Below are 126,334 nucleotides of genomic sequence, written 5' to 3'. Positions count from 1 at the left end.
AAGAAAACAAGAGCAAAGCTGTCCCCAGCCATGGTTAGCTTCTATTACATTTCTTTGGCAGTCTTAGGCTATGATTGCTCCTATTTTTGTTTTATGAATGTGACAGCCTCTCAAATACCTCCTAGTAAACTCTTTCAAATTCTCCCTGAGTTATCTCTGCTTTCTCTGGTCAGTTTGTTCTTGCTCCTTCTTGGTCCTGATGTCTGATGCTCCTCTGATGTCTGGTTGTCTGTTCATATTTTTATGATTTAGGAATCTGGCACAGCTCCCTCTGCAGCCTCATAGGGTTATTTCTCCCACCAGGTCTCTCCCTTAAAGGAGAGGGTGGCTGTGGTCCACACATACGTGGAAAGGGCCCTTAATTAGAGATGCACCTGGAGGGAGCATTGGCATGGAGTGGACTGCCCTCCTCTCTCCCACCTCCTCCATTCATCACCAGAATAAGGAAGGGTCTACTTGATGTGAGCCTTTCTCCTGGCAAAGATAATATAGAGACATTTTTACTTCTTCTGAGTCCATTTTGGAAGTTTCTATTAATCTCTCTCAGCCCTCCACCTGTAGCACCCTCTCACCCCAGTAGCAAGTGCATATTGCTTGAAAGGATATTCTTCTGGGATTTAAAGCCAGGGTCTACAGCAGCTGTGGCGGGGCTGCGGGTCAGGGACGTGACTGGCTTTGGTGTTTTGGATGCAAGTCTGTAATTAATCATCCTGACACTTTTCTCCCAGTCCCTTCCTGACTTTCAGTCATCTTGACTCTGATTTGGGAGTTTTCTTTGAATCTCCTTCTGTTGTTCCTTTTGACCTAATCTATTGTCTGTCAGATTCTCTAAAACAGTAGTTCTTCAGGTGTAGTGCTCAAACAAGCAGAATTAGGGACCCCTCTGAAGTTATATGAAGTGCAGATTGTTCAATCAGAATACTGATGACCATTTTGTTGTGTCAGGATATTTGGCGGTTATAAGTAAAGCTGATGGAGCATTCTTGTTTAGGTGTTTCTATGGATATATCTTTTCAATTCTGTTGGATAAACCTAGAAGTAGAATTACAGGACAAATTCAATCTAATCCAATCCCCCCAATTCTTAATGATAGCGATCCACTGATACTACAGTGTTATGGTTATATTCATTTTTATGGGTTTACCAGATACAATGCATTTTCTAAAATATTGCATTTGAGTCACCCTAAACATCTTTCATTGTTTATCTGAAGTCCAAATTTAACTGTGTCCTGTATTTGTATTTTTTTATTGTTGCTAAATCTGTCAGCCCTATTTTTTTTTATTATCATAGATGTAAACTAACAGCTTTGCAGGGTGGGAGAAGAAAGGTTGACTTGCATGATCATCCCACTATTTTGATCCAAGGAAGAAGCTTATTGAAAGCTTGACAAGCTGCCTTGGTTAGCATCATCATTGAGTGATGAGTCTGCTCATTGTCCTGAAAAGGCCAGTGGAAAATTCACTATCAGACAGTCTTCCTTCTGCTTCCAGAACTGGCATTGGGCCACAGCAGCCCTCAGTCTGAGGCATTTGGCCACAGCTGTCACAGCTTGAGATGTTTGTACCTCATATCTTGGTTTGAGTCGCCTCCTCAGCTTCCAATCCAGCTTCCTGTTAATGCGCATCTGGGAAGCAGCAGGTGATGTCTGAGTGTTTGGGTCTCTGTCACCTATCTTAGAGAACTGAATGGAGTTTTGGAACCCTGGCTTCAGCGTGGCCCAACCCTGGTTATTACAGGCATTTGGGGAGTGACCAGTAAAAGGAAGATCTTTGTTTCTTTTCTCTCCCTCTCTCTCTCTATTTGTCTTTTGTGCATGTCTCTGCCTTTCTAATACAATGAAAATAAATAAATAAAAATGAAAAATATAAAGAGCCCCTTCCTAACACTAGATCAACCTTAGGACTATAAAACCTCATTTTAAGATAGCTAACAGCAGAATTCAAGGTAAGAAATTAATTTAGGGGGCCAGCGCCATGGTGCAGTAGGTTAATTCTCGGGCTGCGGCAGTGGCATCCCATGCGGACGCTGGCTGCTCCTCTTCCAGTTCAGCTCTCGGCTGTGGCCTAGGAAAACAGTGGGAGATGGCCCAAGTCCTTGGGCCCCTGCACCCACGTGAGAGACTGGAAAGAAGCTCCTGGCTCCTGGCTTTGGATCAGCACAGCTCTGGTCGTTGCAGCCACTTGGGGATTGAACCAACGGAAGGAAGACCTTTCTCTCTGTCTCTCCCTCTCACTGTCCATAACTCTACCTCTCAAATAAATAAATAAAATCTTTAAAAAAATTAAAAAAAAGAAATTAATTTCGGTAAGTTATTCTGTTGTCAATATTTAGTGTTTAATTTGTGTTTTGAACATTTTTAATAATCAAAAATATTGTTCAACCTTCAGATTTATCTTTTAATTCAAGATTAAATTATTTATAAATATACTAGGGAATTTATACTTTTTTTAGTTCTTGGGAATAAAATTCCTCACATAACATGTAAGGCTATTGCTTGTTTTTATATATTACATTTTTCATATAAACCTCCAGGAACTCATTAAGCACAAAAATAGAACTTCCTCCAAAAGATGTAATGGGCAGGAAAAAATTTTGATGTAACTATTAGACCCTTGGGCTAGAAAAATAAGCATCGAGGCATTTTATTAGCTTTCTAGTTACCCTACCGTAAGCTTTTACTGGATAAGCCAACTCAGCATAGTTAGTTCTCCCTTAGCAGTCATGGACGTTAAGAGACTGTTATACTTTCTGCCTATGAGTATTTTAGACTTCCGCTTCTTTATCCTGTAATTTTTAAAATATGGGCTCCTGTTGCCCCAGTGTTTTGGTACAATCTGTTGTGGTGAGTTGGTGGAAGGACACCACCCTGGTTTTGAGGCTTCTGGCAGAACATTATTCTGGTGGGGCTGTGGTTGCTATTGAGTTACTGCTAAGAAATCATGTCCAAAGCTTATCCCCAGTTTGGGTTTTGCCTATGCATTAAATACTGTTAGTGGTTTTATTCCTTTCATTGTTTCCATTTAAATAAAATGAAAACTCTTGTGAAACAGGATTTCCGGAGCTGGTGGGAAAAGATCTAGGTGCAATAAAGTTCAGGCTGCTCTGCCTAGAATGGACTCACTTCTGCTTTATGTAGCCTTTCTCTGTAGGCAGGAGGAATTATACTTCTAAATGGTTTTCCATATCTGGTAGAAACGTTAATGAAGATGATAATAATCAGCATTTACCAAATGCCTGGCTAAGTACTAATCTAAGCTCTTAACATGTATTTCTTGCTTGATCAGATTCATGGTGACAACCAGTATGATTTATAAAACCCACCTATAAACTAGGTGCTTTATGCAATCTTCACAACTTTTTGAGAGGGGTGTTTAGTGAGTAGGAAATCAAGGCAATGACAAGTGAAGAAGCATGTCTGAGATTATACAGGTGGTAAATCACAGAATTTGGATTTAAATCCAGATTCCCACTTTCATGTATCACAGTTGAACAAATTTTTAAAACTTAAAATAATCCTGGTTACTTATTTTCACTTTGGCAAGAATTTCTGTGAGAAGTAAAAATATTGTCTCCATCTTAAAGGTAAGGAAAATGAGACACTAAGAGAATAAATGACTTGTCTAACCTCTCACATAACAACAAAGTTGGCCTGGAGCCTTTCATTCCCAGCCATTAATGCAATGCCTTTTCTGCTATTCATGGGCCCTATGACCTGGTTAAGGCATGTTAAGAGCACAAAGAGATTTTTTGGTTTGTTTGCTTGTTTTTTTTTTTTTTTAGATTTATTTATTAATTTGAAAAGCAGAGTTACAGAGAGGCAGATGCAGAGAGAGGGAGAGAGAGGTCTTCCATCCACTGGTTCATTCCCCAGATGGCCACAACGGCCAGAGCTGCACCATTCTGAAGCCAGGAGCCAGGAGCCAGGAGCTTCTTCCCCAGTCTCCCATGCGGGTACAGGGGCCCAAGGACTTGGATCATCTTCCATTGCTTTCCCAGGCAATAGTAGAGAGCTGGATCAGAAGAGGAGCAGCCAGGACTCGAACCGGCATCCATATGGGATTCTGGGCACTGTAGGCAGTGGCTTTACCTGCTATGCCACAGCGCAGGCCCAAAGAGCACAGTTTTATTTATTTTTTCTTTTTTAAAACTTTAATAAATATAAATTTCAAAAATACAACTTTTGGATTATAGCAGCTTTTCTCCCTATAACCACCCTCCCACCCACAAACCATCCCATCTCCTACTCCCTCTCCCATTCCATTCTTCATTAAGATTCATTTTTAATTATCTTTATATACAGAAGATCAACTTGGTATATACTAAGAAAGATTTCAACAGTTCGCACTCACATAGATACACAAAGTATTAAGTACTGTTTGAGTAGTAGTTTTACCATTAATTTGCATAGTATAACACATTAAGAACAGAGATCTTACATGGGGAGCAAGTGTACAGTGACTCCCATTGTTGATTTAACAGTTGACGTCAGTAATCACCCGAGGCTCCGGTCATGAGCTGCCAAGGCTATGGAAGCCTCTTGAGTTCACAAACTCCGACCTTATTTAGACAAGGCCATAATCAAAGTACAAGTTCTCTCCTCCCTTCAGAGAAAGATACCTCCTTCTTTGATGGTCCATTCTTTCCATTGGGATCTCACGCACAGAGATCTTTCATTTAGGTTGGTTTTTGTTTTGTTTTGTTTTGTTTTGCCACAGTGTCTTGGCTTTCCATGCCTGAAGTGCTCTCATGGGCTTTTTAGCCAGATCCGGATGCCTTAAGGGCTGATTCTGAGGCCAGAGGAGCACAGAGTTTCAAATCCTTCCACTCAAAGTAAATCTTAAGAGGATCACATCCTTGAATTCTTAGTTCTCACACAAGGTATACCTAGTTTAATCACGGTGAGGAAAAAGCAGTTGTTAAATTTCCAAGAACCCAGAGAGCCTCACTGAGTGCCAGCTAACACCCAGCAGCAGACATCCTCAGAGATAGACAATCCAGGTCTCAACAGTTTTACATTCCAAACCACATTTCCCAATCAAAATGCTCCTCCACGGCAAGTTCCAAAGTAAGCTCCAGGCCACAGGTTCCAGGGGAAGACATCACCCACAACCCACAGGAAATCTGGCCGGTTGTTTCTGCTCCTTGCCTCTACCAAACTGCTTTTGAAGGCGAAGTCAGATGGGCTTCTCTGGGCAACACTTGACCTTCTCCTGCTCACCTTTACAGGGCTCTCCTTAACCTGCATCTCCAAGCCACTAGTTTCCTGCAGAAATATTTATTCTTGCCAGGAAGATACATTGATTCAAATGATCAGATAAACATGCTAATAATTTTTCTTGGCAGATCAACCCAGTGTCACTTCAGGTCTCTACCAAGTTTCTTCCAATTACTTGACAGTCCTATCCACTTACAATCAGATTTCTTAAAACCCAGATGCAGGTTGAGCCCAGATTCTAATTTGAAATCTCTGTTGGCTCACACTTGGGATATGTTCTGTCTTCTATCTCCAGCTGGCCCACTCTCATGCCCTTTCCTCTGGAACGAAGACTTCCCCACATTCATCTCCACATTCCTCACACTTAGACTAGTGGGATTTATAGCTTGCTAAGTCACCCTTGCCCCATGGAGCAATGAAAGGGAATTGGGTTCAGGGCCTGCTGCTGGGCAATGAATAGTCCAGGCTCCAGCTTTTGACCTTTTCCCCCAATGTTTCCTTTCTTGTCCCTCAATCCTTATTTTACCCTGCCTAGTCTTGTTTTCTAGAAGTCTCTGTTTAAGTTTCTCAGCATCCAGGACGTGATCATTCCCTGGCTAAGGATTGGCAAAAAGACCTAAATGAAGATTGTGGAATTAGATTATTTCTCTGCTTCAAGCTACTCCCTAGAAATCCATAAGTGTTTTTTTTTTTTTTTTTAAAGATGCAGTCAGTCTTTAAGACCACCAAGGTGGCATTAGGTAAGTCATGGCCTATAACATAAAATCGGTTAAACTTCTACTCCATTGCACTAAAGGTAGTGCAGTTGCACATCAGAGTTTGTGTGATTTCTAAGAGTTACAGAAAGAACTTAAGACTTCATTGGACCCAGTGCTCTGGCATAATAGGCTAAGCCTCCGCCTGAGGCGCCAGTATACCATAGGGGTGCCAGTTCGAGTCCTGGTGGTTCTTCTTCAGATCCAGTTCCCTGCCAAAGTACCTGGGAAAGCAGTGGATGATGGCCCAAGGGCTTGGGCCCCTGCACCCAAGTCAAAGATCCAGAAGAAGCTCCTAGCTCCTGCCTTCAGATTGGCCCAGCTCTGGCCATTGTGGCCATTTGGGGAGTGAACCAGTGGATGGAAGACCTTTTTCTCTGTCTCTCCCTCTTTCTGTCTGTAACTCTGCCGCTCAAATAAATAAAATCTTAGGGAGAGAGAGAGAGAGAGAAGACTTCATCAAGTCAGTGTTCCCACAGCCTTTTTCCATTTTACTGAAAATAGACACCTGGACTCATTTACTCTTTCATTTAAGGAACATTTATTGAGCCCTTACCCTGGGCCAAGTATGAGTTCAGGGCTGATAGTACACCAGGTAAATATGAAATGACAAAACTCCTTCCTTCAAAGAGATGCAGAACTTGAGGAGCTGATTTCCAAGACTCAAGTTCCACTTCTATTTCTGGTGCTGAAGACTGGAATATCATCCTTCTCCTCCCATCTGAATCCCAACTCCCACAGTAGTGTGGGAAAAAGAGAGGCAGACTAAGTGCAAATTCCTCTCTCCTCCTATGGTCATTTCTTAATCTAGCCACCTCAATTTCCTCATCAATAAAACAGTAGGTGATATTTAATGTCTACTTTGCTGAGTCACTGAGATGATTAAAAATAATGTAGGTAAGGTGCCTGGCAAGTGTTCATTGATAAACAATGGTGGCCATTTTACTGAGAAATGGAGTGAGATACAGTAGTTGTCTAATAAACAGTAGCTATAATGTGGTAGTTCTTTGTCTTCATTCCAGACTCCAGAGGACTGATTTATCAGGGTGAAGGATAATGGAAGTGGAGAATTATCTTCCCCTGCTTCTTTGTCATCCTCTATCATGCAAGCCCTCTTTGTACAGCTTTTCTCTTCTCTCCAAAGGATGATGTCGTCTCCTCGGACTGGCCAAGTTTTACCTGCTGAAGTTTCCTGTGCAACCAAGGGGTGAGCAGTTGGCAATGTCCAGCCAGCCAGCTGCTGTGAAGTGATACTCCTGAAGGAAATCCTGGATGGGTCCTGCAAGGGAGTCACAAGCTGCAGTGAGGATTAACCCAGGCTGTTTATCAGCAGCCTCAGCTGCTCATCCACTCTCTGCTGGGCAGCTGAGCAAGGACTCCAGGACTGCCACTCCCCACTGTCCAGAATGACCAGAGGAACAGGGGGGATTCCCAATCAGTACATGCCCTCTTTCCCAGAAAAGGGATTAAGTGTTCCCTGACAAGGTTGACTCTTCCATCATTTTTTTCTTAGGAAGTGAGGTAGGTGAGAAAATAAACCTGAACATTCATTCCCATTCCCTTGAAAAAAATCCTTTCAAACTGCTGTTTCATTCGACCATCAAACGTAGTATCCAAGCAATCTACTGGCATCAAATGTGCCCATGTTCTTGGTAAAATGAGGATAATAATGCCAACTCAGAGGGTTAAGTGAACATGAAATCACATGTGAAAGCACTTACCAAATTGTCTGGCGTGTGGTAAGAACACAACACAAACTAGCTTTCCCTTTTTCCTGATTATTATGTACAGTGATTTTTGCATAGTGTGAAGAAAACAAGTTCATAAGTCTCTATAAGAATTACATTGCAGGTGGTCAAAACCTGACTGCACTAAAGTAGGAAGAAAAGAAAAATCCCTGCATTTATTGGTTCATGGATCTAATAGGCATGGCTTAATCTACAGGTCCAAATGAAATTTTCAGAGCCATCTTTCTCTTAATCTCTTGGTTGGCTTTGTTTGACTCTGATTATTTTCACTTGACCTTGATTCTCTCTTGCCACAGATAGGATCTCACCAAGTGGGAAGGAAGATGACCGTGGGAATCATGGTTCAAATGGGAAAGGCACACACTTTCTTCCAGTGTCCAGTATTAAATGTCATGGCAGAATTTTAGCCTCTCATGGATTAATGCCCATCCTTTGGAAAGATTGTCAATGAACCATGACCTAGGCCAAATCCAGCCAACCTCCTAGTTTTGGACAGCACAGGAGCTGAAAATGGTTTGTCATTAAAAAAAAGTTTATTTGTTTATTTCAAAGGCAGGTAGACGGACACACACACACACACACACACACACAAACATAGATGAAGAGAAAGAGAGATTTCATCTGTTGCTTCACTCCCCAAATGCCCACAACAGCCATGATTGAGCCAGATCAATGCCAGGAGCCAGGAATACACTGTGAGTTTCTTATGTGAGTGGTAGGGTCCCAGATACTTGCACCATCATCTGCTGCCTTCCAGGATCTGCAGTAGCAGGAAACTAGAATGAGGAGTGGACCCAGGCACTTGAAACTAGGACTTGAAACCAGGCACTTGAAATTAGGAGCAGAGCTGGGACTTGAACCCAGCATTTTAACAGCTATGACAAATGTCTGCCCCAGGTTTTGTCATTTTTAAAAATCAAAATGATTTGGTGTATTTTATAATCCCTAAAATTATATTAAATTCAAATTTCAATATCTATAAATTTCAGTTTTATTCAAACACAACTATACTCATTTGTTTATGTATGACTGCTTCTCTATTAAAATAGCAGCCTTAAGTAGTGGTAATAGAGACTGCATAGCCCCCAAAGCCTAAAACAATTGCTATCCACTCTTTATAGAAAAATTTTGCCAACCTTGGCCCAATCCAGTCATGGTAAACAAGAAGACAGGACACTCTGGCCAGATCTGACACATGTGCCTATCCCTGTAACTGGGAGAGCGGTAGGAGAAAAAGAATATTTTATATGTGTTGAGCACTTACTATGTAGTGTGCAGTACTGTAAGCATTTCATTTGTATTATTTGATAGAGAGGGAGAGACAGAGAATGAGAGTGTGAGTGACAGTGAAAGAGAGAGAGATCTTCCAACCATTGGTTCATTCCCCAAGTGGCCAAAACTGCCAGTGCTGAGCCAGGCCAAAGCCAGGCGCCAGGAGCTTCTTCCAGGTCTCCCATGGACGCAGGAACCCAAGCATTTGGGTCATCTTCTGCTACTTTCCCACACTTATTAGCCGGGAACTGGATCAGAAGTGGAGCAGCCAGGACACCAACTGTCACCTATATGGGTTGCCGGCACCACAGGCAGCTTAGCCTACTATGCCACGGAGTTAGTTCTTAACTTCATTTGTATTAACATGTTTAATCTTTGCAAGAATCTAAATGGGAAAAATTTTTATCATCCCTATTGGTAAGTGAATTAACTAAGGCAAGGAAAGATTAAGGAATCTCCTGAAAGTTACACAGCCAGTAAGTAATAGAGTTGAGATTTGAACCAGACCATTTAGCTCCAGAGTTCATTCTTGACCCCTACAGGGTCTTTTCTAGCAAAACAAAGTGGGATGGAGGCAAGTAGGATGGTTTCTCGGGGTAAAGGGGGTGCTAGGTAAAAGAAATAACAAATAGGGGCCAGTGCTGTGGCAAAGTAGGCTAAGTCTCCACCTGCAGAGCCAGCATCCCATATGGACTCCACTTTGTCTCCTGGCTGCTCCTCTTCCAGTTCAGCTCCCTGCTAACAGCCTGGGAAAGCAGATGAAAATGGTCAAAGTGCTTGGGTCCTTGCACCTGCATGGAGAACATGGAACAAGCTCCTAGCCCCTGGCTTTGGATCAGCCCAACTCCAGCCATTGTAGCTATTTGGGGAGTGAACCAGTGGATTTCTCTCTCTCTCGCTCTCTCTCTCCCTCCCTTCCTCCCTCCCTCTCTGTCTGTAACACTGCCTCTCAAATAAATAAATAATCTTTAAAAAGTGAGAGAAATAACAGATATCCATAGCAGTGTCAGACCAATAAGCATTCAAAAGTCTTTTATCTCGTAGAACCTCAGTTTTTTTCATCTAATATGAAATAGATAAGATCTGAAAAGTGCCCTCTGGGGTGGTGTAGTGATTTTGGCTAACATTGCTTGAGCACATACTCTAGGCTAATACTCAGTATTTTATGTGTGTTGTCTCACTGAGGCAACATCCGGGTCCTGATGAGAAGCCAGGCCTGTCTGCAGCTCCCAGGGACATAACAATTTTACAGCGCTGCCTCCCATCAGAAAGGAAGAGGGGAGATATCAAATGGACTTGTTGGCCGTATCTTTTAAGTAAACATTTTAAAAAATTAAATTTAATTTTAAAAAACTAAACTCCCATTAGGAGCAGGATTTACCCTATCAGTTAAGAGGCCAACATCCCACATCAAAGTGCATGAGTTGGAGACCCAACTCTAGGTCCTGACTCCAGTTTCCTGCAAGTGCAGACTTTATGAGACAGTAGTGATGACTCAGGTACTTGGGTTCCTACATTCCTGGCTCCCAGCTTCCAGCCCTAGCCACTGTGGACATTTGGGGAGTAAACCAGCAGAAAAGAGCGCTCTCTCTCCTCTCTCTCTCTCTCTCTCTCTCTCTCTCTCTCTGAGTCTAAACAAACAAACAGACAAAACCAAAAACCTTTTAATCAATTTTGCTGTCAAAAAGGCAGAGCTAAAATGGCAAAGGCTCAAGGAAGGGCAGTGGAAATAATTTGCAGGATATCTGACAGAAGAGCATGCCCTGTAAAGAAAAATTCCCAACCTTGGGATCATTTCATTTGGGAAGGAAAGCTCCTAGAGGCACAATGTTTACCATATAATAAACTGATGACAGGTATAGGAAAGGCTAATCAGAACCTGGTATTTACTTTCCCCCCAAAATACAAGAACCAGGCTGTTGAATGCATTGTATAATAGCCGTGTCACCTTCCACTTTGGAACACTATCAAAGTGAGCTTTACCCTCCCTTCCTACTGACTATGCTGCCAAACCACACCTCCAGTCCCAATCAGTACACTACATTCTACACGTACTATTCAGAATCTGGAGGTTTCTAGCTGGAGGGTGTGTTGGGGCCTTTCAGTCCAGCCCTTTGTGTTACAGATGACACTTGAAACCTAGTGAGATGAAATGATTTGTCCACATGTATGTGGTGAGCTCATAGCATGTCTAGACTCCCCTGATCTGAGGATCGGATGAACTGGATTAGGGTCCTGGCTAACTAAATGACCTTTCTGAGACTCAGTAGCCCCATTTTTAATACGGTTGGAAAGTTAAACAATGTTTACAAACACACTTAGTGAACGTTAAGTATTGCACTTCAGAGTTTTTTCCTTTAAGTCATTTTGCTCCTTAGAATAGTTTGCTGTACACTAGTCATCAGGGAAATACAAATCAAAACCACAATGAGATATCACCTCACCCCTGTCAGAATGACTATTATTCAAAAGACAGAGAGAACAAATTGCTGGCAAGGATGTGGAGAAAGGGAGACTCTTATACTCTGCTCGTTGGAATGCAAATTAGTGCAGCCACTGCAGAAAACAGAATGGAGATTGATTTAAATTTTTTTCTCTAATTTTATTTAGGGTATATAAAGTTCATGTATTTTGGAGATTTCTTTTTCATTTTTTTTTTGAAAGATTTATTTATTTATTTGAAAGGCAGAGTTACAAAGAGGCAGAGGCAGAGAGAAAGAGAAGTCTTCCATCCTACTGTTTCACTCCCCAAATGGCTGCAATGGCCGGAGCTGGGCCAATTAGAAGCCAGGAGCCAGGAGCTTCCTCAGGGTCTCCCACACGGCTGCAGGGGCCCAAGGACTTGGGCCATCTTCTACTGCTTTCCCAGGCCATAGCAGAGAATTGGATCAGAAGAGGAGCAGCTGGGACTCGAACCAGCACTGTTTATTGGAATGCATACACAAATAAATATTTTCAAATATTCCAACAAGCAGAGTGTAAGAGTCTCCCTTTCTCCACATCCTTGCCAGCAATTTGTTCTCTCTGTCTTTTGAATAATAGTCATTCTGACAGGGGTGAGGTGATATCTCATTGTGGTTTTGATTTGTATTTCCCTGATGGCTAGTGTACAGCAAACTATTGTAAGTCACTGTTTGCAGTGCCAGCATCCCATGTGGGCACTGAGTTTGAGTCCTGGCTGCTCTACTTCCGATCCAGCTCTCTGGAGCTCGGGCCATTGGGGCCATCTGGGGAGTGAACCAGTGGATGGAAGACCTCTCTCTCTCTCTCTCTCCCTCCCCCTCTGCCTCTCTCTAATGCTGCCTTTCAGATAAATAAATCTGTGTGGGAGATTGGTTATGGGGGAAAAATGCTATAATCTAAAATTTGTACTTTCAAAATTTATATTTATTAAATAAAAGTTTTCTAAAAAAATTAAATGAATAAATAAATAAATCTATTTTAAAATTTATTTTTTGTGAGTGAAGTTGACCATCTTTTTATTTGATTACTGTTTATAGCCCTTGCCTATTTTCTCACTCAGTTATGGTCTTTCTAGTTTTTATTTGTTGAACTTTCTATTTAGTGGAGCATTAAGCCTTTGACGACCATGTAAATTAAAAATATGCTATCTCAAAAATAATAAATAAAATATTAAATTAAAAAAAATAAAAGAAAGAATAGTCCGATGTAGAAAAAAGATGAAATTCTGGACTGCTAAAAAAAATCAGAGATTTCATGGCCCTTCCCCTCTTTACTTCCCTTTATCAACAATGAAGTACAAACTTTAAAACAAACAAACTTGAAAATGGTGAATGCTGGACTCAGCAACCTTTCCCGGAGGGGAGCCCTGTGGTCAAATATTGGCCAGGGCAATCCTTGAGCAGTTTGGTTGCCATCCAAGTCTGTTTTCAGTGGGGAATACAGTTCATGTTTTGGAGGCAGTATCCTTGACTTTTTTATCCTGTTATTCAAATATTTCCTAATAATCTTCAGCATTTATACACTCAAGAGACCTTGAAGGAAAAGGATGCAGGGCTCCAGTCTTTTTTCCTTCCTTTTGCTAATGAATAGATGTTTTCTTTCTGAATTCACTGGCCCTATCATCTATTTTTTTTTCTCACACTCAAATAACCCTACAAGAAAGAAGTCAAATAGCCAAGTTAACAAGCTTTGGTTTGGATTCAATGTTATGAAACCCTTTCCAATATGATAAACCTACCTGGAGTGAGATTGAACTTTTAGCACATACACACATCCTGTATAAATTAGGTGGATAAGTGTGGGTGTTTCTGGTGCCATCTATTGGTCATACTCTACGGTTGTGCTATATGCAGTAGTATTGCTCATACGTGAATATAAAATGAAACTTAAGCAATAAAATTCACTATTACGTAGTTCAGCAGACTGGCTGAATATTGAAATAGGGTGGTATTCTTGGAATATTATCCTTGGTCATAGCTATTTGAAAATGTAATACCATTTTGCTATGTGATCTGTATAGAAAGGAAGATGGACATTTAGTAGTTGTCTGTTAAAGGAGCTGGCACTGTGGTGCAGTGGATTAAAACCCTAGCCTGCAGCACTGGCATCCCATATGGGCACCAGATCGAGTCCCAGCTGCTCCACTTTTAATCCAGCTCCCAGCTAATGTGCCTAGGAAAGCAGTGGAGGATGTCCCAAGTCCTTAGGCCACTGCACCCACATGGAAGACTTGGAGGAAGAATCTCCTGGCTCCTGGCTTCGGATTGGCTCAGCTCCAGCCATTGTAGCCATTTGGGGAATGAACCAGCGGATGAAAGACACCTCTCTCTCTGCCTGTCTCTGCCTCTCTCTGAAACTTGTCTTTCAAATAAATAAATCTTTCTGGGAAAAAAAAAAAAAAGATGTCTGTTAAGATGCTATTCACATCCTACATCTGAGTGCCTGGAGTCAATCCGTTTCTGAGCCTCCAGCTTCCGCTAATGCGACCCTGGGAAGCAGCAGGTGATGGCTCAAGTCATTGGGTTCCTGCCACCCACATTAGAGACCTAGATTGAATTTCTAGCTCACAGCTTTGGCTTGCGGCGGGGAGTGAACCAGCAGAGGGGAATGCTATCTCTTTGCCTCTCAAATAAATAATAATTCATGTTTTTAAAAAAACACGAATAAAGGAATGCATAATGAGGCATAATCTCCGAGTAATCTGAGAATAAAGAGCCAAAACTCAGATTCAAATGAGTATTGTGTATTATGATTCAGAACTTCTATTGGTTCCCTGTTCAGGTCTGCTTTACCAGCCAGTGCACCCAGACAGCACCCCCAGCTGCTGGGAGAGTACCTGAATACAACTGAAAGCAAATCTCTTTTCCAGACAATTGCCCTTGGCCAAGAGAAGGACACCTGAGCAAATGGGAGCCACCTGGAGCAGGTGGCTCTATGCACACTCACACTTCTGACCCCTGCAGCCAAGAGCGGACTGCTTCAAGTGCACAAAGGCCAGCTTCCTTTACCTTAAGGTGGGACCAACCCTGTGGTGCTTCAACACCCCCGTGGGAACCAGGCTGCAGTTAGAACGCAGCTGAGGTCGCATTTCTGTGTGGCCCCTGTCCCTGCCCCTTCCTGTTTCTCCTTCCCTTCTCCATGAAAATCCTTGGTAAATCCTTGAACACAAATCTCCATCTCAGGACAGCCTCTAAGGAACCTGACCTAAGACAAGAACCACCCCACAGAAAATATATCCTTGCAGGGATGAAAGCCATGAAAGCAGAATACCCCTGGGTTTTGTGACTGTGGCTTTCCCAACAGGATTGGGAGGCAAGCAGTGAACAAAGCAGAACTGCTCTACAGGCAGCACCGCCCAGACTGAAGGCAGCAGCAGTGACACTGTGCTGTGAGGCATTGATAGAAAATGCATCCTTGAAATGGCACCCTGCCTGAGCTTTCTGAGAAATGTGTTTAGTTTCAAAATAGTACATCCGTGCTGGCATTAGATGCAGTGCTCCCAGGGGCAATAAAAAATAACCTGGAATTGGAGGACTTGAGGCTTTACACATTTCTACATCTGCTGGAAGAGCCAGGCCTTGTGGCTTGTGCCAAAGAACAGCCTTGGGGAAAGAAAATACTCTGCCAGAAGATAACTTTGGAAATCTCATAAGAACTCTGGGTTGATCCATGAAGCCCAAAGAACCCCAAATAGATAAAATGGAAATAGATCTTCCCCAAGACACGATAATCAGATTATCAAAAGTCAATTTTAAAAGTAGCAAGTCTTGGGGCTGTCATTGTAGCACAGTAGGTAATGCCACTGCCTGTGATGCTGGCATCCCAAATGGGCACCAGTTTGTGTCCTGGCTACACCACTTCCAATCCGGCTCCCTGCTAATGGCCTGGGAAAAGCAGTGGAAGATGGCCCAAGCATTTGGGCCCTTGCACCCATGTGGGAGACCAGAATGAAGCTCCTGGCTCCTGGCTTTGTTCTGGCCTAGTTCTGGCTGTTGTGGAGTGAACCATTGTCTCTCCCTTTTTCTCTGTAACTCTAACTTTCAAAATTAATAAGTAAATATTTGAAAAAATAAAATAAACACCAGATATAATACAATTCTTAAAAGCATACTCTAAAGAACTATGAACTAAACATATTGAGGAAATCTGTCATGATGACAAATTTAAAACAAAGTAGCAAGTCTTTTCAATACATAGTGTTGGGGAAAATGATATAACATGAAGAAAATAAAATTGAACTCTTATCTCATGCCATATGCAAACAGCAACGTAAATGGTATAAAGACTTAAATGTAAGATCTGAACTGCAGAGCTACTACAGAAAATCTTAGTTTTAAAAAATATTTTAGGCCAGTGCCGCGGCTCACTTGGCTAATCCTCCACCTGTGGCGCCGGCACCCCGGGTTCTAGTCCCGGTTGGTGCGCCGGTTCTGCAGTCCAGCTCTCTGCTGTGGCCCGGGAAGGCAGTGGAGGATGGCCCAAGTCCTTGGGCCCTGCACCCGCATGGGAAACCAGGAGGAAGCACCTGGCTCCTGGCTTCGGATCGGCACAGTGCGCCAGTGGCAGCGCACTGGCTGTAGCAGCCATTTGGGGGGTGAACCAATGGAAAAGGAAGACCTTTCTTTATTTTGCTTTATTTTAAAAGCAGAGGAGAGAGAGAGAGACAGAGAGAGTTCTTTTTTTAAAGATTTACTTATTTATTTTGAAAGTCAGAGTTACACAGAGAGAGAAGGAGAGGAAGAGAGAGAGAGAGAGAGAGGTCTTCTATCTGCTGGTTCACTCCCCAATTGGCCGCATCTGCTGGAGCTGTGCCAATCCAAAGCCAGGAGCCAGGAGCTTCCTCTGGGTCTCCCACGTGGAAGCAGGGGCCCAAAGAGTTGGGCCATCTTCTACTGCTTTCCCAGGCCATAGCAGAGAGCTGGATCAGAAGTGGAGCAGCTGGGACTGGAACCGGCATCATACGGGATTCTGACACTGAAGGTGGCCTCTCTACCCGCTACGCCACAGCGCCAGCCCTTAGAGAGAGAGTTCTTTCAGCTGCATGTTTACTCCCCAAATGCCAGCAACTGGAGAGGCTGGGCCAGTCTGAAGCCTGGAACCTGGAACTCCTTTCAGGTCTCCTATGTGGGTAGCAGGAACCCAAGCACTTGAATCATTACTTGGTGCCTCTCAGGATGTGCATTAGCAGGAAGTTGGATCAGAAACAGTGATGGGGCTTGAACTCTGGCACTCTGAGATAGGAAGCAGGTATCCCAAGTGGTGGCTTATCTCTGCACCACAATGCTTGCCCCCCAGAAGTTTCTTGATATTGGGCAATGAATTTTTGGACATAACCCAGAAAGCACAGGAAACAAAAGCAAAAATAGATAAATGGGATTGCATCGGACTAAAGAGTTTCTGAACAACAAAGGGAACAATCAACAAAGGATAAGGCAGATTACAGAATGAGAAAAAACCATACATCTGATAAGGGGTTAATATTTAAATGATATAAGGAATTCATACAACTCAGTAACAAGAACAAAAACCCAGTTTTTAAAATGGCCTGGGCGGGCAGTGTGGCTTAGTAGGTAAAGCCGCCACCTGCAGTGCTGGCACCTCATATGGGCACCAGTTCGAGTCCCCGCTGCTCCACTTCTGGTATAGCTCTCTGCTATGGCCTGGGAAAGCAGTACAAGATGGCCCAAGTCCTTGGGCCCCTGCACCCTCATGGAAGACTCGGAGGAAGCTCCTGGCTCCTGGCTTTGGATCGGTGCAGCTCCAGATATTGTGGCCAACTGGGGAGTGAACCAGCAGATGAAAGGCCTTTCTCTCTCTCTCTCTCTCTCTCTCTCTCTCTCTGCCTCTCCTCTCTCTGTGTAACTCTGTCTTTCAAAAAAATAAAATAAATATTTTTTAAAAAAATAAGTATATTTGAAATTTCCTAAGAGATTTTAATATTTTTCTCACAGTTCACAAGCATGCTATCTATATAAGGTGATGAGTATGTAAATTAACTAAATTGTGATAATCACTTCACAATGTGGACATATATCAAAACATCAAACTGTACACCATAAATATAGGTGATATTTATCAATTATGTCTCAATAACATGGGGAGGAAGACAGCTAATAGCATTTTTAAAAGATGTATTTATTTGAAAAGCAGAGTGACAAAGAGAGGAAGAAACAGAAAAAAATCTCCCATCCACTAGCTCATTCCCCAAATGGCTGCAACAGCCCAGGACTATGCCTGGCTGAAGGCAGGAGCCAGGAACTCCATCCTGGTCTCCCACATGGGTGGCAGGGCTCCAGATACTTCTGTTGCTTTCCCAGGTGCATTAGCAGGGAGCTGGAATGGAAGCAGAGTAGCTGAGATTTGAGCCCACACTCTGATAGTATGTAATGCTGGTGTCGCAGGCAGTGGCTTGACCCATTGTGCCACAACACTTGGCCCAATAATAGTATTTTCTAAGTCCAGTGGTAGAGGACCTTCATATATTTATCTGTTTAAGTCTCATAAATCCCCTAGGATGATAAGGAAACTTTGGTTTTGTTTTTATTTTTCCTGGATATGGTTACAGTGCAGAGTTTCAGTCTGAGGAGGAAACAGACTCTCTCCATGTCCTTGATAAAAGATATTATTGATCAGACAGCATCCTTTCCTGGGGGCTCAAGTGTGATGGAGTAAGTCATGAACTTCAAAGTCAGAAAACCTGGGTGCTAGCCTTGCTCTATGCTAGCCTCCAGTACCAATGTGCAGTCAGTTGCCACTTTCCTTTCTCCCTGTATCCTCATTTCTCTGCAGAGCAGAATGATGAGGTAGACTCTTTGGTCTCTAAGGAGTTCTGACATTTCCCAGTTCTGACATTTTCTGAGCCCCATAGCCAGATTTGTAGACCAGTCTGGTCTAATGGGGATGCTGGGATTCAGACCTCATTAGCGTGCCCCTCAGGGAAGGCATCAACACAAAACAGAAAGGCATTCCATCCAGTGCTTTCCTGAAACATAATGTTTTGACAAGGAAGAGACGGGATGGTAAGGGTACCGTGTTGACCACTTGAAGGACTAATAGGGCTAACTCATTCATTTTGAGTGAGTGAAAGCATGTGGCAGGCAGTATTCTTGAAAACAGGGGAAGACCTGGCCATCCAGAGGGATCTATGACTTGACACCCCACCCAGGTAATCTGAAGCCTCAGGTTGTTGCTATTTACCCATAACCTAGTCTTCACAGCAGTCTTGGTTTCTGGAGAAAAGAAGAGAAAGAAGGCAGATGATAAGGTGGAAAGAGTCCTGGAAGCAGTGTAAGGGATATCTAGTGCTAAATCTGTCTTCCATTAGTCATTTCCACTCTGTGGGTCTCAGCTTCCTTATCTGTTAAGCGAGGTTTGGCAGCAGATGAGCTGGAAGGTTCCTTCTAGGTCACTGGTAGTCTCACAGATATTATCAACTGCTAACTTCTTTGCATGCGTCTGAAGATTCTTTTCTTAAAATATAACCCTTCTTGTTTTAGAAAAGCATAGGAATGATGCTATAAATTTGGGTTCTTGACTGCAAAAGAGAAAATAAAGAAAAACTAAGGCAAAGAAGCCTACAATTCAGTCAATTTCTTGAAACTGGAAAATTGAGGGTTATGGGAGGATAGTCTAATAAAACTGCAGGCATGTGGAAACTGCAGGATGTGATAAATGCTTGATCCTTCACTTCTACCCTGTTTGGGGGAGGAATTTCAGTTACCCTGGCAATGCATATGATAAAGACACAGTAAATAGTTAACTGATTTAACTTTACCATAATGATAAGGCAAGGATACATTCTAGTTAGGGGAGAGAAAATAAACAATTGAAAACTCGAGACAGTGATATACATCAACAAGTGCTGTGAAGAAAATAGCACAGGGCTAAGGAGTAAGTTGTTGAGGGGAAGGATGAGACATGAGTGTTCAGGGAATGGTATCTCAGAGGAAATGACATTTGTTAGCAAGGAATAGACATTGGAAGAGCCATGAGAGACATTTTAAACAGAGAGAAGAGCAAAGATCCTCTGCAGGAACTAGCTCAGCATATTTAGGGAGAGAGGGAAAGTCCGGTGGGCTGGAGTCTAATGAGCAAGGAAAAGTGTAAAACTGAAAAGGAAGGGAGATAAGACCTGTTCTCACTTGTAGACACAATACAGTGGGAAGCCAGTGACAGGTTTTAAGCAGGAGAAGAACATGAGCTGGTTTTAAAAGATTCTTCTTGTTGTGAAAAGAACAGATATTTACTGAGCAAAGTGGAAGCAGTGAGACCCATGAAGAAACAGTTATCCAGGAGAGAACTTCCAAGAGCTGGACAATTTATGGCAGTGGAGATGGAGAGGAGTGATTGAGATTCAGGACAGACTCTGGAGGTCAGGAGGATTACATGAATGCTCTATGTAGCACACTTAGCACCGCACCCGACAGAGGGGTTCAATTAAGCACTGTCTATAGATGAAATGATCTTGTATAGCAAGCAAGCCTGTCACACTTAAATCATAGATATAAGCAGCGGTGAGCAAACTATTTCAACTGCTGATTATTTATGTACCATTTAGGTAAATTAATTAGCGACCTCTGTTTCCCCATTCATTAAATGAGAAGTAGATGATCTAACTTGAGGTGGTTTCCAAGTGCTAACATCCTCTGTTTCTTCTTTATGGTATGTGTCAGTCAGGATCTGATCAGAGAAGCAGTCACTATGGCTGAGGTAGAATAGAGGACTTATTTTAAGGTCTAGACCTTACAAAACGGTGGAAGAAAGCAAGGTATTCAGAGCTGGCGCCGTGGCGCAGTAGGTTAATCCTCTGCCTGCGGCACCGGCATCCCATATGGGCACAGGGTTCCAGTCCCGGTTGCTCCTCTTCCAGTCCATCTCTCTGCTGTGGCCTGGGATAGCAGCAGAAGATGGCCCAAGTCTTTGGGCCTCTGCACTCGCATGGGAAACCAGGAAAAAGCTCCTGGCTTCGGATCGGCATAGCTCCAGCCGTTGCGGCCATTTGGGGAGTGAACCAACCGAAGGAAGACCTTTCTCTCTATCTCTCCCTCTCACTGTCTGTAACTCTACCTCTCAAATAAATAAAATATTCTAAAAAAAAAAAAGAAGAAAGAAAGGTATTCAATGCAAGGCACTGCCTCTGTGCTCTGTGTCTAGTGGTAAGCCTGAAGTCACTATAAGGTCAGCCAGGCCAGGTAGGAAGTTTGGGAGATCAAAGAAAAAGTGGAAAATCTACATATCTATATCTATATCCTCCTCTGACCTTGATCATGCAGGTGATCAGCAGAAGCTGGAAGCCTTAGCCACAGAGCTACTCACACACCTGACCCAAAATTCAGATAAGATGATGGAAGAGACTGACAGGAGTTGGAGGGTAAGTTACAGATCTGGGTGTTGCCCTATGCCACCATGCAAGTCCCCAGATCACTGACAGTGTTCATGAGCTGCTGTGGAGCCTGGAACCCAACACTGACTTTCAGAATATAAAAACAAGCTTCATGTCTACCTCCCCGATCTTGTGCCAATTTCTCTGGTAGCCAATCTAGGATCATGTAGAGAAGGGAATTCTAGGACAGTTAGCCCCAGGTTAGTTAAATTGACATATTGAAAAGGCCATAGACTCCACTCCTGGAAAGCTTAACATTCATTTACACTTCTCTCTCTCTCTCTCTTTTTTTTTTTTTTTTTTTTTTTTTTTTTACAGGCAGAGTAGACAGTGAGAGAGAGAGAGACAGAGAGAAAGGTCTTCCTTTTTCCATTGGTTCATCCTTCAATGGCCACTGCGGCCAGTACACCACGCTGATCCGAAGCCAGGAGCCAGGTGCTTCTCCTGGTTCCCATGCGGGTGCAGGGCCCAAGCACTTGGGCCATCCTCCATTGCACTCCTGGGCCACAGCAGAGAGCTGGACTGGAAGAGAAGCAACTGGGACAGAATCCGGTGCCCCGACCAGCACTAGAACCCTGTGTGCCAAATCCGCAGGCGGAGGATTAGCCTAGTGAGCCGCAGCTCTGGCCTCATTTACACTTCTCTTAACCATACTTAACTTCCAAATAATGATAGTAAGAAAACAATGCTTCCACTTCACGTGTCACAACTGTCTCTCATAAAACTGTAAACATGTCATCCCTCTTCTGGAGAGAGGATATAAACTCCTTTTTCACCATTTTGGTTGATATTCATTCTTTTTCTAGCTGAGTCATATTTTTCTTTGATATCATATTATTCAAGTCTGTTCTGATTGTATGTGGTTAACCAGCAAGCCAACCTAAACCTATAGGCATAAAAAATAGCTATCATGGATTATTTTGAGTGTCAGGAATTTGGAAAGGGCACAGCAAGGATGGTTGTTCTATGCTTCACAATGGGATGACTCAAACAACTAGGAGAAGGAACAGCTGTGGCCATAGAATCCACATTTAAGATGGCTTTTTTTTTTTTTTAGAGATTTATTTATTCATTTGAAAGGCAGAAAGAGAGAGAGAGAGAGAGAGAGAGGTCCTCCATCCGCCGGGTCACTCCCCAGATGGCCGCAACAGCCGGAGCTGAGCCGATCCGAAGCCAGGAGCTCCATCTGGGTCTCCCACCTGGGTGCAGGGGCCCAAGGACTTGGGCCATCGTCCACTGCCTTCCCAGGCCACAGCAGAGAGCCGGATGGGAAGTGGAGCAGCCGGGACCCGAACCGGCGCCCACATGGGACGCCAGCACCGCAGACAGCGGCTTAGCCCCTGCACCACAGCGCCGGCCCCGATGGCTTCTTTATTCACATTTTGGCACCTGGCTTGGAATGACTGAAAGATAGATTCATCTGGAACCTATCAAATGGAAAGCCTGCACATGGCCTTTTGCATGACAGTCTTGGGATAGTTGAATGACTTACAGGGCTGCTCAGAGCTCCAAGGTGAATTTTCTAGCAAATAAGATAGTAATTGCATGAGTTTTATGATTTAGCTTTGAAAGTCACCTAGTGTCACTTACAGCACACTCTACTGTTAGAAGATTCTGTCCCTCTCAGATGCAAAGGTAGGGAGCATAAACCCTGCCCCTTGATAGGAAGAGTAAAAGACATTGAGGCCATGTTTTAAAACCATCAGCTGAGACTTTTTCTAGTCTAGCGAATGCTTATGTACAACACATGACTAGTTCATCCTTTGGTTATTATTTAGCGTTATTATTATTCCTATTCATCCCTCATGTGTATCAGTTGGTGACAGTGCTGCCTATGAAAATATTATTACATGCGCCTTCCTTCCCATACTTCCCCAGGTCACTTGGAAACTTACACGCTCCTTGTAATCTCATTCTAATTTTTCTATAAACTTATCAGTTACACAGGATCCCTTGACTTACAATGCCTTGGCTTGAGACCCCTGCACTTACCACCTATCTGTGGCATATATGATTCCTAATGGCTTCAGCTGACAATAATGAGATGAGCGGTCGACTAGCCAATAAATAGTGATAAGAAAATGTCTTGGGTTTATTCATTTAATGAAGAAACATATGTGCTTCTAAATTGAACAATTTTGGCCAAGATATTTTTTCTACTTTTGTTTAAAAATGGGCATAGGAAACTAAAAAAAAAAAGATAATTGGCAAAACATCATACTTGATGAAAACTGTGAGCCATGCCTGACTTGCAAGAGTGATTTCTATTCTGGAATCAGATTGTATTTTGGTGACTACCCATACCCAGCCCACAATGGAGGCCCTTTTTTTCCCCTGAGGAATCACTTATAGCTTGAACCTTTCATTTATTTATTAAATAACTATTGAATGTCTCCTATGGATCAGGTAATATTTTTCTGTGCTGTTCAGGAGTACAGTGCTGAACAAGACACAGCCTCTGATCTCAGTAGTGAAGGACACTAAAAAAAAAAAGTAAAACCAAATACAAAATCTTAACTACAATAACAAGGGAGAATGGGGCTAAGGGACCCTAAGAAAAAGGATGTCACCATACACAAATTTGTTTCACTCTTGGTCTTGTGTCTTAATCTTCCCAATGTGACTTTAAGTTTCAAGAAGGCAAGGATCACCTTTATATATGTCATACCCCCTAGTATCCAGCTCAGTGAAATGTACATAATAACCCTGCACTAAGCATTTGCTAGCAGCTTAACTGATAAATGTTGAAAGGAACCCAGGCTGTTGAGGTACAACATGTGTTCACATAATTTTTTGCCTCCCAAGGAGGTTCATAGCTATCAGTCTGTAAGTTAAACCATGCCCATCCAATAACAAAAATGTCCAAAGGAATCTTATGCTTGCTGAATATGTGAGTATGAGGAACTTTTGACTCCTTGATATGCAAAGTTCCGAAATGACAATTCTCTGCTGGTGAGTAGTGCCATAGGCCAGGAAGGGAGTTTGGCTCTGCCATTAATACCTGTTACTTAATCTCGTGGGACCTCTGCTTCTGAACTTGAACTAAAATCAGTGTTCCCTTCCACCTTACCAGTAGATTCATTGTTGTTTTATGGCTGGTCTGGGCACAGGGAAAGAAGTAGCACTCATACTGTTTATAAGCTGATGGGATGAGGCACGGTTTATCTTTATGCTTTTGTTGTTTCCGGTAAATTCCCGATATTTACAGTGTTTCAGCCCCAGTGAATTTTCCCTTCAAAAACCAAACAGGGTAATAATGAAACACTTTCTTGCATTTTCTATCAAGACAGCTCTTTGTGAGTTCCAAATGTTCTGTCTAGATTCTAAGAAGCTGGTTTCTTCATGAGTGGTTGGAATAGGACTTTTCTTGGAAGCTACTGAATATGGATTAGTTGGATTGTTTAGCAGGAAATAAAAAGCAGGCTCTGGGGTGACCACTTCAGCACTTAATTGGGTTAGCAAAGAACTGCAAATGAGAGGTTTTCCTTAGGAGGGAAAGGATGTTTATGGCTCCCACCCCCTTAGGTGGTGGATTTTAACCTAAACGCTAGTCTCCCAATGCAGCCTTTAATTTAGGAACCATTACAAGAATCTATTAGAGCAGAAAATGTCAGGTTGAAAAATTAACACATCACAGGAGTTAATTAGAACCCAGCCTCTCATTAGATGCAAATAGAGGGCCCTCCAACTGCCCACCCGCCCCGCCAGAGTCATGTTTGTTGCAGTGGAAGTAGCTGCATCTTTACCCCTCAGAGGCTGTACCAGGGACCTGCCCCGGGAGGCCCCTGCTTTAGGTTACCTGAAGGTCCTACTCAGGCGTGCCTATTTTTTTCCTCTGAGAAACACTGTGCATGTCACAGGGTGGATACCCCTCTGCCTGGAATTCCCTCAGGGAAGTGTTTTCTGTAACAAAGACAAACATGCCCTGCCTGTCACCAGGGGCAGACTGTGGACTGTATCAACCACCCCCACGAGGTGGGGGCTGTAGGCTCCAGGCCATTCAGACTTAGCTCTAAGTCCTGGTCTTTGTTTTCTTTCCACATTCACACTGAAATGTGATTCTTCTGGCTTTCTTTTTTGGAAAATACCTGCGATGAGTTCTATGCCTAGAAAGAAAAGCTGTTGACAGGAAAAGCTTCTGACGGGAAGGGGCTTCTTCAAGAGTTCTCAAAAGAGACAGTTTATTCAGACAAGCTGAGGCAGGGAGCAAGAGGTTCAGCTCCCAAGGGGTCATCTTTGACTGCGGATTAGGCCAGGTGTGAGGCAGCTTCCTCTGCCAGTATCTTGTACACAGAGGACAGGACCAGCAGATAGGCATCTGAAGCTTTATCTACCACTTACTGTGTGATCTTGGGCAAACTGCTTGACCTCTCAGAACATTAGCTTTCTCAAGTTAATGATGAAATAAAATAACGATTAGGAGGAATGTAACAGAGAGTTTGGCATAGACTAAGTGTCAATGTGTGTTGCTTGTTATTGGTTTGATCATGGTACTCCTTCTTTCTGCACTAGTGATGTCTCCTCCATGTGCTAGACTGTGGTGCACAGGTGCTCCAGCTTGATCTCAGGGAGTTCACTGTTGAATGCATCGCATGTCTTCAGCACAGTACGTACCCCCTTGTCCATGCTGCTCAAGGAGAAGTGCCAAGTGCACACTAACTCCTCTGTGTTGAGTGGCTCAGAATCCTGCAGGTCTTCCTCCTTTGAGTAGCCCTTCAAGCTCATCTACTCTACCTTCAGTCTACCCACAGTTTTCTATCCATGCATTTACCACACTGAGTTTCTATTGTTAGTACATTCTTTGTCTGCTCTTGTGTGGTCCTAGAAGAACATCCATTCATCTGATGTACTCATCTCTGCAGGCCAAGTGATTAATAGATCATTTGATCTGTTCATCTGATCATTTATTCATCTCTGCAGACCAATGATCTCATGCATTACTCAGCACAGGCACACAGAAGATTCAACCCTACTACTGAAAAAACTGATTTCCAGCCAGGAATTTTTTTCTGGGAAAATAAACTTGTCTTCCATCTTTAAAGGGCCTTCCTTGAGCCCTGATGTGGTTGGTTCAGTCATTGTCTATTACTTTGGTTCAAGCCTCAGTATCCTAATTCTTAAGGATTCTACTAGAGTCCCCTTCACCAGGAGGTTGTGACGATGACTGAAGACAATGCAGCTTCTTTATGCTCTGCACAGTTCCAGGCACAGAGCCAAATACCAAAAAGAAGTTGACCTCATTCTTATCCTCAGCCAGGTATGGTTGTCTGAAAGTAAAGGGGTAGGCGTTTGGTGCAGTGGTTAAGATGTCTCTTGGGATACCTATTTCCCATGTCAGAGTACCTGAGTTTGAGTTCTGGCTCTGCTCCCAATTCAAGCCTCTGGCTAATGGCCACCATGGGGGACAGCAGGTGATGGCTCACATATTTGGGTCCCTGCCACCCACATGGAAGACCCACATTGAGCTCCTAGCTCCTGGTTTCATTCAGCCTGGCACAGCCCTAGCTGTGTGGGGATTTGGGGAATGAACCAGCAGATGGGAGATTTCTCTTTCTGTCTCTCTGCCTCTCAAATGAAATAAATATATTTTAAAAAGAATGAGTGCCACATTAGTGGCACAGACATCCTTCTAATGTGCACCTAGCCCCTGAGATGTGACAAATTGGCTGAAATGGGAGGACACGAACATGTATTAAAAACAGGTGGACATTTGGGTTCAAGTCCAGACTCTGTACACCTAATGTAGATCTGAGAGTAGATGATGGTTTAAGAAGTTGAGTCCCTGCCATCTACATGGGAGACTGGAGACTGAGTTCCAGGCTCTTGGCTTTGATCTGGCCAAGCCCTAGCTGTTGCTGGCATTTGGGAAGTGATCCAGCCAATGGGAGATCTCCGTCTCTCTCTGTCAAATAAAGTAATAACAATTAAAAAAAAAAGTCTAGGAAAACAGTGGCAAGTGTTGGACTAAAGGATTCAGGAAGAGAGTAGAAGTCCCTTTACCAACAGATTCTCAGACCTGAGCTGCTGATCTCTTCAGCACCAGGCTGGAAGGCAAGAGGCTGTCCCATAACTGACCTCCCCCGGCTGTTCCAGGAAAAAAGCACAACAACGGCCACCAAGTTATTCAGCAAGCACCATGTGCCAGACACTGTGCTAAATGATTTACAGGAGTTACCTCATTTAACTCTTGGAACAACCGTGTGCGGCAGACATGAACTTCTCTCTTTTACATATGCCCAGAGAGGCACAGGAGCCTGACCACAGTCAAGCCGACAAGGACAGGGGTCAGGAATCCACCTGCTGGCAGTTTCCCTGATCGACTGGAAAGCAGGGAGAGGGTGACCAGCACACAGCCCCTGGGGGCGGCGAATGCGCGGCAGCAAAGTTGGATTGGAACCCAGGGCGCAAGATCTCCCGACCTCTAGGACCCTAGCTAGAAGCGTAATCAGGCAGAAAGGGGAGTAAGGCTGCAGGGGAGCAGAGCCTGGCGGTTGGGCGCCCTCCTCGCACACAGTGCTCAGGTCAAGCCTCTCCCCTCCCGCCCTCTCACCCTCCCAACCTTATTTAGAAACCGTGTCCCCGAGACAGGAAGGGCGGCGGGCCGAGAAGCACGGAGCGTCCCGGTCTCATTTCCTTTCGAATCCCCCTGTGGAATTTCATTTCATACGGCGAGGAAATCGGAGCGCGAGACCGCCGGCTGCCGGCTGCTCCGGGGCGCCTCCCCCACTCGCGGCTGGAGACAGGCAGCTCCCGGGCGCAGGTCTCGCCGAGGCGGGGGGCGGGGAGAGCGGCCGCGCTCCCACCGCTGCGCGCTGGCTGGGAACCGAGCTGCGAACCGCGCCGTGCCGGGAACGGTGCGGGGAGCCGCGAGCCTCGGCGTCGCTCCACGGACGAGGAAACTGATGCCCAGAGGTGGGGCACTTTGCTCAAGGTCACGCAGCCGGGATTTAAAGCTACACTCGGTGTAAATCCAGATCCCAAGTTCTTTGTGTAGGGCTCTCTGCCCACTGGGGAGGTGACCACCAGAGGAGGTGACAGCTGGAAAGAGAAGGAAACGAAAGGGGAAACTGATCCAGGAGCACTTCTCACCTGGGGGTGGGGGCGGCAGCCCAGGCAGGAGCGACTCGGCTCCATCCCCGCCTGGCCCTGGGCGCCCGGGTCAGGGTGGGAGGAAAGCTAGCGCCGGGAAGCGGGGCGGGGCGCTCGGGGAGGGAGGGCCGGAGGAGGGGGCCGGCGGGCGGGGGCCTGACCCTTCCAGCGGGAGAGCGGCCCCGCCCGCGGCCACGCCCCTCGCCGCCCAGGGCGCCGGGCCATTGGAGAGGTGCGTTGTCCGTCCCGCGCCGCCACCGCCCAGCGAACCTCCAGCGCCGCCGAGGGCTGGGGCGGTGAGAGCGGCGCGGCGCTGGTGCTGGCGGGCTTCGCCGAGACTCCGGGTGGACGCGGCCGGCGCCGGCTTGTGGGCTCGCCGCCTGCAGCCATGACCCTCGCAGTCCGCTCCTCGGCTGCGGCCCGGGCCGTCTAATATCCCACACAGGCGCGCGCAGCTGTTGGAGAGCCGGCCGCCCTTCCCTCGTCGCCCTTGGCGCCTTATCACACTCCCTGTCCCGGAGCTGGGAGCAGCGCGGGCAAGCCGGCGCCCCCGTGCAAACTGGGGGTGTCTGCTGGAGCCGCCCCCGCCGCCGCCGCTGCTGCCCCGGGCTCTGGCCATGGCCTGGCGGGGCGCAGGGCCGAGCGCCCCGGGGGCGCCCAGGGGCGCCGGACTCCGTCTAGGGCTGCTGCTGCAGTTGCTCCTGCTCCTGGGGCCGGCGCGGGGTTTCGGAGACGAGGAGGAACGGCGCTGCGACCCCATCCGCATTTCCATGTGCCAGAACCTTGGCTACAACGTGACCAAGATGCCCAACCTGGTGGGGCACGAGCTGCAGACGGACGCCGAACTGCAGCTGACAACTTTCACGCCGCTCATCCAGTACGGCTGTTCCAGCCAGCTGCAGGTGGGCACCCCACCCCCACTCCTGGCGGGACCCCTTGGGCAGGGACGGCCCCCAAAATCACTTCGTGGAGCCCTTGCCAGCTGCGGCCCCTTGCCCCCTTCCTTCCCTGGCCCGAGGGGTGCAGCTCTCCTGGAAAAGTGATTTCCATCCCCACCCCCACTTTTCTGTCCCTTCTCTGAGACTGGAAGCCAAAAAGTTGTGTAAGTCATCTGGCCTGTGAAAAGAACCCTCTCTTACACCCCACCCTTCCGTTCTTCTCCCCTGCCCACCCATGTCTGGCCAAGCCCCTAACCCCAGTGGAGCTAAGGATTATCTTTGCCAAGGATTCCAGCCGCCGCTGCTCGGTGGGCGAGTCCCCAGCAGGGCCGCCAGCTGCTGCTAACTAAGACTTGGAAGGAGAGATAGGAGACTGGATCTTCTCCCCTCCCGTCCCTCACCGACGGCCTGTCTCCCCCATGTTTTGGGGGGTGGGTTGTTCAGTGAAACACTACCGCGCGGTCTTCTGTGAAACCCCTTCCTCCCGCCCTCCCACGCGGTGCCGGAGGTCACGCAGGAAGGAACGGTAGGGTTGGCTTGAGTTCTTATTCTCCGGGTTGGAGGCAGGTTTCGTGCTTGGAGGGAAAGTAAAAGTTATAGAAAAGCAGTTTCTATGTTGGAAGAATTTTTTTTGGCAGTCATTAAAAATCTTAAAGCTTATGTAATGATCAAGAAAATGTTCATCTTACAATAGTAATTGTAGGAAGAATTTGCATATACAAGGTGATTATAATCTTGCAAAAACAAACACTAAAATAACATCCAATTCCTGGTGGGGAGGGGCCCGGGGAGACAGCAAGATAAATTTTAGAAGTGTTAACATTGGTTGTGTTTTGGTTGGTGAGGCTGAGTGATTTTTAGAAATTTAGAACAGAGAGCCATTGCGGGGGTTGGGGTGGGGGGGTGTTAGTTGCCCAGGCTAGAAATCTGTGGTTCTGGCTGTAACTTCTGAGAGATAAGAAACAGACATGCAGCTTACTTACCAGGTGCCTGCTTTTACATAGGTCATTTTAAAAGTTGGGTTGTGGTTTTGGAAAGATGGGGTTGGGATTAGACCTGTTGCTGGTGAAATGTCCCTTTGGAAGTTTCAGGACTTTAGAATTGGGTTATAAAAGCTTAAAAAATGATCCTCTAGCTCTCAGTTTGGAAACAGGACATATCCTGACATCAGTGGCAATTTTGTTGGAGAAACACTTTTGCAGGGATATATATTTTTAATTACATGTATCCTGGGGAAGCAGCCAAGCTGTTTTGAAGGACAGGATTGGATCCCTTTACATGCTGGAAAATAGTTACTTGTAATTCTAGACTTCATAGACAACATCTGTAAGGAGCCAAGCAGACTGTTTATCAATGCTGGAGGAATTGAGGACAGCAACTGGACTCTCCCCTGCTGGTAGTGCAGTTTCAGGGACTTAACATTTATATTTTCCTATTGTGCTTCATTATTATTCATTGAGGAAACCTGGCCAAATAAACCCCTGGTGACCAGAGACCTCAGTCTGCATCTCATCCTTGAGCCTAACAGTGTCTCAATGGGGACTTTTCCTATCTCATTGTGAGACTGATTAAAAGAATAATTTTAAGGGATAAAGGAAAGAAAAGGGAATGTTAATGGAATTTGTGTATGTGTGTTTTTTTTCACATTTATTTTTATGGCGATAAAGAAATGGAGATTAAAAAGATACCACCCGATCACCTAAAGCACTGGGCCATTGGATTAGCCTCTTCAGCTCTTTCAAATAGAATCTGAAAAGGGAGGGAGATTGAAAGTCAGTTTTTAAAGGTTTATTTCTTTAAGTGTTATGCAAAAAGGGATTATGTAATTCTCCTCATTTATTTATTTATGTTCCTTTGGAAAGGATTATTAGAGCCCAACTGAGAAACCTGTGTAAGTGCTGGATTATGAGGTGCCCTTGTTTGAGGTCAGAGCAAACAGACAGTCTCCCTGTAGGCTGGTTCCAAAGTAGATATGTACATTGCCTGGAAGCACTCGGCTCAGCTCTGTACAGGCATTTGGTCAGACTTCCAAGTCATTGTTTTCTTTGTTCATTTCATGACTTTTCCAGTTCTTCCTTTGTTCGGTTTATGTGCCAATGTGCACAGAGAAGATCAACATCCCCATCGGCCCGTGCGGCGGCATGTGTCTTTCAGTCAAGAGACGCTGTGAGCCCGTCCTGAAGGAATTTGGATTTGCCTGGCCGGAGAGCCTGAACTGCAGTAAATTCCCACCACAGAACGACCACAACCACATGTGCATGGAAGGGCCAGGTGATGAAGAGGTGCCCTTACCACACAAAACCCCCGTGCAGCCTGGGGAAGAGTGTCACTCCGTGGGAAGCAATTCAGATCAGTACATCTGGGTGAAAAGGAGCCTGAACTGCGTCCTCAAGTGTGGCTATGACGCCGGCTTGTACAGCCGCTCGGCCAAGGAGTTCACCGACATCTGGATGGCCGTGTGGGCCAGCCTGTGCTTCATCTCCACTGCCTTCACGGTGCTGACCTTCCTCATCGACTCGTCCAGGTTTTCCTACCCTGAGCGCCCCATCATATTTCTCAGTATGTGCTATAATATTTATAGCATTGCTTATATTGTCAGGCTGACTGTAGGCCGGGAAAGGATATCCTGCGATTTTGAAGAGGCAGCAGAACCCGTTCTCATCCAAGAAGGACTTAAGAACACAGGATGTGCAATAATTTTCTTGCTGATGTACTTTTTTGGAATGGCCAGCTCCATCTGGTGGGTTATTCTGACACTCACTTGGTTTTTGGCAGCTGGACTCAAATGGGGTCATGAAGCCATTGAAATGCACAGCTCTTATTTCCATATTGCAGCCTGGGCTATTCCTGCAGTGAAAACCATTGTCATCTTGATTATGAGACTGGTGGATGCGGATGAGCTGACGGGCCTGTGCTATGTTGGGAACCAAAACCTCGATGCCCTCACTGGCTTCGTGGTGGCTCCCCTCTTCACTTACTTGGTGATCGGGACCTTGTTCATTGCAGCAGGTTTGGTGGCTTTGTTCAAGATTCGGTCAAATCTTCAAAAGGATGGGACAAAGACAGACAAGTTAGAAAGGCTGATGGTCAAGATTGGGGTCTTCTCAGTACTGTATACGGTTCCTGCAACCTGTGTAATTGCCTGTTATTTCTATGAAATTTCTAACTGGGCGCTCTTCCGGTATTCTGCAGATGATTCCAATATGGCGGTAGAGATGTTGAAAATTTTTATGTCTTTGCTGGTGGGCATCACTTCGGGCATGTGGATTTGGTCTGCCAAAACTCTTCACACGTGGCAGAGGTGCTCCAACAGATTGGTGAATTCTGGGAAGGTAAAGAGAGAGAAGAGAGGGAATGGTTGGGTGAAACCTGGGAAAGGCAATGAAACTGTGGTTTAAGGCCAGCCAGCCTCCACGCTTTCCTCATTTGGAATGGGGGAATGCCAGCGTTTCAGTGGTGATGCTACTAAAAGTTTTATGCAGTGAATCCAGCAACATTTAAGCCCCCCCCCCCCCATCTACCGTCTCTACCGACCACGCCACCAACATAAAACCAGTCATTTTGCTGCAGACTTTGGAATGATCCAAAATGGAAAAGCCAGTTAGAGGCTTTCAAAGCTGTGAAAAATCAGAATGTTGATCACTTTAGCAGGTCACAGCTCGGAGTGTGGAGGTCCTGCCTAGATTCCAGGAAGTCCAGGGCAATGCTGTTTTCCCCTACAGGGTGGGATTTGAGCTGTGAGTTGGTAACTTGCAGGGAGACAGATTAATTTCTTTTAACCCTTTTAAATTTTAAATACTAACTGGGTCTTTCAGATAGCAAAGTGATCTATAAACACTGGAAAGGCTGGGTTCAGAGAAGTGTTATAAGAGTTTTATAGTTTGGCTGATCTAACATAAACATCTTCTGTGGTGCACTGTCTGCTGTTTGGAACTTGGTGGATTGCACTCCCAAGAGGTGGTGTCAAAATCTTTCAGTGCCTTTGTCATAAAACAGAATTGTTTGAACAAACAACAGTCCTGTATTAACACACATGAGGTATCCACAGGATTTTTCTTCTCTCTCTTCCTCTCTTAAATTTCACCGTCTCTGTTCTAGGCTGCTGCTGTTTTCTTCGTTGTACACTAATGACTCAAAAAAGGTATTTTTATAGGAATTTTTGCACTGCAGCATGCCTAATGAAGGGAAGGGAAGGGTGATTCACTTTCTGACAATCACTTAATTCAGAGGAAAATGAGATTTTACTAAGTTGACTTACCTTACCGACCCTGGAGACCTATTGCATTGAGCAATGGGGACTTAATATATTTTACTTTGTGTGATTGCATCTATGCAGACGCCAGTCTGGAAGAGCTGAAATGTTAAGTTTCTTGGCAACTTTGCATTCACACAGATTAACTGTGTAATTTGTGTGTGTCAATTACAATTAAAAGCACATTCTTGGACCATGACATAGTATACTCAACTGACTTTAAAACTATGGTCAACTTGCATTCTCAGAATGATAGTGCCTTGTTTCCTTTAGCGTAAGAATGTTATCAGAGCCTGGTCTACTTACCACAATGGAGTCTTATTCAGTTTTGTAAAGAGAGCTAAGGACAGCTAATCCAACTACTTGGTGCATAATTGTTTCCTAGTAATTGGCAAAGGCTCCTTATAAGATTTCATTGGAGGCAGTGTGGCCTGCAGTATTTATATGGTGCTTAATGAATCTCCAGAATGCCAGCCAGGAGCTTGATTGGTTAGCAGGGAATAAAGTGTAGACCATATGAAATGAACTGCAAACTCTAACAGCACAGGTCTTAATTGCCTTTTGCAAAGGTATCCAAAGCTTTTAAAATTTATGCTTTACCGTTCCTCACAAGGGGGTACCCCCCAGCAGCCTCTCAAAAGTTGCACTTCTTTTAAAATTGTAACTGGCCTTTCTCTCTTAACCAGCCTTAGGCTTTCTAATCACCAAATCTCTGGGACAAATTGTTGACATTGTCACAGGTTGCTCTCCTTGTAACTTATACCTGTCTTTGCTTTAGCAACTGTTCTGCAATGACTCATTATTTATTAATTCCTGCCTTTATTTTTTTTTCAAATAGGTAAGAAAGCTTTTTTTTTTTAAATCACACTTCTTTATGGAGAAACATTTCCAGGGACTCAAAATTCCCAAATCTGGAAATAAACGTGTCTTTCTTTTTTCTTTTTTGGTTTGAATGTTATGCCCATGGTTTGACATTTTCCTTCCTTCTTTCTTCTGTGTTTGTGTGGTTCCTGAATCAACATGCATATATGGTTCATTGAGTGTTTTGGAAGGGAGACTCTTGGGGCTTTGAAGACAGAACTAAGTGGGTCAGATGGTCCTGGTGCTCCATGGCAGCCTGAGTACCTTGACTGGACTCAGCGTCAAGGCCCTGGAGCATGAGAACGGGTCTCCAAAAGAACCAGTTTCACTTCATCGGGGCCTGCGTTGCTTACGAAATGTAAAATGTGCTGTCTTCCAACATTTCCCATAGCTATGCAGGGCTCTAAGCATGCACCCAGGGGCGGAGCCTGCCCTTACTCACGCTCTACTCTGGTGTTTTGGGAGTTGCTCCAGGAAGGGAAGGGACTGGCCTTGCAGTTGGACTGTAAGAGTTTGTAATGCTTCAGTAACTGTGTGACCAAGGCAGTACCTAGCAGAGGGCTGGGCATGGAGTAGGTGCTCAATATTTGTCAATGATTAAATCATAATAATAACAATGAAAGAGCACTTGAGTCTTACTTACCTGAGCTAGTACTAACCAGAGCTAGTGCTCTGACAACTTTTGGGGCTTGCCATGTCTGTCCCGCAAACCTCTTGCCTTCTCAGGAGAAGATGTATTTGCTCAGAAGGGGCTGTTGGTACAGACTGGATCATATCAGCTTTAGCAATGCCACGGGGTTATAGGACTTTCTGTTCACATTCCAGACAATGGAGAGTGTTTGGTTTCAGGAAAGGAACTTGTGTCTGAGGAATCAGTTGCCAATGACCTTCAAGCGACTCCATCACCTCTTAGAATTTTTTTTTTAAGTGAAGCATCAGCAGCACGTGTATGGAGTGCCAGCTGTGTGTAAAGCCCCATGAAGGGATGTTATGAGAGATAAACCCTGTTCTTCTAGCTGGTCTAGGGTAGGTAATACCTGAGTCTGCTGAACCTTGCTGTTGGTTTTGTGACGGAGCAGAGCTTCCTCAAATTCCCGTCTGTTTCATTGCCTCCATTTCATGAACCTCTTCCCAGGTTTCTGTCTTTAAGACATTTCTCACCCCTTCCCAGAATGCCTTCAAATCAATTACAGGAGTTTTTACAGAATGCACACGGTCTATTTCGTGACAATCTCTGGAGAAATTCCCTAGGAAGATGATGAGAACAGACTGTAAGGACACAAGCGCCTGCATCTTCTGCCTCTTTGGGGACAAGGCAGTTCAGGGCTTGGGATGTTCCATGCGACTTGTGTTAGGTGTATTGGAGGACAGACAGCATCTTGCTAGAGAAAAGGCGAGGGTGGTTTTTCTGAAATCTAGGTAAGTAGTACGATTGAAGCTTTCTATAAAAATCCCTTAGCCCCCAGAGATTTTTATGAACCAGGGCCCGAGGGCATCTCTGTCCAACTTTCTTTCTGGCAGGCTCTTTGCTCCTGCTTCCTAAAGGCCAAACCTCAGGGCAGAGGAACAAGAGGCAGGGTGGAACTGGCCAGAACCATCTGGTTGAGCGACTTGGTTGATTCATATCCTTTTTCCTTTATGGAGGCCCATTTCCTGATCTCTGAGACTGCCTCTGAGCTGGCAGCTTGCTCAGAGGCCTGAAATCGGAGAAGCAATGACACTTTTTACTTCCTTGAGACACTCAGACTTGACTTTCCTGCGTCACTCACCTGTACTGCCCAAACCCAGAATCTGGGGAGCTTCTGCCTTCTATTCTGAATTGTGATTCTATCCAGCACCTTCCACTCTGCCCTCCCAGGTCACCCTCAGCTCCTGCTCATGGCATTCAGTGCTCCTTGTGTTGGGACCCAGGCTGGGGCTTCAGGACATAGTGATGAATCTGGCAACCTCAGCCCAGGAGGTACAGATTTGGTGTAAGGGATTTCAGCAGGACAGTGCAGCCTTTGGCTCTGGTGAGGTAGCCAGAGCAGCAGTTAGGAAAGGGAGTCCTAGAGCACAGACTCTGGAAGGAACCTCTTCATCTCTGCCTACCCTGAACATCATTCTCTGATGGGGGGCCTTGGAGAGGGTTGTTATTCCAGCTAATCATGTGGAGTCACTGGACTCTTGACAATTAATTGTGTTCCTTTATTATATTTGGGTTCAGAGTCCCTGTCTGAGTTTGCATTATATTTGGCAAAGGACCTGGGTTATCATTTTGTACTCCAGGGCTAGGTCACAGATCTTGGAAACTCCTCAGAGTATTTTGCTCCTATCAAGGATCAGATTCTAGAGCTTTCACTAATGGATTTAGTTTCACTGTAGCTGGATAGATCTCTGTTGCTGCCTGTTGCCATGTGCATGTGCAGTAACGGCACACTTAGCAACATCAGGAGCGAGGTGACTTGTGGATCCCCCTGACTGGCCTCTTCCCCTTGGTAAGCCCAGTTGCCCTGACAGTAGCCTGTTTCTGTTCCAGATTTGCCTTTTCTGTCTTCTTTGCATCAGCAAGTCCCCAGTACTCACCCAGGTGATTTGTAGAGGACCTGTTTGCGTCTTATATGAGCCATGTCCTTAAAGCGTCTGTATCTCCTTGATCTCCTGCAATATTCAGTACATGACCACCGTCATCCCAGAAGGCTTCTGAAAAGAGGGGCAGGAGCAGCCCTGCCCGCACGAAAGTCAGTCCGGCTTCTCCCCCAGGTGGGGAAAGTTTCCAAATCGTGCGCATCGGCTCAGGCCCTGCCTGCCCTGGGGGCTTTGGGAGAAGTTAGCTGCTTTCTGGGTCTCTCGCAGTGGGGTATGCTGGTGGGTCTGAATCTTTTCTACCTCACAGGGATGTTGTGAGGCTTTGGAAGGTTAGAGGGTGAAGGCCCCTTGAGCTCTTCGTAAGGCAGGTGGAGTAAATATCTGTGAAGATAAAATGTGACACACCCTGCTCTGGGCATAGTCACGGTGGTTGCTTTTGGCCTTTTCTTGGATTGTCCGCCATGCCACAGCGCCAGGAACCTGGAGGCCAACCTGGGGGACTTTCAGGTGTTTGGCATAGAGGTACCAGGCAAACTCCTGCTACACGTGCCCTGAATGAATTGCTGAACCGTAAAGGAAATGGGCCCTGCTTTTTAGGATGTACAAAAGTATGTCTGCATTGATGTCTGTACTGTAAATTTCTAATTTATCACTGTACAAAAAACGACTTTGCTATTTAATTTTTGTATTAAAGGAAAATAAAGTTTTGTTTATTAACCAGTGTGTGATTTGGCATATTCCTGAAGGTGTGTGATAGCCCCTGGAAGGTGTACATACTCTGCAGAGAGAAGTAGAGGTTCCAGTTAGCAGGGCAGATGGAGAACAGATTTCTGAGAGCTGCTTTGTTTCTTTTCTGCTGGTCCTTTTTCCCGTTTGGGATTTCTCCTGGGTCAGCTAATCCCCACAAACCAAGGTCAACAGAATTTATCACTACTGTGGTCATCAGTAACACTCAAGTAACTCATGGTCACGGGGTGCCTGGGACATGACTGTGTTTCTCAAGCTGTTATCCTGATGATCTCTTTTTGGCATTTTCAATATGGATGGCCATCTTTACCTTGCAAGTCCCCTTGACTTAATATGGGTGACCTAAAAAATGTTTTCCATTACTGTTAGAGTTTCAGACCTCTTAAAAAGGGAAATGGGAGCTTTTTTTTTTTTAACATCAGTTTTTTTTTTTTTTTTTTCTGGCTACACAATGATTCTTCTGTGTAATAGACATGAGACTATATCACATCAGTCAGGAAAATGTCTTTTTAGCTCATTTTATAAGTTGGGTGGTCTGTATCTCCATATTCAGAAAAATCGGACAAAGCAAATTCAAAGCAATTATCAGGACACTATCATGGGAGCCAATAATACTATGGACCACACAGACAGAGGGAACGAGCAACTGCCATTGGAGACGTCTGGATATTCCAGATGAGGTCAGCCCTCTTGGTTTGCTACCCTTTAACTTCGTTTAAATACCACCCTCTTTGGGGATGAGTGAAAAGCCCAGTGAACAAGGATCTGCAATACTCCTCTTCTTATCTGGAGATTGCTATTGTACTTTTATCTCAAATCCTAAATGAAGAGAGGCATATAATTTAAATTCTCTTCCCTGTAAGACAGGCTGTGTTTCTCATTCTATTACCTACTCATTAAGTAGTTATGAAGTTAAGGAAAAGTCAACACAATCTGGAATGAATTCATAATAATCCCTTGCACTTGTAGGAACACTTTCCCAATAGAAAATGCTTTCATTTGTATGATTTTATTTTACTCTCCTGGCATTTCTGAAGTAGGGTAAGCATTGTCTTGCTTTAGAGAGAGAAACCAAGACTTAGAGAGGGCAAGGGGACCCCCAACGAGGAGGTAGTAGGTTGGGCAACCAGGTCTTATGCCTAGCTCAGTGCTTTTTTTTTTTTTTTTAATGTTTATTTTCATTTACTTGAAAGGGGGACGGGATGAAAGTGGACAGGGGAGAGATTTTCCATCCATTGGTTTACTTCTCAAATGCCGTTAGCATCCAGGGCTGGGCCAGGCCCAAAACTAGGAGCCTGGAACTCCATCTGAATCTTTTCCGTGGGTGGCAGAGCTCAAGGACTTGAGACAACATCTGCTGCTTCCCCAGGTGCGATAGCTGGAAGCTGGACTGGAAGCCAAGGTGTTGGGGCTTGAACAGTATTCTACCATGGGATGAGGGTGTCCCTGCTGATGGCTTAACCTACTGAATTGTTTTGGTTTTTTTATTATTATTATTATTTTACACAGTCTTTGTTTTGTTTTACACTCCTTGGTTGCATTTTGTTCCACTCAGATGTTTTGAAGTCCTATCCCTTGATACCTTTAAATAGGAAATAGTGTTTTTTAGAAACAGGGTCTTTGCAGATGCAGTCAAGTTTAAAATGAGCTCATACTACATTAGGGTGAGCCCCATTCCATTAACTGATACCATTATAAGAGGGAAATTTAGAAAAGACACAGGGGAGAAGTACCATGTGAAGGCGGAGACAGCAGTTAGCAGCTGCTCAAGCAGCTAACACCCAGGATTGCTGGCTACCTCTCAAAAGTAGCAGACAGGCATGGAAGATTCTTCCCCAGAGCCTCCAGGATGAACCAACTTCCTTTTCAGATTTCTAGCCTGCAGAATTGTGGAAGATAATTTCTGTTGTCTTAAGCTACCCAGTTTGTGATCATTTGTTGTGGTAGCCCTAGGAAACTAATACATTCTCTATCCCTTTGATTTCTTTAAGTCAAGTGGATCATTAGGAGGACGCAAATGCTTTAGGCAGGCACTGCTTTTTTTTTTTTTTTTTTTTTTTTTTTTTTTTTTGACAGGCAGAGTGGACAGTGAGAGAGAGAGACAGAGAAAAAGGTCTTCCTTTGCCGTTGGTTCACCCTCCAATGGCCGCCACAGCCGGCGCGCTGCGGCCGGCGCACCGCGCTGATCCAATGGCAGGAGCCAGGAGCCAGGAGCCAGGTGCTTTTCCTGGTCTCCCATGGGGTGCAGGGCCCAAGCACCTGGGCCATCCTCCACTGCACTCCTGGGCCACAGCAGAGAGCTGGCCTGGAAGAGGGGCAACCGGGACAGAATCCGGCGCCCCAACCGGGATTAGAACCCGGTGTGCCGGCGCCACTAGGCGGAGGATTAGCCTAGTGAGCCGCGGCGCCGGCCAGGCACTGCTTTCAATAACAAGACCTGGCCATGAGCTTTTTGAAGGATTATATGAATGTAATTAATATAGTAAATTTCTTTATCTGTAAATTGGACACCTCTAGAGAAAACCCCATGATGCCTACACTACTGATTTGAACTGGTCTTAACTGGTTTCCTAGCCGCAATGGGAGCTCTGTGTACAGGGCGAGGACCCTAACTGGAATGTGGCCCAAGGGTTTTAGCATTTCTGTCCTGAGAACCGATTTTTCTCTTTCCCATTTTAGCTTTCACATGCAATCATAATTTTAAAGTTGAGCTGACTCTTGACTGAAGAGGTCAGCCTTGGCCTTCTGTTTTTAGAGGTTCCGTGAACAGAAATAAACCATACTGGGATAAAGGCTTTGTCCTCTCCTCCGTTTTCCTTCACAATACAGCTGAGTTGGTAGGACTAGGAAGGTTTCACTGAATGTTTTGAAAATGTGTTGGACCTCCAAAGGTTTAGTCTGTATAGTTTTCCAAAGGGACCTTGAGCCTGCTTGAAATTCCTAGAATCACCCTTTTTCTTTCAATCTTTTTCATAGTAAGGCTAAGGGAGCCCATGGATTCAGCTGCCCTCTTTTTGGGGAATCTTTAGAGAGAGCGCTCCTATTTTCTGGCTTAGTCTGAAATACCTGTGAAGACTAGAGCTGGGTAGAGCCCATGCTAGGAGTTGAGAACTCAGCGTGGATCTGTCTTGTGAATGGCAGAAACCCAATCACTTGAGCCATCACCTGCTGCTTCCTATGGTTCATATTAGCGGGAAGCTGGAATCAGGAACCAGAGCCGGGAGTTGAACTCCTGTGCTCTGTTATGGGACATGGGACATGGGTATCTTAACCAGTGCCTTAGCTGCTGCTAGATTAAATACTTGCTCCTTATTTGCCCTCTTGGCAAAGGATTCCAACTTCTCAAGTTTCCAGGGAGAAAGAATAGAAAGTTAAATGTGTTACATTTCCCGTCAGTGGCCCTCCATGGTTTGCTATAAGCACCCAATCCTCTTTTTACCTAAGAATGTGCTTAATCTCTTAGGTAGCCCACATAATCGATCCATGCCTTTCTTTTTAAGAGATTAAATGACTGGTTTTCTAAATTTCCTAAAATTCCTGGGGATTGCAGCATTTCACTCAATATGAAGTAAATGGGTAGAATATAAAGCAATGAGATGGAATTGATAAGTCACAGTTTTCTGTGTTTCTAGTTCATCATTTTCCTCTCACCCCCTCGGTTTTGCATTTTTCGTGCTTTGCCTGGAATGCGTTTTCCCCTTTTTTTCAGGTAGGTTATGTGTGTTCCTCCTGCATGATCATGATCATGAAAGGCCTGTGTATCTCTTCTGGGAACACTTCCCTGACCTCCTGCTTGCCACTCCTCATAGGAAATTGAAAGCTCTGTGCTCTCACCTCTGGCAGCCTTCACTGCACTGCTACGGTCTGTGCGTGCTTCCATTGCCACACTAGACAGCTCCCCGAGCATGACCCTAAGCACACAGAGTTGCCCATCTGTGAGCCTTCGGAGCCCCGCACGGAGTGCCAGCTTCAGGAAGGCAGGAAGGGAGAGAGGAAGCGTGGAAGAGAGAGCGGTAGAGAAGAAGGGAGGAGGAAAGGATGAAGGTGGGATGAAGTGTTACCTTGTTAGGTGGAGACACTTAGGGGCTTTAGTGACAGATGTGGCCAGCAGAGGAAGGGAACCAACACTGACAATGGGAGAACTTTCCTCGGAGAATGTTCTGTAGCCTCAAGGATGTGCTAGAGAACAGTCGTCTCCCTCTCGCGTGGCTTAGTGTGAGTTGTCTCCCGTCCCCTTTTATCTCCTACCTCCCAAAGATACTTGTCTTGAGTCCGCTGTATGTTGAGCACTGGAGTGGGCTGGGGAAAGGGAGTGATTTATAAAAAACCATGAAAGACAAAGTCCAACCGAGAGCTCAAAGTGCGGATGACAAATGGAGAAAGAATTTGGCTGTTATTAACAAGCTTAAAACTCTAAACCTGGAAAAACAAATCCTCTCCTGCTTAGTAAATATTGTTGAAGAGCTGGACGAGGGTCCATCATGTGTTGACCTTGGTCCTGGGGAGGCACAGGAGGGGACACTGAGATGGGGAAGTCATTGCCTTTCCATCAGAAGTCGCCTCGCAATTTGTTCCCCTTCCTCCATTCCCACCGCCTCCCCAAAGAGTCAGTGCTACCAGTGCTGCCACACTATGTGACTTCCCAGCCCAAGTCCCTGGGCCTTGTTGGTTTAGCTCAGATAGGACAGCTTCTGCATACCAAGCATAATGGGAAAACAACTCCTAAGCTGTTGACATCTCCCCAGTTGACCCCAAAAGGACACGTGTGTCTCGTGTGAGTGTGTGAGGAGGACACAGGGAAGAAGGAAGGAGAGACGTGTGAATCCCAGGAACCATGAGTCTGCAGCCTTGGTCTGCCAGTCAGAACTATTCTGTGAATTCAATATGTAAAACAATTAAGACGTACTCATGAGGTGACCTCAGAGGCATTTAACCATCAGACCCAGGCAGCCCTCTCCATCTGAATGACTTTCCTAGGCACATGTGTTGATTTCTGTTTGCATCCAGTAGGTCGTTTATGTAGGTGTGCTTGCCTTGTGCCATCTGAACCTTCTTCTCCTGCTCCTATCAAGTCACAGTTCTAGAAATCCACAGAAACTGCAAGCGAAAAGAAGTGCATGGTCAGCCCTCATTTACCCGAAGTGAGAGGACACATGTGTGCACAAAAACTTGGCTGTGAGTTGCCCGGAGGGAGGTGTAGGGCAGCCGGTCGTTTAGTGTAACTGGAGCCTGCGATTCTTGAGTGGGAGGGAAAGTGGGCTGAGGTCAAGTTCGGCAAGGCCTTGGAGGTTGTATTGTCTCCTGCGCCGGGCCCAGGAGAGTTGGCAAAAGTCTGCAAAAATCTGCAAGGAGAGTAAAGCTCGTGTCCAGATTGATGTTTTTACCAGTGTGGTTTTTTGGGTTTTGCTTGGGCAGCTGTGTGGCCTGTGGGCTGGAGAGAAGGCAAGCAGGAGGCAGGAAGATCAGTTTGGATGGGAAACCATGAAGGCGCACATGAAGGCCGTAGTAGAGGTTCAGAAAGAAGGGGGTGACTTTTACAGGAACCACAACTGACTACACGAGATCCTCCTCTGTGCTCTGCTCAATGAGCCGAATCTGTGTTTCTAAAAGGCCAGTGCTTCCGAGGCAAGGAGTTCCTGTTTGCTCTGTACACCTGATACAGAAAACCTAGTCTACATGACTAGCCAGAGAGCAATAACGCCAACGGGCCACCGCGGATTGCAACACTGACCAACTGGCCCTGGGATCTACAGTTTCTCTGCCCGAGACTCTCTCCCTTGCAGAGAGCAGGTCGGCTTGACGCCATTTGTTAGTGGCTGGAAGGAACAGGGTTGCTGTGAGGGGAGGCTAGCAGTTAGTTGTTTATGTAGTGCTAAGAGGCCCCACCAGCTCCCCGGCACAAACAGTATCCTATCTCAACTGACTTTCCAGAGTAGCTGCTACAAAGTCCGTAGAAAACACAAATTCCATAGTGAAGGCTTCGTCGAGGACAAACCCAACCCCACTCGTGTGTCCCATCTAGATTTCCTTTCTTGACACAATTTTCTTCACCCGCTGCTGTTATCAGAAAAAGTCTGGATTCCACGGAAAAAGATATCACGTGTGTGCACCTTTCTCCCAGTCCTCTTCCTTTTAAACCAGAGGTTCTGTATAACATTTTCCATAAGTGAACGAGAAAGCCACTTCCTAGCTGGTTTTGGTGCCCCCTCCCCTTTTTAAACAACAGACCTTCCTTTTGGATTTACATCAACATTTAGCTAACTTCCTGAACATTTCACCCATTTCCTGAACTTATTCTGAGGAAGGGAAAACATCCTCCTTCAGAAATAAATGCAAATAATCGCAGAGATTATTTCTATTAAATAAATAGTGTAAACGCAAAGGAATTTCCTGCAAGATGTACACTTACAGGGATATTTTAACAAAAATCTATTTGTTGGGATCCTGCAGGACCCATCGTATTTGCAAATAGTTTGAGGAATTGTAATTGTGGTAATCCTCAAGAGATATGCTATTCAGGAGGTAAGTTGTGAATTTTTGCAATTTTAACAACTATTAAAAATATATTTTTTACTGAGAAAAAAATTTTTTTACTGAATACTATTGAAAATTGTTATCTTGAAATCTGCATTTTTTGAAGGTTTTCCTTTAAAACAGAGTTCTCATGACACCTAGTGGTAAATAGGGGCAGAACGGCTGCAGGGCGGATGCTGACTCAACGCTGCAGTGGGGTTTGTTTTATGTATGCCTTAGCTTGAGAGAAAACACAGTCCTTGAGTATCCCTAGTGCCTAGAAACCCTATGCATTTCTGGCGATGTTCCTTTCTCTTGATTAATGCTTCCTCCGAGTCAGCTCACCTCCTAGGACTAAACTGGCTCGATTTTAAGAGTGAGTGAAGAAAAAGGGAAGGCCCATGGAGGAAACACCAATATATCAGGAGAGTCATTTTTTTTGAGGCCTCTTCCCATTTGTGTGGTCCTGTTTTAGTGGCCCTGTCTCACTGATGGCTTAGAGATGTATTTCAGGCTGCCTGCCTGTTGTTGCTGAAGGCTTTACAGGGCCTTTTTGTGTTCCCCAGAGCTTGGCAGCCACTGATTTTTAAAGAGAGAACTGCTCCCATATGGGAGACCCAGAAGAAGCTCCTGGCTCCTGGCATTGGATTGGCACAACTCCAGCCATTGTGGCCAGTTGGAGAGTGAACCAGCAGATGGAGGACCTCTCTCTCCTCTCTCTCTCTGCATCTCTTTCTCTCTGTGTGTAACTCTGACTTTCAAATAAATAAATAAATCTGAGAGAGAGAGAGAGAGAGAGAGAGAGAGAGAGAGAAAGTGCTATGAGATCTCAGAGTGGCTGTCTGACCCCCACCCCTGCCCTGCAAAAGCCTGAGAGTCTGGGACAGTAGGACTCCTCTGTCCATTGCACCGATGTTCTTCCTTGGCATCATGACCCAGAAATCCATCACCTGACTCTTCCCCTCTTTTCCAGCCCCTCAGACATGCCTTAGGCTCTGGGCAATCCAGCCACTTCCAGATCTTTCTGTCCTTGTGCTGCTCTGCCCTGCTCTGCCCTTGCACATGCTAGTTCCCTCACCAGAAGACTCCTCTCCTCCATGTCCCTTCTGCTCGTTCTTCCTGTCCCAGTGTAGACGCTTCATCTTCTTGGGAGCCTCTCATCATCTGTCCAAGCAGAGCACCATGGCTTCCTTTAGGTCACCTCTGAACCTAGTTCAAGCATCCATAACTGCACATGTCATATTACACTTTCTGGTTTCTGCGTTTCTCTTCTAGATGACTCTGAGCTTCCAGGGACACAGGCACAACTGTCCTTGTGCCTAACACCCTGTCTTGTCCAGATTCCCAACAGATGTTTGCCAATGCTGTGGTATCAGCCACGTGTGGTATTAGATTGTTCCTCTTGGCTATAAGGTTTTGATAGGAGTAAATTAGGAGTAGAGCAACTAATTCAAGGGTAGAGTTGGCAATCAGGAGACTGATTTTTTTTTATAATGTGTGTTTTTCCTGATTTTTTATTTGATTATTATTTTTTAAAGATTTATTTATTTATTTGACAGGCAGAGTTACAAACAGAGGGAGAGACAGAGAGAGATCTTTCATCTGCTGGTTCCCTCCCCAAATGGCCGCAACGGCCGGAGCTGAGCCGATTGGTCCAAAATCAGCAGCCAGGAGATACTTCTAGGTCTCCCACGCAAGTGCAGGGGCCCAAGCACTTGGGCCTTCTTCTACTGCTTTCCCAGGCCATAAGCAGAGAGCTGGATTGAAAAAGGAGCAGTGGGTATAGAACTGGTGAGCATATGGAATGCTGGTGCCACAGGCAGAGGCTTAACTCACTATGCCGCAGTACCGGCCCCAGGAGACTGAGTTTTGAAAATGTGCAGAACTATTTATTTTCCTAAATGGTCTCAGCTTTCACTCCCTGAGGAATAAAGAGGTCTCACACAAAGTAATCTGTGTATTTCTGTCTGATTCTAATGTTGTGCGAATCTAACTCGGGAAGCCATAATCTGAAACAGGGCTTTAAAAAAATCTAGGGTCATGGCAGGGAGTCTACAGATGTATGCAAAGCATCTTATGTGTACATGTGTCCAGGGGATGTGGTCTGTACCTTTCTTAGAAGGAGTCTGTGATCTAAGAAAACGAAATACCAGTGATTGAGAATCAGTGATCTTTATTTAATCTCTACCGGGTGAGTAGTGCTTATTTAGCAGCCTCTTGTATACCTCGGGAAAGGTATATAATCCAACAGACAGAAAGTCCTTGTTCTTTCCTCCTGCTGTCCTTCATTAGGGGATACCTATAGGCCCTTCTCTGTTGTTTGAAAAGAAAAGGTTTTGGGGATGCCCCGTATTGTGGTTTAGCAGATTCAGCTGCTGCCTGTGATGCCAGCATTTCATATGGACACCGGTTTGGTTCCCCACTGCTCCACTTTGGTTCACTCTCTGCTAATGCACCTGGGAAAGTAGTGGGAGATGGCTCAAGTCTTTGGGCCCCTGCACCCATATGGGAGACCTGGAAGAAGGTCCTAGCTCCTGGCTTCAGCCTGACCCAGCTTTGGCTGTTGTGACCATCTTGGGAGTGAACCAGTTGATAGAAGAGATCTCTCTCTGTTTCTCCTCTCTCTGTAACTCTGCCTTTCAAATAAAGCAAATAAATTTTATTTATTTATTTTTAAAAGAGACTTTTGGACACGTTCTCTTTGTGTGACATTGATGCTTCCCACCCCCACCCCGCCCACCGCACAAAGCCCTCAAGTTCTGTCCACGTGATCTGCTCTGAACCTTCTGGGGAGCAGTGGAAACCTAAGTGCCCAGCATGATTGCTGAAAAGTTCTGCCATCATGGCCTGACCTGCAGATGCTCTGAAGTGGTTCCTCTTTGGTGGGAGATGCCTTTTGCATCATGAATTGTGGCTGGCAGAGCTGGCTTCAGGGGTGTGCATCCTGGGTAGTCATTCAGGACTCTGGGTTTTGTCTAATTATCTGATGCTGAAATTCTGAATAATGCTTAAACAAAGGGACCCATGTTTTTATTTTTTTAAAGATTTTATTTATTTATTTGAGAGGTAGAGTTACAGTGAGAGGGAGAGACAGAGAGAAAGGCTTCCTTCCGTTGGTTCACTCCCCAATGGCCGTAACAGCCGAAGCTGCACCTATCCGAAGCCAGGAGCCAGGTGCTTCTTCCTGGTCTCCCATGTGGGTACAGGGGCCAAGGACTTGGGCCATCTTCTACTGCTTTCCCAGGACACAGCAGAGAGCTGGATTGGAAGATAAGCAGCTGGGACTAGAACCAGCGCCCTTATGGGATGCTGGCACCACAGGCAGGGTATTAACCCACTGCACCACAGTGCCAGCCCTAGGGCCCCATGTTTTTATTTCACATCTGGCCCTGTAAATTATGTTGCTGATCCTGAGTGGCTACATATACCTGAATTCCACCATGTTGTGTAATGATCACAAGCTTTGGAATTGATGGTTGGGGGTTCAGATCCCAGTTCTGTAAGTTCCTAGCTGGGTGAGCTTGGGTAGGTTACTTAATCTCTCCAGGCTTCAGTGTTCTTATATCAAAACCATGATCATAATATCTTTCTTTTTTAAAAATTTATTTATTAAAAAGGCTGAGTCACAGAGAGAGGAGAGAGAGACAAATCTCCCATCCACTGGTTTATTCTCCAAATGCCTGGAACAGCTGGGGTTGGCTTAGGTGGAAACCAGGAGCCAGGAATTCTACCCAGGTCTCCCATGTGGATAACAGGAACCCAAGTACCTGAGCCATCATTTGCAGCCTTCCAGGCATGTTAGCAGGAAGCTGGAAAGGAAACAGAGGTGGAACTCAATCCCAGGCACTCCAGTATAGGATATGATCATCCCAAGTGGCACTTTAACCTGCTATACCACAACATCTGTCACTCATACACTGTCAACTGCCCAGCAAGTTTTAAAGTTAGATATTTTTTGGGTGACTTTATAGCACCCTGGGTTAGGCTGCTGTTTGGGACTGTCTCTTCCTAGGTTCCTGATTCTAGTACCAGCTACTCTACATTTCCTATCTAAGTTTCTGCTAATGTGACAGCGAGGCAGCAGATGATGCATCAAGTACTTGGGTTCCTGTCACTCACATGGGAGACCGAGTGTGGTTCCTGGCTCCTGACTTCAGCTTGACCCAGCCGAAGATCAACTGGGGAGTGAACAAGCAGATTCCCTCTCTCTCCCTCTCTCCCTCCCCACACTTCCCTCCCTCCCACTCCTTTCTTCCCTCCCTCCCTCCCTGGTAATGGTTGACAATGGAAACAATGATTTAAAAACTAGTCAGGAGACAACAAAATAAATTAGTGTGAAAATAGAAAAACACAAAATGAATAAAAGAAAAAAGCCATAACCATAGCCTTTTACAGCTGAGGGGACAAGAGATAAGCTACAAGGCATAGTTATTTCTGCCTTTGTCCTTCTATAGCACTTTACAATAGTACTTTTATAGCACCTAAAGTACTGTATTATCAGTGTCCATCTATATCACACAGTCCTAGAGCCACAGCAATTGGTGCCACAAGCCCTGGCATCACTCAGGCTTGGCAGTAGGACAAGAGAGCAGCCACCTCCGTCTCCCTCAGCTCCAAGAACAAGGCCCTGGCTATTGCATTCACCGGAAAGACTGGCACTGAATTCTCTGTGGATGGAAGATGCACACCCGAGGAAACCCTTATTCACCTCAAAGCCACACTTCTATCCCTATGAACTGCAGCAGGCTAGTTCACTGTGTCACTTATAGACCCGGCTGACATTGATTAAGACAAAAGAAATCACTCAGAGACTATACTCCTGGGCTCACCTAGAACCATAGTTAAAGCAACAAGTCAAGTGGTATGCTGCAGTCCAGCTAACCCATAAACTCTTACAATAAAGCCTACTCCATAAAGAAAAAGGGGCAAGTACACCAGATGTCAATGCAGGGGCATAGGAGATTTGAAGAAGCAAAATAGCTTGATGTCCCCAAAAGAACACAATGCCCCTCCATAATTAGATCCCGAACTGAAGGAAATCTATAAAATGACAGATATAGAACTCAAAATAATGATTGTAAGGGAACTCAATAAAATGCAAGAGAATACAGATAGACTGATTAAAGAAATGAAGAAATCAATGGGTGACATGAATGAAAATATTACTAAGGAGATAGATCTCATTGAGAAGAATCAAATAAAAATTTTAGAGATGAAATCTTCAATCAGTGGAATAAAAACTACAATTGAGAGTTTAAGCTTTACCAGTAGAATAGACCAAGTGGAGGAAAGAATTTCTGACCTTGAGGGTGAGAATTTTGAAATAACCCAATCAGATAAAACTAAAGAGAAAAGAATTAAAGAGAAGGAAGAAATATGGGATACCATTAAACAAGCAAATATTCATATTACAGGTATTCCTGTAGGAGAGCAAAAGGAAAAAGGCATTGAGAATCTGTTAAATGAAATACTAGTTGAAAATTTCCCAGGTCTTGAAAGAGACATGGACATCCAGATACAAGAAACTCAAAGAACTCCAAGCAGACTCAACCAAAACAGTCTTCTCCAAGGCATATTGTCATCAAATTGTCAAAAGTTAAAGGCAAGGAAAGAATCCTAAAGACAGTAAGAGAAAAGTGACAAGTTACATATAAAGTAAATCCACTAAGATTAACATCGGACTTCTTAGCAGAAACTCTATAGGCCGTAAGAGAGTAGGATGTTATATTCAAGGTCTTAAAATAAAAAGACTTCCAACTAAGAATATTATACCCAGTGAAGCTATCCTTTAAAAGTGCAGAGAAATAAATTATTTTCCAGATAAGCGAAAGCTGAGAATTTGTCACCACCAGAAAACATGTCATGAAAGCACATGACTCTACCAAATTCACTAACAGAGCAGGCAGAATCATTTTCCAGTCAACAAAATGGCAGGTCTTAATTCTTATCTATCAATATTAACCTTGAATGTAAATGGGTTAAATTCACCAACCAAAAGTCTTAGGTTGGCTGAATGAATAAAAAAAAAACCATGACACCACTCTATGCTACCTGTAGGAAACTCATTTCACAAACACAGATACACCCAAACTGAAAGTGAAGGATTGGAAAAAAAATATATCAGGCAAATGGAAACCATAAGTGAGCAAACGTAGCTATCCTGACTTTAAATCAAACAGGCTTTAAATAAAAAACTGTTAAAAGAGATAAAGGACATTATATTTTGATAAAATTATATTTTGATATTTTTGATGTATTTTGATTCAGCAAGAAGACATAACAATCATAAATATATAAACACCCAACACAAGACCACCTAGATATATACAGAAAATACTATTAGCCCTTAAGGGAGAGATAGACTCCAGTGCAATAATAGTGGGTGATGTCAACACCCCACTGTCATCAATAGATCATCTAGACAAAAAATCAATAAAGACACATTGGAGTTGGAACACACTATGGAGCAAATGGATGTAACAGACATTTACAGGACGTTTTACCCAACAGCTACAGAATGCACATTCTTCTCATCAGCACATGGAACATTTTCTAGGATAGACCACATATTAGGCCACAAATCAAGTCTCAGCAAATTCAAAAAGATTGACATCATACCAGGTATCTTTGCAGACCTTAAAGGAATAAAACTAGAAATCAACAATAAGAAGAACAATAGAACACTCATAAATGCTTGGAAATTAAAGAACATGCTACTGAGTGATCAATGGGTCACTGATGAAATTAAAATGAAAATCAAAATCTTTATTGAAATAAATTAAAATGAAAATGGAATATATCAAAACCTGTGGGGTATAGCAAAAGCAGTGTTATGAGGAGAGTTTATAGCATTAATTACATTGAAAATTAAATGTCTCAAAGATCTAATGATGCATCATGAAGACTTAGAAAAACAAGAACAAACTAAACCTCAAGTCAGCAGGGGCAAGAAATAATAAGGATCAGAGCAGAAAGAAATGAAATTGAAACTAAAAAATAATACAAAAGATCAACAAAAGAAAACGTTGATTATTTTAGAATATAAGCAAAATAAACCTCTAGCCAGACTAAAAAAGAGAAAAAGAAAATAAATAAAATTAGGGATAAAAAAGGAGACATTACAACTGACAGCACTGAAATCCAAAGGATCATAAGAAACTACTATGAAGAATTATATGCTAATAAACTGAAAAACCACAAAGAAATGGATAAATTCCTGGATCCATATAACCTACCAAGATTAAATCAAGAAGATGTAGACAGCCTAAACAGATCTAAAACAAGCAATGGGATTAAAACTGTAATCAAAAGTTTTCCATCAAGAAAATGTCTGGGACCTTATGGTTTTACTACTGAATTCTACAAAACATTCAAAGAGATAGTAACTCCAATGATCTTTAAACTATTCCAAAATATTGAACAGGATGGAACTCTGCCAAACTCTTTTCATGATGCCAGCATCACTTTGATACCAAAACCAAAGACACAACACAAAAACCTATATCCTTAATGAACATAGATGTAAAATTCTCAACAAAATACTGGGGAATCAAATCTAAAACTACATAAAAAGATCACACATCCTGATCAAGTGGGATTTATTCCAGAAATGCAAGGGTGGTTCAACATTTGCAAATCAATACATGTCATAAACCACATTAATAGAATGAAGAACAAAAATCACATGGTATTCTCAATAGATGCAGAGAAAGCATTTCATAAGATTCAAGACCCCTTCATGATGAAAACCCTTTATAAGTTAGGTATAAAAAGAACATTACTCAAAATTATAAAGGCTGTGTATCACAAACCAACAGCCAGTATCATACTGAATGGGGAAAAGCTGAAAGAATTTTCCCTCAGATCTGGAACAAGACAAGGATGTCTACTTTCACCCCTCTTATTCAATATAGTACTGGAAATTTCAGAGAGAGCAGTTAGGGAGGAAAAAGAAATAAAGAGCATCAAAATTGGAAAAGAAAAAGTCAAATTATCCATGTTTGCAGATGACATGATGTTTTATGTGGAAAAACTTAAAAACTCCACCAAAAATCTGTTAAAACTGATAAACCAATTCAGTAAAGTTCCAGTTATAAAATAAGCATACAAAAAACAGTAGCTTTTTTGTATGCTGGTGATGAACTCACAGAAAGAGAAATCAAGAAAGAAATCCTGTTCACAACAGCCACACAAAAAAGTCAAATATTTAGGAATAAATTTAACTAAAGAAGTGAAAGATCTCTACAATGAAAATTATCAAAAATTGATGATAGAAATCATCAAGAACACACAAAAAAAATGGAAAGATAGTCCTTCCTCATGGGTCTGAAGAATCAGTATCATTAAAATGTCTATACTACCTACAGCAATATACAGATTCAATGCAATCCCTATAAAAATACTAATGGTATTCTTTACAGAAAAAAATAGTAAAATTCATATGCAATCACAGAAGACTCCGAATAGTCAAAGTGATCCTGAACAAAAGAAAGAAAAACCAAGCTGGAGGCTTCACAATACCTGATTTCAAAGCATACTACAAAGCTATAGACTACAAAGCTATAGAAATAGACTTGCCATATGATCCAGTGGGTACATACCCACTATTGAGTATAAACCCAAAAGACATGAATACATTGTACCAAAGAGATACCTGGACCACCATGGTTATAAAAAGCTATAGTAATTAAAAGAGTAATTAAAATTAGTATTGGCATAAAAACTGATACATAGATCGATAGAACAGAATAGAAAGACCAGAAATTAATCCTCATACATACAGGCAACTGATGTTTTGACAAAAGTGCTCAGACCATAAAGCAGAGTAAGTATAATCTCTTCAACAAATGTTGCTGGCAAAAGTGGATGTAGAAGAATGAAGTTAGATCCGTACCTCTCACCATATACAAAAATCAACTCAAGATGTATCAAAGACCTCAATTTAAGACCTGAGACTATGAAGTTACTGGAAAACAATGTAGGAAAAACACTCTAAGACATTGGTGTAGAGGACAACTTCTTGGACAAGACCTCTAAAACACAGGCAACAAAAGCAAAACTAAACAAATGGAATCAAATTCAGAAGCTTTTGCACAACAAAGGAAACAATAGACTGACGAGACATCCAACATAATAGGAAAAAATATTTGCAAACCACACATCTGACAAAGGATTAATATCCAAACATATTAGTAGCTTTGAAAACTCAACAAAGAAAGAACAACCAATCCAGTTGAGCAATGGGCAAAGGACTTCAGTAGACAGTTCTCAAAAGAAGAAATACAAATGGCCACCAAATATATTAAAAAATGCTCAACATCACTAGCCATCAAGGAAATGCAAACCAAAACCACAATGAGATATCACCTATCCCAGTCAAAATGGCTAAAATTCAAAACACAGTAACAGATGCTGGCAAAGATGTGGCGAAATCGGAACATTTATATACCCTGTTGGTGGGAATGTACTATGGAAAACAACTGGAAATTGTTTTTACAGATTTATTTATTTATTTGAAAATCAGAGTTAGAGAGAGAGAGGGAGAGACAGAGAGACTGATCTCTCATTCACTCCCAAAATGGCCACAATGGCCAGGACTGGGCCAGGTCTAGGCCAGGCCAAAGCCAGGAGCCTGGAGCTTCTTCCAGATCTCCCATGTGGATTCAGGGCCCCAAGCACTTGAACCATCTTCTGCTGCTTTCTCAGGCACATAAGCAAGGAACTGGATTGTAAGTGAAGCAGTCGGGACTCGAACCAGCACCCGTATGGGATTCAAGTATCGCAAGTAGATGCTTAACCTGCTCTGCTGCAATACAGGCCCCAAGATTTCTTAAAAACCTAGAAATAGACTTGCCATATGATCCAGTGTGTATATACCCACTATTGAGTATATACCCAAAAGACATGAATACATTGTACCAAAGAGATACCTGCACCGCCATGGTTATAGCAGCACTGTTCACAATAACCAAAATTTGGACCAACCATAATCAAGTGAATGGATTTTAAAAAAGTGGTATTTATACACAATTGAATATTATTCAACTATAAAAAGGAATGAAATTTCACCATTTGCAGCAAAATGGATGCAATTGGAGGACATCATGTTGAGCGAAATAAACCAGATCCATAAACGCAAATACTGCATGCTTTCCTTTATATATGGGAGTTAACATTTAAAAAATTAAACAAAAAAGGGGCCAGCACTGTGGCACAGTGGGTTAACGCCCTGGCCTGCCTGAAGCACCAGCACCATATGGGGTTCAAGACCCAGCTGCTCCACTTCTGATCCAGCTCTCTGCTGTGTCCTAGGAAAGCAGTAGAAGATGGCCCAAGTCTTTGGGACCCTGCACCCACGTGGGAAACCCAGAGGAAGCTCCTGGCTCCTGGCTTCAGATTGGTGCAGCTCCAGCCATTGAGGCTAATTGGGGAGTGAACCAGCAGATGGAAGACCTCTCTCTCTCTCTCTCTCTCTCTCTGCCTTTCCTCTTTCTGTGTATCTCTGACTTTCAAATAAATAAATAAATAAAATTTTTTTAAAAAAAGGGACTTTGCCTCTTAAAATAAACAAAAAAGAAAGAAAAAAATTGTGTATCAGTATTGCTGCAATTATAGTTTTGTAAAATTTTGTTTTATATCTCTGTCAAACCAATGTTTAAGAATGTTATACTACTCTAGTTTAAATGATCTGTGATTACTTTAAAATTTACTGATTTACTGTATATGGGTGAAATGGTCATTTTTCATTCAATAATTGTCTATAGCTGTTGTCTCTATTCCCACTAAACTAGGAAACTTTTGCTTTTTACTTGTTAAATTGTTTGTTCAATGACATTATTAAGCCTTTTCACTGTAATGTAAATTTTTTTATTTATTTATTTGACAGAGTTAGACAGTGAGAGAGAGAGACAGAGAGAAAGCTCTTCCTTCCATTGGTTTACCCCCAAAATGGCTGCTATGGCCGGAGCTACGCCGATCTGAAGCCAGGAGCCAGGTGCTTCCTCCTGGTCTCCCATGCGGGTGCAGGGGCCCAAGCACTTAGGCCATCCTCCACTGCCCTCCCGGGCCACAGCAGAGAGCTGGGCTGAAAGAGAGGCAGCCGAGACTAGAACTCGGCACCCATATGGGATGCCAGTGCTGCAGGCAGAAGATTAGCCAAGTGAGCCATGGCGCCGGCCCTGTAATGTAAATTTAAAATATGCTCTCTCAAAAACTAAAAAAATGACAAAGGGAAAAGGAAGGAGGGTGGAAAGGAGATGGATAGAGAAGGAGGGAGTGAAGAAAGGAATATCATTATGTTCTTAGAATTGTATTTACAAATCACATTGAATCTGTTAGAAACTAATTCAAATTAAAATAATAAATGTATTATATTATCATTATTTTCCTCCATTAAACTTTGAGACCCCTTGAGACAGGCACTGTGTGTGTTTAAATTTTTTTTTTCAGTTCCTATCACAAGGCTTGTCACAAAGAAGATGCTTTTTTTGAAAGAAGAAACTAGTTCATCATTTTGTTGCTGAGGAAACTGAGGCCTAGAAAAGTTAGATGCCTCAATCAAGCTTACAAAAGCTTGTCCTTGGCAAAGCCAGGACCGGGATTTCTCTGCTAGTTTTAAAGGGATTGGTTATTGCTGAGGGGCCCTGTGTGGACCCAGACCTTGGAGTGTTAAAAATAGTCTTTATTGCTTGCTGAGCTGCAGTTATCAGATGATCTGGGAAATGATTGAGCCTTTTATAGATGCTGATATTTTTTTATGTTTGAGGTAGAAACTAGAAGAGAACCGTAGCTACTGAAGCCGGCAATACCTGTGGCTGTTCCAGTGAACTTCCAGAAAAGGCAATCCGCAGCCACCTTTGCTGAGCACACCAGGCTGGCACAGTGCAGACTCCCCTTTCACCTTCCCGAATCCTCCCATTCAGGAGATTATCTGCTGTGAGGCTGATGTCCGGCTGTGATGGATTACCCACCACTATCTTGGGGACCTGGGACTGACCTTCTGAACGCATTTGTAAGGAACCAGCCTGGAAACAAAAACAAAAACTTGAAGGCATCCTATAGCTGGCCTGAGATAAGGGGACCTCCGAGTCTTTTTCCAGCACACTGGCAAAACAATCCAAACAATAACAAAATCCATAAGAAAATATTCTGCTTCCAGGAGTGTAAAAAGTGCTTCTATTTCAGCCATTCTGTCACATGATACCCTATGTAAGACAAACAAAAGTTTTTGTGGGTTAGGGGAGGAGTGGAGAGGAGGAAGGAAAAGAAAGAGATTAATAGAGAAAGGAAGGGAGGAATGAAGAGGGAGGAAGGATGGAACGCAGAAAAAAAAAATCTGTACTCAATACATTTGGAAGGAGACGTGGAACTAATGTTTATTGGAATAATTCTAGGAGCTGCATCAGATCAGCAGAGTGAACCAGTCCAAGTGACCTGGTTAAGCTGAGTTGGTACAATAATAATTCATGTGCCCTGAAAGCAGCAGTGGGGCACGATGAAATGTGATGGGTTGCAATCCTGTGTCTGATGGTGATTTACCCTGAGAACACGAACATGCCATTCCAAGTCCCATGCCTCAGTTTTCCCACCCAAAAGTGGGGAAAATTAATGAAATGGGACATATGAAAGTAATTTGAAAAATAGAGTGTGACACAAGCAAACACAGTCTTGAATTTACACTCAAACTGGATCTATTTCACTTAAATCAAAACAGGCTTCGGTGTGCCTCCAGCTCTCTATTTCATGGGCCTGGGAAAGTATTCTACCTTGTGTTTTTAAAATAAACAAACACATAATTAATCCAATCATCTCAGTGCATCTTTAGGCTCAGGTGGACCCATTCCAAATCATGGATCCAACATTGAAATCAAAGCATGAAAAGAAAGCGCAGCACATGGTTTGCCCACCATTGTCTCAGAAGCTGATTGTAGTGGAAAGGGCAGAGCTGGCTTGGTATCTGTTGAAGCCTCAGCCTGTGTTGCTCCAGGCTGTATCTTGTCCTAGAGCCTAGTAGATGTGAATAACAAGTACTCAAACAGTATTTTTCACTTTGTGTTTCTATGTGGGTGCAAACTGTTGAAATCTTTACTTAATGTATACTAAACTGATCTTCTGTATATATAGAAAATTGAAAATGAATCTTGATATGAATGGAAGGGGAGAGGGAGCGGGAAAGGGGAGGGTTGCGGGTGGGAGGGAAGTCATTGGAGGGGGGGAGCCAATGTAATCCATAAGCTGTACTTTGGAAATCTATATTCATTAAATAAAAGTTAAAAAAAAGAACCTAGTAGATGTGAAATATGTGGCACTTTCTCTCTCCCTTCCTCTTTTCTTCTCTTCTAACCTCATTCACACTCCCATTCACTCAGGTGTCTTTCCATTATCATCAAAGGAAAGTCTTAGATCTGAGGGCCAGAGATACTGCTTGAGAGCATTTCTTCAAAGGCTGCAAAGGAAATGAAATCACTATTTCATGATTGTGTGCCATCTTGGGTGTCAGCAATGACAACAGGCTTTAGGTAACTTTAATCGAAGGGAATTTATTGGACAGAAGAGAATTAAGCTTAGAAAAATAGCAGAAATTAGGGGAGAGCCAAAGTGCCTTGGGAGGAGTCATTTGGTCAGCTAGCCAGCATACCATTCTTTGAACAGATTACTTCTGGCTGTTTCCATTCATAATCACGTACACCTCTATGTTCTTGTATTGCTCCCCAGAGATTCATGGTTCAAGGGAAGACCACCTGGTGGGCTGAGTCCAAGTCAGTTGCCCATCTTCAGAGTGGGATAGGTCCAGGGATGAATGTGTGCGTGTATGTGACTGTGTGTGTGTAAGTGTGAGGGAGTGCAAGAGTGTGAGCCTGTTCACTTTTTTTAAATATTTATTTATTTGTTTGTTTGAAAGGCAGAGTTTCAAAGAGAGAGAGAGAGAGAGAGAGAGTGAGAGAGAGAGAGGTTTTCCATCCACTGGTCTCTCCCCAAATAGCTGCAACAGCTGGAGCTGGGCCAATCTGAAGCCAGGAACCAGGAGCTCCTTCCGGGTTTCCCACGGGGGTGCAGAGGCCCAAGGACTTGGGCCATCTTCTACTCCTGTCCCAGGCCATAGCAGAGAGCTCGATTGGAAGTGGAGAAGCCAGGACTTGAACTGGCACCCATATGGGATGTTGGCACTGCAGGCGGCAGCTTTACCTGCCATGCCACAATGCTGGCCCCCAAGCTTGTTCACTTTTGAAGTGAAAGAGTGGGTCCTACTTCACACTGAAAGAAGCCACTACAACAGTCATCAGCTCTTACAAAGAGAGACTGAATGAGAGAAACCAGATAATAAAAATACAACAAATGATTACTGAAACTTAAAAGAGGAGGTCATGGAATCTAGGGCCCTGCCTTGTCCAGCAAAGTCTCTTACTCATGGGCAAAGGGCCCAAGTACAGCGCCTGGGCTTTTTAATGTCCACCGGTGTGGATAGGGAAGATCCAGCTGTGTCTACTCATGCAAAGTGGTTATGAGAAAACAAAAGCAACATAAATTAAAGCAAATTACTAGAGATTAATTCATGTTGGAAAGTGCATGAAAAAGTTAAATGATGAGTGACCTGTTAATTCAGATGGCTTTTGACTGATTTCCATGCAGCTGTTTCTCCAAACCTGTCTGCACTCAGAAGCAGACTCTTGCAAGCAGCCCATGTATATTTCCCACACACTCAGCTCCCAGCGAACTCTTCTGCACCATTGCTGGGTGGCCGTGTCATTGATCGTTATGCTCCTTGACTCAGGATCTGACAGTCTGTTTCCTTTTTGCTATATCCTGCAAACCCTAATTGTTCAAAAAAAGAAAAGAAAAAATTCAAGACTCAAGCCCAGCAGCTGAATGCATTTTTTGTTTGGGAAAGCCCAATTTTCAGTAGAAAATTTCCCCCAGCGAAAACAGCTCCTGTCCCTCCGCCCTTTTTTGCCCCAAGGTCAAGTATTCTGATGAATCTCAGCAGTCATTGGATCCATTTCCTGCCAAACTGTGACAAACCAACAAGAAAATCGTGATTAATCACTCTAAGCTCCTCATTGCAAATAAATGGGACTGCCTCTGGGGCACCTTTGGGAAATCTACATCACCTCCAGAATTGGGTAGGGGTTAAGTCAAGCTAAGCCCTCACTTTTCACAGAGCTTCACAGTGTGCCTACAGTTTTACAGTTTGCCCTCTTATGAACATTATTTTATTTGATCCCAGTGATAGGCCCCTGGGTTACCATCACATTTCTCCTAGATTGTTGTAATCACCTCCTGTCTTTCTCAGTGTCTGTTTTTAAAGTTGAGGTATACTTAGCAGACAATAAAAAGCACAACTCCATATTCACTTTGATGAGTTTTGAGCAAGTATATACACTGTGTAACTGCTACACAAAATGCATTAAACATTTCCATTGTCGCAGAACATTCTTTGCAACTACTTTCGGATTTCTCTTACCATGGATATTTTTCTGTTCATGGCTTTAGTTTCAGTTCATGTCAATGGAATCTTATAATACATATCTGTGCCTGTTTTTTCCTTCATGTGTTAAGAATTATCCATGTTCTTGTGTGTATCAAATATACTTTGCTTTTCATTACTGAATAGTACCCCATGATATAAATACGTGTGCCACATCATTCACTTACTCATTCCTCTCTTGGTAGAAAATTAGGGTGGGCATTTGGTACAGTGGCTACATTGCAACTTGGGATGCCCTGCATCCCATATTGGAGTTCCTGATTTTGTGAAGAGGCAGTATGAGAACTACCAGGGGAAAACAATGGGTCCTGAGATAGGGAACAGTCCTGCACCCGCAAGTAACTATGAGAAACCAGGTTCTGGCATCAGACCAAACCACATACACTTTTGGCCAGTCAGCAACATTTCTCAACTGTGAATTCTCTGAGTTAGTCAGCGAGATGACTCTGTCAACTGTTTCTGGTCAGCAAGATAACATTTCTCAACTGATAAGAGACCATGACCAATTCTGAAACATATATAAGATAAACATTCCTCAACTGATGGGAAACTCAGACCTCTGATGACAGACCAGACCTCAGTAGACAGATAACCTGATCAGACATCATGACCACTTCTGAAATGTATGTAAGATAAATGGTTCTCAACTGACCTGAAACCCTGATGCCTAGAAACTATGTAAGGGATAGATCAATCAATAGGCACTCCCTATATAAACTCTCATATCTAGAACTTACCAGAACCCTCCCTTGGGTCCCCTCCTGGTTAGCACGAGTCTTTGTTCATGAATAAAACCTTACTTTTACTCCCTCTCATTGTCTGGATCATAATTTTTTGTCCCTGTGAGACAAAGAACCAACTTGAACTCCAAGAATAATTTGACTCCCAAACACGTTGCTTCTGATCCAGCTTCCTGCTAATGTGCACCCTGGGAAGCAACAGGCGATGACTTAAATACTTGAGTCCCTGCCACTCCTGTAGAAGACCTGGATTGAGTTCTGGGCTCCCAGACTTTGGTCTGGCCCAGCCCTTACTGTTGCAGCCATTTGAGAAGTAAACCAACAGGTGAAAGACTCTTTGTCTGCCTTTCAACTAAAATGAAAATATATAAATTTTTAAAACATAATTTGGTATTTTCATAATTTTTACTACCATGAATTCAGCTGCTTTAAAAATTCTTGTAAAATATTTTTGTGAACATATGTTTTAATTTAACTTGGAATAATACCTAAGAATGAAACTGCTGGGATATAGAGTAGGTTTACCTTTATAAGTAACGACTAAGCAGTTCTCTAAAGTGCTCTATCAGTTATGCGAGTTGTCAGTATCCACTCCTGCTTCCTCTACTCATTTCTCCTGGTAGACTCCAGAGCAATCTACTCAAAACATTAAGCTTCATCCAATCACTTCCCTGCTTAAACCCCTTCAATGGCTTCCTACTGCCCTTAGGGTAAAGTCCAGACTTTGTTAACAGGGTCTGCACTATGTGTCCCTCACTTTGTCTTCAGCTACCATGTCTCCCATCCCCAGGCCTTTGTTTTCTGCAATCCAGCCATCCTGGGTGCGTTTCTGTGTCTTGAATGGGAAGTTCTTTCCTGCTTAAGGCTTTTGTACATGGGCTCTTCATTCCTGAACAGCCCCCTCTTGACCCATTTACCCTTTTGCCTGTCTATTGTTCCAGACTCAATTTAAAGTTTCCTTTCTCAGTGATATCCCCCAGCTTCTGCAGACCAAGTTCGATCCCCCTGTCCCTGTAGGGCCCTAGGCTTCTCCTTCCTAATATTCATTGCACTGTTTTAATTTTAAAAATTATATTTATGGGTTAAGCATTTGGCACAGCAATTAAAGCTCGGCTTGAGACCATAGCACCCCATATCGAAGTGTCTAGGTTCAGTCTCAGCTCTGCTTCTGGCCCACCTTCCTGCTAATGCACACCATGGGAGGCAGCAGGTGACGGCCCAAGTACTTGGGTCAATGCTACCCACATGGGGGAACTGGATGTGTTCCTGGCTCTAGCTTCGGCCCCATTTCTAAAGCATTTGGGAAGTGAATGAGAAGACAGAAGCTCTCTGGCTCTCTGCCTTTTCAACTAAATGAAATAACGATATAAAAATAATTTAATAAAATTCTATATTTTAAAACAAAATTAATTAATTTTGTGTAATAAATTTTTGTGTAATTAATTTTTTGAATAAATTGTATACTCATGTGTTTCAAAAACTCTCAAAAGATATTTGGCCAAATGTTTCATTCCTACCCTTTTCCTCATTTGCCACCCATTTTTTTTTTTTTTAAGATTTATATATCTATTCGAGAGTCAGAGTTTCAGAGATAGAGAGAGAGAGAGAATGACAGAGAGAGCTTCCAACTGCTGGTTTATTCCACAAATGGCCTCAATGAACAGATCTGAGCCAATCTGAAGCCAGGAGTCAGGAGCTTCTTCTGGGTCTCTCATGTAGGTGCAGGGGCCCAAGTATCTGTGCCATCTTCTACTGCTTTCCCAGGCCATCAGCAGGAAGCTTGAACAGAAGTGGAGCAGCCTGGAACAGTGATTTTTAAATTATTTTCTGTAATCAACATACACTGTCACTATTTTTTCAAAAGGGAAATGCAAATAATTGAATAGAATAGTATAATTAAGAACCTCTTGATATTAGAATTGTTTTCCTGGGGCCAGAATCGTGGCACAGTGGGTAAAGCCGCTACCTGTGATGCTAGTATCCCATGTAAGTGTTGGTTTGGGTCCTGGCTGCTCCACTTCCCATTCAGCCCCCTGCAAATGTGCCTGGGAAAACAGCAGAAGATGGCTGAAGTGCTTGGACTCCTGCCCTCATGTGGGAGACCTGGATGGAATTTCAGGCTCCTGGTTTCAACCTGGCCCAGTCCTAGCCATTACAGCCATTGGAGAGTGGACCAGCAGATGGAAGATCTCTTTCTCTGTGTGTGTATGTAACTTTGCCTTTCAAATAAACAAATAAATTTTTAAAAAGAATTTTTTTCCTTCCCAGAGATTTATAATGCAAGATTTTATACACACATAATTACTACTGTATATACATACAAATGCACACAATAGTATACTATTATGCTAATGTTATTACCCATTAGTATACATTATACTGATATATAACTAATACAATTCTAAGACTACTAGTATTACTACATTATTATGTGTTGTAATTTTTATATTTAATTTTTATACAAATGGTAGCACATTCTACACAAAATTCTATTCATTGTTTTCTCCAACAGCTGATGTATCTTGGCAAGTTTCCATTTTGGAAATTGGGGCACTTCCTCATTCTTTGTCACTGATGCATAGTGTTCTATTCTGTGGTGAATCCAGGCCTATATTGATGAGCATTTAGGTTGTTTTTAATCTGTTGATATTTTAAACCAATGCTACAATTATAATATCCACATGTTTTGCAGAATTTTTGGACATTTGGCAATCTAAAAGCAGAAAAATACTATTTCAGGGTAGTTTTAATTTGCATTTCTCACAGCAGAAACTAAGTATCTGGTAGAAATTGTTGTATTTTTAATTACTTAGCACAGTGCCTGGAATGTGGTAGATGTTTAATTTACATGTTAATATAATAATATTATAATTTTATATTATTATATATTATGTATTAATACGTGATATATTGTTGTATGCTCTATATAACTTAATGATGATCAGGAAGCTTGAGATGAATTCCATGTGATTTCAGGACACAGAGCTAGTGAGTGGAGACTTTCCGGCACCAAGCACAGTATGTATGTATGTATGTATTTATTTATTTGAGAGGTAGAGTTCAGACAGAGAGAGGGAGAGACAGAGATAAAGGTCTTCCATCTAGTGGTTCACTCCCCAAATGGCCCCAATGGCTGGAGCTGTGCTGAACAGAAGCCAGGAGCCAGGAGTTTCTTCCAGGTCTCCCATGCAGGTGCAGGGGCCCAAGGACTTGGACAATCTTCCACTGCTTTCCCAGGCTATAAACAGAGGGCTACAAAGGAAGAAGAGCAGCTGGGACATGAACCAGTGCTCACATGGGATGCTGATGCCACAGGCAAAGACTTAACCTGCTAGCCACAGCGCCAGCCCCTTTTCTTTCCTTTTTTTTTTTTTTTAAATTTATTTACATTTTCTATTAGTCTCTACAACTCCACACTTCTAGTGTAGTCTAGAAGGAGAAATGAAAAGAACATATCATTAAAAATGGGAAGGTAAAAATCTTAGCTCTGTTTTGATGTATTACTATTCAAATAATTTCAGGTGTTCTAATCAATGTCCAGTTCAGTGCCAGCTTCTGAGTTCTAATAGCTCTGTGTTGAGCATAAGCTTTAGGGCTAATCACACTTGGGTATGAATTTTAGCTCTGATCCTAGTTGTATGACTGTCTTCTCTCCAAGATGCCCTTTCTTCATTGGGGAAAAGGAGATGACAACAACTACCTATAATGGAAACCTCGAGGCAGTTCAATGTTCTTTCCCTCTGGCAGTCTCCTCAGGCACAGTTAGCTGGACCCTAGGTAGATGGACTCTCAAAAGAATTTGACATAGAATCTAGAGGTTCTGTGAATTCTTGATCTGGGAAGTGGGGCGAGACCATGCCTGGATAACCCCATTTGATGACATGGTAGAGTTTGAGGCTCAACAAGTGGTCTTCCCGTTCCTTGCCTCATTTCTGAATCAGGGGGTAGATGAGGTTTTTATGGAAGCAAAAGAAACACATCAGCTTTTTGTAGAACAACGCGGTTTGGTGTGGCAATGCTGAAGCCATGAGGAAACTAACTTTTCATAGGCAACCCTGAATAGGTGACTACCACCCACACAGATGGAGAGACTGAGATCCAGCTTCTTCAGAGCCTCCAAAAGAGAAGGGAGGAGAAAGGGATGAGCTATGAATGCTAGGTCCTTTTCCTGAATTCATCAATCAAACTCCAGAGTGTCACCTTGATGGAGAGCTTTGTACCTGGAAGCAGGAAGCTTTCTTCTGACACAGAGGTTCAGAGAGGAACAAGGTCAAGCGACAATACTCTTTAGAAGTAGCTACAGTTGTCTTGGTTCTGAATTCCCAGCTACTTATCTTTCTTCCCAGGTCCAGCTATCCTTCTTGCCCTTGAATTCTTTGAAGTAAACCACATTCTTTGTAATATTGTGTCCCCAGTATTTAAATTTTTTCATTTGGGTCTTGCTACTGGGAGCAAATACTCTTTATTAAGACTTTGTCACGGGGGCCAGCGCCGTGGCTCACTTGGCTAATCCTCCGCCTGCATCCCATATGGGCGTCAGGTTCTAGTCCCGGTAGCTCCTCTTCCAGTCCTGTTCTCTGCTGTGACCTGGGAGGGCAGTGAAGGATGGCCCAAGTGCTTGGGCCCCTGTACCTGCATGGGAGACTGGAAGGAGGCTCCTGGCTTCTGGCTTTGGATCGGCATAGCTCCGGCTGTTGCGGCCATTTAGGGGGTCAACCAACAGAAGGAAGACCTTTCTCTCTGTCTCTCTCTTACTGTCTTTAACTCTACCTGTCAAATAAAAAAAAAAAGACTTTGTCACATGATTTTTGTGATGTTTAAACAGAGAAATGAACATAGGACCAAAGCATAGTGGACTCAATATATGGACTCAATATTGATTGATTGATTGTTGGGGAAGGAGATGGGGCTAAGCTCTGAGTCTAAGTCACTTAATTGATTTTCAGTTTGAACATGATACTGAACAAGCCTCCAAGTTTTGAAATTTCTACTTGAAGGTCAGATAACCATAAAAAGTATATTTTTGCTATCAAAACATTGCTGAAGACATGTCTATCACAGCTTAGGAAGACAGTGTGTGGGTCAGTGGCTGGAGCCAGATATCTTTGGGTAGTAACTTAGGTTCCAATCCCTACCATCTGGGAAGTCTGAGAAGAGTCATCACCTTTGTGAGTCTCCCTTCTCTCTTTCATAAAAGAAAAAACCCAATCATTGTCAAAAGCACAAAACATGCTCCTGTCCACATAGAGAGTGCTTGGTAAAGGATAATATTTCTCAGTGCTCTGAAGAAGGGTCAGGAAGATCCTCCTTGCAATTAATGGGAGCTACAGGCCTCACTGCATTTCCCCTTTTACCTGATGGCCAGGCCAGAATCCAACCTAAACTATGGCACATGTTACCACCAGGGCTGATATATTTGAAGCGCTTTTCCCTGGATCTTGATTTTCTCCTTCTGAAGCTTGTCTGCCAATGAGAAGAAGCTCATGAACCTGACCAGACCAGAGCATGTGTATATATGTATCTATATACAAAACACACACACACACACACACTTCAGTGAGACAGTTCTGTTTTCAAGAAAGACCTCACTTGGGTAATTCCCTGCCAAGAGAAAATGTAAATCACTTTTCAATCCTGCATCCAGGGCCTCTGTAACCTAGCTGAAGAGAAATTTAATCTGGGTCTACATAACAGAAACTGGGCAGCCAGCCAGCCAGCTTTATTTTGTGTTTTGAAAGAAACACAACGTGCTCCTTGTCAAGTAATGTCTGCGTTGATCAAGCACAGCCCCGCTGAGAGTTAAGGGCTCACCCCAGGAAAGGAGCGAGGCATTTTGGCAGGGCTGTGCTGAAGGAGGGTGGTCAGTTCCCCTGAGTGACTTAAAGGTTTCAGAAAATGCTAAGGAACGAAACACTGAGCCTCAGCGTTCAGGATGTTGGTTCTAAGTGTCACAGATCAGAAGCTTCCATGGGTGGGCTGGGGATGGGAGGTGTGCTGTGGACTTGAGCTGGGGTCTGATGGAAGAGGGAAAGAAACTTGAACTTCTTCCCTCAGGCTGTGGGGAGCCCTTGGACAGTTTTAAAGAATGATGATTGTGTTTACTACTCTTCAACTCAACACTGATTGAACTAGGAATCAGGAGCCTTCTCACTATCATGTCATAATCACTATAACAACACTTGGAGGTAAGTTTTATTACTTTTCTCTTCTAGTTGAGTAAACTGAGACTCAGAGAATAATTAAATTGCCTGAGATTACATGGCTAGATGAAGCCAAGGCTTGAACCCAGGTCCAAGAGCCAAGCCCAGTTGTTGCATTTTCCAGTTTGGCTCCCGGGCGGGCGAGGGCTGTATCTTACTTATTCATCTTTGTTTTTCTTGCCCTTCATTCCCTGGTCCCAGCTCTCCAGAATGCAGCAGAGTTCGGTGGGTTGAAAAAGTCAGCCATGACCTCATCGTTGGTTCTCTCTCCTGCTGGCCTTAGACATGGCGTAGGAGTTGGCAAAATCACTGTGCCCTGAGAGGCCAGAGGCTCTCTCCTCCCCTCTGAGCACATTCCCTTTTCCTCTCCTAATCTCTTAGAGAGGAATTTTGCCCATGGGAGCTGTCTCAGGTGCCGACTGCTCCCTTGACCTTTCCCTGCCTCCCTAACATTCCTGCATCTAAATCAGAACTGGTCAATGTTTCACTCCCCCTGCTGTCCTCTCAGCCCTATCTTCTGAAACTGGTGAACAATTAACTACTGGCCTCTCCTACTTGCCCCGCTCTTGATCTTCTCTCCTTAAAAGCCTCCCAACACTTTACTGCAGGGTGTCAATGATCTACCAAACCTGACAAGCACCTAGGCTTCCTCTCCCGTCTTCATGGAGCCTCCTGTGTACATTTTTACAATGCCCCTGATGATGTATGATTTTTCTAAAGGAGGAAATGCATCTTAGGCTCCAACGACTGAGCCAGAACACCCACACTGACTCCTCAATCTTGTTTTCTCCTATAATTCTTATAAGGAATCAGAGAAAAGGGATGAAGATTGCAGTCTGGCTTTGCTACCTACCAGCCAGGTGATTTAGTTCAGTCTCTTCTGTGGGTATTTTTTTTTCCTTTACAAAAAAATGAGGAGAATTATTCTTCCCTGTTGTATTTTCATGCAGACTAAGTGCCAATGTATGTGAAAATGTCTGGCTCATAGTAACGAGCGAGTCAGTAATCATACTTAAGAAGCTATTATAAAGCATCCACCAAAGAAGGCTGTACTTTTCTCTGAAGGGAGGAGAGAACTTCTACTTTGCTTATGGCCTTGTTGAGCTAGTGGATCCAAAAGGCTTCCATAGCCTAGGCAGCTAATGTCAAGAGCCTCTGGTGATCACTGATGTCATATGTAAGAGTGTTAATTGTTAAATAAACAGCAAGAGTCAATGTGCACTAACTCCCCTTGCAGGACCCCTGTCCCCAAAGAGTTGTATCATGATACTTAATAGTAAAACTGGTTCTCAAGAATTACTTCCTTTTAGTGTATTAAGTGGAGGTTATTCTTATTTCTTGTAAGTTATAGTTCTGTCTAAGAGCTCACAAAAGATGTATTATGCTTGGGTTCTTCTTTAAAGATAACTAAGTTTTGGGGCCAGCGCTGTAGCATAGCTGGTAAAACCACCACCTGCACTGCTGGCATCCCATATGGGTGCCAGTTTGGGTCCCAGCTGCTTCACTTTCAATTCTGCTCTCTGCCATGGCCTGGGAAAGCAGTAGAAGATGGCCCAAGTCCTTGGGCCCCTGCACCCATGTGGGAGACCTGGAAGAAGCTCTTGGCTCCTGGCTTCCCATCAGCACAGCTCCAACTATTGTGGCCATCTGGGAAGTAAACCGGGGGTTGGAAGTTTCTCTCTCTCCCCGCCCCCACCCCCGCTTCTCTGTAACTCTGCCTTTCAAATAAATAAATAAATATTTTTTTTAAAAAAAGATAATTAAGTTTCTAAAAGGAAGCAAGTGGGAGGAAGGAAAAGAAAAGAGGAAGGAGAATTATTATTATTAGAGAGCATTGGAGAAACCCTGCAAGATACAGGTACCGGCAAAGACTTCTTGGAAAAGACCCCGGAAGCACAGGAAGTCAAAGCCAAAATTAACATTTGGGATAGCATCAAATTGAGAAGTTTCTGTACTTCAAACGATACAGTCAGGAAAGTGAAGAGGCAACCAACAGAATGGGAAAAAATATTTGCAAACTATGCAACAGATAAAGGGTTGATAACCAGAATCTACAAAGAAATCAAGAAACTCCACAAGATCAAAACAAACAACCCACTTAAGAGATGGGCCAGGGACCTCAATAGACATTTTTCAAAAGAGGAAATCCAAATGGCCAACAGACACATGAAAAAATGTTCAAGATCACTAGCAATCAGGGAAATGCAAATCAAAACCACAATGAGGTTTCACCTCACCCCGGTTAGAATGGCTCACATTCAGAAATCTACCAACAATAAATGCTGGAGAGGATGTGGGGGAAAAGGGACACTAACCCACTGTTGGTGGGAATGCAAACTGGTTAAGCCACTATGGAAGTCAGTCTGGAGATTCCTCAGAAACCTGAATATAACCCTACCATTCAACCCAGCCATACCACTCCTTGGAATTTACCCAAAGGAAATGAAATTGGCAAACAAAAAAGCTGTCTGCACCTTAATGTTTATTGTAGCTCAATTCACAATAGCTAAGACCTGGAACCAACCCAAATGCTCATCAACAGTAGACTGGATAAAGAAATTATGAGACATGTACTCTATAGAATACTATACAGCAGTCAAAAACAATGAAACTCAGTCATTTGCAACGAGATGGAGGAATCTGAAAAATATTATGCTGAGTGAATTAAGCCAGTCCCAAAGGGACAAATATCATATGTTCTCCCTGATCAGTGACAACTAACTGAGCACCAAAGGGGAAACCTGTTGAAGTGAAATGGACAGTGACTTGATCAGCTCTTGTCCTGTACAATGTAATACTTTATCCATTTTAGTATTTTTTTTTGTTCTAGTACTATTCTAGTACTATTGGTTGAACTCTGCAATTAACACACAATTATTCTTAGGTGTTTAAATTTTAACTGAAAAGTGATCCCTGTTAAATATAAGAGTGGGAATAAGAGAGGGAGGAGATGTACAGTTCAGCACATGCTCAATCGGACTTGCCCCAAATGGTGGAGTTAGAAACGTGCCAGGGGATTCCATTACAATCCCATCAAGGTGGCATGTACCAATGCCATCTCACTAGTCCAAGTGATCAACTTCAGTTCACAATTGATCACACTGATAGGTCTAAGAGTCAAAGGGATCACACAAACAAGACTTGTGTCTGCCAATACTAACTGATAGAATCAAAAAGGGAGAGAACGATCCAACATGGGAAGCGGGATACACAGCAGACTCATAGAATGGCAGATGTCCTAAATAGCACTCTGGCCTCAAAATCAGCCTTTTAGGCATTCAGATCTGGCTGAAAAGCCCATGAGAGTATTTTAGGCATGGAAAGCTAAGACACCCTGGAAAAAAAAAAAAAAAAAAAAAAAAAAAGAAGACCTAAATGAAAGATCTCTGCGAGTGAGATCCCAGTGGAAAGAACGGGGCCATCAAAGAAGGAGGTACCTTTCTCTGAAGGGAGGAGGGAATTTCCACTTTGACTAAGACCCTGTCTGAATAAGATTGAAGTCAGTGAACTCAAAAGGCTTCCATAGCCTTGGAAACTCATGACTAGAGCCTAGGGAGATTACTGACGCCATAAACAAGAGTGTCAATTTGTTAAGTCAACAACAGGAGTCACTGTGTACTTACTCCTCATGTGGGATCTGTCCTTAATGTGTTGTCCAATGTGAAGTAATGCTATAACTAGTACTGAAACAGTATTTTACATTCTGTGTTTCTGTGTGGGTGCAAACTGATGAAATCTTTACTTAATATATACTAAATCAATCTTCTGTATATAAAGATAATTGAAAATGAATCTTGATGTGAATGGAATGGGAGAGGGAGCAGGAGATGGGAGTGGTGTGAGTGGGAGGGAAGTTATTGGGGGGGAACCATTGTAATCCACAAACTGTACTTTGGAAATTTATATTTGCTAAATAAAAGTTTTTTAAAAAAAGGATAATTAAGTTTCTAAAAGGAAGCAAGTGGGAGGAAGGAAAAGAAAAGAGGAAGGAGAAAAAAAGAAAATCACCTTCAAGGTGCAATAATTTTGAACAGCCCTTGTCTGGACTGTTGAACAGTTTTTGCTGTTGCTATTTTTTTCTTTGTTTCTTATTCTTTTTCTTTTTTCCTTTTCTTTTTCTTTATCAGACTAAGCATTGAACCCTTTACCTAGAATAGAGTTAACTCTCTGAATATAAAGTTAAGTGAAAATAGATCTTAGTGAAAAACAGGACAGGGAACAGGAGAGGGAAAGGGAAGAGGGGTGGGAGAGTGGGTGGGAGGGCAGGTAAGGTGGGAAGAATTACTATGTTCCTAATGTTGTATTTATGAGATGCATGCAAATAAATAAATTTTAAAAAGCTATCAAAAAGTTCATAAAATCATAGGATGCTCTACCTAGAAAGCTTTTTATAGAGCTTTTATGTCTTCTATAACTGAACAAGTCCAGAGATAGAAGTCTGAGATATATTAAATGATTCAATCCGTGGGTAGTCTATAGTCTCATTCAGTTCTGACTAGTAGAATTATAATCAATAAGCCACAGGCAATTTAAAAATCTCTAGTAATCATATTAAAAAGTAGAGAGGCAAGTGTTCAATGCAGTGGTTTGAGTCTCCACTTGGAATGCCCATGTCCTATATTTCAGTGCCTAGTTTAAGTCCTAGATACTCCACTTCTGATCCAACTTCCTGCTAATGTGCACCCTGGGAGATAGCAGATGATGGCTTAAATACTTGGGACTCTACCACCCACATGGGAGACCTGGATGGAGCTCTAAGCTCCTGGCTTTGGCCTGACTCAACCCTGGCTGTTGTGGGCATTTGGGGAGTGAACTAGTGGGTAGAAGGTCTCTGTCTCTGTCTCTTTCTCTCTTTCTGCCTTTTAAATAAAATGAAAATAAATTTTAAAAATTGAAATGTGAATAGTTAATATATAAAGATAAGTAAATTAATGAAGTAAAAACACCAGATCTTAACTTTAATAATATATTTCATTTAATCCAACATATGCAATGTATTTTTCAATATGTAATCAATATAAAAATTACTAATTACATGCTTTAAGGTTTTCTGCTAAACCTTCAAAATCTGATATGCATTTTATATTCACAGTCCTGTCATTTTGGACTAGCTACATTTCAGGTGCTTGATAGTCACGTGTGGCTAGTGGCTACAGGGCAAGTCTGGTTGAATGCAAGCCAGCAAACATGTTATGCTTGTGTTTTATGCCAAGCACTGTAATAGATGTAGAGATATGAAGGTGAACAAACACATCAGGGGAATAGGCAGACAACTTTGGGAACCACAAATCATAGTCCAAGGCTGAGAGCCTCTCCCCATGTAGACAGCTGGATTACTCATCCACACAGTTGGTTGAGCAAGTAGAGAAGAATGGTCTCCAGAAAAATGATCTCTATCTCCAGGGCATTTTTTTTCTGTTCAGGTCTCATGGGCTAGAGAAGCATTTATTTTTGCTGAGCTCCTGCAGAGTCCTAGATACTTTGCTCTGCATTTGACAGGCATTATCCAATTTAATCATCCCCAAAATCGTGTGAGGACATGATTTTGCCCACTTTAAACGTGAGGAAATAAAGGCTCAGAGGCTACGTAATTGGCCCAGGGTCATCCAGCTTATGCGAGGTGGAACCGGGGTTCAATCTCAGAAACTAATCATGTGTGACTTGGTCAGTGTCTCACTGTGGAAGCATGGGAGAGAAGAATGTTTCTTGACCTTTGCTGCTTCTGCCTATTTATAGATATTCCCAAAGCTTCCTGAATAGTGTTGACTGGAGGTTTATTTTAATAACAACTTCCCATCTCAGGTGACCAGTGCTCCTACTGCTTGAAGGCCCTTGCTGAGAAGAGAAAACTAGGATATTCCTTGTCTCGGTTGCCCTAATCCACTGGGCACTGCTCTGTGCTGTTGAGGCCGCCCAGCTGCAATGGATCTCAGGCCCAAGTTTACCCCAAGATGGTTTGCCTTGTTTCTCTATATTGGGTTTGTTGCCCATAGCTTCCCCTTGCCAGCGTGCTGAGGGACCAGACCAAGGGTCCCCTGTTTCACATTGTGGGCCATGGTTTCTGTCTCTTGTTCCTGGACACTTGGAAACCGGGTGTGTTGAAAAAACATACCTAGAATGTGCATACCCTCTGAGTTGGAACATGGCCTGCTACAGCTACAGTGTTTCCTGAAAAAATACCAACTGTCAGGATGGTCATGGATGAAGAAGTTTGTGAACCCAGAACAACTGAGGAGAATGAAGTGTTCTGATCAAGATCGCCAGGGAGATTTCATGGAGAAACCACTTATGGGACACAGTTGATAATGGGGCAACTGGAACCAGGCTGTACAAAAGGGTGAAACAGTTAAGAATCAGATCATATTCTGAAGCCTTGAGCTACTGACATCCTGTGAGGTTTGCCTGGTTGATCTTGCCTGGATTGACGAAAGCTTGTTTTTTTTTTGTTTTTTTTTTTTGTTTTTTTTTTTTTGAAACCAAGCCGCATATTTATTCAGTGATTTGAAATAATTTTATTCAGTCAACCAATACCTTTTAATACCTGAAAACAACTCTTCTGGTAATTAAACACATGACTTTAAGAAAATCAGATAGATCTTCCCACATGGGGGTTCCTAGCCTAGCAGGAGGCCCCTTTAAAGTAGAAAGTGCCAGGAAAGGCCACCCAGCTCCTGGGTAGTGTTGAAGCTAAGATCTCCATGGTTGATAAGTCTGGACCTCAGAAGTCAGAATTGGATAGAGAGATCTAGGAGTTGATGCATGATATTTAAAACCATGTGAATGAATAAGATTCCCTAGGTAGAACGAACCAAAGGAGGCCCAGGATTGAGCACAAGCATGATTGACATTGAATGTCAGGTAAAGTAGGAAGAGCTGAGAAGGAAAACCAAGAAGGAGCAGACAGAGAGCTGGGAGCTTAAAAACAAAGGTAGCTGCCACAGGAGCCAAGAGAGAAAAGTGCTTCAGAAAGGAAAGAGCACCTCACTGTGGCACACGCAAGACGATGGGTGTGGTCTCCGGATGGTGCTGCGCTGGTTTCTCTGCCCATTGAACAGGTACAAAAGAAAGAAGCCAGAACATGAATATTCTTTTTTAATTTTGGCTACAAAAGGAGGCAGAGAAATGGGGGTAATATCTAGAAGGGTATGAGATTTTGTCAAGAGAGTTTTGATTTTAAGATAAGGCATACAGGTCATGTTTATGTGCTCATCCCACTCTGTTCCCTCTTCCTGGAGGGCCTCCTCTAGAAAGCTCCTACCCATTCTCTGAGATCCATTTAAGTGTACCATCCTCTGAGAGACTGTCTCCCCTAGTCCAGTTAAATATCTGTCCCGACTCCCATGCCGTTCTCTGCATACAATGTCCACCTTACAGCGTACCGTCTTGCAGGGTGATGGAAGTTTTTCCTATCCTCCAGCAGACAAGAGCAAGTTCCTAAAGAGTAGGGACAGTGTCCTCGCAAGGTTGTATCACTAGTACAGGTAGGTGCCTAGAACTTGACACTGGGCAGATGCTCATTAAATATTTGATGAATGAATGGAATACATATACATATGTATACACATATGATTTTAAAGGCAGTATTAAAAGCAACTTCCTCATATTTTTGCATGAGGAAACTGATAGATAGAACCATTTGGAGACTGATAATTTGAAAAAGTAGGAAGATCTTTTGCAAACACTAAAATCTCAAAGTCCTTATGCTTCAGGTCCTCTCTAGAGCTGCACTGCCAGCCCCACAGGTCACCTAGGGCTGAAACCCTCACATCCACATCAAACCTCAAAGTTCACCACAGGAGCACAGAGATTGTTCTACTGCTGTCTCCAGCTCTCCCTTCTATTTTATCTTGATTTTGGCAGCATCTACCAGGTTCAATGAAGACTTTTCTGTGTCTGATGGGAGACTAAGCTAGGGCAGTGCTAAGTGAAACATGGGGTGAGTGGCCCAGGGAGGGGAACAGACCAAGGGTATGAGCTAGAAAAACCAGACGTGGCTCAGAAGAAACCACAAGGTGTCACTGTTGGTCCTTGGTTAAACAAAAACTGATTTGGCAGGGACTTGAAACACTTGAATGACGCTTGTTTTGCAGACGAAGAAACTGAGGCAAAGATAGGTAACTGACTAAGATCCTGTAGTAAGTTAGGGGCAGAGCAGTTATGAGGAAGACCCAAGTCCCTTAACTTTGGGACCAGCATGGCTACCGAGGGGCAAGGCTCCAGGGCAGGGCTGTTAGATGAGGATTAAGCTGTCTATAATCATTCACTCAAGACAATGGCTTTCAGTTAGCATCAGAAGAAAGAGAAAATGGAGAAAGAAAAAAGCTCAGCTCTCACTTTCACATGTGTCTTATCCAAGTGTTGGGTTTAGATGCCATGGGCCACAATGAGAAAGTGTGGCACACAGGGGCTCCATCTGTGGCATGGCTTGAATGGCTGAATAGAAAAGTATCAGGTAATGTATTTCATCCTTTTTATGGCTTCAACTTAAAAAGAGTCTGGTTCCCAAGGAAAACAAGAAGCCAAGTGGTTCAACAAAGAATTGGCTGAAACCTAAGTAGGAACCAGATAAAAACATTTGCTGGATGGGAGGATGAGGGTAAGTTTCTGGGCCCCACTGCTTGTGGATGGGAATCTATGGGGCAGAAGACCTTTTGTGAGTCAGTGACCCCTGACCAGGCATTTGTCCCAGTGTCTGGAATGAACACAGGAGCACAGCAAGCATAAGGGAGGGGCTTTGTCTTCACCCCACCAGGTGTCTCACAAGGTTCCCTTACTCCTCCCATTGTGGCTTCTATTGAGGTTGACTACCTTTCTCACCTCCTAGGTAACTATTTTTTTTAATTAAAAGAGTTTCCTTAGATAATAAAAACTAATATGTACTCATTACAATAATAAAGATACCACTCACTATTAACACATTACTGCATAGGTTAAGGCAGTTGGTCTGTGGAACTGCTACCAGATGTCCCTGGCACTGCATTTAGAGCAGTAAAACCAACACACACCCATCTCAGCTCTCACAGAGCCTACAGTTTAGTTGGGGAAGACAGATTATATATATATATATATATATATATGTTTATATATATACTTTTATATATATATATATATAAATTAAAACATTTAGGATGTCAGACTGTGATAAGAACTATGAAGGCAAACCAGAGAAGGGGATGGGACTTTAAATGGGGGTGAGGTGGTAATTTTAAAGTGGGATATTCAGAAAGTGACATCTGAAGATCTGAAGTAGATGAGGTAGAAACCGTGTTCTACCTGAAGAAGGACTTTTTCTTTCTTCCTGTTTCCTGTGTATTTATAATAATCCAATTACAACCTAAGCAATATATGCTACATATTTAATTTAAAATCTTCAAGTGGGGGGAGCATTTACCTAGCAGTTAAGACACCAGTCAAGACATTGTGTGCCATATAGAAAGTCCTAGGTTTTATGCCTGGCTTCAACTCCTGACTCAGGATCCCTGCTAATGCACACCCAAGGGAGGCAATGGAGATGATTCAAGTAGTTGTGTCCCTACCACCCATGTGGGAGACTTAACCCGAGTTCCTGGCTCCCAGCTTTGACCTGGCCTAACCATGATTCTTGTGGGCATTTGGGGAGTGAACCAGTATTAGGATTTCTCTCTCTCTCTCTCCCTCTCTTTCTCCCCCATTCTCTGTCAAATAACTAACTTTTGAAATCTTCAAATAATATAGATGTAAATAGGTAACAAGAGACTCTCTCACCCTCTCCTATCACATTTTCCTCCCTCCAAGTAAACTGCGATAATAATGTGTTCCCTTTCTTAGCCCCTGCATTTACAATCATTTCTGTATATACTCACCAATTTAGTTTTTTACATAGATGAAACCATCCTTTGTGAAGGTAATGCTTTTTTATTTTTAGCAAACAGAATCTTTTTTAAAGGTTTATTTACTTATTTGAGAGGCAGAGTTACAGACAGAGGGGGAAAGAGGTAGAGAGAGAGATCTTCCATTCACTAATTCACTTCCCACATGGCCCCAGAACCTAGAGCTGAGTCAATCCAAAGCCAGGAGCCAGGAGCTTCTTCTGGGTCTCCCACACAGGTGCAGGGGCCCAAGGATTTGGCCCATCTTCCACTGCTTTCCCAGGCCATAAGCAGAAAGCTGGAACAGAAGAGGAGAGGCAGGACTCAAATCGGTGCCCATATGGGATGCCAGCACAGCAGGTGGAGGCTTAACCTACTATACCACAGTGCCAGCCCCAGCAAACATGATCTTCTTATTGTTTTCTAGACTTCAATGTTATATGAGAGCTAGATGCCTCATTACTAAAATGAAATAGCTTTGTTTCATTATTAGGTGTGGGTGTATGTTTCACTTTCTCTCCTGGCTGTTAATCTAGTATTTACTGCATTGTATGGTAATTATTTATTTCAGCTTCTGTCTCTTCTACTAGACCAAAAGTTCTTTATAGTCAGGTATTATGTCATCTCTTAATTTCTAGTGCTTGGTACAATGCCTATGATGTGGTGAGTGTTTGGAAAATGAATAGGTGGTCAATTATACTTCATAATTACTGTAGAAAGCTTCCAACATTGGCTGAGATCAATATTGTGTCCTAATGGGGTCCAATATATCTCCAGTGAAAAACCTGTATCACTATGGGATACAACGACTATAGGATGGCAGACAGGATAATTGGTCAGGTTCTTCAAATCAAATAGTCCCATTTTAGCATTAGAATTGCATGACCAACCATGAGCTACCTTTCACTCCTCAAGCTGAAAGAAAATTAACATTTAATGAAGACACATTGTGCTAAGCACTTTTTTAAAAATTTTGACCTTATTTTATTTGAAAAGCAAAATGACAGAACGGGTGGGAGTGGAAACAGAGAGAATTTTGTATCTACTGGCTCACACTCCCCAAGTAGCCTCAATGGCTAGGGCTGAGCCAGGTTAAAGCCAGGAACCAGGAACTCCATCTGGATCTCCCACATGGGTGGCAGGGGCCCAAGTACCTTGGACATCTGCTGCTGCTTTCCCAGGCATATTAGCAGGGAGCTGAATCAGAAGCAGAGCTGCCGAGACTCCAACCAGTGCTCTGATATAGGATGCTGGCTTTGAAAGCAGTGGCTTAACCCACTGTGCCACAATACAGACCCCTGTGTTAAGCACTTTATGTAATACTTGTTCAAAGGCGCAACACAACTCAATGAGGTGGACATTTTGCAGATGAAAAAGAAACAAGAATCAAAGAGACTCATAGGGATATTACGTGGGTCCATTCAGGTATCCACCCTCCAGATTTATCAGATCTTAACTTTCCTAGGTTTGCTCTGGACTTTTTTCCACAGAAATAAAACATCAATATGCCCTGGAAGGCCATGCTCAGAGATTTAACTGCAAGTACCAGATGGTACATTTAAACAGCCACTTAAAACAACTGTGCCATTTTCATCAGCCTAGGTGTGGGTCAGGACCTGTGGACCCAGAACAGAATAAAGCATAGTCCCTGCCCTCAGAGGGACTCACTTCCCCATGGAGGCGGCAGATGTGTAGGGTTTTACATTTGAGAAACTGAGCCTCAGAAGGGTAGCAATTCTTGCAAGCGTGTAAGCCAGGTTTATAGGTCAGGAGTCAAAACTGGAGCAGGAGGAGGCCCTACACACCCTGCCCTGTTACAATAGGGTGGTCCCTCCAGCTAGGAAGGAGAGTGGATCTGACCCAATCAGGCAGAATCTGTGAAAAACACACAGGAGAGCTCTTTTCTGTCTTCACAACCATATTTTTTTGCTGCAAAGAATTAAATTCTTTTCTGGTGACACACACTTCCTTGTGAATGAGGCACACCCAGCCAGTCAAAACCACCCAGAGCAAATGAAAAAAAATCCTTTTAATCCCTGTAGGTACACATTTGTGGTCTTTGCTGGAGTGTTGCCATTTTCCCAGGGCCTAGTTCAGGGTAGATTTGGGAAACAGCAAATTGGAATAATACACTAATAAGAGTAATAATCATGTACATTAAAATATCTATTATTTATTCCTTCCTATTAAATGTCTATATTCTTATAAAAGCATTCCTTCTCATCATAGAAACCTCATAACACCACAAAAATTTGTTTTTGTCTTTTAGGAAGCCAAAATCACCAATAATCAATCTCTCAGCCCTAGTAAAATATAACTGTTGCTATGTTGATGTATATACTTACTTTTTAAGAATCATATTTAGGGGCAGGCATCATGGCATGATGGGTTAAGCTTCCTTTGGAATGTTTGTATCTATATCAGAGTTCCTGGTTTCAGACCCAGTTATCACAAGCTTCCAATCAAGCTTCTTGCTAATGTGCCAGGGAGGCAGCAGATGATTGCCCAAATACCTGGGTTCCTGCCACCCAGATAGATGGGAGACCTGGATGGAGTTCTGGGCTTCTGGCTTTGGCCTGGCCCAGCCCATCCCTAGCTGTTGCAGGCATATGGAGATAAACCAGCAGATGTCTCTCTCTTTCTCCCACTCCCCCTTTGTCTCCCCCCATTTTTCCACTCTCTTTATCACTATGCTTTTCAAATAAATAAATAAGAAATGAAAATCATATTTATATGTATTTTATCCTGCTCTGCTCATATGATGCTATATGGTAAATAGCCTCCCCCATTAATTATGCTCTTTAAGTCATAATTTTAAATGTTTACATAACATGTCATACTGTGGCTCTGTATTTAATGGATCAATTGTTGAACACTGACATTTTTCTCCTGTGTTTTGGCTATTATATTACTACAACTCTAAACAGATTGTTGCCTTATTGAGAGACGTCGCTGGCCTCTTTCCTTATGTTTTCTCATTTCTATATCATAAACCTCCAGAGTGGACGTTCTCACTATGTTTTTTTTTTTTTTTCAAATGAAGGAACTGGGATTCAAAAAGGATAGAGGGCCATCTCAAAGTCAAAGCCAGGTTTGGAGCTCAGGTCTCCAACCCCTCAGCCAGCTCTTGGGTATACTTGGCTCTCTCTAGCCTATGCCGAGGCCTCTGTCTTCCCAGAGCATCACTGCCTGTGTTGGAAGAGTTTTCTTGTACTCTTCTTTGTCCAAAAATCCTACTCCTGGTCTCACTCCTGTTATGTCACCAAGGATCTGCTGGCCCCTTAGTAAGATTCAAGCCTTTCCAGTTAAATCCTCCCCATTTTAAAGATACTGGGCAGCTGGGCTCATGCGACTGATGATTTCCAACTGCCGCGCCACATGTTGTCTTCCGCCTTCGTTCTCAGCTGTTCTCAGACAGGCAGGCCGTGAGGTCAAGCACGTCTGCATGTTGTAAGACTGAATCCTGATACTCTCACCAAAGCCTTCGTGGTTATCTGTGCCCCTTTTGAATTCCCATTTATATTCTCAAAAATGTCCAAGATCTGAGATGCTCTTAACAACTCACCACATTTTAAACAGAATACTAAGCTTGAAAAAAAAAATTACAGAAAGCTTAAAACTTCCTTTTGAATTCTAGGCGGAGCTGTCTGATTGGCACTCACACTCAAGATGTTTTGAAACTTCACACACAGATCAGAAATCTTGATGTTTTCCTTCCACACCTGTCTGTGTCAGGCATGGTTGGCTGTCCAGCCTGTAGCTATTCTCTGCCTTCTCCCTGGTTCACAGAACCTTGATTTTGTTCAGGGACAATGTGTCCAGGTCAGAGGTTGAGCCAGGCTTGATCCAAGCCTCTAGACAACCTCAAAGCTCCACTGGCTGGATATTCATGTCCTGGCTTCCAGCAACAGGAGCAAGGGAATTTCTAGATACAATTTTTCTTTGAAACAAAGGAAGCTGTTTAAGACATTTCTTCCCTTCTTTTTTTTTTTTTTCCTAAAGAGTTACAGAGAGAAGGGGAGAGACAAAGAGAGAGTGAGAGTGAGAGCGAGAGCGAGAGATCTTCCATTTGCTGATTCATTCCCCAAATGGTTGTAATGCCAGTGCTGGGTCAGGCTGAAGCCAGTAGCTGGAAGCTTCTTCCCAGTCTCCCATGTGGGTGACAGGGGCCCAAGTACCTGGGCCATCTTCTGCTGATTTTCCCAGGCCATTAGCAGGGAGCTCGATCAGAAGTGGAGCAGCCGGGACTCGAACTGGTGCACATATGGGATACTAGTGTTGCAGGTGGTGGCTTTATGTTCTCTGCCACAATGCCAGCACCCTGGAGTGATCTTTTAAACACATAACCTGTACCATGCTAATCCCCATTTCAAACCTTTTATGGGCTTCTCATTATATTTTTTTGTGAAATCCAAACTCCTTACCATGGCCTACAAGATCTTGCCTGATCTGGCTACATGCCCATCTCTCCAGCCTTTGCTTATCTCACTTTCCTCCTTACCAAAGTGGCCTCCTAGCTCTTACATGTTTAAGGATTTCATAATTCAGATCCTTCTGCCTGGTACACTGTTCCCCTAATGTTCCTTCTGGCTGGATCCTTTTTGTCTGCTAGATGGTAATTATCAGTCTTCTTAGAGGGACTTCCCTTTCCACCCAGAAGTAAGCTTTGCAGTTAAGTCTCTCTGTGAAGCCAAACGATTCTTGGTCAATTTTGTAAAGCATTGAATTGCCTCAGTGTTTGGGGGTTATTTAGAAAACAGTATTAATTTTCTTCTGTGTCCTTTGGAGAAAGCACAGGGTATTACTATGAACAGAGAAGAGCGGTAATGAAAATTGATCTTCTATCATCTATCATCTCCCTTTAGTCTTATGAGATGCTGCTATTATCTCCTGATGAAATAACGTTCTATAAAACCTTGCCTGTTATGCAATTTCTGCAGATCTTAGATGAACAATCTGAGCTCAAGCAATATGAATTACCATTTCATCTGTTCATTTGCCTGTAAGTAATCATGTTTTTAATGGTGTCCTCTTTCCTATGGGTTGTATAGAAGTCCTCTTTTTATTTTATTTTATTTTTTGACAGGCAGAGTTAGACAGTAAGAGAGAGAGAGAGAGAGAGAGACAGAGAGAAAGGTCTTCCTTCCGTTGATTCACCCCCAAAATGGTCGCTATGGCTGGTGCTGCGCCGATCCGAAGCCAGGAGCCAGGTGCTTCCTCCTGTCTCCCATGCCGGTGCAGGGCCCAAGCACTTGGGCCATCCTCCACTGCCTTCCCGGGCCACAGAACTGGACTGGAAGAGGAGCAACCAGGACAGAATCCGGCGCCCCAACCGGGACTAGAACCTGGGGTACTGGCGCCACAGGCGGAAGATTAGCCAAGTGAGCTGCGGCGTCGGCCTAGAAATCCTCTTGGAGACTAATTTGATTTAGTTGAATTTTGGGGGATATTTTTATTTTTTTCATTTTGACAGTTTTATGCAATTCTGTTCTCTTGAAGAAGCCTGCCTCCCAATCATAAAAGAATGTTTATAAGAAGCACAGTGCCTGGCACATTGTGGATGTGCAATACAATTGTGTTTTTACTGGATTTTTTAAAAGTATGTATTTTGTATTTTTTAAAATTTTAAGTTATACAGGTTTCATGTATTGCATGTATACAGATTTAAAAACATAGTGACACCCCCCCCCCCACACACACACTCCTACCTTTCCTCCTCCTCCCTCTCACTCAAAGGGTTAATTTTCTTTCTTTAAACTCATGTTTCAAATGGTTCTTTCTCTATTTTACTTTTTTTAAAAAAGATTTATGTATTTATTTGAAAGTCAGAGTCACAGAGAGGAGAGGCAGAGAGAGAGAAAGAGAGAGAGAGAGAGGTCCTCCATCCACTGGTCCGCTCCCCAACTGGCTGCAATGGCTGGAGCTGTGCCAATCCGAAGCCAGGAGCCAGGAGCTTCTTCCAGGTCTCTCACATGGGTGCAGAGGTCCAAGGACTTGGGCCATCTTCCCCTACTTTCCCAGGCCATAGCAGAGAGCTGGATCAGAAGTGAAGCATCTGGGTCTCAAACCGGCGCCCATATGGGATGCTGGCACTGCAGGCGGCAGCTTTACCTGCTACATCACAGCGCTGGCCCCTCTTATTCTATTTTATTAGTGGGGTGAGGAGGGTAAAGGTATCTGAGGATATAGAGCACACAGGACAGGGGAGCAAAGAGTGTGCAGCACTAGGATAAACTTCTGTTTTCAAATTTTTATTTTCATTTTATTTGAAAGGGAAGAAGAGAGGAGAGAGAAGGAGAGAGATCTCTCATCTCTTGTTTCATTCCTCAAATATCTGCAACAGCAAGGGCTGGACCAGGGTGAAGCCAGGAGCCAAGAATCCCCACATGGGTGTCAGGGACCCAGGTACTTGGGTCCTCATCTGCTGCCTCCCAGATGCATTAGCAGGGAGCTGAGTCAGAAGCATAAAGTAGCCGGGATTCAAACCAAGCATTCCAGTATGGGATGTGGGCATCCTAACTGGTGTCTTAACTATTTCATTAAACACCCACCTCTAGGATAAACTTTTGATCAGAAGTATACACAGATGATACAATGTCATTACAGGAGGATGCAACAGGTCTACTCTGCAGGGAGCACCTGGACAACCCTGCTCCTTCCCTACCTGGTGAGGATGGGGAGTTTCTTCCTCTTTCAGTGCCCTCACAGTGCTCCCAGTCACATCACCCTGTATTCCAACATCTGGGTTGTCACCCAAGCCAATCTGCCTAGCTCTGACTCGAACTTGCTTTGTTGCTTCGATCAAATCACTTCTCTGGGTCTGTTTCTCCAGGGATTGTACTAAATGAGAACCAAGGTGACTTCAAATTGATGGATAGTAGCCCTCCTCATCTCTATTACTCCAGGTGGTCACAGACATAGGCCTTCTGGGTTGGATTCAAGGCATTGCCAACAGGGACTATGGAAAGTCCTGGACCTCCCACTCTTTTCTTTTCTCTTCTTTTCTTTTTAAATATTTATTTACAGAGAGGGAGGGGCAGAGAAACAGAAAGCTCTTCCAACCACTAGTTCACTCCCCAAATGGCTACAATAGTCAAGGCTAGGCCAGACCAAAGCCAGGAGCCAGGAACTTCTCTGGGTTTCCCATGTGGATGGAAGGGGCCCAAGTATTTGGGTCATCTTCTGCTGCTTCTCAAGTGCATTAGCAGGAAGGGGGATCAGAAGTGGAGCAGCTGAGACTCAAACCCATACCCATATGGGATGCCAGGGCTGCAGGCAGTGCTTTTTAAAGATTTATTTATTTATTTGAAAGAGTTACACAGAGAGAAGAAGAGAGAGAGAAAGAGAGAGAGAGAGAGAGAGAGAGAGAGAGAAATCTTCCATCTGCTAGTTCACTCCATAAATGGCTACAACAGCCAGGGCTGGGCCAGGACAAAGCCAAGAGGAGCCAGGAGCTTCATCCAGGTCTCCCTCATGGGTGTAGGGGCCCAAACACTTGGGCTATCTCCCACTGCTTTCCCAAGCACATTATTAGGGAGCTGGATCTGAAGTAGAGCATCCTGGTCTTAAACTGGTGCCTTTATGGGATGCTGGCATCACTCACTATGCCACAATGCTGGTCCTGCAGAGAAGGAACTGTTTTCAGGGACTCCACCTGTCTCCTTCTTCCTGAAGTAGCGGCTCCTGCAGAGTATGGTCTGTGAAGTGCTTACTGTGGAACCTAGTGTAGGTGGCATGGGAGGTCCACATCAGGCCATGTGGAGGAAGGCCTGGCACATAAACGCAGGGCCAGTCTGGTTGTGGCTAGGCTGGATTTAGCTGTAGCTTCTTTATCAGGGACTTGGGCTTTAAGAGCTGACACTAAATGGTATATGTCCGGGAAAGTCACTTAAATCCAATCTCTTTTCTTCACCTGTAGGAATGAAGATAAGAACACCTATGCAAACAATTTATAAAATTGAAGATCAAATGAACAAAATCATTTAACAATGTTTTTTCTTTAAAAACTTAATTAACTTAAAAGGCAATGAGAGAGACACAGAGATTTTCTATCTGTTGGTTCACTGTCCAAATGCCTGCAGCAGCTGAGGTTAGGCCAGGCTGAAGCCAGGAGCTGGGAACTCAACCCAGGGGCCCAACTACTTGAACCATCACATGCTGCCTCCAGGGTTTGTATTAATAGGTAATTAGAATCAGGAGTGAAGCCAGGACTCAAACCCAGCTCTCCATATGGGATGGAGATAATATAATGTAAGATACAAGCCATAACATTCATATGTATTTCCTGGGCATCTCAGTAAACCACAAAATCTGACACTATGGCTTTAGAGTGAGGCTACAAATCTTTCATTTCTAACAAGGTCCAGGAGGAGACGGTTGATACTGTGGCTGCTCAGGTGGGCTGCATTTTGATGTGCAAGGATACAAGTCAATAACATTTTTGGAAGTAAGGAGATGAGGTTTTAGAGCTTGTAGAGAATTTCCCTACAGAGTCTAAGCAATGATGGGTAAGTTTGTAAGTACAGCATCTTTTTTTCATAAAAAATATTTTTTATTTATTTGAAAGGCAGAGTGATAGAGAATGAGGGAAAGGAAGAGAGAGAGAGAGAGAGAGAGAGAGAGAGAGAGAGAGAGAGGAGTGAGAGAGATCTTCCATACATTGGTTCACTTTCCAAATAGCTGCAATAGCAGGGCTGAAGCCAGGACTAGGAATTCAAACCTGATCCCCCACATAGGTGGCAGGGGCTCAGGTATTTGGACCATCATCTGCTGCCTTTCCAGGCTCATCAGTAGACAGTTGGATTGGAAGCAGAGCAGCTGGGACTTGAACCAGCATTCCAAAATGGGATGCTAGCATCACAAGTGGTGGCTTAACCTGCTGTGCCACAACACTGGTCCCCAGCATCTTTTTGAATGGATGTTGCAAGAGTCAACTTTATTTCAGAGAAACAAAACCCCACATATGGCTTAGACACACCCTTATCCACGTGCTAGTCATATATTCATCCAGCAGACATTAACTGATGGTCTACCCTGTGCTCAGCACTGTTCTAGGCCCCAAATAAAGTTGTGCTACTAACTTCTTCCTTGAAGGATCTCCAGTCCTGACTCAGCAGATGGAGACATGAGTTTCTTTTTAAATCTTTTTTTCCCTGGAAGTGTCCTGTTTTTCATAAACGACCTTGGCTTTTCATGCTATACCATTGTAGTAATTTGTATAGGTGGAAAACTGGAATGACCGGAAGTTGCTTTGCATTGTGGGAACAGCTGGGCTTCTTGGGATAACCCTGGAAAAGCACTTTCCCATATGAGCAGGGATCTACAAAGTCTGGGTTTCTCTGGAGGTTCAGCTGCATATCTTAAATGCCAACTTGAATCTGACATTTTGGCATCAACGTGAGAGTTTGACACCGAACTAGAGTAACCAGCTCCCCAACAAGACTTCTCACCAGAGGCTTCCTGCTGTGAAGTGGGCCTTGGTTTTCCTCACAATGCTTCGTAACTTTTCAGACCAGTGATTCCCCTTTAGAGCAGTCTCTTGCCCAGGAGAAGACAGCTCACCAACCTACCAATTGGACTCTGGTCCAATTTGGACTCAGACACTTTTAAAAATTTGCAGGTCTATTGGGGACAATTTTGGTTGGAGGCCACCTAACCTCTTCCAACCCCAGCTGCAGAGCAGGTAATCTAGGCATCTACTTCAAGGCCAGCTCTTTGTTCATTCTCCATTCATCTTGCGGTGAGCTGAGCCAGGTTAGTTATTGATTTACCACCCACTTAAAATAGGTGTGTAAGGGTCATAGTACTCTACTGGGGGGGGGGGTGGTACATCAGACATTAAACAAATAACCCCCATAAGGACCTAACTGGGACTGTGAGACAGGGAAGGCTTCTGCAATAAAAGACAGTAATCCTGAGATTGGAAAAAGTGGACATTAGTGGACAAGCCTCTGGGGGAGGAACTGCAGGCAGAGGAAGAAGGCTGTGCACAGACTCAGAGATGAAAAGTAAGGCAAGGACAGCTGCAGAAGGCAAATGTAGTGGTCAAGTGCATAGGGTGGGAAGAGTGGCATAAAATTAGTGAGGTGAGGGGCTGGTGCTGTGGCATGGTGTGTAAGGCTGCCGCCTGCAGTGCTGGCATCCCATATGGGCAGTGGTTCCAGGCCAGCTGCTTCACTTCTGATCCAGCTCTCTGCTAATGCGCCTGGGAAAACATCAAAAGATGGCCCAAGTCCCAAGTCTTTGGGACCCTGCACTCATGTGGGAAACCCAGAATAAGCTGCTGGCTCCTGGCTTCAGATTAGCCCAGCTCCAGCTGTTGTGGCCGTTTGGGGAGTGAACCAGCTGGTGGAAGAGCTCGCTTTCGCTTACTCCTTCCCTCCCTCCCTCTGCTTCTCTGTAATTCTGCCTTTCAAATAATAAATAAATAAATCTTTCTAAAAAATAATTAGTGAGGCAAGTTGGCCTAGAGAAGACCAGACAAGGCCCTGTAGCCCCTGGGAAAGAGTGGATTTCATCTTGCAGTGCAATGAGAAGTCACAGGAAGACTGTGAGCAGGGAAGCAGCATGATCTGTCTACAGCAATAAAGATCTCTGGTTAGATGTCTGACCTAGCAGTTAAGATGCTGGTTAAGATGCTTGCTGGGTCTGTTACCTATTCCAGCTCCCTGTTAGTGTGGACTCTGGGATGCAACAGGTGATGGCTCAAGCACTTGCGTTCCTGAAACCCATGTATGAGACCTGCCTTACATCCTATTCCTGGCCTCCTTCCCTCTGCTCCCTTGTCCTACTGTGAACAGCGGCTAGGAGTTTGCCCTCTCCCTGCCTCTCAAATATAAAATTTCTTAATCCTATGTGTAGAATGGATCTGATATACACTTAGGAAAACCCATATGCAGTCCAAGTCATTAAATACATACATTGCTTACCTGCATTGCACCTGGCAGCTTACTTTTCCAAGCTCTATGGCAAGGTGGGCACAGAGGCTGGGAATATCCTGGGCACATGCAAAGCATCTCCTTCACCTGCATCCCTCCTCAAATATCCTGCGTGGGAGGCAGGGCTTGTCTTGCAGATCTTAAAACTCAGCACAAAGTGTATACAATTGCAGAAGAGGAAGGCTGTGCGGAGGAAACAATAAATCAAGTTAAAAAAAAAAACTCAGCAACTTAAAGAACAAGCTTTCAGTCTCAAGTTGGTTCTCAGTGAAAGGAACACGTTTGGCTAGAAGTTCTCTCAGGCAACATGTCCTTAGGGCCCATTGATGTAGAAACATCTCTATTTTCAAAGTGGTGTTTAGTCACCTCCTTCCCTTTTGTAACTCAATTTCCTACTTTCCCTCCTCACAGATCCTGCATTCCTTGGTTATCTGATTAGCCTTTTTTTTTTTTTTAAGACAAGCAAAAACATCTTGAAAATTCTGGCCTTTTTAAAGTGCTTACTTGTCATTAGTTTTCCTTTCCAATTTACTTTATGAACTAAATCTCCCTGGAATGGTTTTTCTTTTGTCAGAATGAGCTTGATTCTCCTCTGTTAGCTCCCTGTGAGTGGGGGGGTGTGGTGGTTAGGGAAGGGGATCAGTGCAGGAATCAGTGCTAGCAAGGCCTGGATTTGTTGGAGTGAGTGGGAGTTGAAGGGTGAGGGACAAACTCTTCCCATATTCACACTGTAAACATAGTGGCAGATCAGTGGCACTTATGGAATGGACTTGATCTGCCAGTCTTGCCTGGAAATAGAATGATGCCCTGGAACCTATATGATCTAGTGGTCAGAATACCCAGGTTGAATTCTAATCACTGCCTAGTCAAGTAAGTCTGAACCACAAATAATGAACATAGGTGAGTGCTGCTAACTACCAGATAAGACACGGGCACGCTCCTTGCCACTCAGAGAGGTGGACATTGTTTTTTCCATTAAAAGCTCAGGACAAGAAGGTTCAAGAGTTAAATGACATACCCAAAGACTCATGGCTGGTGAGCTTCACTTTCCCATAGGCTGATAGAGGGGAGTAATGTGTATCATTCTGTGATAGCATGATAAAGCAATGCAATTTGTAACTTGTAAAACTTCATGAAGACATGTGGCATTATATAGCCCATGAGACCTTCAGTGAGCACTCATGCAGTCTATAGAACTGACCTTGAATCTCACCTGTTCCTAGTAAGTTGTTCCAGTAAACTCAAAACATGTGCTTGTGGCCCATTCCTCCCAATCTGTCATGCTTTGTCCCCATCCGCCTTCTCCTCATGGGCTTACATCTACACCCCCACCCAACATGCAGCTCCCTCTGTGTGGAAAGCTCACTCCTCCCACATATTTCCTCTACTGATGAGTTCACATTCTTTTTTATGGTCTCAGCACAAAAGCCACATCTTTAATGTGACACATTATCTACCACACAAGATACATGTCCCCCAGGATAGGGACCCATGAAGGAACAACAGTAGGGGCATGTAGCTCTGGAAGGTGATCAGCTTTGTTAGTTTGTTCCCTAGAGAATGGGTAAAATGTCCCATTAGCTATGTCCAGGATGCAATTCTTAGTGGACTCTTTCCCTACTATTGCATTTGATGGACACTGGAGTCCCTAGCATTCTCGTCTCCAGGAAAAGAATGCATGTTGATATTAATATTCAGCACTGCTAGATATCAAATATGCACTCTAATGAATCATGCTCCTTGCTCATAGAGTTCTGTTTTTCTTTTCTTTTGGATTTCTTATTTATTTTAAAGGCAGAGTTACAGAGAGGGAGACACACACACACACACACACACAACCGGAGAGAGAGAGAGAGAGAGAGAGAGAGAAAGAGAGAGAGAGATCGGTCTTCCATTCACTGGTTCAGTCCCCAAATGGCCAGAATAAATGTGGCTGGACCAGGTCAAAGCCCAGAGAAAGGAGCTCCATCTGGCTCTCCCACATGAATGCAGGGGCCCAAGCACTTGGTCTGTCCTCCACTGCTTTTCCAGACATATTAGTAGGGAGCTAGATCAGAAGTGAAGCAGCTGAGCTCTGCAGGCAGCAGCTTAACCTGCTATGCTATAAAGTCATAGAGTTTTTCTACCCTATTTCATGAAGGAAATAAGTAAGTTAGAATAATTCAGTAGACCCATTTGGTTCAGCTTGGTGCACTTTTTCATTATTATCTTTTTAATCATTCATGGAAGTAGAGGTGAAAACCCTTCTCCTCCTCCTTACTGCACTATTGACATTACAAACATTGATCTAAATTGCAATCATTAGGTTCTTATTGAAATGAAAGGTCTGCCCCAAGGTTTAAATTTCTAGATTACTGTGTAAGATGAGCCCTCAATTACAGGCTTCTACTAAGAAAAGCATAGATTTGGTGTTAAAACACGTTCCAGTCAGCTGAGGGGAATGTTACAACTCTATAGCACTTAACATACAGCCTGATTTGGAGTATCCTGGATCTATAGATCTGTTCTATGGAGGAGGGCTCCCTGAGAATAAGAACCTTGTCTCATTCATGCTGATATTTGGCATATTTTTGAGTCCATAAGAGGCTCTCAGTAAATGCTGGTTAAAAGTGAGGAGGAGGACATGTTGAAAGCAAAAGAGAGAGACAAAGCCATTCTGTTATTTTCCTTTGACAAGGATGATGATAATAATGATGGCCAGACACTGCACCAAGTACTTTACTTGGAATAGCCATTTAATTTTTATAATCCTGTGTGGTACACATTTTTTCCTTTAAGTATGTGAGGGCCCAGGGTCAGTGACTAAAATGTCCAAAGTTAACCGACTTAGAAATGAAATTTCCAAGATCTCAATTCCTGTCTCTCTGCATGTTTTTAACCACTGTGCTGGCCTTCCAAATGAGCCAATATTTCTTGTCTATTTTGTGCAAATAATTGGGCCAAGTAACGGAAAATATTTTATATGTTCTTATTTCAGTGCATTTGCAAAGCAACTCTGCTAAGGCTGGAATAGGGTAAATGAATGAGCTGAAGTTAAAGATAAATGTGTGTAGAGGATGTAGAGAATGTTTGGCTAACCCTGAAGGGTTAAAGAGAATTAAAAGTTTTCAGTGTAACAATTCAAGGCAGGAAAGTGTTAGCAGGTTATAAGGAATTTCCCTTCCTCTGAGCCATTGGGTTTTTGCCAAGGCTGCAGGGTAGATGATGCATTTGTGGAAGACGAATTTGATCCAATAAGACATCTTCTCAATCCTCGTATAAGATTAGTCTGAGGGGGAATCACTTGGTAACAATTTGAAATGGAGTTTGTTAGAAAAACATAGCTTTGTCTGGGCTGAGTCTAGAAATGGGTGACAGATGTTAATGATGAGCGACTGAACAGATGTTTGGGGGAGAATTACAAAAAGGGTTTCTATCACAGGATCTAAACCTTAACCTTCCTGGCTGATGCTGAAAGGAGAGCTTGTTTGTGAAACATGTTCTTGCAAAAACTATTTGGTGGATTGTGACAAAGATGAATGACCGGATACTATAATTTAAATCTGAAAATAGGGTAAATGGGGTCCCTGTTTGTGTGCGTGTGTATATGGGTTTTCTTTGACAAAGGTCAATGACTTATTAAAGAATGGGAAGGCTGAACAAGTCATTCCTCTCTGCATTCCTTATTTTTGCAACCACCACCCCTGACTGGAAGGAATGGGAAGTTTTTTGATTTCATACCTTAAGTCTTAACAAAATTATTAAAATTTCATCATTTATTTATATCTTGAAATGTCTACCCTATGATTGCCTTTGGAAAAGAGAAAGTATAAACTTAATTGGTAGTTTTAATCGAGGTCTCTGAGACTTATTTTTTTTTTTTGACAGGCAGAGTGGACAGTGAGAGAGACAGAGAGAAAGGTCTTCCTTTTCCGTTGGTTCACCCCCCAATGGCCACTATGGCTGGTGCGCTGTGGCCGGCACACCACGCTGATCTGAAGCCAGGAGCCAGGTGCTTTTCCTGGTCTCCCATGTAGGTGCAGGGCCCAAGGACTTGGGCCATCCTCCACTGCCTTCCTGGGCCACAGCAGAGAGCTGGACTGGAAGAGGGGCAATCGGGACAGAATCCAGCGCCCCAACCTGGACTAGAACCCGGGGTGCCAGCGCCACAGGCGGAAGATTAGCCTATTGACCTGCGGCGCCGGCCGAGACTTATTGTTTTAAGAAGTCTAACACAATCCCTATTCCCAAGTGGAAATGAAGGCAGATTTTAAAAGCTATACTTCTATTGCCATAAACAAATCCCCACTGTACCCACTTTACAAAAAGATGAGCAGTTAGTTAGGTGTCTTGTACACAATAATTTGCATATTGGATGCTGTGAAGATCAACAAGATGCATGACAGACTTGGAGTCTACAGGAAAGATCATGCATAGTTGATGATGTGGAAGAAGGGCCCACATCAAGGGATATGCGAGTTTAGAGGATAAAGAGATTTCTAGGAGTGGTGATCAAACAAGGCTGCACGGAAGAGATGGGATTTGTACTGCCAGCTGTGGAGTTAAAGATTGCTAGTAAAGGTCAGTCCTTCCTTCCTTCAGTCAGACTTTTCCTCTTTGCTCCTAGTCAATCTCTCCTACTCTTCATTGCTAAACTTCTCAAAAAAGTAAACAGATGTTCTACTTCCATTTCTTTATTATTTCTTAATCCTTAAACCCATGATTCTTTGGTTAAGCCTTAAGTCCTTTGGTTAAGACTGCTAACTGTCCTTTAATCTCTGTGCTCCATGTGTTCTTTAGGGGGCAAACCTTCAATTTTTACCTGGATATATGGTCACATGGGCTAAGAGTGTATTTGCTAGTCTCTCTTGCAACAGGGTATGGACAGATGATAAGTTCTGATTAATGGAATATGATCACAAGTGATCATGTATCTTCTAGGCTGTATCCTTAAAGTGCAGGGGCATTCCTTTGCTCCTTTCACTCTTCCTATATATAGGAATGTGGTGTGGCCTTGTTGAGCCATCTTGGTCCATGGAGATAAATTACTCTAGGAATGAATGAGTAATAAGACAAAAAGGGTAGGTTGCTGCCATAGAAGTTCTAGAATATTACTCTCAATTATTATATGACAATAGGAAAGTGTCAGTAAAAATAGTGGAAGATTTTAAAGGGTACAACATAAAGATTCTTAACTGTCCTGAGTTTACCCAGTGAGCTTATCTCCACAATTCACTATCTTAACTATTTTACAACTCTGCGAGTTGTAGATAACTAATAGCAATGCAAACAGATTCTATCCAGTGGAAAGCAGACGAATTCCTTGTCTTCCATCTCCTCTGCTCCATGGAAAAAGACTGTTTCACATCTATGAGTATTTGTAAATTTATTTCAATTCTAGATTGACCTATATAGGTGCAATATTTTTAATTCTCCTTTGAACTGGTGATAACTCTTACTGTTTCCTTCATTAGTTAATAAGTTAAAATCTTTGACATGTAATTCATTTTATATTTTATGAGAATGAAGTTTATCGTTTATTAAAAATTATTCTTTAACAAGAAGGATCAAATTCTATCTTGTTTAAGCCACTGCTATTTTGGATCTTTGTTATAATAATCAAATTTTAATCCTAGCTAGACAGCACCTGCCATTCTACACTAGTGATTTCTTTGAGGGTCAGCATTTACTCTTAATTATCAACTCCAAGTTTTTTTCTTAGTCATCATCCAACCTTAGTGAGAGATGAAGAACAAGTAGAACAGTGTCTTCTCCAACTTTGGGTTACAACTCATCAGAGGGTCACAAAATCAATTGAATAGGTCACAGCTAGCATGAACAGAAAATACTGAAGTGCATTGCATATAGCAAGTACAATCTGTGACGTTTTGAATTTAGATACATATCTGTTTTAGCTTTCTAGGTTTGTTGTAACAAATTGCCACCAGATGGGTGGCTTAAGACATCAGAAATTTATTCCCTCATAGATATGGAGGCCAGAAGTATGAAATCAATGTGTGCTAGCTCTTAGAAACCTCAAGACGAAAATCCTTTCTAGATTCTTCTAGCTTTCGGTGACTCCTGGTATTCTTTGACTTGCATTAGCACAACTCCAATCTCTGCTTCCATCTTCACGTTGCCTCCCTCTGTGTCCTTTGCTGTTTCTGATAAGGATGCTGCCATTGCATTTAGGGCCCATTCTAACGTGGTGTAATTTCATCTTGACCACCTAAATTACATTTGCAAAGATACTATTTCCAAATAAGGCCACAGTTCAAGATTCAGAGTGGATGTGAAGTTGGGGGAACACTATTCATCCCTCTGTGTAAGATATATATATGATGGGCCTTCAAAAAGTCCATGAAAAATGTGTACTATGAAAAAAACTATGCATAGATTTTATTTTTTTGCACCAAAATAAGTTTGTCTTTTCCCATGAAGTTTTAAAAATACCCTCATAGTAGGAATCATAATTAGTATAAAATTTAATAATTAGTAAGACATTTATTCAAGTAATTTTACTTGCAATAAACAATTTTAATCTCATAATGCTTCAGGAGATGGGTTCTAATAATAGTGCAGTTTTAAAGATTATTAGGTAACCAGAAAATGAAAGAATTGGGATTCACTCCCAAATCCCTGTTTTTCTAGTACATCATGTTTCTTTGAAAATCTCAACTCCCCAGGCTTCCATATTACTGTATTGATCTGGGTATCTAATCTGGCTCCATTTTCTGCCTTCTCTCCTCTTCTTATCTCCTAATATTGTCACTCCATCAGCTCTTGGCTGTGTCTAGCTCCCACTTAATCTCATTTACGCTCTGCTGTCTAGTTACACAGAGCTGGTGAGGACTTAATCCTACTGTAGGCAGAAAGGAAAGAGCTAGTGGAGAGCAAAGATTGAAGAGAGATGAGAGGGAGCAGTGCCTGATGAAGTGAATCTACCCAGAGATGGCCAAGTGTCCAGGAGGATTTCTCCTTAGGAGAGGGGGCAGACACCACTTTCTTGAAAACACTCGTCATTTTGACAGGGCAAATAATGACAGTGGCAGAACCAGGGAGTTCCTCTTCCTTCAGTTGGCTTAGGTTCCCGGTTTCTGGCCATGAACCCTGATAAGAGAGGCCAGACCTTGCCCATGGATCAAGCATTGCTTTTTACAGATCAGGCCAGGCCTGGCACAGGAAAATAGGAAGGACTGAAACATGTTTGCTGCCTTAATTTAAGCAAGAAACACTAGAAAGCATAAAAAGAAAAGCAGAAACAAAAGCCCAGCACCCAGAAGCCTTCCCCTTTGTCACCTCATTAGCCGGGTGACGACTCCCAGAGACACGCAGAACAGGTCAGGAATCCAGGACAGCTGTGTCCCTCAGCCTGGAGGAGCTTTCAACAGTCGCAGGAGCCTGACCATTAGAAACCGTTATCTTCCCCAGATGCCTAATGGGGCCTCCTGTGGGAAATAAGGAAGTCACAATCTTCAACAGCTCATTTCTCCCAATCAGGACCTTTCAATAAGAACACATTGTGGAGGGGCCATAAAACCATCAGAATGTGGCTCTGGCTTCTTTCCAACTTATTAGGCTTGAGGTAATTATCCAGGTAATTCAGGAAAAATAAACTGCCATTGCCTGAATTACTCGGATCATTACCTCAACGTTCCAGGGCCGTCTGGTGGCGGAGGCCAGCTGGGTCTCATGGACTCAAACAGTTTGATAACTGAAAACAGGCATGGTAATTGGAGAGTCAGGGAGAAACCATGGAAGGATTTCAGCTCAAATGACTAGAAAATCTGGATGCTGGGACCAAGTCCTGCCAGATACTACTTGCTTACTCCTGTTAGCTGCCTTATCTCACTGAACCCAGGGGCATTTTGAGAATGGCAAGCTGTAAATGACTAGCCAGTGCCATAGAGGCAATTAGTAGTAATGCCATTTCTCCACTGGTGGTATCAACCACTGATGTAAATTTCTATTCTGATATAAAGCTGGATTAAAAAAATGCATACTTTATACTGAGCTGTGAGATTCCAGGGTAAATATCCATATTAGTCGCACATTAGGCTCATCTGAGGAGCTTTCAAAGAACAGAGAATTTCCCAGTTCCCACCCCAAAAGGAATGCATTTGAATCTCTGGAGTAGTGGTCCTAACATTGGTGTTGTTTAAATTGGTTGATTTTTAAATTTGTTTTAAATATAGTCCTTGTTATAATGGGTTCTTTCATTTTATAGCTTACTGTATTTGCTGTGACATTGTTTTATTTATTTATTTTAAACCTTGAGACACATGGAGGAGTAGTCAAAAATGGTACTTTTGACCGCTTCCTTCTTTTTTTTTAATATTTATTTCTTTTACTTGAAAATCAGAGATACACAGAGAAAGAAGAGGCAGAGAGAGAGGTCTTCCATCTGCTGGTTCACTCCCCAACTGGCCACAATGGCCGCAGCTGTGCCGATCGGAAACCAGGAGTCAGGAGCCTCTTCTGGGTCTCCCACGTGGGTGCAGGGGCCCAAGGGCCTGGGCAATCCTCTGCTGCTTTCCCAGGCCATAGCAGAGAGCTAGATGGGAAATGGAGCAGCCGGCACTCGAACCGGCACCCATTTGGGATGCTAGCACCGCAGGTGGCGGCTTTACCTGCTATGCCACAGCACTGCCCCTTATTTTTATTTTAAGAATTTATTTGAAAGGCAAAGAGACAGAAACAGAGATTTCCCATTGGTTGGTTTACTCATCAAACATCTGCAACAGCTGGGGATGTAACAGGTTGAAGCTAGGAGCCTGGAACTCAATTCAGGTCTCCCACATGGGTGGCAGTGACCCAACTACATAAATCATCCATAATGGGCTGCCTGCCAGGGTGCACATCAATTGAAAGATGGAACTGGAATCAGACCCACTCAAAGCCAGACATTCCAGTCTAGATATGGCTTCCCAAGCAACATCTTAATCATGGCAACAAACAACCATTGGACACTGGCATTTTTAAATCCCTTTTTAAAAAGATTTCTATATTTATTTGGAAGAGTGACACAAAGAGGGAGACACACACACACACACACACACACACAGAGAGAGAGAGAGAGAGAGAGAAACTCCAAATACTGGTTCATTTCCCAAATGGCTGGAATGGCTGGGGCTGGGCTGAGCTGAAGCCAGAAGCCAGCAGCTCCATTCAGATCTCTCACATGGGTACAGAAGCCTAACCACTTGGGCCATCCTCCACTGCTTTCCCAAGCACTTTAACAGGGAGCTGGTTTGGAAGTGGAGCAGCTGGGACCTGGATAGGTACCCATATGGGATGCTGGCATTGCAGGTGGTGGCTTTACCCACTGCACCATGACATTGGCCTAACACTGACAATTTTAAGGAACTCTCCAGATGATTCTAATGGGCAGAAGCATTGCATGTCAGAGAGACACACAGCAGGGAGGGAGATTTCTGTCTCCAGTCACACCCAGAGTGTTATGGATGTGATAGATACGTATTAGAGAGACAGGTGAGGCTACATGGCTGTTCAGCCAGTTCCTCCACAGTTCTAGGTAGGAGGAGCCTGCTGACATTTGAATGGCTGTGTCTCTCCCAAGTTCATGTTGCAACTTAATCCTTAGTGTAACAGTATGTACAGGTGGGGCCTTTGGAAGGTGGCTAGGTCATGAGGCTTCTGCCTCAGGGGTGGGATTGAATTCTTATGAAAGGGATTGAGGGAGTGAGTGCAGCCCGCAGTTGGCCCCTTCTATCCCTTCTATGGGATGCTAGCGGGCATAGTGTTTGTCTCCTCTGGATCAGGCAGAGACCAGGACCTCCCAGACACCAAACCTTGATCTTAGACTTTTAGCCCCCAGAGCCATGAGCAATAAATTTAGTTCTTCATGAACTACCCAGTCTCAGGCATTTTGTTAGAGAAGCAGGAACAAACTAGGGCAGGGCCCGGGTTGCTCCTATCTCTGGGTCTCGTGGATCCCTTATTTGAAGGGATTATACTTGCACGAAACAGCCCTCGGTTCCAGCAATGCCCACTCTCCACACCAAGTTTGAGTTATCAAAGATCTTGTCAAAGGCCACTTACCACTGACAGAGATGGGCAGCAAATATCATTTCCACTTCCTTTTGGTTCCTTAAAGCTTACCCTCCCAAGGATTAGGGCCAGCACATCCCCACTATGAGTTACCTGGTCTTTCCAAGGTGCATTGGTGCATCACATCAACATTCATTAAAAATAATGAGATGGTAACTGCAAAAAGACATGACTTCATCCTGGCAGCAAATGTTTCCCAAGTGCTAACCTGCCATCTGTTAGGCAGCACGAGAAACTAGAAAACCATTCCTAAAGCAGTTCAGTTGGCTCCTCCAGCTTTGAAGCATCTGGTTGGTAACTGTGCTGTCAGCATGGAGCTACCTTCTCAGTTTCAAACACCCTAGTGTTGGAGTCTGAGGATAGAATTCCTGTGGTCTAGACAAGCGCCTGCTACTAGGACTTACAGATGGGCCTCTCCTTTTAGTCTTAGGGGTCATGGTTCAGAAATGATTGAACAATCTCTCAACAATCTCTCAGAATACAGCAGAACATCTGTTTCCTACATGTTACTCCCCCAAACACAGGCTGCCTTCCGTGTGCACATGTTGCTCCTGCTGGGTTTTTATGACATGTGAACTCAAAGGACCATTTCTTCTGCCCAGTGACAAGCCTTTTAAAGGGTGAAGTGCTTGGATTTACAGTGATTCTCCCAGAGGATTTTACCCTAGCTGTTGAAATACAGAAAACACCAAGTGCCCATTATCTACTGTAAGACAATGCAACGATTATTCTTTCTGGAGGACTCCACACTGGAGAAAAGCAAGCAGTAGTATGCATTCTTTCTTCCCTCTGGAAAGTAGCCTACTCTTTAAAAGTCCCGATTAAGTACAGAGAGCCCTGTTACCCTTCAAAGCCCTGTTCGAATGTCACCTCCTCCGTGGAGCCTTCCAGGGACTTCCTGGGAAGAAATAACTGTGCCTTCTGGTTTCCACTAACTTGGTGCTCAAGCATCACTGGCAAATGTGTGGTTGCTCAGCGTGTGAGCCTACATCCCTCATCCCAGCTGACTCCCAGTACGCTGGACCATGAGCCCCCAGAAGACAGGAATTGCATAAGTGCACAGTAAATATTACATATGGAACTGAGTGTGACTCCTAAGACAGTTACATTTCTTTTATAGTGAAATTATATAGGGAAATTTGACTTTATTTTATTTTTATTTGACAGGTAGAGTTATAGACAGTGAGAGAGAGAGAGAGAGAGAGAGAGAGAGAGAAAGGTCTTCCTTCCGTTGGTTCACTCCCCAAATGGCCGCCACGGCCGGTGCTGCGCCAATCCGAAGCCAGGAGCCAGGTGCTTCCTCCTGGTCTCCCATGCGGGTGCAGGGGCCCAAGCACTTGGGCCATCCTCCACTGCCTTCCCGGGCCACAGCAGAGAGCTGGACTGGAAGAGGAGCAACCAGGACTAGAACCAGGCGCCCATATGGGACGCTGGTGCTGCAGGCGGAGGATTAACCAAGTGATCCACGCCGCCGGCCCCGACTTTATTTTATTTTTTTTTTTTTAAGGAAAAAGAAATATAAACTGTGGGGAGCAACTCGGACTAGACTAAGTTACTGGAATTAAGACTTATTTTATGCATCTACTCTCCCACAATATGGCGCTGGGAGAGGAGGAAACAGCTTCTACACAGCTGCCTCCAGTTCAACCAATAAACAGCAAGACCTGCTCCTGATTGGAGGAGAGCAGCGTACTCGGCATGTGGGTAGCAGAGTTGGGATTGGTGGAAGAGGACTATAAAGGAGGAGAAAGACAACATGCACCAGGAACATCTAAGGGGAACATCTATCTGAAGGAATACCTGTGCAGCCCCCGAGAGAGCCGGCCGGCGGTGTGCCGCTCCCCCGCGGAAGTGGGGAAAGTGGCAGGGGGAACCGCCCTTCCACGGAGGTGGAAGGGATGGTAGCCAACCCGGGAAGAACCAGCAGCAAACCCGGGGAGGGCTGAGCAGACAAAAGAACAGCGCAGGGTCCTGTGTCGTTCCTCCGCGAAGAGGGGGAGCGACATAATGGTGCCGTGACTCGGATAGGAAGCCTAGGCAGGGTTTAGTGTCGTTCCTCCATGAAGAGGGGGAGCGACAATAAACTATGATGATTATTTGGTTTTGGGATAAGTGAGGTCCACCAAACACACAAAAAGGGAAGTGGCTAGGAATAAAACAATCAGCTTTCCCCTATCCACAGACTTAAAGAGTAGGACTGGCCTCTCTGCTGTGGCCACAGTGGGCCTAGTACAGGGCTGGGCATATGGAAGGTACTTAGTAACTCACAGGTTTTAAGTTTCTCCTTTGTTAGGGCCTGTGTTATGGTGTAACAGGTTAAGTTAACACTTGGGACACTCACATCCTGTATCAGAGTGCCTGGTTCAAGTTCTAGCTACTCTGTGCTTCAGACCCAGCTTCCTGCTAATATTCTGGGTAGGCAGCAGAGGATGGTTCAAGTCCTTGAGTTCTTGCTACCCTCTTGGGAGTCCTGGATGAGGTCCGAGGTCCCTCCTGGCTTTAGTCTGGCTCAGCCCTGGTTGTTAGATGGCATTTATTTGGAGAGTGAACTGGACACCATCCTGGTCTCCTGTGTGACTGTGAGGATCTAAGGACTTGGGCCATCTTCCACTACTTTTCCAGGTGCATTAGCAGGGAGCTAGATTGGAAGTTGTGCAGCTGGAGACTCAATCTCCCATCTGGTGCTCATATGGGAAATCAGCATTGCAGGTTGAGGCTTAACCAGCTATACTGCAATGCTGGCCCTTCCTTGGGCCTCTACTCAAAAAGACAATGCTGTTAGCTCTAGTGACCTCACAGCCCCAGTGAGAGAAATGCTAAGAGTTGTAAAAGGGCTTGGAAAGCTCAAAGAGGTGATGTGTAAATGTAATCAGTTGTCATCATTTTGCATTCAAGGACAAGCCAAGGAAAACAAAATTAGGCAAGTAAACCTATAACCGCAAAATATGTGCATTTAAAGTAAAACTACAACATAAATGCAGCTTCAAATTCACAGATAGTATTTGGGAGTTGTTAATGCTATGGAGTCTCAGTGCCCTTGTTCTTACCTCCACAGAATCCATCTGGCAGCTCACTGCAACACAGGAGGCTATAGTTCATTCATCTGCTAAGCCAGAAGGGAAGGCAGAGCCAGCTGTAAAAGGAAGGGCTCCACTTTAGCTGCAGAATACAGCATATATGTAGCATGGGAGGGGTGGGGCTTAAAATGTATATACAAACCCTTTGGGGTGAGGGGCCTGGACAGGTGGCACTGAGCAAGAGAGGGGTCCATCTTCCCCTGGCAGGGAGGGACACTCTCGGGGCAATCTCTAAGGGTTTTATATCCCCAGGGAGAGGGGACAACTGCCACTGCTGACTCTGTTCTCCCAACGCAAACTGGAGAGGGTACTGAGCAAGAAGCATGGGGTCCCAGAAGCAAAGAAGGTAACTCATCCCTGTCCTTGAACTCAGGGGCCTGACACTGTATAAAATATCTTCAGACCTAGGAGGTGGTCAAAGCACATGTGGGATACCTTGAATCTCAGGGGTCGACCAGAGCTCTGACTTGTTCCCTCTTCCCCAGAAGGGTGATTGCTCCCCTGGACCTATCGTCACCATGAGCACTCACTTTTTGGGGAAGAAGCATCAGGTTGGCACAGGAAAAGCCCAGGTAAGAGAGGTCACTCTGTACATTAATACTGTGGTGAGGTTGGAGGGAAGCAGGATTCTGCTCCAGGCTCCTGACTCAAACCTCACTCAGCTGAGTGCTGCATTGAGCCATACTTGGAAAGTATTGACTTCTCCCTGAAAGGAGAGGTAGCACTCTTGCAAAGTTGGGAAGGGATGACAGCTCTGGGTGACACTCCTCAAAGCACTGATAGCACAAATGAGGTAACATGTGATAGAAACACTTAGCACACACATGTCAAAAATTAAGTGCTAAGCAAATGTTAGCTGCTATTATTGTTGTCATTATCATCAATTGTCTCCAAATATTCTACATCTGCCATTTTGCCAGCAAGAACATAATTTGCTCCACTTGTACAGAAGCCAATGGACTTATTTTTAAGAAAGAATTATTTATTTGAAAGGCAGAATTACAGAGAGGCAGAGAGAGAGAGAGAGAGAGAGAGAGAGATCTTCCAGCTGCCAGTTCAGTCCCCAAATGGCCAAAATGGCTAGAGCTGAGCCACCCGAAACCAGGAGCCAGGAGCTTCTTCCGGGTCTCCCACGTGAGTGCAGGAGCACAAGAAGTTGGGCCATCTTCTACTGCATTCCCAGGCCAGAGAGCTGGATTGGAATTGAAGCAGCCAGGACTGGAACTAGCACCCATATGGATGCCAACACTAAAGGCGGCTACCTTATTTCTTTAAAATAACTTACTAATGAGGTGGGCATTTGACCTAACAGTTAAGACACAACTTAGGACACCCACATCCAATATTAGGGTGTCTGGGTTTGAGTCTCAGCTTTGCTCCCAGTGCTAGCTTCCTGCTAATGTGTGCCTTGAGAGATGGCAGGTGGTAGCTCAGATAGTGGGGTCCCTGCCACTCATGCAGGAGAACTGAATTGAGTTTCTGGCTCCTAGTTTGGCTTGACCTAGCCCTGGCTATCAAGGACGTTTGGGGAATGAATCAGCAGATGGGAGTTCTCTGCCTTTGTATCTCTCTGCCTCTGCAATAAATTAAAAAAGAAAATGAAAAAACAATCTACTACCTCTTAGCATCATAAGTGATCTAATGCGCATGCCAATGGAAAAGGTTCCTAGGGGGTATATTAGGAAAAAAGAACCGATGGGTGTATGAATATATAGGTATAGACAGAGAGATTTATTTTATGGAAGTTGTCTCTGTGATTATGGAGGCTGGCAAGTCCAAATCTACAAGCTGGACCAGCAGTGTGGGGATCCACTAAGAGCTGACATTGCAGTCCAAGCCTGAAGCCTGGGTGCAGCAGTTTGCTCTAAGTTGAGGGAGACGAGTCTGTTCTAGTCAGGTCTTCAGTAGATGGTGTGAAGCATGTCCACACCAGGAGGGCAACCTGCTTTCACCACAGCCCACTGATTAAAATGTTTGTCTCGCCCTAAAAGAACCCCAACAGAAAGACATGGAGTAATGCTGGACTGAGCATGTAGGCGTTTTGGTCCAGCCAAGCTGAAACACAAAATGAATCATCAAAAGAGAGAATAGGAGACTTCACCTATAATTTATGGAATCAGGAAGTTATATGGTGTGCATCACATTATGCAGTCTCAGTGCTGGAAATGGGCTTTATTCTCTTCCCATTTCTTTTTAATATATTTAAAAATTGTATGTATTCACAGGGTACCATGTGATGTTTCTATATATGTGTACACTAAGTAACGTCCAGTGAACGTATCTAACTCCTCAAGTGTTTAACATTCTTTAATGTTAAAATACTTAGAATTCTTTCTTTCACTTTTTTTTTTTAAGCTAAAGAGAAAGACATAATACAGTGTCATTGTCTACATTTTTTCTACTGTGGAACAGAACACCAGAATGGAAATGGGTTTGGGGTTTCTGGGCTCCTTTGCTAATTTTGTCTATAAAATGCCTTGGATAAAACAGTAAACCCAGTGACGTTCTTGAGTCACTGATGGTGACAGTGAATGAAAGCTGTGAGATCACATGTAGTAGGCGCTGAACAATGGTAACTTCAGCCACTGTACACCAGTTTTACACTGACTTTTAATACTGGAAATACAGAAGTAAATCAAGCATTGTCCTGACTTCAAGAAACCATATATTTTTTATTTGAAAGGCAGAAACACACACACACACAGAGAGAGAGAGAGAGAGAGAGAGAGAGCAAGAGAGAGCAAGTGAGCACTTTCCCATCTGCTGGTCTACTCCCCAAATGTTAGCAATGAGCAGGTCTGGGCCAGGCCAAAGCCAAGAGCTGGGAACTCAATCCAGATCTCCCATGTAGGTGGTAGGGGCCCACTACTTGAGCTATCATCTGCTGCCTCCCAAGGCCTGTGTTAGCAAGAAGCTGGCTTTGGGATCTAGAGTTGGGTTTTGAACCCAGGCAGTCTGATATGGGTCATGGATGTCTTACCTGGTATCTTAAACACTGGGCCAAATACTTACACCCAAGAAGCTAGTTTCTAATTAGAAAATAAACTCCCATGAAGCATAACATAGTGAAACAATTACTAGAGGTGAAAACAAAGGGTGTTGTGAATATAGGAGAGGGACCAGGGTATGTCTGGGGAAACAGGGCAGAAGGCAGATTTTGAGTTGGCACTGGAAAGATGCCCAGTTTGAGAGGAGAGTTATAGGAGACATAACAAAATTCAGGATCATAAACATGAAAGTCACAAGGCATGTCCAATAAATTATACACTTTCTGGATGGACACAGTAAGATGTGAACAGTAAGACATGAAGCAGGTTAGGGAGACAGTGGCCGTATCTTGAAGGCTTTAGATAGGGCCAAGAAGCAATAAAATGAACTGATTTGCTGGCAATATCTGTAAGAGAGAAGTAGTGTGGGATGTCTCCAGGGTTTGTCTTGGAAGTTAGGTGAATAGTGATGCACATCAAAAAGATAAGAAACATAGGATTGGAAGCAAAGTGCTAGAGAGAGGAGATATCGAAACATTAACTCTGGTTTGAACTGCTCAGTTATAGGTGATTGGGAAGCATACAAATGATTAAAATGCATGAATATAGGACTGACGTGGTGGCCTAGTGGATGAAGCTACCACCTGTGAGGTCAGCATCCCATATGGGCACCGGTTGGTGTCTCAGTTGCTCCACTTCTGTCCAGTCTATCTCCATACTAATGGCCTGGGAAAAGCAATGGAAGCTGGCTCAAGTGTTTGGGCCCCTGCCACCTACATGGGAGACTGAGATGAAGCTCCTGGCTCCTGGCCTTGGCCTAGCCCTGCCCTGGCCATAGCAGCCATCTGGGAAATGAAACAGTAGATAGACGATTCCTCCTCCACCCCACCTGTGTGTGTGTGTGTGTGTGTGTCTTGTAGTCTCTCTGTAACTCTGACTTTCAAAATAAATAATCTCAAAAATAATTCATGAGTATGTATAAATTATATAACACACTTCCAAATAATCAGTGGGTTAAAAGAAAAATCACAAGGAAAACTAGAGAATACTTTGAGATGAACAAAATCACAACATAACAAAATGTTTGGGGCACACCAAAGCAATACTTACAGGGAAATTATAACTATAAACACCTACATTAAAAAATAAAAAAAACCTTGCAATTAGATAGGAAGGAAAGGTTTTGGTGTTCTATTATACAGGGTAGTGGTTATGGTTAAATAGCCACAGGTTAATAATGCACTTTACATATCAAAACAGCCAGAAGAGGGAATTCTAAAAATCAGAACGTTGTCCTGCTAGATGATTGCCTTTCAACTGTTAATACGTATAGGAATCACTGGCACTGGCGGTCTTATGAAACTACATTCTAATTCAGTAGATATGGAGTGAGACCTTGTTAACAGTTCTAACAAACTCCCAGGTGATGCCAATTCTGATAGCCCATGTACCACACTTGAGGGGAGAACACATCTTTACTACCTTAAAGTTTATCAAACACCTACTTACATAGGTAACACTCAAAACCCGGTGAGGTATGCAGGGTGGGGACTATTATTAACATTGTAATCAACGAGGAAACTCTCACTGGCCAGTATAAACCAGTGAGAGAAAGCTAGGAACCCACTCTGCCTAGAGCGCAGCCTCAGGCTGATTCCTTCATAGCAGATATGGTGCTCATTGAATTGATGTGATATTTCTGGTGCCAAGAACTATGGCTGCATCATTACTGTGTCCCCTGCAGTTTCCAGTGTGGTGTTAGGTACATGGCAAGCCTCTGATGGGGCTTTATTCCCAGTTTTCTTCTTATATTCCAGCAGCCACTAGGAAATGCTGTGGTTGCTTTATTTTATATTTATTATTATACTCCGCACACTGTCTCAGGTAGGTTATTATTTGTGTGGCCCAGTGGGTAAGTTATGGCTCAGAGAGGTGGAGTGACTTGTACAAGTCAACCTAGATAACAACAACAAGAGGTAGAATTTAAATCCACATCTGCCTCATAAAGGAGTCTATCGCATTTTATTTTGTTTTAAATTACAGAGCCTTGCATACATCATACATTGAAGAATGCTTTCAACCAACCACTGCTTTGTTAGTGATCTCCAGGTTGTCAAAAATCTTTAAAAACTGATCATGAAAATGATAGTTGAGCTGTCCTCGGTCTCTGAAGATGAAAAGGGCTGTTTTCATTTCTTTTCTGCACATCCTCCCAGATGTCACAACCTCTATCCACAGCTTCACGCCAAATGACAGAGAATAATTGATGAAGCTGGAAGCCTGGGTCTACAGAAAAAATAAACTTGTTCTGATGTTCCCACTACGTTATGCATTTGCTTAAATATTTAATCAAAGATTTAGTCAAAGAATTGGTACAGAAATGTGGTCTTGTTAGTGCTTCTGAGGATGGACTGAATAGATATTTGGAAAAGTACTTCACACACAGACTCAGTGAGCATTTGAGTTCTTACTTTGTGAAAGAGCCAGAGTTTCTTTTAGAGGAGAGTCTTTGACATTAAGAAGTCAAGACATTAAGGGGCAAGAGGAACTTTTAAAAATAGTGTTCTGAGCTTGGTCAACTAATTAGGCACTTAAAAACATGCCTACAAAATCTTCCACATCAAAAGGTAAGGTCTAGGTCTCTTCTCCTTGAATGCATGTGGCTTGGGACCACTTTGACAGCAGGACACAGCAGAACTGACGCCGTATGACTTCTGAGGCCAAGTTATAAAAGGCCATGGAGTTTCTACCTTGTTTACTGAAACAACAATGCTTGGAGTTCTAAGCCACTATGTGAAAGGCCCAACTACACTGAGTAGTCATGGTGTGAGGAATGCTAAGCCACACACAGAAGACATTCTGGCCAGCAGTTTCAACTGAGCCCAGCCTTCCAGCATCCCAACCCTGGCACCACACATACGCATGAAGAAGCCTCCAGATGACCCAGTCGGCCAAGTATTTGTGTCATCCTCTGCTGCTTCATCCCAAATGAGGCTTCCAGCTCTATAGGCAGAGATAAGCCCCCAACCCCCACAACACACAGCATAATCTGTCTTAATTCATGACCCATAGAATCTGTATGTATAATAAGGGTTTTTTTTTTTAAAAAGATTTATATATTTACTTGAAAGGTAGAGTTACAGAGAGAGGCAGAGATGAAGAGATATAGGTCTTCCATCCGCTGGTTCACTCCCCAGATGGCTGTAATGGCTGGAGTTGTACCAATCCAAAGGCAGGAGCCAGGAGTTTCCTTTGGGCCTCCCAGACAGGTGCAGGGGCCCAAGGACTTGGGCTATCTTGTATTGTTTTCCCAGGCCATAGCAGAGAGCTGGATGGAAGTGGAGCAGCGGGGACTTGAGCTGGTGCCCATATAGGATGCTGGTACTGCAAGGAGCGGCTTTACCCAATGCACCACAGCACTGGCCCCTAAGGTTTTTGTTTTACATTACAAAGTTGGAGATGGTTTGTTAGAAATCCGTAGATAACTGTAGCAATCACTTAGAACTTACTGAGTTACAAGCGACAACACTAAAAACTAGCTTGGAATAAAAGAAATCTACGAGGAAGGGTGCTGGAAGGTATACTAGAATGTGCATTGAAGGGAGTACGATGGCAGCCAGGAGGATTTGCTTCACAGATCTCCAGCTCTGAGCATGTGATTGATGGATGTTCCAGCTGCTGCACTTCCATCCATGACTGCATTCACACTGAGCCCACATCCTCCTTGCACTTGAGGGTGCCACATTTAGCAAATAAAAACACAGAATGCCTATGCAATACTTGGGATCTATTCATACTAAAAATGATTTACTGCTCATCTGAAATTCAAATTCAAATTTAATCAGGTGTCCTGTCAGTAGTCTGGCAACACTATAAAGGTGCCATCCAGTGACTAGATGCGGTAGGATTCTCTGGTGGGCTGCTCTGGGGAGACCTGGGACTCCACTGATAGGTGATATTGGTTTGAAGATTCTCCATTAGGTTTGCTGATCTCCTTTAGAACTGCATTTTAATCCAAGACTCTTCCACCCAACTTACTCTCCTTATTCTATTTTTTTCCACAAAGGTTAGACCCTCATCTTGGTGTAATGGCTATCCAAGTCTCCTCTGCCTCCTTCTACATTTTCCTTTAAAGGCACTTTTCCTAATCATTGTCTTGAACCTTATAATCTTAGAACCTACTTCTCATGGGAATCAGAATAACATAGGAGCTTCACACAAATGAAAGAATTTTTGAGTAACCAAATCACAGGAAACGCTGTGATGAAACTGTGTGTCAGAAATTTAAATGTTTCCATGTCTCTTTTTCTCCATTTCTCCTTTCTGCTTCTCTCTACCTTAATCTAGACTAGACTAACGGGTATCAGACTCCCCCTCCATTATCGATGACAGTAAAACTAAGCAAAATATACAAAGCAACTGTTGTCAAGCAGTAGGTATTAGAAATCACAGGGATAAAGCTGGTGCCGTGGCTCAATAGGCTAATCCTCCACCTAGCGGCGCCGGCACACCGGGTTCTAGTCCCGGTCGGGACGCTGGATTCTGTCCCGGTTGCCCCTCTTCCAGGCCAGCTCTCCGCTGTGGCCAGGGAGTGCAGTGGAGGATGGCCCAAGTGCTTGGGCCTTGCACCCCATGGGAGACCAGGAAAAGCACCTGGCTCCTGGCTTCAGCACCGCGCTGGCCGCGGCAGCCATTGGAGGTGAACGAACGGCAAAAGGAAGACCTTTCTGTCTCTCTCTCTCACTGTCCACTCTGCCTGTAAAAAAAAAAAAAAAAAAAGAAAGAAAGAAAAGGAAAAAAACGAAATCACAGGGATGAGGGGCTTAACAGAGAAGGCGCTCTGTTGTGCTAGTAATTTAATGTTTAGCATACAATAAAAAATTACTTGAAAAGAGACCATGGGGGCTGGCATTGTGGTATAGGAGGTAAAGCCACCTACTGAGATGCTGGCATCCCACATAGGTGCTGGTTTGAGACCTGGCGGCTCCATTTCAGATCCAATTCCCTAGTAATGACCTGAGAACAGCAGCAGCAGATGGCCCAGGTCCTTGGGCCCCTCACACCCATGTGGAAGACCAGGAGAAAGCTCCTGGCTCCTCACTTTGGTCTGGCCCAGACTTTCCATCACTGCCATTTTGGGGAATGAACCCGCAGATGGAAGATCTGTCTCTCTGCTTCTCTCTCTCTCTCTGTGTAGCTCTGCTTTTCAAATAAATAAAATAAATTTTAAGAAAAAAAGAAAAAAGAAAATACTGGAAAATGTATTTCACAATCAGGAAGAAAAGCTTTCAACATAAATAGCCTCGGAGATGACACTGATGCTAGAATTAGCAAAGCCTTTAAAATGATTATAACAGTTCAAAGGATTTAAGGAAAAAGATGGGTATAGTGATAGAACAGATGAAGTATTTCATCACTGAAATTAGAACTAGAAAACCAAATGAAAATTCTATAACTGAAAAATACAACATCTGAAATTGAAAACTCATTAAGCATGTTTAAGAGAAGAAATGAACAATGAACTTGAAGTAAAAAGGAAATGTAGAATTTGAAATACAAATAAAAGAAGAAGGGGTTGACATTGTGGCACAGTGGAATTAAGCTGCTGCTTGGGATAACTGCATCCCCTATTGGATTGCTGGCTCGAGTCCCAGCTGCTCTGGTTCTGATCCAGCTTCCTGCTAATGAGTCCTGGGAGGTGGCAGATGATGTCTTATGTTCTTGGGTCCTTAGCACCCATGTAAGAGACCTGGATGGTGTTCTGGACTCCTGGATTTGGCCTGGCTCAGCCCTGGCTGTTGTAGGTATTTGGTGAGTGAACCAGCAGATGGAAGATAGTCTCTCTATCTCTTGCTCTACCTCTCAAGTAGATGACAAATAAATAGATAAGCATAAAAAGTTTACAAAGAAAGATGAAAAACATTATTAGAGCCTTATTGATCTGTGGGGTGCTATCAAGGGATTTAATGTATGTGTAATTAGAGTTACTGAAGAATGCGAGAGGCTGAAAAACACCTATGAAAAATAATGGCAAACACCTGACAAACTTGATAAAAGGTACATGTTATCATATAAGTGAGTCTTTTCCTGAAAAAAAAAAAACTTCCCACTGTACATTCCCTAGTTCACTCTTATCCCAGCCATAGGAGAGAGGACTAATGCTATTTTGTGCAGATGAAAGGGAAGAATTTGAGAAGGAGCCAGGAAGCTAAACATAGTGTGAGCTCTATTTCTATACAGATCTGTCATCATGGAAGAAGAGTGATGGAAGAAGGCCATGTTCACAGAGGCAGGATGATGAATTCTCACATTTAATTGATGGGACACATGAAGGGTGTCACCTTGTATCTTGCTTTCCATTTGGAATTCTTGGATGCAGCAGCCTTTTATATGTGCCCTCAGCTGTAAGAACACAGGGTGAGGGAGAGGAGAGATTGTTGAACAGACCAGGAAGGGGCATGGCATTAGGGAGAGACCCAAGACATTCCAAGGTGATGGAGGTTTATGGAGGAGCACTCAAAACTCCTGTTCCTCTTATCTTCCAAAAATGTGAAAGAGCTGATAGTTTAAAAGGGGTTCTGCAGTCATGGTGAGGGAATATAGTCACACAACAGTATGGACCAGAAAATAACAGTAGGCCACTGTCAGCTCAGCTGGTGTCTGGAAGGACAACGACCCCCCAGAAACCTTGTTGCCTTCAGCAGACACCAGTGAGGAATGGAGATCAACCATCAGGGACTAGTTCCCCTGTTACCAGCCTGCAACACCACAGAACCTAGATGCAGCCTGGGGAGAAGGGGCAGGTGGAAATCCAAATTTAAACATTTAAATCTAAAGTGACTGGGAAATCACTAACCATGACTGTGTTTACCAAAGAGTCACCAGACGGAATTTTTTACCATCAGGCAGATGGGATTAATAGTTTCAGGAAAAATATTGTCAAATTTCCTCACACCTGTTTTTCACATGTCTAAACACATGAATATCTTCATAACGAAGTAAATCTGATGATGGATTTGGTCCCAGTTTTGACAATGCCTAGATGTTTGATTCTTGGAAAGTGACAACTTTTCTAGTCTTTGGTAAAATGATGATGTATAAAATCCACCTGTCAGTTCAATTTTTTGAAACTGAAGATATAGTTACAGTTTTATTTCCTTAGCACCAGGTCATTAACTTGCTTAGGGTTCAGGCTTCAGAAACCATACACAGAAACAGAAACTTGGGTCCCTCAAACTCTTCCTTCCATTATGCATACATTAAGGAGTAATCACGTTATGGGTAACCCTGTAGGAAACAGCATGGATGATGTTGACACAGGTGGCATAATTTGGAAAACACTTAGCTCCCGGTTTTTTTCCCCCCGTCCTTTTTGTGAAAAGTCCATCAGCCCTGCACAGAGAAAGGCTCTGAATGCCAGGACCATCCAAACCTGCCCTCTGCTGGTTAGATGGAGGCATCTCACAATCTGGGAAAACAATTTGTAAAAAACCACCCACAGTCTTGGTACTGATACTTACTATTACCCAAGTGACTTTGAACAAGTCTGTTAACCTCTACTGGCACTATTCACTCTGGAAGTCAGTACTCAACGTTCATTGAAGAGATGAAAGACGTGTTACCCTTGCCTTCCAATTGCTTACAACCCGGTAGGCTTAGTGGATGTCTGATGAGGAATGAACATATATGGAATGAAACGTGAAGCAGGGACCAGCGTCTCTGAACTTGAACTCTGTATCATGCCAGAGTTCTCCGTGTGCAGCAGGACTCTCGGGTTCATCAGGTGCTTCCGTCTCTTTACAGTAATGCCTGCCATTAATTGAGTGTGTACTATACTGCAGGCCATTTTCTGTCAAATTTGATAATATTTGTTCACCTACTTCTTTCCTTCGTAGTGGAATTATGTGTTGTTTGTTGCATTGTTTCAGATGAACTTCAGAGCAATTGAAAAACTTAGCCAAAGTCTCAAAGTTGAGACATGATAGAGCAAGATTCCATCCCAGTTGTCCTGACCCCAAAGTGTTCTGCTTCTCTCTACACAATCTGGATCCAGAGACTTGACTCCCACTGAAATCGGCTAGCTTTATTAATAATTTTAATATTAATGTTGAGGGTCCTTGCTGTCTGTTCAGATAAGAATTCTGAATATCAGCTCAAATAAAACAGGCAATATGTTAACGTTTTTGGCATTTATTCAGCGAGAGAAATACACAGGGAAGTGAGGGCTCTGTTTAATGGAGAAAGAAGTCTAGAAGCATAAGCTGGGTCCACCCCAGGCAGAGAGCAGGCTGGGGGCACGTGGGGCAAAGCGTGCAGTTAGGAGCAGTCACAGGTAGCGTAGTGTGGGCAGGAAAGCGAGGCAGGGCAGGGCGGCCAAAAGGCTGCACACTCTAAAGCTCGGGGACAGCAAGGGAAGGGCCCACCGTGTTCCAGGTCTTTTATTCACTTCCACAGGGGAGTGGCTATATAGTCTGATTGGCAGGTAGGAGTACAGGTGAGGCCAGGTAGGGGCATGAGATCATGAAAGAAGGCAGGGTGAAGGTGTGGTCTCCAACTCACAAATCTAATCAATTTAACCCTATCTGCCTGCCTCCTCCAGGAGCAGAGATGTGGCAGACTGCAAGGAAGCTCTCACCATGCAAAGACCTACAACCAACTATTCTCAAAGGCACTTCTTTGGCCACCATGGGGTCATTTGGGGGCTGTGAAACAGTCTTTCCAAGGCCTAGGGCCTCTATCATAATGGAGAAAACCTCCTGTATCTTCTGGGGCTAGATGCTTCAGCCAAGCTTGCTTTCTTTCTTTTTTAAATTTTATTTCTTTGAAAGACAAAGAGAGAGACAGAGACAGAGACAGAAAGATCTTCAATGTTAGTTCACTCCTCAAATGGCTGCAACAACCAGGGCTGGGCCAGGCTGAAGCCAGGAGCCTGCAACTCCATTTGGGTCTCCCACATGGGCAGGGACCTACACACTTGCATCATCTTCTGCTGCCTTCCCAGGAGCATTAGCAGGAAGCTGAATCAGAAGCAGTGCAGCCGGGACTTGAACCAGCACTTTGATATGGACTTCCCGTGTTGCAAGCTGTGGCTTAACCTGCTTCACTACTGTACCAGTCTCAGCCAAGTTTTTTTGTGGAGGACTGTGCCATTCCCCACCTCTTTCAACAACATCTAGTTCTCTTGTTCTGTGACCCTAACTGCTGAGAATATATCAGCTTGTCTCCATCATCCGCATTTGCTTTTGGTCAACTAACATCCCACAGGCAACCCAGAAGGGCGAGGAGGGCAGGTTTCCTTCTTCGGGAACCCACCAAGATCCCATAGACTGGAGAATGGTTGGTGCCTCTTCTACTCTGCTCAGTTCACAGCCATGTGGACCTTTGTCCTTGACTGAGGGTCACCTGGGAGCCTCTCCTGTCCTCTTGCACAGCTCTCTGAAGCCCCAGACCTCTCTGCTCAGCCTCCCATTCTCTTCCCCTTCTCGGCCCTTGGCTCAGGTGCTCATTCCCTGTGTATTGTAGAGCTGTAGGCTGCCCATAGGTGCAGGGGGCTGAGGCCAATAGCTGCTGAGTTGGGCTGAGATGCCCTCTGCTTCCTTTCCATAAATTGAGCTGTGCTGCAACAGCCCCCATCTCCCCTCTCCCTCCCCAATTGTGTTTTCTCAGCTCAGGGTATCCGAGGGCCTCAGAGGAAGATGGGAGTGTGTTCCTGACAGAGTGTTGGGAAATAAAAGCATCCTGCCGTCCAGTGGTTGACCCACCTTCTCTGTTTAAATGCCTTGCAATGACGATGAAAGCAAGGCCCTGTCCTTATGACTCTGTTCTTAAGATAGCCCTGCACTCAGAGCTCTGTGGTCAATTCACTCTTATTTCTCAGGTCATGTGCTTCTCTGCGGGTGGCTGTGGTGGTTGTGGCAGTAATATTTGGCTTAGTCCACAGGGTTGCACTGCAAAATCAAGCAGAGGTTTTGGAAACAATTTGCCACATTGAGGGATAGGGTCCTACACTTTGTGGATCTGTTCTTAAACACAAGAGGAGCATGTAGAAGAACATTAGAATGATTTTCAACCTTTGAAACATCTCAGCTCAATTTAGACCCAGGAGCCAGTACAAGAGGCGAGGCAAATAGGCTTCTCTTTGTTCTAGCAATGTGGATCGGGGCTCCTAGACATTCCCATCTGTAAAATGGAAAAAGAGGATAATTGATGACCAATTTACCAGGCCTGACTGTGGTTATTCAATCCCTGTGGGCTTCTGTGAGAAGCATTTGCAACTTCAGTTCAAAGGTCTGTGTGTAAGCTGTTGGCCTTCTCTGTTTGTTCCATGCATGGAAAATGAATTGGCAATCAGCCGTTCTCTTAGCCCGGCCCTGCTGTTTCCACCAGCTTGAGAATACCTTGGCAGCCTTAAATGGGTTGGAGGAGGTATTTGAGCTAGGCAGCACTGCCCATGGAGTCCTCAGTGGGACCAAAGCCAGGAACTGTCCACTGAGTAAAAACTGCCACCAAGTGCTCTAGGACCTCTAGGTGTTAGACATGGCTCCTTCCTGTGACTCTGCCTCTCTCGTCAAGGTGGGAGCCTGTCACAGCCCTCTAATTTCCAGCACTGGCTTTGCCATCCCTCCTGTCCACCTTTAGTCAGGATTATCTATCGTTAGAGAAAAAGCCCTCAAGTTAAAACTATCACCCATGCAGGTTGTGCAGTTTTTGTAACAGCTATAGTCACAGATGGAAGGCCAACTTCTCAGTGTCCCAGCCTTGGATCTCATCTATAGAATGACAATAGGAACATATATCTCATGCAGTTGTTAGCAGAGCAATTTCATGATTTATGCAGAATGCACTGCACAGTGTGAGGTGCAGCCGGTTCCCCATAAATGACAGCTATTATTGTGATCATACACTTGAAACATGAGTCATGGACATGAGCTCCAAAGTGATCTCAGGTTTAATAGCCATGCAGGTATTTGGAAGGAAGCCCTTTCCTTTGGGTCTGCAATACAGAATTACAAGGCAGGCTTGCTCTATAATGCAGAATTAAATTCGGATTCTATTTCTTCTATTCACAGCTTGTACCTTTTCTTTTTAATCATTAGGAAGTCAATTTAAAAATATCTTTGGGAGATTGTTGAAGTATCTGAAGGCTTTGAAGGGATTTTGGGAAGGAAAAAAACAGGTCTAGGGAAATCTTATAAGTGGAGAATAAAGAAAGAATGGATTTAGTGTTCTAGGCATTTGAGCTGCTGTCACTAAATTCTGAGATTTAGAACTCTGCCATTTGAAAAATGTGACTTCAATATTCAAAAGTGGCACAACAGGTTAAGCCTTCACCTGCAATGCCAGCATCAAATATGAGAGGTGGGTCAAGCCCCTGTTGCTCCACTTCCCTTCCAGCTCCATCCACACGTAGGAAAGCAGTGGAAGATGACCCAAGCTCTTGGACCACTGCCACCCACGTGGGAGATGCGGATGGATTCAGACTGGCCCAGTCCCAGTTGTTGCAGCCATTTGGAGAATGAACCAGCAGATGGAATCTCTCTCTCTCTCTCTCTTTTTCCTCTCTCTCTCTCTCTCTCTCTCTCTCTCCCTCTCCCTCTTTCTCTATAAGTCTGTCTCTCAAATAAATATTTGTTTAAAAAAAAAAAAACAACTCCCCACGGACCCCTTTTTGGGGCAGTGCATGTAGTAGGCTGAGTCACTCACATGCATTCAACTTCCTGCCCTCCCTCCCCCAGCACCCATAATGCTCCAGGTGACTGATAAAGAAAACCTGGAGGAAAGTGCCATTGGGTACTTCTGTGTACTTAGTGCCTCTCTTGTACCTCTGGTGCTATGAGGGAATTAGGATGTTTGACGCTGAGCTGCTTTCTTCAAGGAGCTCTTGATCTAGTGAGAAAAAAAGGTTTATGAAGGTAGCAGAATTAAATAAATTAAATAGTCTTAAATGAAATGTCACAGGCAGAAATTGTCTTCTTAGCAACATAACTGGGTACCTATTCTAGGGACTAATATTTATTAGACACTCACCCTTCTAGTGAGGATTTGGAACCAGGCTGTCTATGCCCACACTATATGCCTAATACAAGATTAGGTGTGAATTGATGGAACAGAGGGCTTGATCTTAGAGTTTGAGGAGGAAATGATAGCTGGGGGCTGGTGATGTCTGTGAAGGCTGCATGGAACTCCTAACTTTTAGTTGAGTCTGGAAGGATGGCTAGAATTTGGACAAATGGGGGAAAGATTTGTTCACAGACCTCAGAGGCTGATACGTCCCCTGTCTGCAAGCCAGAGAGCCAGAGAGGCTGGTTGTGTGGCTCCATTCAAGAAGCTGGAAGCCTCAGAACTAGGGAATTTGGTGGTACAGCATCCCCAAGGCTAAGGCACAAGGGTCCCTGGAGGGACACTGGTGAAAGTCCTTGAGCACAAAGGTCAAAGCCCCTGGAGTCTGTTGTCCAAGGGTAGTAGCAGGATGGTGTATGCTCATATCAAGGGCAGATCTTCCCCATTCAGATCGCTGACCCACACAACAATCTTCTCTGGAAACACTCTCAGAACAAACTCAGAAGTGATGCTTGACTTATTCCCTAGGTTTTCCTCCATGCAGTGAAGTTCATATCCAGAATTAACCATCACAGTTCTCATCTTACAGATGAGGAAAGTGAGGCACAGGGAAGTTAGTAATTTGCCCAAGATTACGCAATAAGAAATGGCAGAACTGGCATTCAACCTAATGAGTTTTCCTCCAGAATTCATGTCCTCAATACTCCCGGTGCCATCTCTCAGTCCCCACATGCTGAGTGCTATGCTTTGGGTATTAGAGTGAAACAGTCTTGCTTTTATTTTTCTAATTGTATTTATTTGAAAGGGGGTGGGGAGAAAACTCTTCCATCTGCAAGTTTGCTCTGCAAATGCCTGCCTGCAACAGCTGTGCCTGGACCAGGTCATAGCCAGAAGCTAGGAACTCAATCCTCATCTTCCACATGGGTGGCAGGGACCCAAGAACTTAGCTTCACTTGCTATCTCCTTGGATGCCCATTAGTAGAAAGCTGGACTGAAAAGTAGAGCCAGGGGCCGGTGCCGTGGCTCACTTGGTTAATCCTCTGCCTGAGGCGCCGGCATCGCAACTGGGCGCTGGGTTCTAGTCTTGGTTGCTCCTCTTCCAGTCCAGCTCTCTGCTGTGGTCCAAAAGGGCAGTGGAGGATGGCCCAAGTGCTTGGGCCCCTGAACCCGCATGGGAGACCGGGAGGAAGCACCTGGCTCCTGGCTGTGGCAGCCATTTGGGGGGTAAATCAATGGAAGGAAGACCTTTCTCTCTGTATCTCTCTCACTGTCCATAACTCTACCTGTCAAATAAATAAAATATAAAGAAAAAAAGAAAAGTAGAACCAGAACTCAAACCCAAGTACACCAGTAATTATATGACCTTGGACAAATAACAGGCTCACTCACTAAACTTGAAGTTCCACATTTATAAATTAGGAGTGATAATAGTATCTAAGAGTGTTGTAGAGAGACTATATATATATATATATATTTTTAATTATAGCTTGCATTATCACTTCATCACAGATTAGATCTACTCTCCTGTCCCCAGCCACAAAGGCCCCATTTTAGGTGCTGCTACATTCCAAGTCAGCACCTATTACATTGTTTGGCACACAGTACATACTTCACAGATGTTTGGTGAATATATTAATGAATAGATGGATGAATAAGTTGGGTGCTGGCTATAGTTAGACTACAGAACCCTCTCCTGGATGACATCCTTGGTTATGGCTAGGGACTGCAGAGTGATGAACCTCACCAGCCCTCAGAGGATAGGTGGGTAGGAGGGTGAGCTCTCATGCTTTTGACAATGCACTTATTGCTTTTCACAGCAACAGGACTCACCCAAGCTCTTGTTTACCCTGTTGGCTTGGAAGTTGTCCAAGCAGTGACCGCACAGGAGTCTCAGCCAATGTTTGGGGTTTGTTTTCTCCCAATGGGACACAATCACTGTGGATTCAGTTTTGCTGGTTTCAGTTCTAGGCAGTCTTCAAAACTGCAAGGGAAATCCCAGCCCTGTTTTTCTTCCAAGGACTCTCTGGATCCCTGCCATGATATTTGAAGGCTAGTTCTACACCACACATCTGACTGCTTCTTGCTTTTCACCGCACATAAAATAGGTGAGAATGAATTGGACATAGGAGTCAGATATGTCTTGTGTTAAGACACTACTCTGCTATACACAAGTGCTCTGAACTTGGCAGAGTTAGCTAAGAGCTACTCATCCGCCAGTTGGGGTTGTAAATATTAGATACTATGCAAGGAAAGTGCTGAGCACAATACCTGACCATGGGCAATATCAAATGCTCCTTCCCTTATGCCCCACCCCTTTAAGCTGGTGAGTTAACATGGATTTTTCCCTTTAGGTGCTGGTGCTTCTGAGATAGTTGTCTTCATATGGAAGGTACTTCCTAGTCTCTCTTGCCTCTCAACTCCCAGGAAAGTCCCTACTGCAGACAAATCCTGTCTTGCTAAGGCCAAGGAACCTACTTTTACTGTCCTAAATGTCTGAATTTCTGGTTGCCACCTCAAATTCTGGAAAATCCCGACCTACTCTCTTCCTCAGCTGTTCATACCATGCCAGGAATGAGTCTGCTTCTGCTAGGCTTTTAGGGAGCAGGAAATATAAGTTCCCCAGCCACATTCACCATGTCCCCAGCCCCCAGCAAGGGGGTGTTCAGTTTCTGTAAGAACTATCACTGTTACCACTCTAGTAATGGATAGGTCTCTTACCCCTAAATACTTGAGTCCTTTTCCTAGAAGCATAGATATTCTCTAGGAAATGCTATATAATTACAGGCCACACTCAAATCTCACTAGCTGTCTTGACTGTGTCCCTATGATCCCCAACCTCACCATATGAGGAGCTGTCTGGGTTGTACTTGACAGCAGTCACAGCTTCTTTACTCTCCCTGAATCCATCCCAAGGCTCTTCCTCCCACAGTCCTACTCGCTTTTGTTGAGAAAAACTCAACAACAATCCTATGATGAACCTTCCCTGGCATTGCAGAGGGGATACTTTAAAGAACTCAATGAATGTCAATGCCAATGTGGCCTGCCTGGCCAGTGCACTGTGTGCTAGAGGCTTGAAAAGTAAATGATGTATTTTTACCATAGCTTTTTGAGAACAAACCCATATCTTGGAAGTTCATTTCTTTCCCTGCAAAACTTTGAGCTGTTGCTGATGGTAGAAAATCTGTCAGAGTTGGCTTTAAAAAATTGTTTTTTCTTCCTTGCTCTCTCCTTCCCTTCTTTCAGTTACATAATCTCAAAGACCATCTCATAAATACCTTAACTGAGTAATAAAGCCCAGGTGGTTCTCTGAAATGAGAATCTCATAGTTAGGCTGGTTCCCCCAGTCAGGGGGCTGTTTTAACCATCACATGGCCCACTGTCTCACTTTTGGTAGCCGACATCAAACACATTGAAATTCACATACACATCATGTATATTTTTGAAAGTATTTTTATGATTATGGTTTTGAAATTATTTGATTGCAGGTTACTTAGTTGCTTTTAGATTACTTGGCATTTCTGGGAACTGCTCTATCTTCTCTGAATATCTTGCAATATGAGAGAACTTAATCTTAAAATTTTTCAAAGGTAATAAACATTTCAGCAAATAATAAGGAAAAAAATTAATGATGTTGGCTTAATCAAGTCGACATATTTTCCAGATATTTACACCTTTATTCTTTTCATATTTGCCAATTCCCTACAGTATTTTGAAGTTTTTGTATTTTGTATTTGTTGTTGTCTTGTAGGCTTCAAATGTTTTTGCAGTTCCCTGTAAGCTGTGGGGGCCTCAAACACTATGGGCCAAATGGATAAATAACTCTGCCTAGTGTGAGGCCATTACTATGCTGTTTTTCACTGTGTGCCCCTGCTGTACCCCTTCCTAGCTCTCAGTTTCAGTTTTCTCATCTAAAATTGGGATTAAAAATACTGCAAAGAAAGGAGAATCACATGAGATAACACCGGTGGATGCTCTAGCTAGCTCTGTGCCAGATGACTATTGGGCACTTACTTTATAGCAGCTGTTATTAAAAATACAAAAAATGTTAACAATGTGGAGTTACATTGTGGCTTACAGGAAGTCAATTATGTGAAGATATGTAGTGGATGGCAACATGCAAGTGAAAACTATGAAGACATCTCATGGCTTTTTGTCATCCTTAGATACAGCTGTTCTACTGCCTTGGTCAAATAGTGTCAGTGACTCCCTACTCTTTATAGAACCAAACTTAAAAAAGCCTACCTTGGCATTCAAGGCCTTCTGTGATGTGACTCTGGGTGACCTTTCTGGTCTCACACTGTCCTGCTCCTCCCCATACCTACATGTGAGCGCTGTGAGCCGCTCTCCACTTCTGGACCTCCTGGGCCTTCGCTCACACTCCTTCTCCTTCCAGGGCACCCTCCTCCCTGCTCCCATTTCTCAGGTTTGTTTATTCCAAAGCTGCTGCTTTTACAAGAGGCAGTCTGTGATTTGATCTCATGGTGTCCAAGCTTCTATTCTTAACCCCTAAGATCTGTTCTCTGCAGTGACACTTCCAAACAAAAACAGGATCAAGCCAGTCTCCTGCTTAAGTCTCTTCAGTGTGAAGTTCTGGCTCCTGCCCATGGTCTAAAACCCAGCTGCCATCACTCCCCACCCATCTGCGACTCTGAAACTCTCTGTGTTCCTTAGACACAAGGCATTCTCCTCACCACAAGAGCTTCATGCTTGCTGTTTGTACTGTTCTCTCTGCTTGGGAAGCTCCATCCCTGCCCTGCTACCTCCTTGCTCTGGACAACTCCTTTTCAGCCTGGAGGTCTCAAAGTGAACAGTATGCTCAAGGAGGCCCACCTGGCCTAGAGTAGGTCAGGTTCCATTGTTCTGTGTACCTCGGACTGGCACCTCTTTTAATAACATCAGGCATGCTTGCATGATGTTTGTCTCTAGTACTTGAATGAGTGACGTGGAACACTCATTCACCTGCCTGTCTGTTCACCGCTGTATTTGTAGGCTCAGAACATGACTAACCCTATATCCATCCACCCACTCAACTACTCATCCAACGTAATACTGACCAAGCACCTACTGCATGGCACCAAATAATTACTAATGATGCTAATCTGTCTTGGAGGTTTTGGGGAGGGAACATTTTGCATCATAATTTTTTCAGCATCTACACATTTAACTTCCTTTGATATGTATTTTTTTCCTTATAGATCACACCATTCATTTGTTTAAATTTTAAATAGTTTTATGAAAGAAGAATCCAAGTCCTGAGTAAGGTGTGTCAGCCTAAATGCAGGACCTTGTGATGTAGGATTAGTGGCTCATGTTCAAAGTGCAGCATTGGGAGGGTTGGATTCAATTCCAAATTCAACTACTAAGCTTAGTAGCCTCCCAACAAATGATTTCATTCCTTTAGCTTACAGTTTTCTTATCTGTAAGATGTGTATAATGTATAATAGCTGCTTTATTGGCCTCATGAGCTTTTGCAGAATTCATGAGATCATGAGTGCATGTTTTATGAGCTGTGACAAGCAACATATAACCATAAGAAAACATGAATATGAGGGCGATGATCTGGATTATTATGGGAGCAGAGCAGAAGAGATACTTAATTGTAAAAATTGTAAAATCCAAACAGCAGGGCATAGAAAATGATAGATGCAAGGAAAGTGGAATCTGGGAAGACATTTTTTCAAGGAATAAAGAGTAATAGAGATAAATTTCCATTTCTATTTCAATGAGCACTATAAATGATCTATACTTGGGAATATAAAAGCAGGACATCATTTATGATCTAATGGCCTTCCTATAATCTCCTAAGGCAAATATTTAGATTTCACATGCAAAATGCCAGAAGCTGTCATGCTGTATAAGAATTTATACCATACCAACAAAAACTAATGAGGGGCTTGGCTTACATTTCCTCCTTTTGTGGAAACTTGCTGGATGTGCCAATCTGCTTTCAGAAATGCTGTGGTTGTAGATATGAGGGCAGTTCAAAAAGTGGAAAAACGGAAATGGGAAATAACACACTTTCCATGAAGTTTTTGAAGACCACTCCTATTTAGCTGTAATCACAGCCTGTTTGCTCACAGAAGGAAGTAATGGTTTCTCACTATCCCACTCTGCAAAGGCTCAGAAAGATAGACTATTGAGTTAGAGACAATTTGTATCACAGAGTCAAACAGCCACATCCAATCAAATCCATACCCTGGCACCTATGTGCCTGTCTCAGTCCAATGTACCTGCTGTGGATTTAAAGTATGATTTGGAACGAGAGACCTGGTAGAGAAAGGTGCCATCTAAATCACAGTAAGCAGATAAAGCAGACAGGCCCAAAAGAGTCAGAAAGCCAAACATGTTCCTTCTCTTGACATTGCTCATTGGGCTTTGTGGGCTTAGGACCTCCAGGAAAAGCATGTGTTCCACAATTGCAGAGCTTAAAGGCCCTGTCTCAATTGCTCCTACCTTCTCTTGGGCAGGGCCCTTTCTTAGCTTCAACCACTTCTTGCTTCTGCATTCTTTTTTTTTAATGTTTATTTGAAAGGCAGGGAGACAAGATCTCTCCCATCTACTAGCTTATTCTCCAAATGCTTGCAGCAGCAAGGGCTAAACCAGGCCAAAACCAGGACCCAGGAACTCCATCCAAGTCTCCCAGAAGGGCAGTAGGGATGCAACCACTTGAGCTGTCACTTGCTGCCTCCCAGGTTGGACAGTAAGAGGATGCTGGAATCAGGTGTGGAGCTGGGACTCAAACCCATGTACTTTGATACCAGTGGCTTAACCACTACACAAAATGCCCACACCACTTCTGAATTCTTGAAGAAGTCAATGTGAGCCTGCCTTGCTACATTGAAATGAATCACAGCATGTGGAAGCATGAAGAGATTTAAGCATCACCAAGTTCACAGCTCTGCAATGATCTGTTTATGGACCTACCTACTTCATTCTGTGAACTCCGTGAGGGCAGACCACAGTCTTCTCTATCCTGGAGTCTCTACTCCCAGTGGAGTCCTGGAACCTAGTCAGTACTCAAGAGGTAGCTATTGAATTGACTTAGACATTGGTGGACTTGCCCCCGCACTTCCCAGACCCGGATGACAAGGCCAAGGGCGGGGGTGATTGCAGCATGTCTGTCTCTCTGGTGCTCACCAGGGAGGCATCTGCCATAGAGATGGCACAGAGACAATGGGTCCAAGTCCTGACTTCACTAGTAAATTGGCTGCACAGCCATAGGATAGTTCACTAACTTCTCAGACTCTCAGTTCTTCCATCTGTACAGTGAGATTAACCCCTGCCTAGTTTTTTATGGTGTTTCTACAGATTAGGGATACTGAAGTAAGTGAAATTGGAAATGAATCTATTGTTACGTATGGTTGCTATTACCTTCTGCTTTATGTTTGTGTCTGGTTGCCAGATACAGCCTCCTGACCCTTCAAGGGGCAGAATCTGCTCCCACCTCCAGACAGGGTCTCCCCACCTCATGCTGGTCACATCCAGATCTGAGTGCTTGATCCCTGAAGCCAGAAGATGAGTCTGTGGCTCTGGGTCTTCTGTAGCCAGCATAGATACTTCATTTAAACTCTCTTACTCATCTTGCCAGTTTTAGTCCTAGTTCTGGACAATGATCTTGGTTTTCTATCCCAGTCTCAGCATCTTGGAATTTAGAGGCAGAAGGAATATGGATTTCTTATAGAACCTTCATGCCGCACTGCAGAGATCCTTGATACTAGGTCCTAAATTCCCTATTATTCTACTGACAGAATAATCCAGCCCACACCCCATCTGCTCACAGGGGCAGCGTCATCCCACAGCCAGTCAGCACTGGTTGTAACCATGTCTTCCATGCATTGAATTAAAACAGTTGACTTTGAAAGCCCACCCATGGATCCTAACTCTTTACTGCAGCCACAAAGAACAAGTCAGCACCTTTCCTAGATCACGCCTCAAGTCTCTGAAAGATGGTTTTTGTTTTCTCCCCTAAGTGATCTCTTTGGGGATAGGAAATTGTCATGTTAGCTTCACAAAGGCTCCTATCTTTTCAGTTTTACTTCTTGTGTGCCTTGCACATAAAGGTGCTCAGTAAATATTTGCTGAATGAGTGAACAAGTGAATGACCCCTTACAGAGTGCTTTATAATTTGTGCCATGTTATTAACTTTCTCTAATTCCCACACCACCTTTCCAGGAAGAAATCACTAGTCCCACTGTATAGACAAAATATTGCATGTAAAGAAGGGTCCTCTCCATTCACTCTTCTTCATCCTCTGTGATAGCAGTTCTCCTTTGCAAATTCAGATAAATGTTTTTTCTTAAAAATTCTTTGACAAGACCATTTTACTTAAAACATTTATCAAGCCATTAATAAGCACACTGCTTTTTAAAGAAGGTTTTGGTTCTAGTCTAAACGGTGCAGGTGATCAGGACCCAGGGTTATGCAGAGGGTCAGGTCCGTGACAATGCCTAGGTCTCTCCCTAGATTTTGGCAAAACCTCCAAGGTTTTACAAAGGTACTATTTGAATGATACTTAAATGCCTGACCCAGTGAGTCACAGCCTCAGCTACCCTGAAAGAGCCAAGAAGTCTGTGACTGACTGAGGCTTCTGAGTGCTGCCTTGTTTATGTGGGTGAGAGCATGGGCTTCTTCCCACCAGCATCCAGCATGCCTCAGTGACATGTTCAAAGCACAGCACCACTTGTAAATCACTGTTGTATCCCCAGTGGCACCACTCCAGTATGATGTTGACAAAGGCAAGAGAGCGAGGGATGGGCAAGTACAAAACAAAGCAGAAAGGCAAAGCAAGACCACAAAGAATGCCGCTATCATTGTCAATATGTATTGATACTGCTAAATGTCGGAGCCAGTTTCTACATTGATCGTTTTTGTTGAGTGATGCTTTCTTTGGAGGTCCCTCTGTGCACATAGGAGAAGGGGTGGAAAGGATAAAACTTAGAAGTAGAAAAAAGCAAATATTGGGGCTGGTGCTGTGGCGCAGTAGGTTAATCCTCTGCCTGTGGCACCGGCATCCCATATGGGAGCCGGTTCTACTCCCGGCTGCTACTCTTCCAATCCAGCTCTCTGCTATGGCCTGGGAAAGCAGTAGAGGATACTTGGGCCCCTGCACTCACATGGGAGACCCAGAGGAAGCTCCTGGCTCCTGGCTCCTGGCTTCAAATAGATGCAGCTCCAGCCGTTGCGGCCATTTGAGGAGTGAACCAACGGAAGGAAGATCTTTCTCTCTGCCTCTCCCTCTCATTGTATGTAACTCTACCTCTAAAATAAATAAATAAAATCTTTAAAAATAAAAGAAAAAAGCAAATATTCAAAGCAACTACAAGTTGCCTCTTAGCGGCTGAGAAAGTCATAAGTTAAAAGAACCACTAGGGGGCGATCCAAGAACAAACAAAAGTCCAGTTGGCCAAGAAACGTGGCCTTGAAAAGTATATTTTACAATACATGAAGAAATTAAAAATTGTTTAGTCTAAATTTGCAGAACAAGGTGATATTTCAAACTGTCTATTTTTTCAGGTTTTTTTTTTTTGTTTACAGAGGAAAAGTTGTCCTAAATGGTCAGAAACATTTATTACACAGACCTCAGAAATTTGATATATTTTCTAAGGTAGAACTTCTGAATGTTGGTCATTTCAAATAGATTTTATTTAGTGATGCATATGATGTAACAATAGTGTAAGAAAATCTGAGTATTTGGTTAGTAAAAATAAGAGAATAGAATCATACATGCTTTGTTTTCTACTTGTACTAATAATACAAAGTTTTAGGTATGTACTACAGTTTTTCAGACATGTGAACTATTTTCCCCTGATACTTACTTGTTGTAGATATATGTTACCCAGTGGCTAACAAGAATTAAATTGAAGATTAAACATCTCCATCAAGGATCACACCTTGCCTGATGTCCTCCCTGCCACTCCCAGCTAGGAGGTGTGGTTAGCTGCTCCTTCCTCAAGTGTCCTGTCACTTTGCTATTAAAAAAAGCAGGAACTCTACAGCCAGGAATTCCAATTCTAACTGTGTTTTGATAAGTTACCTTGGCTCATTTTGCCCATCTCTAAGATAGAGACAAAAATAAATACCTACTTCATAGGTTTGTAGTGAGAAGTAAATTTGTATATAATGAAATTCATAAACGTGTTTGCCAGTTGGGCATTTGGAACACTATCTTCAACGGCCACCTGGAAGGCTCACATCTTATCTTGGAGTGCAACTGTGCTGCTGTGCTTATAATCCAGCTTCCTGCTAATGTGTACCCTGGTAACCAGCAGGTGATGGCTCAAGTACTTGGGTCCTTGCCATTTATATGGAAGACTTGGCTTGAGTTCTGCCTCTTGGCTTCAGACTGATACAGATATTGCTGTTGTAGGCTTTTAGGGAGTGAGCCATGGATGAAAGAAATCTCTCCCCCACCCCCCATTTGCCCTATCTGATGTTCTAATAAAATGAAAATAAATAAAATATTTTTAAAAACCCCAAACAAAGCAAAACATCTGTATTCCACATTGGAATACCTGGGTTTGATTCCTAGGGAGAAAAAAGGGGAAAAAACGTATCTGGCACATAGTATATACTGAGTTAATGCTTGTTAGTTCCATAAACGAACAATCTAATTCCAGCCAGCCTCAGTGTAAATTCATTATAAGAACAAATTCAGGAAGAAATGTCAGGTTACTTGGATGGGTTTTTACTGGCTATAAACTGTGAACTTTAGGGGCTAGTGTTCTGATGTAGCAGGTAAAGCTGCCACGTGTGATGCTGGCATCCCATATAGGCACTGGTTTGAGTTCTGGCTGCCCCACCTCCAATCCAGTTCTCTACTAATAGCCTGGGGAAAACAGCAAAAGATGGATCAAGTATTTGGGCCCTTACCACCCATGTGGGAGACCCAGGTTAACTTCCTGACTCCTGATTTTGGCCTCGTCCAGCCCTCCATTGCAACCATATGGGGGAGTAAACCATGGATGGGGGATCTCTCTGTGTTTTTCTCTTTGTATAGATATGATTCTTTCAAATAAATAAAAAAAATTTTAAAGTGAACTCTCCAGAAGCGAACAGGAGAGCTGAATAGTGCTATCCTCTATCAAAGAAATTCTAACTGGTGTTCAGATGCAGCAGACAAACCTTTGCCTCACCTCTAGACTATAG

At 43.6% G+C, this 126,334-nt stretch overlaps 1 protein-coding gene and 2 long non-coding RNA genes across 6 annotated transcripts in view; 2 read left to right on the top strand and 1 right to left on the bottom strand.

The window, feature by feature from the left end:
* LOC103349764 (uncharacterized) overlaps positions 1-7,252 on the top strand; it is a 15,081-nt gene extending 7,829 nt beyond the window's left edge. The window contains exon 3 of the long non-coding RNA XR_016233472.1: positions 7,118-7,252. This is a non-coding gene — a long non-coding RNA (uncharacterized LOC103349764). The remainder of the gene's footprint in view (positions 1-7,117) is intronic.
* A 20,839-nt stretch (positions 7,253-28,091) lies between these two features.
* On the top strand, positions 28,092-37,263 carry FZD4 (frizzled class receptor 4). 2 transcript variants are annotated; one of them, XM_002708648.6, is made up of 2 exons: positions 28,092-28,829; positions 30,935-37,263. In XM_002708648.6, exons 1-2 carry the CDS (start codon positions 28,545-28,547, stop codon positions 32,261-32,263), a joined length of 1,614 nt encoding a protein of 537 aa, XP_002708694.3. In that variant the 5' UTR covers positions 28,092-28,544; the 3' UTR covers positions 32,264-37,263. The 2 variants fall into 2 exon arrangements, with proteins under 2 accessions (XP_002708694.3, XP_069932600.1); XM_070076499.2 differs by lacking the exon at positions 28,092-28,829 and adding an exon at positions 28,862-29,391.
* A 38,841-nt stretch (positions 37,264-76,104) lies between these two features.
* LOC127483673 (uncharacterized) lies at positions 76,105-119,436 on the bottom strand. 3 transcript variants are annotated; one of them, XR_007910105.3, is made up of 3 exons: positions 94,294-97,314; positions 87,007-87,198; positions 76,105-76,376 (listed from the first exon to the last, which is right to left on the bottom strand). It is a non-coding gene; the product is annotated as an uncharacterized LOC127483673 (long non-coding RNA). The 3 variants fall into 3 exon arrangements; XR_016233420.1 differs by lacking the exons at positions 76,105-76,376; positions 94,294-97,314 and adding exons at positions 81,942-83,990; positions 100,113-119,436; XR_016233415.1 differs by lacking the exon at positions 76,105-76,376 and adding an exon at positions 81,942-83,990.
* Between the last annotated feature and the right edge of the window lie 6,898 nt (positions 119,437-126,334).

The sequence above is a fragment of the Oryctolagus cuniculus genome, chromosome 1 (assembly GCF_051225735.1).
Source record: "Oryctolagus cuniculus isolate XC-2025 breed Fujian yellow rabbit chromosome 1, ASM5122573v1, whole genome shotgun sequence".
In the NCBI taxonomy this organism is placed as follows: Eukaryota; Metazoa; Chordata; class Mammalia; order Lagomorpha; family Leporidae; genus Oryctolagus; species Oryctolagus cuniculus.
The sequence above is the reverse complement of the archived record's forward strand: the minus strand, read 5'-3'. Positions and strand labels throughout refer to the sequence as shown.

Bases quoted from the DNA above. Each gene is read 5' to 3' on its own strand.
- FZD4 (XM_002708648.6), top strand. From the start codon at position 28,545: ATGGCCTGGCGGGGCGCAGGGCCGAGCGCCCCGGGGGCGCCCAGGGGC. The intron at 28,830-30,934 runs GTGGGCACCCCA...TGACTTTTCCAG, and splicing joins GCTGTTCCAGCCAGCTGCAG to TTCTTCCTTTGTTCGGTTTA.